Source organism: Pelodiscus sinensis, chromosome 3, assembly GCF_049634645.1.
Source record: "Pelodiscus sinensis isolate JC-2024 chromosome 3, ASM4963464v1, whole genome shotgun sequence".
Lineage (NCBI taxonomy): Eukaryota > Metazoa > Chordata > Testudines > Trionychidae > Pelodiscus > Pelodiscus sinensis.
The window spans coordinates 103,264,178-103,369,415 of NC_134713.1; the positions used below are offsets into that span (position 1 = coordinate 103,264,178).

At 42.1% G+C, this 105,238-nt stretch overlaps 1 protein-coding gene and 1 long non-coding RNA gene across 10 annotated transcripts; both read right to left on the bottom strand.

Annotated features, from left to right (window-relative positions):
- Nucleotides 1-24,717: 24,717 nt before the first annotated feature.
- FBXO30 (F-box protein 30) lies at nt 24,718-53,182 on the bottom strand. Of its 9 annotated transcripts, none has more exons than XM_075924369.1 (5): nt 52,663-53,182; nt 49,853-49,931; nt 44,770-44,908; nt 28,637-30,734; nt 24,718-27,677 (listed from the first exon to the last, which is right to left on the bottom strand). In XM_075924369.1, exons 4-5 carry the CDS (start codon nt 30,716-30,718, stop codon nt 27,474-27,476), a joined length of 2,286 nt encoding a protein of 761 aa, XP_075780484.1. In that variant the 5' UTR covers nt 30,719-30,734; nt 44,770-44,908; nt 49,853-49,931; nt 52,663-53,182; the 3' UTR covers nt 24,718-27,473. The 9 variants fall into 9 exon arrangements, with proteins under 9 accessions (XP_075780484.1, XP_075780480.1, XP_075780479.1 ...); XM_075924365.1 differs by having other exon boundaries at nt 44,803-44,908; nt 49,868-49,931; nt 52,663-53,180; XM_075924364.1 differs by having other exon boundaries at nt 44,803-44,908; nt 49,864-49,931; nt 52,663-53,180.
- A 5,059-nt stretch (nt 53,183-58,241) lies between these two features.
- On the bottom strand, nt 58,242-92,454 carry LOC112545606 (uncharacterized). The gene is made up of 8 exons (XR_003089135.2): nt 92,317-92,454; nt 82,329-82,417; nt 74,366-74,470; nt 70,767-70,928; nt 65,761-65,929; nt 63,320-63,428; nt 60,988-61,108; nt 58,242-58,540 (listed from the first exon to the last, which is right to left on the bottom strand). It is a non-coding gene; the product is annotated as an uncharacterized LOC112545606 (long non-coding RNA).
- Nucleotides 92,455-105,238: the final 12,784 nt, after the last annotated feature.

The window sequence follows — 105,238 nt, forward strand, 5'->3', positions numbered from 1 at the left end:
ACTCTATGCCCCCCTCCCGGCCCCGGACCCCTTAAAGGGGCACGGGCTGGCTACGGTGCCCGTGCCAGGTGCAAGCCTGCCAGCACCCAGCTAGCAGACCCTGCACCTGGCACGGCACAGAGCCACCCACCCGATGCCCCCCAGCCCACCCCCTCTTGCCGGGACCAGGCTGGCGGCTCCCGGGAGCTTGCCCTGGACCGCAAGAGGCGGGCACCTTCCTGGGCTAGTGCGGACATCGTGGACCTCGTCCACGATCTCCGCACTAGGCACAGGAAAGTGGCCGTCTAGGGCAGGAGAGCTGCCAGCCTGGCCACCCAGGACCAGGTGTGCATGAAAATCAAGGGGGTCCACTGAGACCCCCGACACTGAGCCCTGAGCTTACAATGGCCGTCCTGGGTCAGACCAAAGGTCCATCTAGCCCAGTAGCCTGTCTGCCAACAGCGGCCAACCCTAGGGACCCTGGAGGGGATGGACCGAAGACAATGACCAAGCCATTTGTCTCGTGCCATCCCTCTCCAGCCTTCCACAAACTTTGGGCAGGGACACCACTCCTACCCTCTGGCTAATAGGACTCCATGGACCCAACCTCCATCACTTTATCTCACTTCTCTTTAAACTCTGTTCTAGTTGTAGCCTTCACAGCCTCCTGCAGCAAGGAGTTCCACAGGTTAACTATTTGCTTTGTCAAGAACAACAACTTTCTCTTACTAGTTTCAAGCCTGCTACCCATTCCTTTCCTTTGGTGTCCTCTAGTCCTTCTTTATGGGAACTCAGGAAGAACTTTTCTGAATGCACCCTCTCCACCCAACCCCTGCTTTTAGAGACCTCTATCCTGTCCCCCCTCCGTCTCCTCTTTTCTAAGCTGAACAGTCCCAGTCTCTGTAGCCTCTCTTCATCTGGGACCTGTTCCAAACCCCTGATCATGTTAGTTGCCCTCCCCTCTCCCAGCCTTTCTCTTCCCCTCTCCCACCTCCTTTTCCCAGTCTCCCCCAGTTTTTTTCAATAAAGACAGAGTCAATGTTGGAAGAAACGTTATCTTTATTTTGTACATCAATAAGAAGGGGGGCTAGGGAAGGGCAAGTGGAAGGAGGTGAGGGAGGAATGGGGTACGAGCCCCCGATGGGGAGGACTGGGCTGGCTCTGCGGGCTTCTGGGGGTGGAAGCTCTCCTGCAGCCCCCCAATTACTCCCTCTCCCCAGATGGCAGCCTGCGGCAAGTGCAGCCGGGCTGATGGCCGAGTGGTGTGATGTGCCCAGTGTGGGCACTCAGGGCACTCCAAGCCAGAACTTCTTTGCAAGCGGGGCACCCCTTAGAACTGTGTGTCCGGGGTGGGGGTCGGGACCCTTTAAGCGCAGCCCTCGGCTAGCCTGAGACAGTATCTCCATGCTCTAAGTCCTCCTTTTATGCCCTGCCGGCACTGCTTCCGGCCATCATTAAGCCCTGTTCAGAGTCCACTCAATGTGGACTTACTAGTTCGAACTAGCAAAACGCTAGTTCGAACTAGTTTTTAGTTCTAGATGCGTTAGTTCGAACTAGCTTAGTTCGAATTAACTAATTCGAACTAAGTTAGTTCGAACTAGCGCTGTAGTGTAGACGTACCCTGAAAGAGTGCTGGGCAGCGTGCTCTGGATGGCACTAGGGGCTGGCTGGACTGTGGCACAGCACAGTCCAGGCAGGTCTGACGATTGGCTGACCCTAGCTCTACCCTTTCACCTGAGGCCCTACAACTTTTTACCCAAGACCTCACCCCTTCCAGGAGTGGAGTGACCCCTACATCAGTGGTCCCCACCACTTCTCATGCTTGCTTCTCTCTCCACAAGCCACAGTTGGGAGCTGGGACCATGGCTGTAGCCGGGGGTGGATCTGTAGCCAGGAGTGGGACCAGTGCTGGGAGTAGAGTTGTGGTGATAGGCCAATGTTGGGGGCAGATCCAGGGCTGAAAACAGTGCTGCAAGCGGAGCCCGAGGCCAAGGGGGATGTATAACTGGAGCTGCATCTGGAACTGTGGCCAGGTGCATATCCATTATCTGGACTAGGAAGCAGGACTGTAGCTTGGGAGCAGAGCTGGGACTGTGGCTGGGAGTAGGGCTGGGACTAGAGCTAGAAGCAGAGTCACAGCAGGACTGGGTGGCACTCCCTAACCACCCGCACCTATGAGGACTAGCCCTTGACCTCAACAAATATTCCTCCGTGACCCACTAAGGGGCACATCCCAGAGTTTGGGGATCACTGTCTTACATTAATATATTGGTATTATAGCTAAAAGAAAATTACAGGACTATTGCATTAAAACTTTCATTTTCATTGGATGTTATTGTATCTTAGTATTTCACTTCTATGGAAATTCTCTAGGAAACATCACATTCTCTTTGGGATAGTTATTACAGAATTTGGTTCTTCTCTGATTTATCTTCTCAATGTATATTTCCCTTCTCCCAGTTTTTGAGTATCAACGTTCTCTTTTTAGCAGTTGGAGTTTTTATCACAGCTATTCTGTCTAAATAAATCATAGTCCAACATGTCACTATCAACAATTATTGCCTCGTTATCTTCACTTTCCATCTTTGTAATACCGAATTTCTGATTTTTCTGCTTGTTTCTATTACAGCCATTCCATACTTCTATAAGGGTACGTCTAGACTACATGCCTCTGGCGACAGAGGCATGTAGATTAGGCTACCCGACAGAGTAAAATGAAGCGGCGATTTAAATAATCGCCGCTTCATTTAAATTTACATGGCTGCCGCGTTGAGCCGACAAACAGCTGATCAGCTGTTTGTCGGCTCAGCGCGATAGTCTGGACGCTCCCCTGCCGACATCAAAGGGAGTTGTCGACAACCCAGGTATGCCTCATCCCAGGAGGCATACCTGGGTTGTCGACAACTCCCTTTGATGTCGGCAGGGGAGCGTCCAGACTATCGCGCTGAGCCGACAAACAGCTGATCAGCTGTTTGTCGGCTCAACGCGGCAGCCATGTAAATTTAAATGAAGCGGCGATTATTTAAATCGCCGCTTCATTTTACTCTGTCGGGTAGCCTAATCTACATGCCTCTGTCGCCAGAGGCATGTAGTCTAGACGTACCCTAAGGCAGCATACACTGATAAACTTGTGTCAACCAAATAACAGACACCTACTCTGAAAAGCTTGCATCCAGTTAAGAATCAGGGCCTGGATCCACAAAGGAAGGGGCTTGGGTGTTTAGGTGCTGAGTATTGCAACATCTCACATTTTGGCACCTAGAAAATCACTGGAATCCACAAAGTCTGAGGTAGCCAGTTAGGCTCCCTATGCAATGCAGCAGGAGATATAGGTACGCAAGAACAAACTGACCAAAAAAGCCAGGACACCATGCAATTCCTTGCATAAACTAGCCAATAGCAGATACCAGGAAGATGGGCACTGAAAATTTCAACAACCATTATTTCTTTTTTTTAAAGAAACGCCACAAAATTAACTCAGGGATATAAAACATGATGTTATAATGATTGTGCTAATATTAAGAAACAAAAGCTAATAAGGGACTCTGATGAACTGCCTAAACTAATAAATGTGGCACTGACTCAACCACTGTAATTAAAGTCTAACTGCATGACTAAACTGTTTTAGATCTGTTTGCTCTAATCTGATGATGCCACAGTAACAGAGAAAAGAAGTGGAAATTTAGCTTTATATGTGATGTCGGGGGAAGAATATGAAATAAATTAAGAAGTTGATTATCGCCTAAAACTCTGTTGGTAAAAAGAGAGGCGCAATGCTTTGGAGCTATTGCATGGCAGAAATAATAACTCCAGAGGTTAATGTAACTGGTTGTTGCTGATTTATAATGTAAGAGTGTATTTTGTCCTGAAAAGATTATTAAAAAATTATGCCAAGAATATCCATGTTAGTAAATGCTCTTATGTTCTTAATTTTGAGGGATTACTTTCAATTATATTTATAGTTCTGCATAGTGTTATTTAAAAGGAAGCACAGGGTAGTATGAATATGCAGTAACCATTTTATACAGTAAATAAATTGCTAATGTTTTGAGTATGTATTTGATTTTCCAGAAGCCTGTATCTGCAATACAATTCCAAATCTAACATAGGCATTGCAGGACTGTTGAATTCATTTATGAAAATATTCAAACCTATTTGAATTTTTATGTACGTGCATGTAAGAGGGAAATTATATTATTAGCTCTTAAGAGTTAATCCCAAGACTAAAACAGTCCTAATTGCTTTAATCAAACTGAATTATTTTTACATTGTATTGACCTAGCTGACTTGGAGGCAAAGGCCTTCTGAGCCACTGGGCTCACAAATGGAAAGCTTATGTGAGGTTACTGGCTGTTTGTGAAGATGTAAGAAATTACTGAATAAATTATACTCTTGGCTACGTCTGCACTGGCAGCTTCTTCTGGAAGAACAGCCGTTCTTCCAGAAAAAACTTGCTGGCTGTCTACACTGCACGAGCGTTCTTAAGAACATAAGAACAGCCGTACTGGGTCAGACCAAAGGTCCATCTAGCCCAGTATCCTGTCTACCGACAGTGGCCAGCACCAGGTGCCCCAGAGAGGGTGGACCGAAGACAATGATCAAGCGATTTGTCTCCTGCCATCCCTCTCCAGCCTCTGACAAACAGAGGCCAAGGACACCATTTTATCCCCTGGCTAATAGCCTTTTATGGACCTAACCTCCATGAATTTATCCAGCTTCTCTTTAAACTCTATTATAGTCCTAGCCTTCACAGCCTCCTCTGGCAAGGAGTTCCACAGGTTGACAACACGCTGTGTGAAGAAGAACTTTATTTTATTAGTTTTAAACCTGCTACCCATTAATTTCATTTGGTGTCCTCTAGTCCTTATATTATGGGAACTAATACATAACTTTTCTTTATCAGCCCTCTCCACACCACTCATGATTTTATAGACCTCTATCATAACCCCCCTCAGTCTCCTCTTTTCTAAACTGAAAAGTCCCAGTCGCTTTAACCTCTCCTCATATGGGACCCGTTCCAAACCCCTAATCATTTTAGTTGCCCTTTTCTGAACCCTTTCCAAGGCCAAAATATCTTTTTTGAGGTGAGGAGACCACATCTGTACACAGTATTCAAGATGTGGGCGTACCATAGTTTTATACAGGGGCAGTAAGATATTCTGGGTCTTATTTTCTATCCCTTTCCTAATAATTCCTAGCATCCTATTTGCCTTTTTGACCGCCGCTGCACTCTGTGTGGAAGTTTTCAGAGAACTGTCAACGATAACTCCAAGATCTCTTTCCTGATTTGTCGTAGCCAAATTAGCCCCCATCATACTGTACGTATAGTTGGGGTTATTTTTCCCGATGTGCATTACTTTACACTTATCCACATTACATTTCATTTGCCATTTTGTTGCCCAATCACTCAGTTTGGTGAGATCTTTGTAAAACAGGGCTTCTTCCAGAAGAGTTATTCCTCTTCCCACGATGAATAAGCTCTCTTGCGCAAGAGCTCTTCAAGAAGAGGCCAGTATAGACAGGCAACATGAATTTCTCACGCAAGAAAGCCCTATGGTTAAAATGGCCATCAGAGCTTTCTTGTGGAAGAAAGCGTCTACACTGCCATGGATGCTGTTGTGCAAAAGCACATCTCTTATGCAAAAGCACATGCCAGTGTAGATGCTCTCTTGTGGAAGAGTTTTTGCACAAGAACTCTTCAGCAAAAGACTTCTTCCAGAAGAAGCTGCTAGTGTAAACGTAGCCTGTATGTGCATGTGCTGTTTTGTAAAGGATTGCAGTATTATAAAGACATTTGCTATCCTGTTTTGAGGGCTTTAATAATGATGCTTCACATTTCTAGCATTTTCCACAGTTGCGGAAACACAATGAGATGTCTTTGAGATGCTACTATTTTCTTTTAAATATCTATGCTGTTTCTTTTAGTGTCTTTGATTTGATATGAACAGATATGTGATTTCTTTCAAAACAAAAAGATTAAATGAACTGTGTCAGCATGAACTTTGCTCATCTAATTTAAAATAGTTATACAGGCAGTCCCCGGGTTACGTACAAGATAGGGACTGTAGGTTTGTTCTTAAGTTGAATCTGTATGTAAGTCGGAACTGGCGTCCAGATTCAGCCGCTGCTGAAACTGATCAGTTTTAACAGCGGCTGAATCTGGACGCCAGTTCTGACTTACATACAGATTCAACTTAAGAACCCCAGGCATCCCAAAGTCAGCTGCTGCTGAAACTGATCAGTGGCTGATTCCAGGAAGCGTGGGGCAGGGGCTTCCTGTAGTCAGCCACTGGTCAGTTTCAGCAGCAGCTGCCTTGGGGACGCCTGGGGCAGAGCAGCTGGGGTGCTGCCAGGTTGGTCCAGTAGCGCCCAGAGCGGCGCTACGGGACCAACCAGCAGCGCCCCAGCTGCTGTACCACAGGCGTCCGGAGCAAAGCCGCGGAGCACGGGGGCAGCGGGACAGCCCAGACGCGTCTGGGCTGTCCGCTGCCCGCGTGTTCCGCCGCTTTGCTCCCCGTCCCCCTGGTCTGCGACCAGGGCGACGGGGAGCAAAGCAGAGCAAAGCCAAGGAGCACACAGGCAGCGGACAGCCCAGACTTTGCTCTGCAGACCAGGGAGACGGGGAGCAAAGCAGAGCAAAGCCGCAGAGCACGCGGGCAGCGGACAGCCCAGACGCGTCTGGGCTTTCCGCTGCCCGCGTGCTCTGCCGCTTTGCTTCCTCTCCCTGGTCTGCTGGAGACCAGGGAGACGGGCCCCGTTCGTAACTGCGGATCCAACATAAGTCGGATCCGCGTAACTTGGGGACTGCCTGTACTGTTACCATATAGAAGCATGCTGATGTATTCTTAGTAAAACATGAATGGTTCAAAACCTTTCCTTTAGGCAGTATTATTTATAATTTATATAAAATAACATTCACCTTTTTAACTTTGCCTTTATGACTTTTTCACAAGCGACGAGGAGTCCTGTGGCACCTTATAGACTAACTGAAGTGTAGGAGCATAAGCTTTCGTGGGCAAAGACCCACTTCATCAGATGCATCTGACGAAGTGGGTCTTTGCCCACGAAAGCTTATGCTCCTACACTTCAGTTAGTCTATAAGGTGCCACAGGACTCCTCGTCGCTTTTGCAGATTCAGACTAACACGGCTACCCCTCTTGACTTTTTCACACGATCACACCAATTTGTAGTTATTTATGTGCTCTTGTTATAATGATGTTGTGAAAAGGTAGTAATTAATCCTAGATGGGCCTGATTAAAGCCAATTGAAGTCAACGGAAGGACACCCCATTGGACTTCAGTGGGTGTTAGAAAAAAACAAATGACTTATTTATAATGCATTCTTAGTTCTTGAGCTGAGATATCTACCACAGGGGGTCCACAAAAGAGTACCTAAGGTCAGGGTAGAATGGAAGCCAGAATCGTGAATTTGTTCCCTCTTGTCTTCACATAGCTGACCAATGCAGAGATAAGAAGTGTCATAGCTAATTGCAAAAGCAGCTTTGAGTTTAGGAGATCTTGCCAATCAAGTATTTCCCTATAAGTGTGACTCGAGTAAAGACCAAAAAAGGTGGAAGTGATACATTAATTAGATTCACATTTCAGGTATGACAAGTGCTTTCTACTCCCAGTTTTTAATCACAAATCCATTTTTCTTCTATTCTGCCTTTTACTCCTGCCATGATAAACAACACTGTAAGATGTTTGATTACTCTTCTGTGTAAAGAAGACAACAATTGGAGAAGATTACAAGCCTAGATTTTTACAGAACTGGAAGAGGTTGTCAAGTGGTAAAATGAAAGACCACCTGCTCTCTCATTTCACCACTTGACAACCTCCTTCAGTTCTTGACAACCTCCTCTAGTATATTGACCATCTCCAAACATGATTTAATATGTATGTTGCACACCAAAGAGCATCTGGGCACTGTATGTTTAATAACAATGATGATAAACCAATCCAGCTATGTTTTCCTGCTCCTCATAGTTTCTTCCCCTTTTTACAGATGGTTGATGGAAATACAGTTAAAGGATCCAAGAAGTACAGAGTTATTAAATACCTGACTCTTCTCCCCATCCCAGTTCTCTTACTATTATTATTAATATAATTAACTTTACTTTGTGAACAAGAAATGGGTTACATCTGTTATATTAATTGTTACAATGTGGTCAGCTGGATCTAGTCTCAAGTATATTCCCGTCAAGACATAATCACTCTCATTTTTCTGTTACCATTATAACTTCTAACATAACCATGTAACCAGGGCAATGCTAAAAGCATAACATTTGGTGCTGGAGAGCAGAGTGCAAATCTTTTTTTCTTATTTCACTCCATTTCCCATGGTTGCTTGGAAACTGACTATAGCACTCCCACTGACCACCTCCTTCCCCTTTATATTATAGTGGGGTTTTTGGTTTGTTCCTGAATTTAAGACAAAAAATTGCAGCCACATTACTTAAGTGAAACATTACTTAAGTGAAACTCAGATCTTCCAGATGATTCAGTGCCTAATGTTTTCCTTTCGGCTGCTGAGACTTCTTGAAGTGTTGTTAGTCATGTATAATGCATTTACAACAGGAAACCCCATATAATAGTGAAAACTAAGCAATACCTGTTTCTCAAAGAAGGAAGGAAAAATACAGAAATTTTCTGCCAAACTGGTAGAAGTTGCTGAAGTGCTTCCCTTCTAAGGACTGCTACGATGCACTGTTATAGATACTATATTACTGTAATTGGGTACCATTGAAGTTCATGCTGTGCTTTTGAAAAATGAAAAGGCTATATTATGTTTGTCACACTCTACAAAGGAAACACATTTTTTCTTTGTAAACACTCATATGATATGTCACATTAATTTTGGGTCACCCATTCCCTGCTCTGATTAATTAAATAGTATTGTGAAGTCACATACAGACAAATATGTTGTTCTATTGTTGTGTGCCTCATTTTAAACAACCAAATCTTTTTTCTTCTTCTAAGCTTCATACTTAATAAGAAGCTTGACATTCCAGGGTTAACAACAGTACATTTAAGGCTCCAAAAATTATAATTAGATTGATTTTGTAATAATTTGCACTTACTGGTACAGCACCTTTTACCTGAGGATCTCAGACCTACTTTGCAAATGCTAATTAAGTTTCAGCACTCCCTGAGCTGGATAAGTATCGCTGGTAAATCCTCTTCATGTGAAGTTAAAGGGTCAAAGTAGGGTTATCAAGTTATTAAAAAAAAATCACAATTAATTGTGCGATTAAAAAAATCATGATTAATCACCCTTATAAACAATAACAAGACTCCAGCTGACCCTGGGCTCCGCGTTACGCTGCCCCTTTGAAACGCCAGTAGCTGCGTGGAAATGCCTACAATTAAGGCACATTAATATTTTTAACGCGTTAATTCTGTGCTGCATTGATAGCAGGCATTAACGTGTGTTAATTGACAGCCATAGGTCAAAGTAATGTAAGGAGGCCCTAATAGCCCTGATCTGTTGAAGAGCCAGCACTGCAGAAAAAAGGCTTAAAGATGTCTTTGTGAGTCCTGATATACAGGATGTTGCAGGAGGACATCTTGGGGGATAAGGTTACATCACGCAGTGCTGGTATGTAGCAGAGTCAGCCTTATTATTTTGAATCCTTACTCCTTGCTCAATTATATGCAACTGTCTCTTGTCAAATAGTACTCATTTATTTGGTACTTACTTTGACCTTAAATTTAAAAAATAAGCAGTTGAGGGTCTAGGATAAGGATGTTAAAATGCGATTGTTTGGTTAATTGTATAGTTGATACAATTTCATATCAACTATACAATTAGTTGATAAGTGCCTAAGCAGGGCTGCAGCGGGGGTAGTTTCAGAAGAACCTACTCGAGCCGGGACTGAGCAGTCCTGGCTCGTGCCAGCTTCAGAGCCACCTGTACTCCAGCAGCCCCTGTTCACGGCTCTGTCTGCTGCGAACAGGGGATTGTGGTGGAGCAGCCCATGTTCGCAGCAGCCAGCACTGGCTGCAGGCATGGGCTGCTCAGGCAATAGCCCCTGTCCGTGGCTAGCCCTGGCTGCCACAAACAGGTTGCTTAGCAGCAACAATCCCTGTCCATAGGGGTTGGGGGCAGTTCCCCACTGGGACCCCTGCGGATGGGCTGCTTCGCAGAAGCATCCTCTATTCCCTCCTTTCTCCCACCCTCCACTGCCTCTGGATAGAGGCAGCAAGGGGGCAAGCGGCAACCTGGAGATGGTGCTGGGGGAAACTGGCTTTTAAGCTGGCTCCCTCCAGCACTGGCTCCTGTCCCTCCCCTTGTTGCCTCTGATAGAGGCAGCAAGGGGAGGGCACCACAGTGAGCACAGGGTGAGTGGGGACTGCTTGAGTCCTTGCTCACCCAATGTTCCCTGCAGCAATCCTGTTTTTGAAATGTACAAGAGCCCCACAAGACTCTTGTACATTTCAAAAGCAGAATCACCCACAGTGGGAACCTGTGCAAGTGGGAACTACTTCCTTGCTTGCGCTGTTCCCCACTGTGCCTCTGCCTCCCACAGAGAAGGTGCTGGGGGAAATCGGCTTTACTGGTTCCCCCCACTACGGGCTCCTGCTCCTTCCCCCCTTCGCTGCCTTTCTCTGATAGAGGTAGCGGGGACGGGGAAGTGACTAGTTGAGTCAACTATCTGATAAGCATTTGTTTATTGATAGTCAACTAGTCGCTTTCATCTCTAGTCTAGGACAAGGGTAGCCAACCTACAGCTCTGTGCTTAAAGAAATTCAGCTCTTCTTAGTTTTGAGCTGGATGCCCGGACTGCTCATGGCCGGCCCCAGTGCCTGGAAGGAGAAGTGTGTGGTGGTGGTGGCGGCGGCTCCAGGACCATGGCACTGGGTTAGAGCAGGGGGACTGGAAATGCCTGGCCCTGGGGGAAGGGAGGAGAATTACATTAGAATGGGAGGATGGGGGAGGGATTGAGGATTGGATTACAGTGGGGGGACTAAGGGTGCCTGACTTGGGGGGGGGTGGGGCATTGGATTAGAGTGGGGAGGTGTCAGGGGGCTAAAGCACCTTAAACTCAAAGTCTTCATGGATGCAGAATAAGGCAGCCAATACAAAGTCATATTTAAATTCCAGGGCAAAAAAAAAAAAAAAAAAAAGAATCAGCATGTACCTGGTTTACACTGTGTTTCTTTAAAGAAAATTCAAAGGCTATTGTTTGCCAGGCTGAAGCAATTATTCTGATATAGGAGTCTTTCCCTTATTGTTTTTGAAACTCATATTTGCAATCTGGGATAGACCTGAATTTTTAGAACTATAAAAAAGCCATAATCTTCATAAGTTAAAAAAATGAGGGAACTATACCACAGATCAAGAAGCTGGAGTGAAACAGGCAGTTCAAATTGTGCTAATTTACTTCTCAGTTCAGTTTAATTTTAAAAAATTCACAGGACATAACAGGGCAGTAGTGTTAAATTTAATATCCACGGTGGGGGTGCTTTTTTTTTTTTTTTTAGTGTGAGAATATTACTGTATTTTTAAAGGGTTTTTTTTCTTAATTTGATGTTTGTTCCTTGTCAATTTCTCTGAAGATCTATGGACTGGCCTTGAATTTTTAAGTGACTAGAGACTTTTTTCTTGGTTTTTGTCCGAAATGTCCTGTAATGTTGTTTTTATCACTACATTTTGTGTACCATATCTATATAGAGAGAGAGCTATAAAAATGCTTATATATCCTGATAATGATCCTCAGAAGAAAACTGTTGTGTAATGGAACACAAATGCCCAAAGCATTTTTGAATCTGGGGTAAACTGAAGTTGAAGAATTTAGGGTCAGTAATCTGACAAACACTACATCATTCTCCTGATTATGCCAGTTCTTACCTCGAGTACATTATTATAGTTATGTGGTTTTCTAAATCCTCCTTAATCCCATTCACTACATATAACTGAGAATCACTGTTTCTTGCTAGCAGAATTACTTCTTTTGCCTAGTACAAATAGTTTATCAATTTCCCAGTCCAGGTAACTTTTGAACTCATCTTTCTCTCTACAAGAGTTCCTTCCTACTTGTTGAATTTATTTAATTCAATTGAGGTGGATCTCTTGCTAATTTAGTAAGATATTTTACTTGCATAGATATAATTATATGTAAATTGTTACTGCTACTTTTATCCCCCCCCTCCTCGCTGCCAGCAAGGCTTTTGAACACTGTCCAACCATTGTTCTTCGTACTTAATGAATTCTTGTAGTGGAATGTTGAAATTGCTTATCAGTATTTTGAGTACTTAGCTTCATTTTCATTATAGTCCAGTTCTTTATGCTACATGTATTTCATAATTCCAAAATTAGTTATTCATAATTACAGCCAGTCTAGTGACTAAACAAAATATGAATGTGAATGTAGTGTTCATGAAAGGTGGTATTTTGACAGCCTAATGGGGCTTGCAGAGGACATCAAGACTGAATGCTAACTATAGAGCAACTAGTATTATTCAATAATAAATACAGATATTTTCATTTGAAATAATTTTAACAAACCAGCAGCCATAACCTGTCAGATAATTTCGCATTCTACCCTAATTTTTTAAGTTTGAGAATGTAAAATAGAGAAACTCTCTTTTCTTACATTATCAACAATTCAGCAATACTGGTAATGTCTGTATTCACAGCCCTAACAATTGGTGTAATTAGATGGACCATAATAATACAAATGTACCTGTATATCTGCAGGTACAGGTGTTACCTTGAGGGCCTAGATAACATTCAAATTAAGCTCAATGGTGAATGCACTAGTCAAAAGAAAACAGATCCATCCTCTCCCTCACAGTCTATCACCTGTGAATTAGGTTGATAGATAAAGAGAAAGAGACTCAAATTAAGAGTGAAAAACAAAAGGAAACTGTATTAGTTATTTTTATACAATATCTGGGGAAAGCAGGGAGGAAACCCGATGCAAACTACACCAAAAAAATGAGGAGTAACATTAGTTCGAACCAAGGGGTTTGGTTAGAACTAACACGTCCCGGCGTGCACTTTCACTTTTGAAACAGCTGGCATTCGGAGTAATCTGCCGGAGAGATCATGCTAATGAAGCACAGAATATTTAAATCCCCACTTCATTGACTATTTCAAATGCCTGCATCTGCATCCCTAGTTCGAACTAGGGTGCAAGTGTAGACATGCCCTGAGAGTCCCAAACAGGCCCTTGGGACTTTATTTCCAGAAGCAGAACTTCTAACAGTATCAATGCCAACAACCAATGAATGCTTTCAGTGCTATGACTTCAGAATTACATGAGAAAAAGAAGAGAGCTGTACTGACCACCTGACTTGTAAAGAACACTTGTTTAAGCATGGTCTTCAGAACAAACTCTGCTCTGATGCGTATTTTTCCAAGCTCCTTAGCCCTCATTAGTAGAGGACATATCTTTATTCAAGCTGAAAAATTAATTGAACTTTCATCTCCAGTCTTTAACAGATAGCTTAGTATTTCCTGAATCGTCATTCTCACATGTATCATTGGGAGATAAGAGGGAATAAAGGAGTCTGCTCAAGTTATCAAAGGAAAGTGAGCAAAAAATCGTGTCTAGTATAAAAGTCCAGTGAGTGCTACTGTGGAAAAGAGCCATTCCCGAAGAGGGGTGCCATAGAAGAACAACCAGACACCTGAAGCAGAGGTGCCTCTGGCTCACATGAAGTGCCTCATGTTCCAACAGAACTAAAGACTGAGTAAACTTAGAGAATGGAGAGTCTTTTAGGACCCAAAATTGCAAACATGATCCCACCACTGCTTCTTTAGCATAAAGTTCAGCAGCTCTAAAATGATCATTCTCTCAGAATTGTCATTACTATTGTCCTTAAAACATCTTTCATAGTGATAGTGGTAGTGATATCAACACAGATTTGCTCTTTCCTGTCTCCATGTGAAAGTGGGAGGAGTTATACCAATCTGTCTTCAGAGAGATGTAGCTGTTTAGTATCTCAAATTATTAATTTCATTGCCATTGATAAATCCTTTTTTTCTGCTAATTATGACTAGCTACTTCCTTAGCAGTTACTTACCTATTGCAAGTGTTACAAAATTGTTATGGAAGAAACATTCAGACTTGGATACCTGAAGCAAGGGATTGAAATAAATGATCTAATATTCAGCATTAGTGGTATCAACCATTTTCATTGATCTCTTTGGGAGGCTATGGGAGCTCAAAGCCTACGAACATTCAGTACTAATTTAAATATAAATGTGGGCACCTCTGGCATGAGTTTAAAAGTTTTAGTCTAAGGCATTCTAAAAATAATAATAAACCTGTAATTGCTATTTTCAACTAAGTCTTTAAGAGTTTCATATGTAATATTGCTAGGATGGTATGTCTAAACATTTTTAAAAAGGGTTTGACTAGAGAGAACTGGGCTACTATTTTTAGAACACTGCAAGAAACATTATAAAAAAAATGAAAAATGAGGGAAAGATAAAGTCCACAGTCTTGAATGCATAGAACTCAAAGAGATGAAGAATGGCTTCTCTGCTTCTGCTGCTACTGTCAGGAGTTTTAGTGCAGAGAGCAATTAACTTAATCAACATTTAATGGTCTAATTAAATTCCAGATACTGAGTTGAATATTATGTAAATTCAATTCTTTACTGCCTTTCTGAAATTAATGCAAATATTGTAGCTTTGTGTTTAGGGACACACCATCCTTCATTATTCCAAGTCAAAATATAAAATGGAAACTTTTGACACTTGACAAGAGTGATGGATGGATTGCACATTATTACCTATCAGAGTTCATTTCAGATTTTTAGGACCAATTAGTTGCTTTTTAACTGAGAAACATTTTGAGCAGCAATTTGACTTTGGATAGCAAATTTTAAAAATTGGGTGACAAATCATTTGAATCTACTTTAACTAAAAGCTCTACTCATTTCTTCCAACTTATTTTTAATATTCTACTGTTGTCATCACACAGCTGGAACATGGAAATGAACAACTAATATACTTATTTAGCTGCAATTTTTAAAAAAACTGCTCTTCTACTATTGGCACCAAGAACTACATAGGAGGTATTTGTTAAAAAGGTTAATTTCTGTAATAAATCCAAGAGACATCATCTTTCACTGAGGAATGTTCTAGTTAATAAAATAATTCAGTCTCTAACAAGGTTTCTAACTGTGGAAATGTTTATTATATGAGATTTGTGCAGGTTGGTGCAGAATAAATGTTTTTGTCCTAGATTTATTATTCTATGAAGTATTCAGTTATATATGCTGCACTATCCCACAGCTTGTTTTTAAAATTGTTGCCAACATAAATTCAAGGAAACAAAGCATCTTTGATGTATAGATCAAACCAAGGATTGAATGAACTCTGAATGAACTCCACATGATTAATCTAGACACAGAATAGTTTAGCATCTCACTTCACTGATTTTAATGTGATTACTTCTATTTGATCCATGGTGAGCAATAAATAAAGCAGTGATTTTTCTCATCCAACTGGTATTATAGACAAGGTTGTTAAGGCAACTCTCTAAAGCATGATAACAGCTTTAGATAGTTGTTATTGGCTTATGAAACAGTATTTTGAGAAAAAAAAAGAAAAAATAATTTTCCCCTGCAGATTACTCCTGATTTACACTGGTATAAGATCACAATCAAGCCCAGATAGAGGAACAATAGAGTAAGGACCGTGACAAGCCAGAGACTAGTGCTATCAAGTGGAAAATGAAATGGCCGAGGAAGCTAGGGGAAGCCATAAACAACTGATCAGTTCAAATCTGAGGGCCTAGTCTATACTATGCCCTTATGCCCTATTCACCATCAATCTAACCTATGCAACTTCAGATACACAAATAATGTAGCTGAAGCTGACCTATTTATTGCAGTGTTTTCTACACATAAAAGTTGGTGGGTGCTGCTCTTTTGTTAACTCAAGGTAGTCTTCTCGTCCTGGTGAAGTAATGGAGTTGACAGGAGAGTGCTCAGAGGCAGATTTCTTGTGTCTAAGCAGCACTGATCCATCATGTAGTGAAGAAAAGCCTTAAGGTAGGGGTGAGCAAAGGGCCCGCTGCAGGCCAGATGTGGCCCGCCACGCCAGTGGATCCACTCTGCATCCATCCTGCTGTTTCCTCGCCCCTAGACCAATCAGTGCCTGGGGGTAGGGAAGTGCACAAACTCTCCTTCTCCTCCCTTCCCCCCAGAGCATGTGATGGCTAGAGAGACATGCCAGTTGTTTTAAAACAGCTGGCATTTATGTCTAGCTGCCACGCACCTATGGTGGGGGCAGGGGACTTTGTGCGCTTCCCACCCCCAGACCAATCAGACTCTGGGGGCAGGGAATGCACAAAGTCTCTTGTGTTTCCCCCGCCCTGTCAGGAATGCACAGTGGCTAGAGAAAAATGCTGGCTATTTTAAAACAGCCAGCATGTCTCTCTAGTCCGCGTGCGCTCTGAGGACATGAGACAAGGAGATTTTGAGTGCTCCCCTGCCCCCAGGCCCTGATTGGCCTGGGGGCAGGGAGAGTACTCAAAGTCTCCTTCCACTGGGTGCCTAGAGGGAACTGACAGCTGTTTTAAAATAGCTGGCATTTCTACCTAGGGGATGAGATGGGAGGGGAAAGACTTCATGTGCTCCCCCACCTGAGGCCAATCAGGGTCTGGGGGAGCACAAGAAGTCTCCTGACCCCACCCCTTCTGCCCAAGGCTCTGCCCCCTCCAGGATGACCTGGGGCCACTTCAGAAATTTCTGAAGTGGACCCCCTTTTAAAAATTATTGCCCACCCCTCCCCTAAGGGATATCTCCTGGCCAATGCTATGTCCTCAGAGCCATAACAAGGGTGGGGCAAGTGGGGCACTCACCCCGAGCACAGTACATTTAGGGGTGCAAAATTAAAAATTAGAAAGTTAAAATATTATTTCATTTATCTCTTTACTATCATCAATTTGCAATCTCAATATATGTGCAATTAACAACATGTGCAAGGAATACAATTAATTAAAAAATTAAGAATTTTATTTTATTTTTTTGGGGCGGAGGGGGGGCGCAGCTCAGTAGCTTGTTCCAGGCACAGAAAACCTTAGTTTTGGCTCTGTATGTCCTCCCCAATAATCGCTAAATGGGAGCTGAGATTGCTCTTGGCATGGGAGAATCCCTATGTGATGTGGAGCCACTGGTGTTCATCCTGTTTGTTTCTGTATTGTAATACTAATTGAGTAACAAATTCTAAAGATGAATCAGACAAATTATAAATAGTATCCACAGGTCCAGTCCTATTAGGGAGGAGATTAAGGACTTCAGTAGTGAAACCATGGATGAAATAGGTACTACCTTCTCCTAAAAGGGACAATCAACTCAGAAGAGTTGGGTCAGGAAAAGAGGGGCTTTTATACTCTGTTCTAGAACAAATTGATAAACACTCTTGCCTCACCAATGGTTAACCATTGCAACTGATTCATGTTGCCATCACTCTTCTAATGTAGACTGGCAGAGTGAAGGAAAACATGGGTTTCCAGTCCTTCTGACCTTTAGATCAAAGCTGACTCTTGTACTATTAGCCATTTTTCATTTAAATTATGTAGTTTCATCTCCTTGGGATTCTTAGGATTTTGGACACAAATATAATATCAACATCTACATTTCAGGGAAAATGTAAACTAGAAGTAAAAAACTTATTTTATAAAAAATAGTACTTGTAATGCCTGATTCATTGATCCAAATAGTTATCAGAAATGTGATATTCAGATACAAACTAAAAAAATAATACAAAGGCCAGTTTGATGTTATCTGCAGATTCTACTATGCAAAGGAAGTTCACATTTTAATATGAAGTCTATTCCTAGGTCTCTAAAAATGCTGCACAGTAATTACAGACCCATGATTATTTATGCTTGACAGCCCCATCGGAGATTATCAGCACCCTATAATTAAACTATTTTATCAAACCCTCCCTAAGAAATGCCTGGAGATCCAGCAGCAATGAAAACATTTCCCTGGATCTAATTGGGCAACTTCTCTCTCAGACTGGCAAGCAAATACTGTAGTCAATGGTACTGCTTGGGTTAGTACTTCACTCACCTGTGTAAGGGTTGTAAATCTGGGCCTTTTCGGTCTGTCCTATTTAAAGCTCAAGGGGAGGAGAAAAATAAATACAATATCTCTTTGAACAAAGATTTATTTACAGGTTATTTCAGAAAAAGCCAAAATCTGTGAAAAAGGAAAGTTCTGACCATCTCAAGTGAGGTGAATAAAGGTATCCTTGTAGTAGGAATTTTCTTAAGAGAATTAGGATTTTCAATTTTTTCCTATAGTTATATTGCAAACCTGTACATATTGAGTTATATACATTTATATAGCTTATTTAGTGTACATCTAAACAGCAGGGCTAAAGTCAAATTAAGCTACATCAATTGTGTAGTTGAAGTCGAAATAGCTTAATTCGACTTTTGGCGCTGTCTATACAGCAAGCAGGAAGTTGAAGGAAGAACACTCTTCTTTTGACTTCCCTTACTCTTAGTGAAATGAACATTTCACACATATGGTCTCAAAAAACCTCAAGTTTGAATCACATCTGTTAGACCACTTGAATACAAGGAAAATGAGAATACTCACACATTCCCTGGTTGAAAGATTTGTCTCATATATTTGTTCACACACACAGATTAGCAAGATGATGTCATATGGTCCGAGGAAATCTTTTTCAGTGTTTTAAAATATAATTATTTAAGCTTCTTTTCCTACATGGATTATTTTTAAAAATACTTTGAAGATTAAAAGCAGGAGAAAGTGATTATGTTCATCATGGAACTTCATTTCTGAGTCATGGACAAGCAGGATCCAATGCACATGTAGCTCAGCTGATTGCTACATTTGTGCAGTAACAGAACCATTTTTCCCATAATCAGCTCAATAATGCTGCTAACAAGAATCTGCAGATGCATGCTGCTTACACAGAAGCAGGATGTTGTTCTGTCTATATGACTAATAATATTTTTACACTTATTTTAATTTTTGCCCCAAATGGCATCTCCTGGAAGTTTTGATTAAAATTCACTACTGTAGTTGTGCCTTCATATGCCATTTTGCTTTAGCGCAAAAACAAAACTGGTTTTCCATGCTGTACAAAATATTCTGCTGGCAGAATTCTATAACTGTATAGTTAAATCATAACCATCTTACTTGTTTGTGTGTCGAAAGACTCATCGTGTGCATAATACAACCTAAATTTGTAACACTGCAAGGTTTTGGAACTAAAACTAGCAAACATAGCTATGATTTTACTTTGACGAATAGATGAAGTTCATATCAAAAGGATTATTCATATCAAAATGACAGACATTTCTAGCAAACTGTAGTCATGACAACCATTTATTAATGCATCCCTGAATGGAAAATAAAAACTCTCACTGAGACAAGACTGTGAAAATAGACACGTAAAAAAAAAGTTAATTGCATATTTATCCAACAGAAACATATGCAAATGTGGGGGTAAAATATTCAAAAGAAAACTGCAGTAGTAGCAAGAGAGCTGTTGCCTTCATTGAAGGATGGCTCCAGCAGCAGATTTCCCCCACACCATACACAATATACATCCAAAGAGCTGTGATTCTATCTCAACACTGTCCATGCCATAAATTCACTGAACTCTCACAAAAAATAACTGAACTGGGAAGGTCCTCATAATGTGGCTAGACTGTTTCCTCAGCACTCTCATTGCTCTCCTTCTCCATTAGCTCCTCCAGATAATTCAAACCAGCTCCTTCAAATAGTGACAGAACATTGGTTATTAGAGACCTTTTCAACATCTTTCATGTGACCGTACTGCACTATCATGAACATTATTTTTTCTCAGTGCTACATAAGTTCACGGGCTCGAGATAAGAGATATTCCAATACACCTTCTGAGGATGTCTACACTATAAAATTAGGTTGATTTATTGAGGTTGATATTTAGCATCTGATTTCATAAAGTGGATGATGAATGTCCTCACTAAGCACATTTGGCTAGTGGTTACCATTGATTCCTGCAGCAAGGCATTGTGGGTAGCTATCCCACTGTTCCTGCCACCTATTTGAATCCTGGGTTAGACACCCAATGCCTGATGGGATAAACACTTTGTCGCGAGTAGTTCTGGGTATAGGTCATCACCCTCCCATGATGCATTTACCTACTCTCTCCCTCCCTCCTTGAAAGCAACAGCAAATAATCATTTCACACCTTTTTTCCTTGGTTATCTATACAAATGCCATAGCACAGCAAGCATGGATGCTGCTCCGCTGTACACTGCTGTGGTAATTATTGCAAAAACCTCACACATTATTCAGCAGGTGGCGAGACTTGATGACCTCCTGAGGTCTCTTCCAGCCCTAGGATTCTATGATATGTCCAAAGCCTAGCTAGGAACTGCCTGCACAAGGAAGAATGTGAGGACGACACACACACAGATGTGCAGGAACCCATTGAATGGAGCAATTAGCATATGCTGGTGACATTCAGGTATGTTGACACAGTGAAATGCTGATTGTGGTCCCAGGAAACAAACACAGACTGGTGGGACTGCATAGTTATACAGCTATGGGGTGATGATTAATTGCTGCAAAACTTTCACGTTTAAGGCCACATTTGTGGAACTTTGCAAATTGCTTTCTCCTGCCCTGAAGCACAGCAATACCAAAATGAGACCTGCTCTGACACTTGAGAAATGAATAGCTATAGGCCTGTGAAAGTTTGCAATGCCAGAATGCTAGTTGGGAATCAATTCAGTGGGGGCTGCTGGATCCTAGTAGCCAGGGCAATCAATAACCTTCTTCTAGGAAGGATGACTCTGGAAAATGTGCAGGACTTAGTGCATGGTTACCTGTGATGGGGCAACAGATGGAATGCATATCCTTCTCTTGGCACCAGACCTCCTTGCCAAAGAGTACATAAACTGAAAAGAATACTTCTCAAAGTTGCTGATGTTAAAATATGAATAGTTATTATCCTTGGAGACCCAGCCTATCCCATGGCACATAACACACACAGGCAGTCTGGACAGTAGTAAGCAGTTCAACTATAGGCTAAACAAATGCAGAATGGGCCTTTGGCTGTTTAAAAGAACACTGGTGCAGTTTCCTGACTAGGTTAGACCTCACTGAAAGCAATATTCCCACTGTTGCTACTTGCTGCATAGTATCTGTGAAAGGGGAAAAGTTCCTGGAAGGACAGGGATGTTAAGACAGATTGTCTGGTGGCCAATTGATTAGCCAGACACAAGGACAATAAGAGCACATCGAAGCACAACAGAGGCTCTGAAAACTAGGAACGTCAATGTGTAGTCAACTATTCGATTAACTGATAAACGCTAAGCCTAAACTTAATCTTCTCAACGTCAAGCATCCCCCTACCCTTGGCTGCCTCTGTATCAGAGGCACCAAGAGAGGAAGCAGGAGCTGGTGCTGGGGGAAGCTGGTTTAAAAGCTGATTCCCCCACAGCATTGGCTCAGAGGTGCCACTTGCCCTCACCCACTCCACTGCTGCGCGGGTGAAGGGGCAGGGGAAGATTGTCGTGAAGCAGCCTGAGAGCCCCATGGACAGAGGCTGCTCTGCATCCCACAGAGCAGCCTCTGGCTGCGGTGAGTCTGGGCCCACCATGGGCCAGGGCTGCTTCGTGGCAGCAGCCCCTGTCCATGGAGGGTCCCAGCTCTCCGCAAAGGATGCTCTTCATCCCACAGAGCAGCCTTTGGCCATTGAGAGCTTGGACTCCCATGGACAGTGGCTGATACCACCCACCCTGCTTTCTCTGAATAAGAGGCAGCAAACTGTGGCAGCTAACAGCTGGTCTGTGCAGGGAGCTGGTTTTTAAATTAGCTCCCCTTGGAAACTGGCCCCCACCTGGCACCAATGTCCCCTCTAAGCTGTAGGCAGCACAGCTTCACAGGTGATTAATCAGCCAGGCCCAGTCAGTCAGCTCCTGGTATGAAGCCCTAAGCCTGACTGGGTAGGGCTGATTAATCACCTGTGAAGCTGTGCTGCTGCACAGCTTAGAATGAACACTGCTTAGCACCCCATGGTGCTGCCTCTGATAGAAAGGCAGCCAGCGGCACTGGATGGCAGGGCACTCCCTGGGAGTAGGGCAAGAGCAGATTGGCATCCAGACCTGCCTCCAAGGACTATCAAATAGTCATGTAACTACTAAGATTTCATGCAGTTACATGACTATTCAATTACCCATATCTAACATCCCTACTGAAAAACAGTTTCATGAATGACCAGACAACAATGGGACAGTTGTGTGTTGCTCATTATCAAGTTGCCTCCTGTTGTACATGTACTGCCCTGTAAACCATTCTTCCCCCACCCCAGTTGGCACAGTGAATAAATATCTTACTGTTCTATGCATTTTTATTTAGGCAGCATAGTAAACAGACACTAAACAGAAAAGGAATCGCATGCAAGGCAAGGGTCTGAAAACACAAGGGGAGCATAGGGTGAGCACAAGGACATGGGGTTTATTACAATTGCCCTGCATCACAATCAAAGCTGTGGGAGTGACCGCCTCATGCTCAAGCCATCCCTCAGAACTGAGTGAAAGGTTTCCCAGGCCTTCGCCTCCATTTCCCTGCATTCTAGAACATCTGGGAGAGAAACATATGGAACTTGGTGAATAGAGCAGGTGATTTATCAATGGGTGTATAGGGGCACTCTGTGCGTCAGCTGCTTTTCTTTCACCTCATCAGCTCTGTTTGCTCTGCCACAAGCCTCAATGTCTCATCCTGTATCTTACACTCATGTTCCTTGCATACTCTCTTGCCCTGTTTGGAACAGTGACCTCTAATAGCATTCGCCTCCATGTATTCAGTTTTGCTGTGAGTGAAGGCAGATTAAACATTTAATTGCATTTTTTCACCTTCTAATCTATGAAAGTCTAACTGCAGAAGCAAGGACAGGTATCCCAGATCAACTTTCCCCCAGATGGGGGGGGGGGGGGAACGCAAGGGCAGACTTTACAGAAGATGCATGATAAAAACAGAAAGTTAACTTTTACAGTGAATGAAGCAATTTAATAACACAAAGCACATAGGTAGAAGGCCAAATTTTGCATTTTAAATTGAGCACCTACTAGTAATGTATAACACAGCAGAGTACTGAGCAGGAGAACTCTGTTTTCCAGCAAGCACGTTAAGAAAGGTTAACAAACTGTTTCAAGGAGCACCTACTGTGAAGGTGAACTGGCTACCACTGTATCCCAGGTGTTCAGGGAAAATCAAAGATTAAATCCAATTACATTTAACCACTGTAGCATGATTCCAAATGTGCACTCACCAGAGTTGCCCTCCACCATCAGGGTCTGAAACAATAGCCCCTGGGAGAATGGCTCCAGAGTTAGGAAATGCTCCTGGCTATTGGTGAGAATGTATCCTCCACTTACTGCTGAGCATTCTCCTCCTCTTCTATGATGGTCTCCTCATTGTTGTCCTTGGCTGTCTGAAGAGTCACATGGGAAGTATCCATGGATAGTTTTGGGTTACTTATTAGGTCTCCCCACCCTAGAATCTCATGCAGGTGCTCATAGAAGCAGCATGTCTGTGGCTAACCCAGAGTGACTGTTTGCCTCCTTTGTCTTCTGGTATCATCACCTGAGCTCCTCTATTTTCATGCGACACTGCTGGGTGTCCCTGCTGTCTTCTTTCCATGTTTTATGATTTTGGCCCAGATATCATGGTTTCTTCTGTTAGTTTAGAGTTCTTCCTGCAGATTCTTCTCTGCATACATCAATCAGATCTAGTATCTTCTGCATACTCCATGCTAGAGCCTCTTTGCAACCCTGGATGGGTATGCTGTTCGGCTTGCCATGCTGACCAAACAGGAAATTAAATTCCAAAGTTCCCAGGGCTTTTCCTTTGTACCTGGGAGTGCAGCAGAGTTGAAAGTTCTGGCCAGAGTAGTCACACTGGGGCACTGAGGGACACCTCCTAGAATCAAGAATGTTGACTTGAACAGTGCTCTGTCTGTCTTACCACAAATTTGACACTGGAAGATCAAATTTAGAGCCACTCCTCAAGATGGAGTACAGACCTTGATGTTAGTGGTAGTGGGTTAGTGGTGTAGACATACTCAAAACAAACATGGTTAACAACCTCATCGTGCAGACTAGCTCTAAGACTATTTGGAAGAAGTCAGTTCAGCCTCAATACTCTCATCAGCATAACAAACTCCTCCTTGTGCCAAATTGTCCAAACAGCCAGTGGCAGTTAATTTGCCCAGAAAAGATTTTAAAACAGCCTGTGGCACACAGGAGTCCCAAGAGAGGGGACAAAATTACATCCTGCACATTGTGAGAAGAGAAAGTTAGATTTACCTAACAAAACAACCACATATGCCTATACTGAAAGGAATCAAGTTATGACTCAGTAGGCTACTGTGGTTTAAATGATTAATAATAGTTATTGTATGGATATATTTTATTTTTTAAAACCACATTCCCATACCATTTTGTAGCATAGTAAAAAAACTTCCGTATGGATGGAGTCCTAGTCTTTCATGAATAATCCCAGTCTAAATTTTAAAAAACTCCCAAGGGTTCTCCTATTTATATTTTTCCTTCACAATTCTAGTATAAAGTCTATGTATTTATAAAAAATGGAAGATAGTCTGATTTGACATTTAAATTCCATTTTGTTAATTAGATTTTAAAAATATTTCTAACTGCAGCCCAATAGCCATCCGATGAGTGCCATATTTAACTACTGAAAGTATAGTTCAAAAGCTTAAAAATAAGGAATATTCATATCAAGTAAAGGGAAATGCCAAATGTATTTTATTAGAATTTTAACAGACATTGCAAAAAATATTGCATAATTACTGAAAACATAACATTTTAAAAAGGTAGCAATGAGGCATCAAGTAAAAGACAAAGAATACAACAGCTGTGTACATTTGCTGTAAAGGAAATTGCAACTGGGGAGGGGATGTGTGAAGGGATCACGATGTAGGGAAAATGAGAAATACAATACTTTTAAAGTCCCAGGACAAATATGAACAAAACCAGCCAAGTTCCGATAGACTGATTACATATTACTGATGTTTTACGGACTGCATAGCAGTGTAAAATAAATGCTGTTATCCCAATTATGTATTGTATTCTTGCATATGAAACAATTTACAATCAGAAATGTTGTTTCCAGCATTGATATTTTAATAGCTCTGGATTTTCCTAAAAATAGAAACTTATATTTAACAAAGTCAGTATCTAACACTTGAGAACAAAAGTGCATGTATTGAGAATGTAGTGTTATCTGTCAAGATGAAAATAGCTAGTATTTAAAATGCCTATTTTAACACAGCAGCATAATCAATTTTACTTTAGCTGCATATTTGTACTCTGCTACAGGCTAGATTCTGTCCACATAAGCACTTGCAGCAACTTCTCTCTAGAGAAACACCTTTGGCTAGCCCAGTTCTATAAAAAGCAGGATTCTTGTTAATTCAAATACCAAGAACCCGAGTTACAGTAGTCCTTAACTAAGTGAGTATCTATCACCTTGGGGTGGAGGCAGCTTTAGAGATGCAACCTGAATAGTCTGTGTTCCTCCAGTATGACAGTTATTTCTGGAAGTGAAGGCAGCATGGGGTCCATTACAGCTGAGATATGGTGCTAAAAGGAAACTGTCTTTCCATGGGACTGGAGGTTTCTCTCTCTTGGTTTTGAGAGTATTACAACATATAAAAGGGAAGGGAAAGAAAGATCTTTTTACCTCCAGATAAAATCCAATTTCTATTTCCAAATTAGAATGTCATTCATGTTTCCTGCAGTCATCACCATGGATGGATATGTATGGAGAGTTATCAAAAACAGCTGAACTTTTTGCAAAGTGTTCTTCCCCCACTTGCTCCCATCCAAAGTGGGAGAAAGAAGTGTGAAAAGACACATGATCCCAAGATTCAAATATTCTAGAAAACGGTATGCAAAGAGTTTGTTTTGTCTGAGCTCTTCAACAGTTTTGTCATATGGCACTGAAGAACTGGGTTTGGTTTCTTTTTGGAGAATCTTTAGCATTCTGAACAGAAAAACCACAATGCCTATTTAGCTGAATTGGACCCAGAATGGGCAATACACAGATGCTGCAATTGTGAACTGTAGCCAGGCTAGCAATAACTTAAGTATCGCTTACAGAAGTTACAAGCTTTAAATGTAGCCATTACTATTGTAGCCTCTCCTTAAGAATGTCTTGTTTTATCTAAAATTGAAATGCATACTGTATTTCATTGTTCCAAACTCCAGTCTGTTTCTGTCTTAGTGTGTGGCACAGTCACAGAGTGCAACAGTCTATTGTCACCAACACAAAAGTCTGAAAGTAAATTTGAATTGATCTATTGTACTTTTGTTATTAACCAGCACATACTTCCTATTCACAAGATGCTATGCAAGTTTCCACATGGCAAGAGACTGTAGAAACAATTTGGAGTTCATTTAATCACACATGTGGCTGAACAAAGCATTTTGGATATGTTTTATGCAACTAATGGAAACTGTCTCATCTTATGAAGATGATACATTTTAATATACTTAGGCAATTAAAATGCCCTCAACCAGTATAGCATTTTTATTGACAAATTAACAAAAACAAAAGACAATACGTTACAATACCACAACACAAGTTAAGCCCTTTCATTAGCTGCATTTTAAATCTATAATTGTGCATCCCAAATTCTAACTTATAACCAATAAACAGGAAGATGTTGTTCCTTATCTCTAGGACTGGAGAATGGACTTTAAAAAGTGATTTTTAACAACTGTCACTTTAAGGCCCAATTTTTCATGGTTTTAACCTCAAGAGTTTTGCTCCCAAAAGTGAAATAACCATTAGTTCACAAGAAAAGTAACCTTTGCTGACACTTCAAAAAAATTGTGCTCAAATTAATCTGCCATAAACCAGAGTTCACTTATTTCACTGCTACATATTTTTTAAAATGCATGTCCTATGTCACCATATACTAACTAGGATGAGCACTACAACACTGATTAAACTAAAATTTGCACACATGTGCTTAAAAAGTCAAAAGTTTGTCTGAGATATCTACTACAGAATTCTGAATAGTGTTCATTTTTTAATGTTTAAGTAATTTGTAACAAGACCTAGCACACAAAATGTGTTTGATCATGAACTTGTCTCATTACAACTCAAAGTATCCTATCTGAATGTGCATACTTTTAGAAATCCATTTCTGAAATTGTACTAATTCAGCAAAAATATGGGCACCAGTGAATCAGAAACACACACACAGAGAACTTAAAAAAAAAAAAATCACATAAGTTAGATAAAACTACCCTGTCCAGCAAGTTCCAAATTTTTCAAACATTAAGGCAACTTTCAATACTTTCAACTAAACAGTATTATAAAAAATAAATGTCACTTCAAAACATTATATACATAGTTACAGAGTAGATTTAACTAGAAATTTTCTTTAGTACATTAATAAAGTGTCATGTAATATTACAGAGGTTATATCAGGTGCTTGAGTGTATGTGCAAGTGGAGGGTCATAGCATTTTAAAGTACAGGTTTCAAGACAGAGCGGAGTGAACGTCCTTCTTTAGTTAGTTCTCGTGTTACACACATACATGGCAGCGGGACAGCCTCCTCCCTTCTCTCTACAGCATTATACTTGCATTTCTTCAAGTGGTCAGCCATGCTTACGATATCAGCAAACTTCCACTCATTCACAGTACAAAAAGCTGTACTGAATCTCCACACCTGGAAAACAAATAAATGCTTAGCATCAAACTGGTTTTCATAAACAGAGAATCAAACTAATATAAATAATGTTTAAAGACACTTGATCTTACTACACTAACCTCCATTTTGTAAATAATTTAGGTCCACCATTAATTACAGCTAAATCAAAATTACCCGTTGTACAGTTTACTAAATTTCAGTCAATAATATCCAGCTTGACTTTCAGAATCCAGGTTGACTTCATAGGACGGAAATGTGAGGCAGAAGTGGAGGTGGGGAAAGAATCATTTTAAATTGAACACATTTGATCTGGAAATTATATGCCAGGCAAAAACATTATGTATCTTAGTATCTGTGTGGTTTTAGTTTTGAAAAGTAAGATTCTGGTTGTCAGTCATGCTGAATATCTGCAAGTCCAACTGAAGAAAAAGGAGATGAAAGTACTCAGCTCTTCATCATGTAATGTGTAAATTGGTGCCTGATTTTTCAGGTCACTTGAATGTTTAACTTTTTTTTAAATTATTCAATACCATGGCAAGAGACAAACATCAGGACCAAATTTAGAAATGTATACTTTCATTTCCTATCTTTATTAAAAACTAGAGAAAATCTCCAATTGATTTCTAATTTCTAGATACATATTTTCAGTTTTCCTCAATATTACAGCACTATTATTTTACATATTATAATGACAGAAAAAATGGACAGGAATTACCTCAAATCCCATTCCCCAAACTACTGGGAATATGCTGAATGTTCTAGGAAGGCAACAACCAAATTGCTTATGGTAGCACTTTCCCCCACAACTGAGACTCAGACTAGCATTGAGTTCCCTGGCAGAATGTCTTTTTCAAGAGACACCATGATGTCAACCAACCTAAATACATACTATCTGTGAGCAGTGCTTAGGGAAAACAGTCATTTTCAAGACAAAAGCAGGTATGTCTCAGACTTCCCAAGAAACAAAGTTAACTTACCTTTTCTTTTATTTGCCATGAAGAACTTCCATCTGGATACTTTCTCTTTTCCCAAAGCAGTATGACCATTCCACGCGCTTGAAGCAAGCTTCCACATACATCTCTCATTAATCGTGACACTCTGGAAAGCTGACACAAACTAAAACCATCCAGAAAACCAGCAATATGCTGTAGAACCTCAAAAGGAAGATTACTCAGATGGTCACTACATGGACCAATGAGGCAGTTTTTAGCTGGTTCTACTAACACTGTAGATATACAAGGCTGAACACCAAATGACCTCAGATGGCGGTCGTGAATAATCTTTGCCCCTTGTGTTGAAGGACAAAACCTACGCTGAGAATATGTACACCCATAGTATGCCAAAGGACACCTCTGCTCCATCCATCCATTGAGGCCAGCATGAATATCACCATGCACATTCTTAAAATGCGAAGAAAATTCATTTCGCCTAAACAATTGTCCACAAACAAATGTAAACATTGAACGCTGTTTTGTTTGGTATCTAGCCACACATTCCAGCACCAAGTCCAAACCAAGTGTCTGAAAAGGACTTGGATTTGAAAGTTGTGGATTGGCATGATCACATGCTGAAGCTGAAGCTATTTCCCCTACCATTGTATTTGTGGCCAATATTGCAGATGGGAGAGAAAACGTTTGCGTCCCAAAATCAATGTGATATCCATCAACAATGCGACTATCAGATATCCCCCTACCACCCGGAGAGTCTCCTAGACAAAACAGCAAAGCTGCTGTGATTAGATCTATTCCCTGAAGACCCATAGGATCTTCTGTTATGTCTAAATCTGATGTATCAACAGCTTTATCTTCCTTTGGTGTAGACCAACAGTGGTTAACAAGGAAACTGTATGATCGATGATGAATTAGAGAAAACACATCTACATTTCTCAATCTTTCTTGTTCCAATTGCCTCTCTAACACTTCCTCTCCCCTGGAGTCACGTGGCAGTTGTATATGATTAACAGTGCCATTAAGTAAACTGTGGGGTGTTATTACTTCTCTAAGTTGTTGTGCTGCTACAGGAAAGGAGCTGCAAGACTTCAATACTCCATCATCAGGAGATGCAATACATTCACCATTTGCTACATTAGATGGTTTTGAATCACAAACATCTAGATCTTCATTCTGGTCCAATGCCTCTGTATCTATATTTTCTGTATGAAAACCATTACACAGAGCTGAAGCATTACCAAGGTGTGCATTCAAGTCATGTTTTTGCACTATATCATAACAAAAATCACTTGAACCATTTTGTTCCGACTGTGAATTTTGGCTCAAGACATCAAAGTCAATTCCACCAACTGCTCCCATATTATCTTCATCTGGGTAGTCATGGTCTACAATTTTATGCTGGATACATCCATTAGCAGTTTGCTCTTGAATCTGAAAATCTTCATTCATCTCATATGGTGAAATACATAGTCTTGAACTTAACATGCTTATGTCTCTTGTAGCAGTGTTCAATATATCTAATGCCACAGCTAAACTCTTAGTAGTTTCTACAGTAGCTTGATAAAGTGCACTGTAGGAATCTTCATCTGCAGAAATCAATCCATTTGAAAGCACTGTGTCAGAAGCACGTGATTTAACTGAAGTCTGCTCTCTAGGTTCAGAAATCTGATCAGCTGATTTTGACATCATAGTTGCTACTTTGAGGGATTCTAACAGCATGCGCTGGTCTTGAAGGGCTAAAGCCATGTCTAACTGTTCCACTTCATCAACATCTTTACTTAGATTTTCATAAGATTTCCGGTCCGCATAACTGACTGGCCATCTATTCCATTCCATAGTGCAGCATACCACACTTGCAGGACAAGTTTCTAGATGTTCAGCGACTTTGTTTCTGGCTACAATGAAGGGACATCCAAAGCCACTATTCAAACAAGGCACTCTTTCAAATGGGCACAAAATGCGATGTTCCTCAGATTTGCATGTATGAAAGACTGCTCCACAAACCAGTGGGCAGCCAATCAAGTCACAGGAAATTCCAGTCTCTGGTCTGGTCATGCAACGCCGACTGACACAATTAACACAGTGTAAATGCTGCTGATGTTCCTCCATGATTGCAAGTCCAGCTCTGGGCAGGGAAAGAAAAAGGAGATAAAAGCAATTTTTAATTCAGAATTTCTGAAAGTTTACTAACAAATAACTAAATATTCTTGGTCTATACTAATTGATCACAAGCCATAAGCTCAAGAATAAGCCGGACACTTTACAAAAAAAAGTTGGAATCCATCCTATTTAACTTATTTATAAATGATCTAGAGAAAGAAAGGGAGATGGCAAAATCTGCAGATGATACCAAACTGCTCAAGATAGTTAAGACCAAAGCAGACTGTGAAGAGCTTCAAAAAGATCTCACCAAACTAAGTGACTGGGCAACAAAATGGCAAATGAAATTTAATGTTGATAAATGTGAAGTAATACACATTTGCATATTCATGTCTGAGCATTTTTTCAAAACAGGGTTTCTCAAAAGTGAAAGAACAGTCTAGATTGGGTTCTTTCAAAAACCAAAACCAAAACCAAACAAAAAAACACCCACACACCTTTTCCTCGAAAGAACCCGTACTCCTCATTTGTTCAGGAGTACGGGTTCTTTAGAAAAAGGATTTCCCCCCCCCCCCAAAAGAACCCTGCACTTTCACTTTCAAAAACCCTTTCTCGAAAAAGCGCTCAGAAGTGAATATGCAAATGAAACACGGGATATTTAAATCCACACTTCATTTGTGCTTTTGATTTTCTTCGTTTACACTCCTCTTTCAAAAGAGGAATGTAGTCTAGACATACCCAAAGTGGCTACATTTTTTCATCATTGTCTAAGGTGACAAATTCAAGTAACCAAACAAGTTTTATACTTTTATTTTTAGTAACTTAATCTGTTGTCACAAAGTTATTTATGGAATTCTAAGTTTATGCTCCTCTGAGAGTTCATATTTTAAAATTGGCTTGAATTTCAAGTATCAGCTTCCTAAATCTGAATAATTCAAACATTTTGGCCACCCACTCTCCTGAACTCTACTAACAAAGAAGCATATGTACTGTACTTGATAGGCATAACACAGCTGTTTTATTTTTCCCCACTATGAAGAGTTCCTTTTTCTTTATATGTAATAAATTAGCTTCTCATTGTGAGTTTTAAATTGTTCACCAATCACTAAAGTTATGCACTAGTCAAAGGCTTTCTTACATACAACTCATTTCATCCTACAGATTAAGTCAACAGTATGTAAAGCAATTCTTCATTGACATTTTAACTGTAAGAAATTAAAAGGAGGGTGATAGAAGAAAGATGCATAACAACTTTCTACACACCATTCTACGAGGAGTTCCTTTCAAACTGACTCATTCACAAACTTATAACATGAACAAAAATAGTTAAAAATGACCTCTTTACAAGCTGTGAAAAAAATTTTTCCCTCCTCTTCTGCTTCTATTTGAAAATGAACATTTAGCAGTTTACTCAAAGGAAACATCTTTCACCCTATTAGAATTAGTTCCTTTATAGGATCAACTGCCCCATACTGCACACACAGAGACAGCTTTCAGCCTCTTTCTACTTTTTCTATGAAGGGCATGGAGAGTTCTGCAGAAAAGGATCTGCCTGCAAGAATATGTCTGTAGCTCACTTCCAAGATCAAGAGAGACTCTTGTTTGCTCCCATTTCATATTGCTGCTCCCTAAATTAATATTCTCACTCACAAAGTCACTCACCCATGCTCTCCCTCCCAATACAGGGTGGAAAGAGAGAGGAAGGAACAAAAGAACGGTAGGATTTGTGATGATGGAAGAGAAGTTTGTCTTTACTATTGCTGAAATACTTTGAGAGAGATTGAGAACTGTATCAGAAGGTTAGATTGCCACAACACACCTGGATCACTGAGGTTTGTGATGGTCTTCATCTACAACCATTTCAGGGACAATTCATACCTTCAAGTTAGCAGTACTGCTATGGGTACCCACATGGTGTAGTATGCCAACATTTTTATGGCTGACTTAACACTTCCTCAGCTCTTGTCCCTAACACCTTTCCTGTACTTGTGCTACACTGAGGACATCCTCAACATATGGACCCTTGGGGGAAGGAGGCCTTTGAAGAATTCCACTGGGATTTCAACAATTTCCATTCCACCATCAACCTCAGCCTGCACCAGTCCACACAAGAGATCCACTTCCTGAACACTACAATGCAAATAAGTGATGGTCACATAGACATCACCCTTTACCACAAACCTACTGACCTCTATACTTAACTTCAGGCCTCAAGCTTCCATCTTGCACACATCACACAATCAATTGTCTTCAGCCAAGCCCTAAGATACAACTTTATTTGCTCTAATCCCACAGAGACAAATACCTATGATGGGGGGAAGAGAGGGGGATTTTAGAAGGGAGGGGCCACTTCACAAATTTTTGAATTGGCCTCAGGCAACCCAAGAAAGGATGGGTCCAGGAAACTTCCCGGGCTACCCTGTCCACAGACCCTGATTTACCTGGAGGTGTGAGAGCAAGTGAAGTCTTTGCCCCCAGCCTCCTGGCACCTAGAGAGAACTACCAACTGTTCTGAATAGCTGGCGGTTCCCTCTAGACACCGTGCATCCCTGGTGGCAGGAGGAGACTCTGCATGCTCCTCCCATCCCCAGGCCAATTTTTTGAGTGACAGAAGATTCGGGAATGAGAGGATTTATGACACAATAGATCCTAAAATCACCAACGATGTTAGTGCAGAACACCGGGATATACAGTGGGGATGGCCTATATTCTGCAATGATTAGGTCTCAATTGGAGTAACAAGTCCAGTTCTGGGTGCCATATTTTAGGAAAGATCTGGACAAAATGGAAAAGTCCAAAGAAGAACAACAAAAATTATTAAAGGTCTAGAAAACATGTCCTATGAGGGAAGATTGAAGGAATTGGGTTTTCTTTAGTTAGGAGAAGTCATAAAGAAGAGTTGATAACAATGTACTTGTACAACCTTGTAATGGTTGTTACAAGGAAGAGGGGAAAAAATTGTTCTCTTTACTGAGGATAGCACAAGAATCAATGAGTTTAAACTGATGTAAGAGTGGTTTGAGCTGGACAACTACCCTGACACAAAGTGGAATTTCTAAACACTTTGTGGAATTTCCATCATTGGAAATTTTTAAGAGCAGGCTAGACAGCCACCTGTCAGGGATGGTGTAGAATGGATAGTCCTGTCCTGCCATGAGTGCAGAGGACTCTAGTGATATAATGACTTCTTGAGGTCCCTTCTGGTCCGATGTTTCTAGGATTTTTAGTAATTATTTCCTAAAAATCTAATCACCCTCAACTGACACTCAAAACTTGCTTTTCATAAATATTACTGCCAGTCAGGCAATTTTGAAACTTTCTTTTGGAAAATGTAAAAAACAAACCTGTTTGTCGAAAAGGGTGAGTGATGCAAAGTTTCTTGGTTTAAAATGTTTTTAGAAGTTTCAGAATTGTGAAACATTCTTTTCTATTCTAAATGTCTAAAATTTTAGTTACAGTAATATAAAACTTAAAAAATAAGGTCAAAATCAAAATGTTTTAACAAACCCAAACCAACACACTTTTCAGACGATCAGTTTAACATTTTTTTGCCTGATTGAACATGCAAACTGTGGCAATTAACACTGGCATACATTAACACTGGTGTACATTAACATATATCCCCTAAAGAGATACATATAATAAAACCCTAGAATCTTTAAAAAGCCAAGAGGTGGGCACATACGCTAGGTGCACCATCCCAACCCAGGCTCTTTGTGTTTCTCCAGCTCCTTCAAGTCATCCCTTTTACCCCTTTTTATGCTTACATATCTCCTTGAGATTTTTTTGAGGGGTGGGGTAGAGGAAGGGAGGAGGAAGAGAAATAGCTCTGTGGCAGCAAAACCTAGTTTATTCAATTCCCCACAGTTATTTTTCACAAGAACTACAATCATCATTAAAAGTGACCAGTGACTTCACTAACTCAGATGTAGTCCAGATCAAACAATGATGCACATCGTCACGGAGTACCTGCAAATCAAATTTAGTGGTGGATTATAAGAGCTCTACTTGGCCACTAACAAACAACACTATTGCTTGGCTCAGAGAATGCAGAAATGCTTTAAAAAAAAAATCAATCAATCCATGTAGCCATCATGAAACACAACCTGTAATAGACTATACAAGGACACTAACACACTAATGCCCTCCTCCTCCCTAAAAAGCTATATTGGTTTTTAAAGTCAGATTATGTGAAATTTGAACTCAGTGATTAGTAACTCATTTTTTTGGTCAAGTTTCTAGCCTCCTCTTCTAGTCATTAGCTGGCATTCAGTGGTACCAAGTAGGGCAGTGGTCTCCAACCTTTTTATACCCAAGATCACTTTTTAAATGACAGAACAAGCCAAGATCTACTGCCACGCCTCTTCCTTGAAGCCCCGCCCCTTCCTTGAAGCCCCACCCTCTCTATTTTCCTCCTCTCCATCACTTGCTATCCCCAACCCTTATACTGCTGCTTTCCCCCCCCCCCCCCCCCCCCAATTCTTCTGTAGGAAGAAGTTTTTCCAACATTTGGCCTGTCTAGACTGGACCAAATGTCAGAAAAAAACCTTCTTTTGGAAGTCCCCTTATTCCTCGTGGAAAGAGGAATATAGGGGTGACAAAAAGATCATGTTTGCTCTTCCACTAAAAGAAGTGGAAGAACAAACGTATCCCTGGATGCAGAAGAGTTTTTCTGGGATATCTCCGGAATTCTGAAAAACTCCTGCAGTCTAGCCGTACCCTCTCTGTGTTGAGACAGCATGTGTTGGCTCCGGGGTGGGAATGAGGGATTTGGGTGTGGGAAGGGGTGAGAGGTGCAAGCTCTGGGAGGAAATCTGGATGCAGGAGGCGGTGGATAAGGGAACGCTGGCTCGGGGAGGGGGTTCCAGGCCAGGCAGCATTGGGGTCAGATGTAGGGTTAGGGTACTAAGCAAGCCACAGACTTCTGGATGTGAGGATTCAGGAATTTTGGTTTGGGTACGTGAGGTGCTCAGGGCAGAGGGTTCCAGTGTATGACAGGCTCAGATGTAGGGTCTGGGGGAAAAGGGGGTGCAGGAGTGTTATGATGCTGTGGCCAGATGGGGGCTTGGCCCCAATTGGGGGTTTGTTGGCCAGGCTTCATTTTCAAATAAAATACTATGTCAAACACAAAAAGTTTCTGCATTGTCTTTATTTCTGAGAAAGGCAGGAAACCTGTTGAGAGTCAGGAGTTACTGACCCACAGAAAAGTCAGTTGGGACCACACAAGTGAGATGCAAAAAAGCCCTCCTCCAACACCTCCCCCCCTCCCCTGAGTTTCCCTAATGTGGCCCCAACTGTGTTGGTGGGAGCAGGGGACATAATACTGGGGAAGGTGCTAGTGCGTGCTTCGGCAGGGGACAGGGTGCCAGTGGGGACAGAGTTCTGCAGCTGGGGACAGGGAGGGGGGACAGGAAGGCAAGAGACAGGGTTCCAGTGGGGACAAGTTTCTGAGGCTGGGGAGTGGGGAGAGGGAACAGGGGAGCAGTGGGGGCAGAAAGTCCTCTGCACCTGCCTCCTCCCAGGATTCCCCCTCTCACCCCAAGGGAAGCCAGCGCGTGCCTCCTGCGGCACAGCCAAACCCCGGCAGGCACCTGCCCCCGGGACAAACCCCCCTCCCACGGCGCAGCCAAACCCCCTCGGGCGCCTGCCCCAGGGCCAAACCCCAGGGCCAACTCACCCCTCCTGCGGCATAGGGACGCCACCGCACTCCTCCTCCGGGGCCAATGCCCCTCCCACAGCACGCCCAGGACGCCCCTCCCACAGCACGCCCAGAGCTGTGGGAACAGGGTGCCAGTGGGCACCCGGAAGTGGCGCGAAACTGCAGGCAGGACTTCTGTCCACCCCGCGGGAAGCCGGCACTATGCTGGACGTAGGTAGTGGGGCTTCTCGGGGGTGGGGGGTAAATGGGAGTGGGGAGGGCCCCGAACGCTTTGCAATCACCCGGTTGCTGATCACGGGAGTAAGGATATAAGTGACTACTCAAGTAGTCAACTACCTGATAAACTTATTGGGTAGTCAAGTCACTACTTGACTACTCGCTTCCTCCCACCCCCGCTTGCTGCCTCTGTGAGGTAGGCAGCAAGGGTGGGGGGAGAAAGAAGGAGCCAGTGCTGGAGAGAGCCAGTTTAAAAGCCAGTTCCTTCCAGCATCATCTCTGCGGTGGGGGGAAGGGAGCAAGGGGAGGAAGAGCCTCAGTGGTCCTGGAGACATCTTGAACTGGGACTGCTCAGTCCTGGCCCACACGGCTCCCCAGGAGCTAACCCCACTGCAGCTCTGCAATTTAAATGTAGTAAGAGCCGGGCTGCCAGTGCGCCTGGCTCCTACTACATTGAAACTTCAGAACCGCAGGGGGGTAGTGAGCACATCCCCCCATCGATTAATTCAGCAGTTGATGGAAATGCCATTGACTACATGATTAGCTAATTAACTACTATTTAACTCCCTTAGTACCGAGTCAAGTACTGATTACATAGATGCAGACAAAATTTTAAAGTGTCCAGGGGAGGGAGAACATAATAGAAACTTTTCAAATACTCCTAATGATCACTATATTAATGCCATATCAGACAATAAGTCTTAATCATTTATAGTTAGACTCAATTAAGTTAGCCCAGTAATAGCTAGGTGTTTGCGTTTGCACTGAATGTAAATCTGTTTTAATTATTTTTAGAAATGGATTTACACTGTCAGTGGGCAACAGTACTTCAAATTTACCAAAATTCTGCAATCTGCACAGTTAGAACTTCAGAACACCAGTTGGGAAACTGTAATTGTGTCAGCAAAGTGTTTTATTTGTACCTTATTAGAAAACACCAAATCTTTTTGGGTGTTATTTTCATGGATTTAGTTTAAAACACTATCAATATGACCCAAAATCAATTGTTCAGAACGTAAATGTTTAAGTCTACAATCAAAATTTGTACATTTTCCAAATTCAAGTTGAAGTAATAAGCATGTTTTAGGAATAATCAAATATATGAATGACATATAGTTGTCATTAATAAAAATGAGATACTTCTGTACCCCTATGCTAACTTGAAAAATTATATATAGTACCTTACCATTTTCATTAGTTGCAATACCCCATTCTTCTATACGACCCAGCAAGTTAAAAAAAAAAATCTTTATTTCTCACACTTAAGGCTACAATCTTTTAAATAAACAATGATTACTACTTCAACGAAAACAGAGAGCAAAAACCGTGAAACACTAATGTATGTATTAATTTGAAAACAAACAAAAAAACCCCAAAAAACAAAAAACACACACCTATGGTAAAAAAGCAGTTAGGTTTGAAGATACCTGAATGTTTAACACCACGTGAAAGTTTTTTTTTTTTAAAACAGTAATATAAAATTCAAAGAGTAAACAGATGAAGTAGTTGTGTTGCAATCAAGAAATGACTCAGGGAAAGAAACATTATTTACAGTTAGAACTTGTCCTGAAAACAACGGATTTATTTTATGTTACATGATACTAGTTTCTTACTATACTTTAGGTCAAATTGGTGAGTATACCGAGAAGGAACAGCTGTACTTTTCTGGTTATGTAACGTCAGCAACTATGTTCAGTTCATCTGAGATGCTGAAGTATTTACGTTTGACTGTTACTAGCAGAGAAACCTAAAAATATACCCAGTTCCAGTGAGGTGACCACTGCTCTCAGAATTTGAAGGATCACTTGATGTTATTATATATACACAATATTGTCAGCTGACCAAATCTGCCACAGCATACTTTGAAAACTTGCCATAATTAAATATTCCAGCTGTTATGAACAACCTTGTGATTTACAGCTATTGTGATAATACAAATTTTAAACCAGCTCAAAAATGGCTTTAACTTGTGGGCATATAATATTCCAGATACACCCCTCACTGCCTCCTCAATCTCACAGACAAGCTGCTATACTTGCACAATATCTAACTCAAGAGTGAACAGTTGCATGCCCCCACACCCTTGTCAGATATAGCTGTTGGCCTTTTTAGTTTCATGTGTTTGGGAAGCACAAATTTCATTAAGATTAAGTTGAGGTACCTTCTGGACTTTGTTGCAAAGCACCTCTCCCCCGTTAACAGCAGGAGTCTTGGACTAAATCAGTCCAACTCTGGAAAATTTGTATTTCTCACTCAGGCTTTATATTTTTGAATATTTACAAGGTTGGCCTCTGAGTAGGCCAAAGGAGAACTACCGAGCCAAACAAAGAGGAACAAGTTTATAGCATGGAAGGAAACACTTCTCTTGGTGTCCCCCCCCTTCTTTTTCTCACTGCTGCAGTTCATCTCCACCCATCCCCACACACAGATTTTTAGAGGTCATAAGGAACCCTTAATTGAACTCAGGTGTCCCTACGTTGACCTGAAGTAACCTCTTTTCAGCACATGGGAAAAAGAGTCTTTATCATTCTAGGGATGATGTATCCGTCTTTCCACCACTCACTGGTAGCAGTCCTGTCTCATTTTGTCTTAACTTGTATACTCAGAATGCTAAAAAGGCTTCTTTCCTACTTGCTTTCACTTTTTAAAAAAAAGTTTCTAGCCCTTAAGATTTTGAAGGGAACCTTTCCAATGTGCAATTATACATTGATGTTCTCTTGTCTGCCTAAATGCAGCCTGATCAAGCTCCATGCCACTACTGCACCTCTCAACACCTCGCAAACTACAGCAGAATAAATCTATTCAGAAACCTGTGAAACTGACAGCTACATTCTAATTCAGAAAAACAAGCAGCAGAAAAAGACAATGAAGCTAGTCACTGAAAACCAGGACCCAAAAAATGAAAACAAACAAATGTTTTTAGCAACCAGAAGGTTAATACAAAAGATAGAATCCAGAAAGAGCAGCCAGAAGGGAATCCTGGTAGTTTGGGAGAAGTAGGGATGTAAATGGGTAGCCGGTAGGGGTTGGAGCAGGTCCCCATATGCCTCAGGCAGGGTGCTGCTCCAGCCCCACAAAACCCACCAGAGCAGCTCCTGTACATCGCAAGCCTGGCCCAGCCCTTCCACCACAGGTTACATGTTGGCTCCTGGGGAGTGGACTGCAGAGTCTGTAACGAAGCCTCCTCCCCAAGAGTGAGCTAGGCAGCAGCCTTTGGCAACCCCACTACTGGTGAGCCTTCACTGTGCACTCTGCAGCATAAAGCTTATTCTCTGCAATATAAAGTTGTATACTGCAGAGCCCGCAGCACATGTAACCACTATGATTTTCACCAGTTACATGGTTGCATTTTTAAATGCATTTTTACATCCATAGGGAGAAAGTGGAAAGATGTGGAGTCTCACCTGGAATGGCTCCTGGACACTGCTACCCTCCTGACCCTTACATCTTTCATACTGGTTTTCCACTTGTAGATTTAGTCTTTTGGCTATCATGTCTGATAAAATGCTCACACCCTGTATTTGAGAGGATGGGTTTACATCTTGGGAGTAGGTGAGCAGGAGAAAGATGGGGAAAATGTATCATGCAACAGAAAGTAACTGGACTAAAAGATTTTTGGGGAAGATGAAAGGAGAAAAAATACTGGAGAAGGAAAGAATACAACATAGGTAAAAAAGATAAGTTCATGGAAACAGGAGAAAGAAAAACTGAAGATAACTCAAGAAAATATTATCCAGATCCACCACAGGCCCAAAACCAAAACAAACCCCCAACTCCCTCCAAACAAACGCACATACCCCAAAGATAAGTTTAAACTGTGTTACAGAAAATATATTGACAATGTTATAGTTATATCTAACAGACCTATTTTATTCTTTTAAATCAAACAATGCATTATTGGATAGAAATTTTTCATTTTAATCAAATTTAGATTGCAGCTTAGGAAGTGTTCCATTTTTTTAAGCTCTTCTATAACATTCCTAGCCCATTTCTCCCTACATTCAAAACTTTAAAATAATTTACAAGTTTGCAAAAAGTGAGAACACACCAAATTCTCTACTATAGCTGGACATTACACTAACATTTCAAGTAGTGGATTTTGCAGTTTAAGTTTCAAATAATAGAGCAGATCCATTGAACTGGTAGAGGGACATGTAAGTTCTATATCCTTGTTTCAATTACAGGTTGAACCTCTCTACTCTGGCACCCTCGGGACCTGACCAGTGCTGAACCAGACAATTTGCCAGACCACAGGAGGTCACTCTTATCTAGCAGCATTACCAACACTTCCACTACTTACTGGGCTCTTAGAAGACATCTGGGGTAAATCAGAGCTAAACAACAGCACAGAACACTGAGAGCCAGGACTGGTAGCTATTAAACTTTATGGGACCCTGGGAAACCTGGCCACACCCATGGTAAGTGGATATCTGGTTAACCAAAATCATGCTGGACTACGGATGTCACTGGACCAGAGAGCGCTGGATTAGAGAGGTTCAACTTACAGAACTCTTCTGCTAAACAAAATGTATGGGTTTTGAACAAAGCAGAGTAGCTTTAATGCCCACTGAGGGCTTCAGAGGAACAAAGGTGCTAAGAAACTGAATACAGCCATCCCCTGGCCATGACTTCTTCAAAGCCAATGGAGCCTCTGCCTCCACAAAACAAGAGATCCATCCTCAACTTCCTGCTCAAACTTTCATTTCACTTCTGCACCACCAGAAGCAAGTGCAGACTGTGAGGGGAAATTAATTATTAGTTTCCAAATCTTTATTTTAGCTGTAAATTCACACTATTTTATTAAAAATTAGTGACTGGATGTTGATTAACAACTATTTGAATTATTTGGTCATCTTTCATACAAAATTATTTAAAGCAAGTAGATGGCCATGTATAATGCCTTATAATCAGACACTGGTCTCAGTATGTATTTAATACACAGAATTAAGCCCTCGAACTGGAACTTTATTTTACTATTTAGAGTAATTATGAAGAAATTTTAAATTACTTCTTGGATAAAGAAGTGTGGTTATCAGGGGCAGATGACTGTTTTGCAGGGCCCCGGGCAGCATAACTCCGCGGGGCCCCCCTTTGCCACGGCGCATGCGCAGGGCTTTTTTAAGTGCGGGGCCCGGGGTGGCCGCCCCGTTCACCCTGCCCTATATCCGCCCCTGGTGGTTATTACAGATACAATGCCCAATGGAATTAGGCACTTCTACTGCAATATGGCACTTCCCTGACGAGTTTATAATCTAATTTTAAATTATATTACTACTAGCAGATCAACCCATTGTTGCTGAGGTGTTTAACTCAAAAAAATGGTTGGTTGGAAGAGCCACATGATTTGGGGGGGGAGGGGAAGGACAGAGGGAATCCCCAGGCCCTGTGAGAAGGCACAGGTGTGAGAGAGTATAGGGGAGGGGTATGAGGGGAAATCGCCCTGTAGGAGACTTACAGCAGAGGGGGAATCTCAATGAACTTCTGTGGAGTGGCAGCGGGGAGAAATCCCCAAGTCCTGTAGCAGGGTGGGGAGTAATGCTCAGGTCCTATAGCTGGGGGAAGAGGAGAGGAATGGAGGGAGAAGAACCTTGCTTGTAAAAGGTGGCATAGCTGGCAACATGCAGTGCCTCATCCCTAACAGTCTTGTGCTGGTGTGACTGTCCCTAGTGCTCACTCTACAGTATCCTGTCCCCACTCTCTGCCCCCAGTGATTAGTTAGAAGGCATGACTTATTTGAAAGCAGCATAAAAAAAGATCACTAACAAATTAATCCTCATAAAGCATATATAATGAACTAGATTTTATATTTGTATTGTATATGTATCCTAAAAGTAGCTTCGTGGACCTAAATGTTTCCCTCATAACCAGGTCAAATCTGGAAGTCAGGCTGGGTTCTAGCCTTCTCACATACCACCATCATCATATGGTTTATGCAGGCCAGCAACACTTGTGGAGAGCAACTGCTTTCAATGCATTTCCATAGGTGTCCACAATTAGAATTTAACAAACAAGTCTTTTGATGCCCCAGAAAGAACAAAACCCCATTCCCTTTCTTAACAATACTCGTTCTCAAGGCTCAACAAATCCGTGTATCTACTCGCCCGGGGCGAGTAGATTTCAGCTGGTTGCCCCGTTCACCGGCGGTGTGTGCGCATGCCCAGTGCGGGTCTGACGCATGGATTTCACTGCAGTTTGTCGAGCCCTGCTCATTCTGCACAGCTAACAGCAATAAAAAACAGTAAACTAACTTAGTCACTAAATTCAGCTCTAAAAACACAAACTTTGCTGTTACTGTCATAAGGCATGACAATTTACAACCACAATAAGACAGAAAACAGAAAAACAACATTCGTAACAATATTTCCTGATATCTTATAGGGGAAAAAAAAACCACTGAGTTATAGCTAGCATATTACAGTCCTATGCATTGGTAAACTAGTTTGTTGATGAATGATCAAAGGATTACTACAATATTTCAAAAGGCAAATAACCTAAAATCATGTCTGGCTCAAAGATATATCTGCTTCTACATAGGGATGTAAAAAGGCGGTTATTTTACTGATCGAGTACAGTGTCTTCTCAACTTACGAACCAGTTACGGACCAAGCAATTGGTCGTAATTCAGTTCGTTCGTAAGTCAGACCCCATAGAGTTACATGCGACCATGCTGTTCGTAAGCGCGGATCGCGTTCGTAACTCAGGGTCCGCCATTTACAACAGCTTTGGTCGTAACTTCGAACGGTCGTAAGTCAACCGTTCGCAAGTCGGGGATCGGCTGTATAGTTGACGGAATTTTTAATCAACAATTCAATTAGTTGATAGAGGAAACCAACCAGCTCAGTTCTGGCTCGTTGTGGGACCAAACCCTGCTACGGCCCTGCAATTTAAAACACAGTGTGTGTGCGGGGGAGGCTGCCGGGCTTCTATTGCCTTTTAAATTGCAGAGCTACAGCAGAGTAGGCCCCTCAACGTGCAGGGCGGGGGGAGGAAAAGAGGGGAGGTGCAAGCAGCACCGTGCTGGGGAGAACCAGATTTTAAGCCAGCATCCCCCAGCACCAGCTCCTGCTTCTGCTTCCCCCACCCTTCCAGCCTCTGATATAGAGGGATAGGTCAGTGGTTTGAGCATTGGCCTGCTAAACCCAGGGTTGTGAGTTCAATCCTTGTGGAGGCCATTTAGGGATTTGGAGCAAAAATTTGTCAGGATGGTACTCGGTCCTGCTGTGAAGGCAGGGGACTGGACTCGATGACCTTTCAAGGTCCCTTCCAGTTCTAGGAGATAGGCAATCTCCATTAATAATTATTATAATTAGGGAGACGGGATGCAAGTAGTTGACTCAACAACCAATTGACTACTCTTTTACATCTCTACTTCTAAGAAGTACGTCAATGAGACTGAGTGGAAGAAACAAAAATGTATGGGTTGGAGCTCCCTGGTCTGGCACCCTCAGAACCTGACCGATCCCAGATGAGGGATTTTGCCAAACCAGTGGAGGTCATTTCTATACCCCCGGCAGCTAGCCCACCTGGCCAGTCCACTGGGCAGCCATCACTGCCGTGGCTTCAGGACCCCTGGGGCAGGCACGCATGGTGAATCCCTGGTCCACTAAGCTACCACTGCCCTATTGGCCCACAGGGATCCAGGCTGCTGACCCTCCACCAGGATTCTCTGGTCCTGCAACATCCGTGGCCAGACCTTGGATGTTGCCAGACCAGAGAATGCCAGTTAAGAGAGTTTCAACTATAAGACTGTCTATAAGGCACCTTAAACCTTATTTCTTATTCTAAAACTATCTCCCCATTCTTCAGAGTATTTATTATGACATACTTCCTCCAGAAAGCCTTCTGGATAGTCCAGAAATAGAATAATTTAAAGGGTAAAACCTTCAGACATTCTAACACTTGTAGACTGAACTCCCAGTTGGTGCCTTGGTCTGCAAGACACTTGATTTATTTTACAATGCAAACCTCTCTCAGGTGGAACTCAACCCTCTCTCCCATAATCTTAAATAAATTATTTAACACATTGCCATTTTAAAAAGAATCACCAGGATTTCCCTTGCGTTTCTATGACAGATCTCCCATGCGGTCTTGATTTTTTTGCCCCATTCCTCAATTAACAGTCCAAAATGTTGATGCACCTTGGGCAATAAACTACTAAAGGACAGCTAAACCTGGAGCAGCATACCTAGTGCAGGGATCAGGCACAAAAACATTCTACCTGTTGAGAGGGTGGCAGAGTGAAGTCAGCTAGTGAGCCAGTTTGGCTTCATGAGTGTAGCACTTCTGAACTTGAACTCAGTAGAACTGCTTGAGTGTTGAAGACTCTGCAGAAGATGAAATTAAAAAAAAAGACAAAAGGGTGTCATTTTCTATTGTGAAGATGTCTCCCTAGACCACGGTCCTCTGAAGAGAGTTGTGTGCTTGCCCTATCAGGGACTGCACATAGGCTTGCATGACTAACCTTTTACAAAATTCTATATTCCAAAAGGACAAATAAAACATTAGCTTTATTAATAAAGGGATAGGAGGACAAACTGATTTACCACCAAAGATGATAAGTTTTGCAACATTAGTCTAATGCCAGTTAGTAGACATGAGATTGCTGCTTCACAGATTTTAAGGCCAGAAGCATATGTTTATCTAGTCTGATCTCCTACATAACAACCCCTACTGATTTCACAAAGTGATTCCTACATCTAGTTCAAGAACTTGCATCTGGATAAGAACATATCTTTTAGTAAGACTTACAATCTTAGAATAAAAAATTCCAAATTATAAAGAATTTACCACCATTCATGTGTATAGGTTCCAAAGAGATTAATTACTCTGAATGTGTCTCATTTCAATTTCTAGATATTGGGCCTTGTTAAACATTTGTCTGCAGCACTGAAGAACCTTAAAACCTTCTTTGCCCTAAATATGCATGTAACCATGTACTGCGAGTAGCTTTAGAGGATATGGAACACAGGGAAGGTAAAAAACAAAGGGGAAAATGTTTCTTTTTAAGACAGTACCTCTCAGAAAAAACAATCCATAGGTGAATAAATAAGGCTCAGAGAAGGATCAAAATCTGACCTAAAGGAGGAATAAAACAGAACCCCATTCTAGAACTTCTACCATTATTCCTTTCCCTTTTTCTTTGTCTCATGTGACCAACTTTCATTTCTAGGTTTTGAATCTTTTTATGCCTTGTCTGCTGTATTAAAGAGCCTTCTAAGTATTTAAAAAAAAAAACACGTCACCTCTGTAAACATATAGGCATGGATTGCTAATAGCATGGAAGGAAATGGAAAACGGGAGATATAAACAAAGGAGAGGGAAAGCATCCTCACCCTTTCTTTAATCTCACCACCAGTATGTAATCTACCAGATATATTTTAAATGAATCCTACAGAAAATAAAAGGATGAGGAAAGAAAAAAAAAAAAAGACAGCAGTTTTTCTAGCTAGTATGCCACTATGTACTTCTCTGCAGTTGGACCAAGGAATTTTCCTATTTTTTTAAAAACCATAGAAGGGATTCAATGCACAATCATAAGAATAATTGTGCACCTGTGTTTATACTTATAAATGCAAAGATCTACATTAAATGCACGATGTTTGACTTTTTACCTACATTACCAACTACACACTTGTATATATGAAATATATTATTTCTGCAGAGTGTATTAAGTTTAATACTTTAATATTTCAATTCATGCATATTGTGGCAATTACACTGGAAAAATATCTAAATTCATGACCTTTGCTTAATTATATATGTCAATCATAAAATCTTATTGCAACATTGTTTCTGTGATTTTATACACAGACATTCATAGGGTTCCCATACTGGAATGAACAAGTATATTTAAATGCAAATTGAACATATGAACGTCTGACAAGCTAAATAAACAAGATATAAAACAGATAGGGGTACATAGGTACAAAAAAAATCAAGATGATCAGTCTTCTTAAGTCAGAGGTGGGGAGCCTTTTTTTGGGTTGGGGGCTGCTGACCCACAGAAAAGTCAATCAGGACTCAGACAAGTGAGAAGCAAAAAACAAAACAAAACAAACCACATTCCACCCTCACTGATGTAGCTCCCAACTGAGGAGAAAGACACTCCCCACATTACCCGTGTCTACCAGAACCTAGGGGGGCCCAGCCTAGTAGATTTTGTGTGCTCCAGCCCTCTGGTAGGGCAGCAGGGGGGGCTGGAACATCAGTGCAAGAAGGAGGGCTCAATCTCAGGAAGTGGATCCAGGCAAGCCAGGGGCCACATCCAGCCCCTGGGCCTGAGGTTCCCCACACCTGCCTTAAGTTCATCCTATGTGTTAAAAGTTAAGAAAATTAACCTCCCTTAACTTCAGTATCATTAAACCATTCATACTCACTATAATTTAGTGCAGTGATCACCAACCAGTAGATTGGGATCTACTGGTAGATCTTGAAGCCTTTGGTAGGTGATCCTGACAGGTTTGGCCCGGAGGCTGTTAAGTGCTGGCACTTCATCTATACCTCTCAGCTCTGCCACGCTGCTCCTGCCCCCTCTGCCTTGGAGCTGCCCTTGAGCCCCAAGAGCCTCTTGCTTGCTGTGCAGGGCACAAGAAGAGGAGAGGGTGCTGATGTTAGGGTGCCCCTCCCTCTACCCAGTACCCCATCTCCACAGAGCAGAGGGGGGCAGGAATGGAGAGAGTTTGCTGCCTGCTTTTGGGAGTGATGCAGGGCCTGGGGATGGGTGGACCTGCCTTAGCCCCACTGCACCAACACCCAGAAGCCACCTGAGGTAAATGGTGCTTAGCTAGAGCCTGCATTCCAAACCCCAGCCCCAGTCCTGAACCCCTCCTGCACCTCAAACTCCTGCCCTATCCCTGAGTCCCCCTGCACCCAAACTCCTTTCCAGAAACTGCACCCATCCTGCACCCCAACGCCCTGTCCCAGGCTCAGCTAAGAACCCCTCCCACACTCCAACTCCTTTAGCCCAAGATCAGAGACCGCATCCCCCTCCCTCACACCCCAACCCTCTACCTGATAAAAGTGAGTGAGGGTGGGAGGATGGAGTGAGCAGAAGCGGGACCTTGGACAAGGGGCGGGAAGGAGGCGGGGCAAGAGTGTTTGGGTTTGAGATGGATCCTGGATTGAATTTAAATTCAAAAAGTGATCTCATGCTTAAAAAGGTTGGAGACCACTGATCTAGTGTGTTTTTTCCTTATTTTCCCTCTAAGTTTAAGAGCATCAGAAATCATAGGTCTTTTTTTTAGCAGGTAACTAAGTAATACGAAGCAGTGGGGGGGGGAGGGGGAAGCAATACTTTTCATTAAGTTTTAAAAAGCCACTTTTGAGATAGAAGTAACAATGGGATATGTAAGCCCCAAAAGTAACTTTCAGAAGGCTTTAAGGACATGTAAACTAGGGCTTAAAACTGAAGAGCTCTCTCAAATAGCTGCTAAAACATACCTAGGAATAGATGGAGCACACAATTGTGAATGTGTACTAATAACTGTCAAACATATCTTCCAATGCACCAACTGTTTTACAGTCACGGAATTAGAATGAAAAAGACTGTATAAAGAAAAAAAAAGGTTGGCTCTTCATCTTGTTTCGAAATTAATTGTAGAGGACAGTGAATCACCATTTTTCATCTATATTTGACAGTTAAAAACCAGAAGTATTTTCAAATGTCAGTAGTCATGAAACTAAGATATATAATTCATGGACTCCAACCAAGCATGCTTGTCCAAACTCTCTCAAGGGCTCATGATAATAGTGACTCAGCTAAAACACTGTTTTAAATACTGCAACGTACTGTGTTAAAGCACACACTAAAAAAATTGCCTCATTTGTTACTGAGCTGTCATTCAAAACTGTTATTCTTCTACATAAGCACATAAACATACCTGCTATTCTGGGCAGAGGAACTACTGATTCTATAAAAGATATACTTCTATACCACTCAAATTCACCTAAAAGATAAGTATAAGCAACTTCAACCAAGTGTTTGTTACATATTTTTTTTACTGACCATTACTTCTGTTAAGATTTTATGCTAAAAAGCAATACGCTTTCTAATTAGAAATTTAGCCCACAATTACTTTATAGTGGCTTTCAAAACACCATTTGACAGGATTTATCTCGTAGCTCTGCTTAGAACAATTGTTTTGCCTTTGGCAAACAAAAAAAATTGTTTCCTTCCACTGTCAATAAATAAGTGCATATTGTTGCATTTGCTTTGCATAAGTGTGCTATTAAAAGGTATTTCATGTGAAATATTGAGACATATCCTGGGTCAGCAAAAGGTACTTTCATAATTACTGTGTATACACAAAAAAATGTTACAGACATAAATTTTAAAAATTAGAAAATCCTAAAATTTAGGTTACCCATCCAACCTTAATTCTGCCCTCTTACGAGTATGCATTACAACACAGTCTTTGATTACATGGTCACATACTATTTTTAATAGGACTATTGTCTCATTCAGCGCAGAGAGGATGGACTATGCTCACAGAATGAGGCAGCTGTTTAATGCTACTTTTTATCCTCTGAAGGAGGCTCCTGAATACTAACCAAAATCTTAAGCGAACAAAGAATTGTTAATTCCTCATGGTCTTATCTAGGGTGTTCATCACCATAGTATTTAATTGACTAACAAATGAATTTATCTCCATTGTGAGATAATAGCATTATCCCCAGATGGGGGAATTAAGAGAAGAGATTTGCCTAACACCATACAAGTGATTTAGCAGTACAGATAGAATTATGATTCCTGACTAGGATGTAAATATTGATCAAAACAGTTAACCAGGCGTCAGTAAAACAGGAGCCGAGGCTGGCGCAGCTGGGATCCAGGACTGCAGGAACCAGGGCTGTGGTGCAGCTGGGACTGCTGGGCCCGGGGCCTGTTTGCCATGCAGCCCCACCTGTCTCCATGATCTGAGATTCTTGCCAGCTGCCTCCAAATGACTGGCAGTCTGGTTAACTGGTTACCAAGTAAGCATTCCTGTAAGTCTAATGTTTACTGGTTAACTGATTAACTTTTTACATCTCTATCCCTGCTCCTATACTCATACCTCCATGCTACATTATATTATTGACAGAGGTACAAAGCATCCACTTCATTTGCAGTGTGAGCACTCACCACTTCTGCTTATCAGGCTCCAAGTATTTCAAGTTGAGCACCCAGAAAATCAGAAATACATAAGCCGCCCCCTGGCAAAATTTTGGTTTCTGTGACTTGTGTAGCATCACATAGGAAGCAGAAGCAGAGATAAAAACTATGTTCTCACATGGCATTCACCTGCCTTGAGCATGAGACCATCCTCTGTTTTCTTGAAGCATCTTCCTTTCTTCTCTATCTTCCCATTTCTGCAACAAATGAGGCAGAGATCATATAAAAAGGACTCACATAAGCCTCATTCATTCTTCAGCAATTAATAAAGTAATGCTTTTGTAGGAAAAAAAGGTATGTAATCATGTAATTAAAGACTACTATAATGTAAGAGGGCTGAATTAAAATTACATGGACAGCCTACATTTATAGACATGTTTCAGCTTTTAGCTGTTTAACTTTATACTCTAAATAATATTTTAACAGTTGTGTGTATGTAATTTCTTATTACCTTTATTAAAAACAAAATTACATGCAAATATTAAAATCTCACTATTGTTTCACCTGCAGAATTTGAAACTTAAGCCTTCAAAGGTGCACAGGTTGAGCTATAGGATTAGTTATTACCTGGCAGTGACAGTAAGTTGTTATGCTGGGTGATATGGGAGATTCTCTGGGTCCAGAACATAGAGTAAGGGAAAGGAACCTAGTCATCTCTTTCCCACTTCCTGGGGAGGTTATCTGCTTCCTGGCTAAATTCTCCCTAAGCTGCAAGGCCACTCCATGCTGGAGCACAGAGCTGCAGCAGGGAGAGGTCTCTCCCCCCAAAGACCGCAAGCTGCCAGGGAGGGTGGGGAGGAGCCCCTTCCCTATGTCCCTAGTATCAAGCTGCAGTGACAAAGGGAAGGGGGATGATCCTCGCCATCCCCAACAGGAAGTCAGATCAAGTAAGCCGAAGCCCAACCTCTGACCCCCTCCCCCACCTTGACCGCCCCCCAACCCTGCTGGCCACCAAAGGGCATACCACCAGTTCAGAGCCTCTATCCCCCCCAGCACCACAACCCTCACCCCAGAGCCTACCTCCTGCACCCTAAGCCCCTCGTCCCCAAGCCCCACCCCAGAGTCTGCACTATCAACCAGAGCCCTTGCATCCCAACTCTCTGTTCCAATCCTGAGCTCAACGCCAACTTAGACCTCACACCCCCAGCCAGTGCTCTCACACTCCTGCACCCTAATCCTCTGCCTCAGTCCTGAGCCCCATACCACACTCAGAACCCCTTGGTCTCACTCCCATCACATGAAATTTTGTTACATGTGCCAATTTGAAGGTGATGGGAAAATTCAGAAGAAAAAAAAAAAAAGAGGAACACTGCTCCCTGGACTCCTAATGCAGCATGTGCTGTAGCTATTTAATTTGACATGTTAATAATACCAACAACAGAAGAGAAATGTGGATTTGAAAAACGTTTCTCAGACAAATCTGAATGGAATTTGAGGGTCTAAAGAAAAGAACATTTCCCCAGCTCACAGCTCTGTCCCAATCAAATTTCAAAGGGCTGCCTTAGACAACATAGATTTTACAGCTTCTCAAAAACAGGTTGCATGGGGTTTTATTACAGCTACGTTTTCAGCAAAATCACTCGACAGCTCCTCCCTCCTATGTTTGTGTTCATTATAATTTTTATAGAACTATAGGGCTGGAAAAGATAGACTCGAGAGGTCATCCAGTGTTTCTCAACCTTTTTTTTTACAAAATACCTTCCCCCCCCCAAAAAAAAAGACCTCCTATACCTAGTTTTCAGACACACAATTTTTTTTCTACCTTTGCAACATATTTGTTTAAACTTAATTGTAGCCAGGTGAGCGATGAAATTTTTGAGTGTAAAAAGTATAAAAATAATTAAGCACTGTAAAACTTAAAACAAAAAGTCAATTCTCTCCAAATTTCAGTTGTGTTGATGACTTCTCTTGGCTACTCCTAAGGATACTCCTACCACTTGTTGAGAAATACTGATCTAGTCCAGTTCCCTGCACTCATGGCAGGACTAAGTATTATAGTCCTGCTTATACTTTATGTTTATACAGGAATAAGTTGCCTCTTTTCAGGTCTCTCAGAAAATGTGATTTCAATGGACTAAGAAACTGAGACACCAAGTCTTCTCTTAGATATCTGGACTCACTTAACATGGACACGGACACACACTTCAACAATAATTCAGAATTATCTGCCCACTTTTGTATGAATAAAAGAGCAACACTGCTTTGTGGAGCAAAGGCTGACTTCCTGTATTTGAATCACACCCAATAAAATAGGACTCTAGCCTTATTTTTTGGGCGCTACTGTAATGCATACGTTTATTAATATTAACAGTGGTGGGGAGGTTACATGGGGGGGGGGGGGAAGCGGCCACACGGTGAATGTCTCCCCATAGCCATTGTTTGCTCCGCCAGAAACCTACCCAGAGAGTGGCCCATAAAGGGAAAAGGGGTGGGGAGCGAGAGAGGAGGGGCGGAGCTAATTCGCCAGCCACCCTAAATGGCATGTTACCATCACATATGCTCCCGCCGCAGGCTGCGATCGGTGTTAAACCCCAGCAGCCAAGGGAAGGGTGACACGATACCCCTCCTGCCCGGCGCGCACGCCCCCCAACACAGCCCCGCGGGGCTGTCACTGCCGGGCGGGGCCGGCCTCGGAGAACCCCGCTGTTCAGCCGGGAGCGCCCCCCCGGGGCGGCAGGGGGAGGCGGCAGCAGCCACCTAAACAGCCAACCCCCGGGTTGGCCCGACCCCGGATCGTGGGGAGCAATGGAAACACCCCCCCCCCATGGGTCTCGCCCTTCGCAGCCCCGGGCACGGCCGGGAGGGGGAGGGGTGATTTTGTCACTGCCCCAGACCCGGCCTAGACACCCTGCCCCCCTTTGCCACTGGCGGCGCCGACGGGGAAGAGGCGGACCCAGAAGAGAACCCGTCCCGGACCCGGTCACTCACCCTCCGATCCGCGGCTCCGTCTCGGGCAGGGCTCCGCGCGGCCCCGCTACGGGTCGCTGCTGTCTCCAACCGGCGGGCGGGCGGGCACGCGCGCGTACAGAGAGCGAGCAAGAGAGTCCCGACGGCCCCCCGGATTCGATCCGGTTCCGGGATGGAGGAAGGGAGAGTGCGCGCGCCGACTCCCCCCGCCCGGGACTGGCACTGCCGGCAGCGTCTTTCTCCCCCAGGTCCATGCAGTGGGGGCAGGGCGGGTCACCGGTGACGCCATGACGCACGGCGGAGGGGGGCGGGACGAAACTTCTCACTGAAGTGAGCGCGCGTGCGGCGCGTTCAGTTCCCGGATGTTTCCTCCCCCCCGCCCTTCTTTTGTGGGCTGGTTGGGGGTAGCCCTGAGTTCGGAGGCGGGCGCTGGTCCGTTGAGGGGTGAAGCTGCTGTCACCCTGCGAGGGTTCTGCCCTGGGTGCCGCGCGCAGCGTCCCTGCCCCGCCTCCTCCGCCCTCCACGTTCTTAGAAGCCAGAGTCCAGCTGCGCCCGCGGAGTCTCCCCAGGCTGCGCGCGGGGGTAGGGCGGTGACTTGCAGTGAGCGTGGAGGGCGGTGTCCGTGTTTTGTGCCGGGTCATGATTTACACGGGCACGTGGTTCCATGTGACCGCTTATGGAACCTGGGATCAGAAAACTTTTTAAAACAATTGTTGGCATTTGAAATGTGTTCCCAGAATAAGGGGTGACATGGCTCGAATTTAAATCCCACCACCGGGAGGAAAACGGGGGTGAGCAGAGTAGGCACAAGCGTGCTGATCTTTCCCAGCCCTTCTTCCAATTCTGAAGACCTCCACTCAGGCAAACTCTTTTTGAAGGGTCAGATGCAGAGAGATGCAGAATACTTAATGTGAATAAGAGCTATGGGTGCTCAGCATCTTTCTGCATTTAGTCCATAGTTATGAAGTGTATTGTAAGAAATACAGACTAGAGGCATGGCTTTTTAGTTAGACTGGTAGGACTTCTTACTAGTTCCAAGAACAACAGACATGGGATACTCTGTATTTTTTTTTGTTAGTCCTGACATTAGGGAGTTATTTTAAAATAAACTCCCTTATTTTGAAATAAGTGGAGTCTCAGCACTGTTCAGCCTGTTATTGTGAACTAATAGGCTGATTATTTTAAAATCTGTACTCCAGCTTTCCTCAGGGAATAAGCTTATTTTGAAATAGTTATTTCGGGAGTTATTTTGAATTTAGTTATTTCAGAATAATTTCCTAGTGGAGACATGCCTGTAGGTGCTAGAGGATGACTTTGGTTTGGTTTGGTTTTTTTAATACACCAAAGGTTCCATATAGACATGGAACACGGTTTAATGACAGGGATCATATTTGCTTGTAATGAATATTTGCTAGTTTTTCAACATTTACAAAAAGCCTTGATCCTGCATTCAGATTCCAGTTGAGAGATCTTTGTTTCTGCATAGATCTGATTACAGTATCAAGATATACAAATATCCCACCTAGTAAGCTTGAGAAGACAGTAAGGACTGGCTCCATGCCTATCTACAAAAGCCAAAACAAAACACCTTCATAAGCAGACAACTACAGAGAGTCTCAAGGAGTTGAAGAAAATTCAACTCTCACTATTGGCACTGTATCTTCATTTAGGTTGGTGCAGCCTATGGGAGTTTTTGTAGTACTACTATCTTCAACTGGGATTGTGAATTGAATTCTATGTGTAGCTAAATCAACCTAGCTAAACCTTTATTTGTAGACTCCTAAACATTTCAAATGGAGGTGTAGACCCCTTTGGAAATCTTAGACATTGCTTGCAGACCTCAGATTGAAAACCACTGCTATGGTAACACCACATTTTGTGAACTTCTTAGTCTGCAAATTCCTGGAGTGCACAAACCAGTTGAAAACTACTGCTAAACAGAATTTATGCTTTCTATTGCCAGAATGCTGTGGCAGGACTCCTGGGCTATGTCTACACTCCTGGCTTCTTGCATCAGTAATATGCAAATGAGGCTAAGCGTGGAATATCACCGAGCCACATAAGAACAGCCGTACTGAGTCAGACCAAAGGTCCATCTAGCCCAGTAGCCTGTCTGCCGACAATGGCCAGCACCAGGTGCCCCAGAGGGGTGGACTGAAGACAATGATCAAGCGATTTGTCTCCTGCCATCCGTCTCCAGCCTCTGACAAACAGAGGCCAGGGACACCATTTCTATCCCCTGGCTAATAGCCTTTTATGAACCTAACCTCCATGAAATTATCTAGCTTCTCTTTAAACTCTGTTATAGTCCTCGCCTTCACAGCCTCCACTGGCAAGGAGTTCCACAGGTTGACTACACACTGTGTGAAGAAGAGCTTTCTTTTATTAGTTTTAAACTCATTTGCATGCCTAATGAACCACCATTTTTGCAGAAGAGGCTCTTGTGTCAGAAGGAGCTATCTACGCTGCCCCTTCTTGCACAAGAAAAACCCTTTTGCGCAATGCCGTTATTCCTGAAAATAATTGGCGTAACGGCATTGCACAAGAGGGTTTTTCTTGCGCAAGAAGGGGCAGCGTAGATAGCTCCTTCTGGCGCAAGAGCCTCTTCTGCAAAAATGGTGGTTCATTAGGTATTCAAATGAGGCTCGGCAATATTCCATGCTTAGCCTCATTTGCATACTTCTGACACAAGAAGCTGTGAGTGTAGACATAGCCCTGTTGAGATAGGGGATCTCCTTGTCCTAATTTTTTGAATAGGGTGAATCATTTTCAAGTACATGGGCTTTTTTGTTTATATCCTTGGCTCATCTCATCTGTATATGTGCAGTCCCTCAGGGCAGAATCCACCCTTCCATTAAGACATTAGTGGACTTGCTCAGACTCAGCTCTCCCCCTTTGATCCACCAACCAACATTTCCATGAACAGGGTTACCATTTAGGGTAATCACTCAGTATGGGTGCAATCACATAGTTGGCATTCTGTGGTTTCTAAAGTATGGTACTGCCATCAGCACAATAGGCAGTGGTTTCCATTGCTTCGTGGTCCAGAAGGCTGAGAGGGTTCTGTGAGTAAGTAACTGTGAAGGCAGTTTTCTGATGGCTCAGGTCCAACATGAATAAAACTTCACTGTGGTTACTTACTAAGGGAAAATGAGTATCTGTAATTGGACCAGTATTATTTTGTATGTTGAATCCCATTAAAGTTAGTGGTAACTTGGAGTGAGAATTATGCAGATTCCTAATGTTATCCAGTTCTTTTTACCAGTCTGAAATAAAAACTCTGATCCAGAGCCTAGCTGTTCAGTTATGTGTGTAGGCTCTGAGAAACTCCTGCAAATTAGTAACCGTGAGTAAAATGTTAGACATTTCCAAGTCTACAAATACGTTCAGATCATTTGCCAAGAATCAGTCGTCTTGCATGCCAATTGTTCCCATAAATTTTAAAATATATAAGCACTCTTTCAAGTTGATATAAATACCCAAGTTCAGAATAGTTTTTCTCTTGCAAAGATTTGTGCATGGGAATCTTGTGTACATCAAAAGTATTTTAAATTTTGCTATAAATATGAAAATAGGTACAAATGCTTTCAACACGTATTTGCAATTGATGCAAGTGTGCAAGCATTTCCATTTATCAGGCTGTAAAAATCAAAATTTTAGTATCAAATTTTGCCTGCAGATTTGTATATGCAAGTTCTACTCTTTGTAAGCTCAGATCTCAGAAGGGAATATATATGTAAACAATACTATACCAAGACCTCATACCAAGTTCCAAATACACATTGTGGGCCAACTTTTCAAACACAGGCACACTGGAAGATTTGATACCTCGATTTTTTTTTAAAAAAAAAATCCCCATGGTGGCACTTCACAATCCTTTCTAGCAAAGCCCATCTGTGCCAGTTACATAAAATAGTAAAATGGGTTCCTTTTGTAATGTCATTGAATAGCAACAAATCTAAGGGCTTACTCCATTTAGCTTACTGACATTGTAAGAGAAGTGGTTTGAGAAGGTCTCATGATCTATTGGATTCTCTTGCTGTTGCCTCAATGCACTCTGCCCTTAATCAAAAAAGGCCTGTTTCCTTGTAGGAAAATAGTGCATGTTTAACCCCTTTCTACATTACCATTGTGACGGAGTCAGGGTCCCTCCCGGCTTTCAATTCAATTATTCCCACACCTAGTTACAATAGTTATAACTTGTAGAGAGCCAGCTGACACCTGAGTTTCTATAACAAATTGTGGCCTGTCTAGTATTTTAACACCATTATGGGAATGGGATTAGGTCTACTTTGCTCATTTTGATCATGAGGTAACCAGGTCCCTTGAATCAATCAAAAAGTGTTAAGTAGCAAGATACAAAGGATTAATACTCATCTCAAAGAATGCAGAAACTTAGTTTCTTCTTGTACTTTGAACTAAAATGTGCCCATGAATGAAACTTGTTGACTTGGAAGAGTAGAACACTGACGACTTTGATGATCCTGCAAATAAGCGATGGGAAACCTGGGATGGTGAGTGGGTCACACAAGTGACTCTCCTTCATCTCAGTGGGCTGCAAGTCATAACCAAGATGTCTCCCGCGATAGGGTAGTTTTGCTAACTGCGCTTGCATACCTAGAATTTGCCGGGTGTGACGGTTGAACCATAGCAGCATTTTGATTGGATGCAGAGGCAGAGCCGGATTAAGGGGGGGGGCTAGCCAGGCAGCTGCCTGGGGCGCCAACCTAGGAGGGGGCGCCTGATGGCAGCTATAAGGGGCACCGTGAGCCTGGCCGCGCAGTGCCCCTTAGAGCTGCCATCAGGTGCCCCGGGGTCAGAGGCCACACAGCGCCCCTTAGAGCTGCAATAAGGTGCCGCACGCCCGATTGCAGCTGTAAAGTGCGCAGCACACCGTGGGTAGGGGCTGTGCATGCGCTGTGCGCCCAGGGGTGGAGTCACCCAATGCGTCGCATGTCCGCTACCCGGGGCGCAGGAATGGCTCTATGCAGAGGGAGTGCATGGCTTAAACAGTTAATGTTGCATGCAATCAGCACACACCTCACTTCACCACCCCTTGCTTTATGTGCATGTCATTTTAGTAACACCAGTAGGAAAAAAAACCCTAACTGAATAGAAACCAGTGGAATCTGGCAGCCCTGTAAAGGGGCAACAGTAAACAAAATATCTTGTGAACCACACAGAAAACCCAAATGGGCTGCATGTGGCTCACAAGTTGCAGATTTTTCACCATTGCTGCAAATGATACTTTTGATACTATCACAGTAACTGAACAGTGGTAGTTTAAGAGTCTGTTCCATGACTTCTACCAGTGAACTCCCCTTTAGTCAGAAGCAGACTGTTTATCTTTGCGACAGTGGCCAGTTGGTGATTATGTCATAACAATTGGGATGGCCTTTTTGGGTAGAATAGGAGGAGGTGAAATATATCTGGGTTTTCTAAATAGAGGGAAATGACTAGTCTGTGGTACATTAAAATACCCAGAAAACATAATTAAAGGTTTTCAGCACACATTTCTTTACCTGTTCATAATCAATTGTACTATCTTTTATGAAAATGAACACAAGAATAGAGCCTTATTAATAATATGTGAACTTTAATTGAATCATTAATAACAATTATTTACATGTATAAAATAAACATTAATCTGAGATCAACACCCTATTTGTCTTCATGACCCTTGCTGCAACTCAGGTCAAATGCTTTAAGATGCGGGGATCAGCTAATCATGATGCTGCTTCTGAGTTATGAAAATGTGATATAATCAGCTGAGGTTCCGTAGGAGGGTATGCTCTTCTTGACTTAAGCAAAAGTGCTCCAAAGACTCCAGTTAAAACTAAAAATGCCATTAGCACTCCTCCAAGGATCCAGGTTTCAATTGGTGTAAATTCTCCTCTATCTGTGGGGAAAAGAACAGAAAGGATTTACAAAGATCTTCTCTATCATCAAATCCATCTGAAAATATTATAACTTAGGACAGAAGGTGTTTTTCCAGTCTTAAAAGTATAAAAAATCATTAGGATCCAATTCTGAACCCAGTTTTCAGAGCTCTATGGAATACATAAGCTGCAGAAGGCCAGCAAAAGGAAGGGCATCAGACTCACATATCTTGGGAAAAGTTAGCTTGATTTGTAATGGCAGGAAGAAAGAAACCACACCTGAAATTCAGGTTCAAGCAGGAGGTGAAGTGTGAGACTCACAGCCATGTCTTATGTAGACTAAGAATTCTGTTGTATGGCCATTCCCTGAGGCTACAAAATTCTGTTGTGCGGATATACCCTGAGTCTTTGTATGTCCAGTGTGGTCTATACTAGGATTGGATTCTATTTGATGAAAATGGAAGAAGTCTTCAGATAAAAATCCCAAACCTAAAAATGCAGATATTGGGCTTTATTCTCATGGATACTAATGCCCCTTCCACTCTGCTCTGACAGTGTAAAGGACTATAAAGGGAGTGCAGCTATGATTCATGTTCACTTTAAAGCCTTTTCACATAGCCAGAGTTGTGTAATGTGGCCTTATATAAACAAGAAACAGGAGATCCCCGGAAAGTAGTTTACAAAGATTACACCAACATCAATATTCATTTTTTTGACCTAGGGATGTTTTACTCCACTCTCACAGTGGAGGTGAGCATAAATGTAAAGTGAGTGTAGAGAAGGTAGTAGCATAATTGTATTTAGACACACTCTGAGGCCCTTTTGCACTGCCAAAATAGACCTTAGTGAATATAAGGAACAGGCTATTCAGTTTAAGAACATAAGAACTGCCATATGACATCACACCAATGGTTCATCTATTCCAGTGAATACGTAGGATACTTGCTTTGGGTCACTCTCATTACTGGCACTTCAGGGACTACAATGGAAAAACCAGGCAGTACCGATGGCCCATCAGCCAGAGACATGAACTGTAAAAGAACGTAACCTTTCTTCAAACACATGTGTCAGCCTAGGAAGAATGGCTACAAGGACCCTACAGAGACATGTGACCATGTCACCTGATATTGGAACCCATCTTAAATTCTGTACTTTTCCATGAGAAGCTGGGATGAGGTCAAATTATGAAACAAAGGACTCCTGGCTTATACAAATCCTATTTAAGGGTGGGAAGTCAGGTAATCTAGGTTGTCAGTTCTCAGCTACTCCCCCCCGCCCAAGATGACTGCTGGAAACAACTAAGATTGAACTGGGAGAAGGGAATTGGCCCACAGTGGAAGGGTGTCTGGCCTGTGAACAAGATTATTAGAACCACATTTAGGGTGAGATCTTACATGTAACTAGTTTTTTTAATGTATCTATCTTAGATTGCGTGTTTTGTATTATTTTCTTAGTAATTTCCTCTGCTCTATTTGCTACCTCTTTGACAATTTAAAACACCTTTTCTTAGTTAATAAACTTATTTTTGGTTTATAATATAACCCAGTTTATGTAATTTCTAATGGGGGTCAGTGAGAGGCTATGTATATCTACCTTCATAATGAGGAAGAAGGCAAATTTTATTTAAATTGGGGTTTGTACCCTAGGGGGGAAGGGAGAGCAGTGAGCATCTGGGTGCTGAGTTTTCCCAGAGCTGTTCTCAGTGTTTGTATCTGCAGCTGGATGTGGCCTTGCCCATGGGTTTTGCTAGTGGAGGCCTGGGTCAGCAAGCCCCTTAACTGAGGGACTAGGTTGGCAGAGAAGGGAGTCTCAATAGTGTCTAAGCACCTCAGGTGACATCCCAGGGGTCTCAACCTGTCACATGCCCTTTTCCCTTGTATGATATCTCAAGGTCCTCTGATTCTCAGATACCATCTCTATTAGCTGACCATCAGCGTAGAGGAATTTTTAGAACTAACTAAAAGATTTATTGAAAGCAATGAACTGATAACAAGTTCTTTATGCGTGAAATTACTTCATTTTTCTACAAAACTTAGATGAATTCACTGGCAGCTTTCCTTTTTTTAAAAAAAGTCATTGTAAGTTAAAGCAACATAGAATGAATTAATCAAATACATCAGAAAACTCATATTTATGGTTTCCATCACAGCTCACTCATAATAAGGCATAATGCCATATGAATGACAACATAAGTTATCAATGATAACTCCCAATGACTTCACTGGGGGAGTTTAAGCTGTTCAGAACCATCTAGGAACTGGTACATACTGATAATTAATGTGAATTGGTCAAAGAAGCTAAGTTGTCTGTGTATTCATGAATTTTAATTTTCTGGATTTTGTATGTTTAAAAATAAAACCTTCCTGTTAAACATTTATGATTTTTTTAAAGTAAAATATGCCACAAAGGATCACATCAGTCTACATAAAACATTACGTTTTGAAACATGGTTTTTTAAATCATGTACCTTTATTAGTTTCTCCATCATCTGCCAGCTTTCTCTTGATGGGACCATATGAGACTGTGTGAGTAAGAAATAGTGTTGTTTCTCTTTTATTTCTGGTTATTTTACCATAATTAGTACAATTCTGTTAAAAAGAAATTGCAAACAGTAAGTATCCGTGCATATATGATCCTCAAAGGTAGGTCAAGAATTTACACTTAAAACTACCTGGTAAACACAAGCCTCTGATGAGATGAAAGAGCATCAGAATTGAGCAATGCTCTGAAGAGCAGTGTCTGAGATGAGCAGAGTCATCTTGCTCCAAGAGAGGGCAGTGACAACCATACACACACATCAGTATATCATACGCTCAATACTTAAGACAGAGCTTGTCCTGGAGTCCAAAGCAAGAGTATCTGCTGTTCAGGAGACTCTTATTGGAACACAAACCCTTATCATGTAGGTCACTGGCTCAAATTCAGGTCAGGTCAGATCAGTAGTGACCGGATCTTGCTCACAGATGCATGTGCTTCTCTATGCTGAAGAGTAGTTTTGTTAAACTCAGTGGGGTTACCTGTGAGCAAAGCTACATTGTTACCATCTGTTAGCTGTGCAGTTGCTTGTGAGAAATGAATTTAGTAGGTTCAATTTTAGTGGACAAGGAGAAAAAAGCCACTGTGCTAACTGGCACCCTTTATGTTCTTCTGAGCAGAGACAAAGGACTAACTAGACTTGATAGTAGAAGTGCCCTCTTACCCCTACACAATTTAGCATTAGGGAAGTATGGGGAAGTTTGTAAGCTGCTGATTGTTCTGTAGTTATTTTCTGGATAAACTGGCAGCAGAGGAAAATACACTCCAATCTTTTACAAACATCAAAGTAACTTAGAAAAACAAAAGACTCCCTTAAATCTATGTGTTCAAAATAAGTTATCTACAAATGAATTTGCAATGATCTGTGTGTGTAGAAAAATTAAATAGAATAAATCATTGTGTGTATGTGTATACACAAACACATGCACACCCCTTATGTTCTCTCTCCGTTGTTACATATGTATATATTTATATATATGTAACAACAACGAGAGAACATAAGATGTTTCAGGACATTTGATCACAAACTATAGGGTTCTTATCTGATACCTTAATGCATAATTTCTAGCAGTACTTATATTTCAGGTCTGGCACCAAGTGCTCTAATAAAATACTGGATATGGAAGTAAATTGAAATGTAGTTTTTAGGCTGCAGAACATTAAGCATTTTGATAATAATTAAAAAGATTTGGGGATTACAACAAGCCCCTGAACCCATGTAGGAGGCATCTGCTCACTTTGCAGCCTTGTGTTCTTAGTTCTTTCTCTCAAATATTAACAAGTTTGGCTAAAGGAAAAGATCCATATTAGTTTATCTAGTGCAAATAAATGCTATTCTCTAGCAGAGCTTAATCTCATAGAGGAAAATTTTATATACCCACTAGGAAAGCATAGTTATGGTTTAACTTTTGGTGCATTGCAGATGTAAAGAAGAGTTGCTGTTAGAGTAAGAATGGCTAGCACTCGGTTGGCATCACATAAAGCTGGAGTGGATAAATCACAAGTGGATAAATCAGGAGCACTTCTGCCAGACACAGAGCTCTCAGTACAAAACATTGACAAGCTCCAGAAGTGAGTAATCCTGCTGGGAAGGAGACGTGGCTGGGGTAGCAATAGGACAATGAATATGCAGATTTTAAAAAACTGTTTTGCACACCCAGAAGGAATAATGTTCAGATACTAATAAACTTGGCCTCTCTCATTTATACCCCAAAATAAACAATGAGCTTGAGCCAGCCAAAATATTCCTCCACGGCTGCTGTTCCCTGGAAACTATACAAACCCTTTAGTCTCTGCAGTCATGGAAGAGAAATCTCTAGTGTGATGTCCTGCATTCACAGGCCAAACCTGTCATTGTGTACTTTCCTCTGTCCAATGACAAAATTAGAGGCTTCTCCCAGCCCAAGTTTTATATTGGCAATCTAGTTCTTGGGGATTATTTTGGGGAATTCCACTTAGCAATGATAGGGAATCTCAACATTCTTGTGGGAGACTGGGTTCTTCCCCAGTACTCAGTAATCTGGAGGGGGCATATTGAAAGGTTTATATATCTGAATAGCTGTACAATTTGGGAGATGAGAATTTAAAAAAACAAGGATCAGGATTCAAGAAACCTTCTGCATCCATAACAAAACAAAGATCAGGAGGCAGAAATTCTATCCCTTTCACTCCCTTGCAACACGCTCGGGACTGGTCAGCTGCAAAGACAGAAATAAAGCTCTCTTCATTGGTTGGGCTCTGAGCCCATCAATCCCGCCACTTACAACAGTGCAGGGAAGTTACCAGGGCTGTAGTTATTCCTTCTTGTTCATAAACACATGGTGCTGCTGCTGGAGCTTTGTGAATGTCCTGTGTCGTGGGAGTTGTGCAGATCTGTAGGAAGAGGATTGGCTCATTTAATATGTGCAGCCACAAAGCTTTTACTTAAAGTCTCCTATGACTTTTCTACTAAGGAACTGGGATCCACATACTCCCAACATTTGCAGTGACGGTCCATTTTCATCTGGGTCAGGCTTTAACAGGTCCCAACCCATAGATTAGACTGTCAGCATGCACAATTTCATCTTGTTCCAAAACCTAGTTAGCAGGTAAAGGACTAAAAAATCTACCCAACACTAGAGCCATATTCAGTCATGACATAAAAGGGTTTAGTACAATGGTTTTTGAACTATGGTATTTCCCTATAGTATTGTAATTTGTTATGCTAGGTCTGAATTTTGTCCCAGATATTTAAGACCTGATTCTCACTTATATCAACTTTACATGTGAGTAAGTCTATTGACTGCAGTGGATTTACTTGGATTTATACCAGTATACATGAAAAGAGATTCCAGGTCAAAAGAGGCTGGGCTTTTATTTAGAGGTTATAAATTGTTATCTGGGCAGCTTATAAAAATCAGCTAATAGAGCTAGGAGTGTAGCAACAAATGACACATGTATCAGGGAACAGATGCATACCCTAAATGGGCTGTGGCAGATTTTACTTGTGCTGAGATACTGTCTTGTGTGACTTTCAGACAAAGCACCTGGTTTATCAGAATCAGTTTCCAAAATGTCATACTGATTTCCTCCTTGATTACTTCCCTCGCTTGGTATGTCATCCGGGTAGCTTTTTCTGATGTAATACTTAAGGAAACAAATCTATGTACAAAGCCTGTCATTATTTTGCAGCTGCTGTTAATGTTAAAACAATCTACCATCAAAAATCATTCACAATGATACTGCATTCTGTATCAATGTCAGAAAAGTACATAGCAAATTATACTCTATATTGCTTTGTGGTATCAGAATGTTTTCTCTCCTGTTTCATATGGCAAACAAAGATCTAATCAATCTCCTTGCTATTATAGTGAAAGTTGTGTTATCCGCCACTCTGATACCCAGAAAACTTTGTTAACCGGCATTGCCCCCAACCACAATACCACCGCGTCTTCAAGCCGCCTGTCTGACTCCTGCCTGTCTAGCCAGGAGCTAGACAAGTGGCACTGCGGGGCTTCCGACAAGAGGCACTGCAGGCACCTCCTTCTTCCTCAGCCTGCCTCCAGCTGCCGGGAGACAGATCTTCCAGTAGGGGGCAAGGGCAGAGCAATAAGCTTTGTTAACCAGCACATTCAAATAACCAGCAACCCCCTTTCCGAAGGAGTGGCGGATAAAAAAGCTTTCACTGTAATATAATATAAAATTCAGCTGTGTGGACAGTTGGAAGGAAGAGTGTTGTTCTGAGGTAGAATATTGCTCCCATTTAAAAACTCATTTTCTATGTCATGAGCTGATAAATTGTCATCTGAGTACTGGTAAATATCACTTAGTTATAGCACCTCTATGATCAACTAATATTTCATGCTTTTTCCCATATTATCTGATGAAAAGAATGCAATCTCTGCTATATATTTTGCTATCATATTGACATGTTTGAGTTAAGCTGCAAGCTTCCAGCAGAAGGGCCCTTTTATATGTGTTTGTACAACACTAGGTACATTGATGATGCCTTAAAAACAGTATTAAAAATCAATCCAAACTATGTGCCCATCCTCCGGCAAAATACTCTTTGGGGTCAATGGGACTGTTGCCCTGGCAGGTCTGAATTAGGGCCACTGGATGACAGTAATGAGTATTTTTCATTTTCAAATTGCTATACAAACAATTTCTCATGACAATGCTGAGAGTTAGGCAAATGTGATGGCAGGCAGGGACACTACCTTGTCCTTAATGAGTAATGAGTTAAGCTCAACTTTCCCTCCCTTCAAACAGGGGAAGAACTAAAAATGGGCTACTTGGGAGACAGTGGAGGGAAACACCAGCGGGAATGGAGTTCACAAGAATTGGAGAACTAGAGTGAAACTCTGGCAGAGGAAGTTTGCTGTTACTCTTTTGTACTAAGTTAACTTGATTTGATTTCTAGTTATAAATATTAGCCTTAAATAAAACCATGTTGACGGCTCCTGGGTTTTGTTTCTGATAAGTCATTCCGACATCTTGCACTAAGGATTACTCTTCTAATTTTGTAGATGGGAAAGCTGAAGCAAAGGGCTAGGTGTCTTGCTCAAGGCCACACATCAAGTAAGTGGCAGAGATTAGAATTTAGACACTCATGATTTCTAGACTTGCCTCAGTCTATTAGACAACATAGCTCCTCCACTTAGAATGATAATAATAATCCCACTCCCAATCCTCATGCACACATGGATATATAAAAAAAACTTACTGGCTTGCAAACAGCTGCTGAATTGTGACAAATCTGAACTGTGCAGTGCAGGAAAATGTCTTTGTAAGAGATGCCCACAAACTTGAACATCTGAATCCTAAACATTGCTTCTGCACCTTCGCCATTCATTATTACTGACAGTGTTTCATCTTTGACAATGTGTGGGCAGCTATGTAGGATAAAAGATATTAAATAATTAGCTCTCAAGGGCCATAAATCTTTGGCATTCATTCATCTGTGTAATTATATCAGACACTAGAGAAGATTTAGCCAAACAGCGTCTCAGTCAGATGGCTGTCTTGCTGTTTATGAATCCCTCACATTATTCCACTTGAAAGTAGGAATAAAAGATCCTCCGGAAAAGGGTTTATTTTCCGGAGAATCACGTCTAGACTGGCGCTTTTCTCCGGCTTATCCCCAAGCGGGAAAAAAGCAACAGCCATGTTAATGCAAATACCGCGGGGGATATTTAAATCCCCCGCGGAATTTGCAATTGCGATGTGCTACATTAGCATCCCTTTTCCGGAAGGGATGCTAGTGTAGACCCAGCCTTAGAGTATCTTCACTTGATGGTTGGACTCACCATAGGGCAGATCCTACTCCCCACTCACGCTTTGGCTGCTTAACATCATGACAGCAATATTGCTTGGAAAATCTTTGATAAAGCCATTTTCCATCAGAGAATGCATTTGACAATGTTGCAATATCCCATTTTGACGTTTTCAGAATGAAATATCTGAATTTTCCACTTGGAAATAACTTTTCATTTCATTTTGTATTAAAGGTTGAACCTCTCTAGTACAGCACTCTCTCGTCCAGCAATATCCATGGTCTGGCATGATTTTAGCCAGAAGTCCACTTATCATGAGTGTGGTGAAGCTTCCTGCAGTTCCATAAAGATTATTTACAGCCACCAGTCCTGACTCTCAGTGTTCTGTGCTGTTATTTAACTCTAATTTATCTGTAAATGTCTTCTAAGAGCCTGGTAAGCAGTGGAAGTGTTGGTAAGGCTGCTAGACAATATTGACCTCTGATGCTTTGGCAAATTCTCTGGTTCAGCACCAGTCAGCTCCTAAGGGTGCCAGACGAGAGAGGTTCAACCTGTAGAATGGCAAATAAAATAATGGCCAAGACCAAATGATTTTTTTTTCAGAATTTTATTTCAGTGCAAATTTTGAAAAGCTTATGGATTTCTTTCCTAATCAGAATGAAGACAAATGCCCAAGATTTTTTTTACAAAATGGAATTTCCATACTGCCGTACAGTCTACTTCCAGTGATGCAAAAGAGTTATATAGCCAGTGAAATTGACTGAGGGTATGTCTATACAGGCAGTCCCCGAGTTACGCGGATCCGACTTATGTCGGATCCGCAGTTACGAACGGTGATTTTCTCGCCCCGGAGGACTGAAGCGGCGGGACACCTGGTCCCGCTGCCCGCCTCCTCTGGGGCGAGAAAAGCTGCTCCCCATCTCCCTGGTCTGCTGGGGGAGCCAGCAGACCAGGGAGATGCTGAGCAAAGCCGCGGAGGACCTGGGGCCAGACCCGCGGCGCTTCCAGCTGATCTGGAAGCGCCACGGGTCCGGTCCCGGGTCCTCCGCAGCTTTGCTCAGCGTCTCCCTGGTCTGCAGACCAGGGAGACGCTGAGCAAAGCCGCAGAGGACCCGGGGCCGCGGAGGACCCGGGGCCGGACCCGCGGCGCTTCCAGCTGATCCAGCTTTGCTCAGCGTCTCCCTGGTCTGCTGGGGGGGGGGACGCAGCTAGTGCCCCCCCCCCCAGCAGACCAGGGAGACGTGGAGCAAAGCCCGGGGCCTGTGGTAGAGCAGGTGGGGTGCTGCCGGTTGGTCCCGCAGCACCGCTCCTTGGCGATACTGGACCAACCCAGCAGCACCCGAGCTGCTCTGCCCCAGGCGTCCCCAAGTCAGCCGCTGCTGAAACTGACCAGCAGCTGACTACAGGAAGCCCGAGGCAGAGTTGCTCTGCCCCGGGCAGAGTTGCTCTGCCCCGGGCTTCCTGGAATCAGCTGCTGATCAGTTTCAGCAGCAGCTGACTTGGGACGCCTGGGGTTCTTAAGTTGGATCTGTATGTAAGTCGGAACTGGTGTCCAGATTCAGCTGCTGTTGAAACTGATCAGTTTCAGCAGCGGCTGAATCTGGACGCCAGTTCCAACTTACATACAGATTCAACTTAAGAACCAACCTACAGTCCCTATCTTGTACGTAACCCGGGGACTGCCTGTACTTGATTCCTTTTTCAAGAGAGGAATACAAATGCAGACAAACGAAATTGCAAATGAAGCACAGATTTGAATTTCCCATGCTTCATTTGCATAATTGCATCTGGGTGCTATTTTGAAATACCCTATTTCAAAAAAAGAAACTATGTCTAGACGCGGTTATTTCGAAAGAAAACCGTTCTTTCAAAATTACCCTTAAACCTCATTTTATAAGGAGTAAGGGTAATTTTAAAAGAAGGGTTTTATTTCAAAATAACCGCATCTAGACAGCATTTCTTTTTTCGAAATAGGCTATTTCGAAATAGCACTCGGATGTAATTATGCAAATGAAGCACTGGAAATTCAAATCTGCGCTTCATTTGCAATTTCGCTCGTCTGCATTTGCATTTCTCTCTTGAAAGAGGAATGCAGTGTAGACATACCCTCACTAAGGAGTTCCCCTAGCCAGGGGAATCCTCAGATGGACTGAGTTGCTATGCTGGTTCCTATGCCACTGTCCTCCTTCTCAGTTGCAGAGGGGTGTATCTGGAGGAAAGGAGGTGGACCTCAATTATCTAACTGTCCAAATGATTCTTGGGGCCATTGGTAGCCAGACAGAAGTTAGATCAACTTCTAATCTTCTTGGCTGTGTCTACGCTGGGCCACTTATTCCGGAAAATCAGCCGCTTTTCCGGAATAAGCTGCGAGCTGTCTACACTGGCCCTTGAATTTCCGGAAAAGCAACGACGCTCTACTGTACAAAATCAGCCGCTATTCCGGAAAAACTATTCTGCTCCCGCTCAGGCATAAGTCCTTATTCCGGAACACTGTACCGGAAAAGGGCCAGTGTAGACAGCCAAATAGTCTTTTCCGGAAAAAAGCCCCGATCACAAAAATGGCGATCGGGGCCCTTTTCCGGAAAAGCGTGTCTACATTGGCCACAGACGCTTTTCCGGAAAAGCAGCCTGCCAATGTAGACGCTCCTTTTCCGGAAAAACTGAAAACGGGATAGTTTTCCGTTTTAAGCAGTTCTGGAAATTCATGCCAGTGTAGACACAACCCTTTAGTTTATGACAGAATCTGGCCCATCTTAAGGTATGTCCACACAGCGGGGCTGAATCGGGATATCGGAAGTATCCCAAAATAGTTACCTTGCATCTTTTGAATGCACCCACTATTTTGAGATAGGTCTGGAAATAGCAGACACACTGTTTCAGCATCCCTGTAACCCTCGTTCCATGAGGGCTAAAGGATTTCTCAATATAGCGCGTTATTTTGAAATATGGCAAATTGAATATCTTATTTCGAGTTTAGGATGCTATGTAGATGAACCCCTATCATTGTCTTTAGGATTGGGTTAGCATAGAGGTGATTTAAAGCTAAAGGGTTCTGAGGTCAGCAGATCCCTGTCTAGATTGCTGCACTTTGCCAACAAACAGCTGATCGGCACAGCGTGGTGGCCATTTTGATTTAAATGAAGCGGCGATTATTTAAATCACCGCTTCATTTCCCTTTGTCATCCTGCCTCATCTATGTGGCTCCGTTAACGGAGCCATGTAGTCTAGACATACCCTTAGTGTCCTTTACAGGGATTCTGCTATTTTTTCATGCTAGTGTTTCTGGCCTTTTCCCGTTTGCTTTTAAAGGTCCCCTTGTTTCAGGAAACAGAACTAATTACTTTATAATAACTAAAAAAAACCCTCCAAAAAACAAAAACCCAAACCTAGGTTCAAGGAGAACATTAATAAAAATCATTCTTTTACCCATGGTGGTGCTGGGGGCCTGTGCTGCTGATTCTCCTAACTTTCAGAAAGCACACAAAACTGAGATATTAACTGTTGAGCCTTAATGCTGCAAAGCAATCACTATAAGCTCAGATCCAACTGAAATCAGTGGGACTTGAGCATAAGCTAAAAAATGGCTATAGGTATATGTTTAAGTGCTTTGTTGAATTGGGGTCTAATACTTGGTTATTTTTCAAAAGAACAGGGCTGTTATTCCCAGTGTCCTAGCCAGATTCCATCTCTGTATTTAGGGGTGAATTGATGAATGTAGGCTCAGATCCATTTACGCTCTGGGGTTCCCCGACAGCTGGGTGTGTGTTCATGCATGCCAGTTGACTCAGTCATGCCTCCCATCTGTTGCTGATTCGTCCCGTGTCTTGGCTGACACTGTGCCTTGTGGCCCCTGAATTCATTCCCTCTTCTCTAAGTTCTGTGCTGGGAGCAGATGGGTGACCAGCAGCAATCAGCTGTGCACCAGGATGCCAACAGCATATTGAGGCAATGATTCAAGTCGGTGAAGCCTAGATCACCAGAATCCCAATTCATTTACTAATTATTTAAATTTCTGTAGTACCCAGAGGTCCCATTGTATGTACATAAAGGAAGATAGCCCCTGCTCTGAAGCGCTTACTGTGTAAAACAGACAAGACAAAGGACGTATTATTAGCCCCGTATTTTAGTTTAACAGATGGGCAGCTGAGGCACAGAGAGGTTAAGCAATTTGCCGTAAACACCAGGAATTCCATTACAGAGCCAGGGATTGAACTGAAATCACTGAGTCCTAGGTCAGTGTCCTAACCACAAGAGCATCCTTCCCCATTAATGTGCCCCAGCCAATATTACTGTATATTATGCAGCCTACAAAAGTTTGGCTCCGGTTCTTCTGGATGAAACGAGCTATGTGATACTAGACAATACCAGTATACTAATTTGCCTTTGTTCTCAACGGGGCTTTTGATGCAGGGCCATTTAGTAGCACAAGCTAGAAAACAAAAACAAGAGGAGTTACCTGATGTCAACACTGATTTTATTATCTCCATTAGGCTGTTGGTACCATGTAAGTAATGGGATATCGGCAGGCAAATGTGATATTGATAAAGGACCTTGTAATTATATCAGAGAAGTTGCTTTGTATAGTGTTGCTGAAAATAAAGTGTGCACCATCAGAAGCCTGAAAGATAATACAAAGAGTTGTTGCTATTTCTGTTGAAAGAGCCTAATTTGCATAATATGCTGAACATTTAAGGATACATGTGTCACTGTACATTTTGGAACTCTATTAAAATTAATTATTATTACTAGTTAATAAGGTTTCTTATGAGACAGACTGAAAACAGGACTCCATTGTTCTATAAACAGCACTTGACAGCTCCTGCCCAGAAGACCTTACAATCTAAAGCAGTGGGTTTTCAAACTTTTTTTCTCATGACCCAGTTGAAGAAAATTGTTGATGCTCGTGACCCAACATAATATGACTAGTGTATGCGCTCCGGGGTGGGGCTGAAGATAAGAGCTTTGAGGTCTAGGAGGGGGCTATGGCTTTGGGGGTGGGGTTGGGGTTGGGAAAGTCAGCGGTACAGCAGGGGTACTAAGGCAGACTTCCTGCCTCTCCTGGCAATGCAGACCATGCTGTGCCCCAGAAGCAGCCAGCAGCAGGTTACCAGGCAATGCGAATGTGGAGCTAGTGCTCAGGGCAGGGGCAGTGTGTGGAGCCTTGTGCACTCTCCCCCTCTCCCCAGAAGTTGGGCTTGTTGCCGTCTGCTTGGGGAGCACAGTACAATGTGCGGTTCCAGGACAGGTAGGTTGTCTGCCTTAGTACCCCCACTGGTCACCTAATCACCCTGTAGCAATGAGACCCAGTGCCTGACATTCCACGACCCAGTATTGGGTTGCAACCCATAGTTTGAAAACCACTGATCTAAAGGTATGGTCCTGCCTCTGTATTCAAATATGGTAGTAGGTGTATGGTAACATATATGCAGGACTTGGAGAGAGAACAGTCATCATACAAGGAGATCCAGTAATAGACTTGTAAATGTGCAAATGGAGCCATGGCAAGTTGTGTATAGACAAATGATAAAGAATGTTCATGGAGGTGGAGCTCTAGGGGTGTGTGAAGACATTGTAATGCATTTGCCTGAATCAAACCATGATTGCAAGCATGTGCTCCCAGATGCAAATGAATGAGCGTAGAGGTGAGGCCAGCCATGTGAATAGAGCTATAACAACGAGTGTGCCTTTTGTGGTACACATAGGTTTGATTTTGTAACAAAACAAAACAATATAAATGTTTTTGGCCAGTTGTTGGTTTTTGCTTTGCAAGTTAGGAGGTAATAAAGTCCTGTTCAGACACACCAGTTATTTAGGGACACCTCTTTTCACTAAACAATTCCATACTCGACAGGTGATGGAATCTAATTTTTCCCATAGCAGCTGTAGTAGTGTTCTTGTTTGTGCGTTCATTTAACATTCAAGTATTGTGACTCTGAGAGGTGGTGTCAAATTCAAGAAAAGCTATAACACAAACACAAACTACAAAAATCTTGTGCTCCACCTTATTGCTTTTCTCGTTCTTCACCTTTGAATGTTCCAATCTTTTTAAAGTTAATATTGCACCTTGGTTATTTATGTGTAACTTCCAGGGACTTGCGAGGCAGAGACAGTCAAGAAATCAAAGGCAGAATTTGTCCCTTTCATTCTTGTAACTAGCTCACACCTTGCAATGCTCTTGTCCAATGTCTTTTCTCCCACATAACTTTTTAAAAACTGGGAGCCACTTACAGTAAAGTTTTTATAAATTCAGGGCTAAATGTCTACAACTCCTACTGAAGTCAGTGGGAACTGCAACCCTCCCGTCCTCCAGACATCTGAGAACAAAACATGGCACACAATATTTTACCTAAACTCTGTCTTGTGTTTTAGCTGTATTTTTTTCTTATGTTGCTGATTACTCCAGTTTATGTTTTTTCCTTTTTAATCAACCGTGTCATCCTTCTGAATCATTCTATCTCACCGTGTGTGACATCCCAGTTATTTCCATGGGCATGTGATACTGTGTAAGAGGAGACTGATTAGAAAGGGATGTGTCTAGTTTACACATGCATACATTATTATGGTAATGAATCATTTGATGAGGACATTAGAAAAATATGATGGGCTTGATGATGCTCTCATGCCAGTATATATTGGGAGTACTCTGCTGCAATCACCGGATTAAACTAGACGTAATTGGGGTAAAGGAGAGAAGGATCAGGTTCTATATTTTAAAAACACAGGACATTGGACTTTCAGTGCAGCACTTTTAATCTGATCAGAGATGCTGCCTTTGGATTTGATTAGGTGCTAGAAATCATCAGACATAATATATTGGGAACTGGAGTCAAAGGTATTTGAGGAAATTTATGTAAGTAATAAGCAGTGTTCTCTCTAAACTGTGCAGCTTCACAGGTCAATCAGCCCCACCCGGTCAGAGACTCAGGGCTCCATGCACAGAGCTGACTGACTGGGCAGGGCTGATTAATCACCTGCAGGCCAGGCCTTTGGGCAAGGAGAGCAAGGCAGGCTCCTTGGGCCCCCCACATTCAGGGCCCCATGCTGCCCAGCTCCCAGCCCCGCCCACCAGGCCGAGAGCCATGTGGCCATGAAGCTCAGCATGCAGCCTTGGGCTCTGCATGCTCTTTGGCTGGGCCTGATCACCTGTGAAGCTGTGCTGCTGCGCCACTTAGAGGGAACACTGAGAAGCATCTATGATTTGAATCTCAGAAATGTCACGTGCACTTTTTTCTCTTAAAGTTCAACTATATACTTAAAAAGCTGACTTTGCCCAGAAGCTAGTTTAAATCGTTCACCTCCCCCCTTTATAATTTAATGAACCCTTTTACCTGTTGCTTTTTAATAGCCTGTTAATTGTAATTAATGGCAGAATTTGTCTTTCTATTATAGCTGGGGCATTCCAGCATAAACTGCATATGTACAGCAGATCTTTGCAGCTGCTCAAATGCACCTCTGGCAGTGTGAGCTTTTTGCTCAGTGACAGTCGTCTGACAGTGAATTTATACTTTAATACAGTAAGTGTTAGTCATATTTTTGTGAGTGAGACTACATTACTGCTACTAATAATTCACACTACATGTATGATTTGTGTTAGTGCTACAATGTTCTAGGAACTCTTTATGGAAGCATCTGTCTTGCCGAACATCTGAGAGAATAACAAGAAACTAAGACTGAGTGGCAGCAATGGAATATAGAGAAAATACTGTATTGTTTGATTTGGAGATAAACATTTGAGTTATTCTGCAGTTGTAATCTACCACAGCTGTAGCACACAGAGAAACAAATATCAGAGGGGTAGCCGTGTTAGTCTGAATCTGCAAAAGTGTCGAGGAGGCCTGTGGCACCTTATAGACTAACAGAAGTGTTGGAGCATAAGCTTTCGTGGGCAAAGACCCACTTCATCAGATGCATCTGACGAAGTGGGTCTTTGCCCATGAAAGCTTGTGCTCCAACACTTCTGTTAGTCTATAAGGTGCCACAGGACTCCTCAGAGAAACAAATGGTATTCAAAGGAAGTAATACAACTACTTCACAACAGCATCTTGTGCATATTACCATTCTAGTCCCACAGTCTGTGAAACTGGTTTTAATGCTGAATATGTAGAAGCTTCCTGTTTTGGTGCCATGGTATTCTGGGTCATTGAGACATAAATCAGAGATCTGGAATGAAATGATAATTTTTTGTATAGTTTATTATACTTTTAGCCCCAGTTTATTTCATGTTTAGATCATCACTACCTAATCTGTATAACATTCTGGGCCTTAAGGCATAACATGTCATCATCAAATAGTAAAACAAAGAGCAGACTGTCAAACTTAACTACACGCAGTACTGTATAAAAAAAGGAGAGAGAAAGAGAGAGAGCCAAAAATTCATTTTTTCTAAAGAGCCTGATTCTGTTCTCACACCAACGTAGGTGACATTGTTGTACCAAATAAAAGCAAGCAGGATCTTATGAGGGGGATAAGGCAAAAAGCCACATTTATTGTAAAGATAATAATAAAAAATAAAGAAAAGATAGAAGCAAACAACGTTGTTTAACTTCTTATTCCTAACACTACTTAACCCTTATACACTTATATATATATATATATAAACCATTCATTCATACATCCATTCATTCAAGTTCTGTGTATAGTTACCAGCCTGGAAGTTGCTTGTGACAGGATACTGGCCAGGTACTCTGTACACAAGTGATGGTAGTGGGGAGCGAAGTCCTGATCAGATGCGCATCTGAAGCTCCTGGTAGGCTGGCAGCAGAACCTTGGACTCTGATTCCATAGTTTTTTAGTCCAGTTCTTATAGGAATTTCTTCCTATGCCAGTCTATGGAAATTGCTGTATCATGCTGATGTCTCCAGGGTGGCTGCCAGGTGCTCATCAGTGATCTCATCGGGTGGACCTCCAGTTTCTCCACTTGACACCTTTTGGTTGCACTGGCACCTGACGCCTTCTTCAGCCCTTTGTTGCTGTATTCTCAGGCTGGCACCTCTCAGAGCCATTCATTCATCATCCAAGCACTCTCTCATACATTCATACAGTATTTTGTATAATAATAAAAGTTGTAGTTACAGAAAGTTTCTGGGTGGTATTGCTTAAAACATTCTCTGAGTGCTGAATAAAGTTACAATGTTTTAAAGAGAACAGGCGTCAATTAAGTAACAATGCCCTTAGTCAATTACAGGGCTTGGCTCCCATAGCAGAGTTAGTGGCTTGACAATGCATTGTTACAATGTATCTCTGCAATGTCAATTTCAAGCAGCCCCTTGCACAAGCTTGAGTATGCCCTGGAGCACAGAGGGGGGGGCTGTTTCTGGTTACATAGGATTATATTTTTAACAGTTCTAAGTTACATTACCTAATACATTATATTCTAAAGGGACAATAATAATCATAAATCTAAACATTTAACAATCTTAACAAATAATAATAATAATAAGAAGAATCTTAATAAATCTAAACACTTTAAGTTGTGGGGAACAAATTATGGGGAGTCACTTCCATTTGGAGGAATCATTTTCAATACATTAATATGTTATCCCTACATACTCCCCCTTTTGACACTACGATATCTGGTATACTCGTAGTGTCACTTTGTATTTAATCTGTTTAAGAGAAGGTATCGTGAGGCAACATGTGTTTGTGATTGTAATGTAACAAATATTCTCTTTATCCAGGTTAGGTGACTTTGCCCAGAGCGAGAGAAAAAATAGTGATTTTATCCAGGGCAGCTTGGGCAACAGTTTGAAACCCAATTAACAGTGCATGAATTTATGTGCTCTCATCCCATATAGTGTAGGCATCCTTGCATTTAGCCCTGAAAACAAAATTGGTGGTGTGCCTCAGTTTCCCTTTTCACATCACACACCAAGTTTGGAATTCCCCTTTCTCAGGTGAGAAGCTTCAACACTAATTACAAGTACTAACAGTAAAATACCAGTGTTACAAGGCTTTTGAACATACAATGTGCTCTTGGGTACATTTTTTTTAACCATTTCCAGGGTTTTGGTACAATATCCTGCACATTGAACATTGTTACATTCTTAGTAACTGCAGTACAGTGGTTATGAAAGTTAGCATAAGTAGCAGGAACAAATTCATCCCAAGTGTACGCTGACAATTTTGGGTTTTTAGGTTGAAAAATCTGCAGCTTTCCTTGGCCACATAGGTCTTGCCCCATTGCCCTGTTGTTTTAAATGCAAAGCTCCCTCTTTCAAAGACAAAAGGCCTGGCTGGGTGTGCCTCCCCTGGGAACACTCCTGTCCCAAATACACTGACTTCCCAGCAAGCTGGTTATACCCAGTCACTTGGTTGCCAGACTGCTTCAATTCCCTGGCTGATTCTGCCTCTTCTGAAACAACCCTCAGTTCCTCTGAGATTTCTCCACAGCCATTTACACTGGGTTTTTCTAAATGCAGTTAACATGTTTAATGCTTATTGAACCTTTCCTGCCTAGTGCAGTATCATCTTTAACATAGTATACTAGCTAGTTAGACAGACAGACATGAGACAAACCCAAAACATAAAACAATCTTTGTTGCAACAATACATCCATGGTGTTGTAGGGTATTTAGCTGGTACCAGCTTGTCCTGATTTTCTGAAAGACAAAACAAGAACATACTTCTACCCCTTTGGGGGTGGCATTATTATTTACATACTTTCTCTTTTTATTTTACAAATATGCTTTCATGTCTCTTTGCTTACAATTACTCCTATAGGTAAATATTTTTGTTTTGTAGGCAAAACAGGTTTTAATGGTTTGTACCCCTTCTTGTGGGTGAATTACCCCACTGTGTAATTATTAAATTTAGGAGGTGTACTTTAGTTTTCCTCTTATACAGCAGACTAAGTTGGTAAGTTTCTGCTGTGTTAGGTTTATGAATAGAGAGTAGCCAAGAAGCATTATTACTATAATGCTGGGAGGGTTTTAAGTGTGAGATGTGTTTCCAATGATTATTTTAACATTTTAGAGGTTTTTCTTTTTTTTTTTTTAAAGAAAATCATGTACATATTACAGGGTTATTTATGAACATTAGCATCAAATAACAAGTAGCCCTGTGGATCTTATCAATAGGTGTTTAAGTATCCTGTGATAGCATGCCTTTTATTTAGACAACTTAGCTTTGAGACCAGTGTGTTTAAAACCATTTTGAAATTTTTCCATATGCAGACCCCTTTTTGTTCTGGTCTCAGGTAGTTTGCTAATCAAACTATTTATTTACCTGCAAACTTTTTTTTTGTTTTGTTTTGTTTGTGCTGCCAGCTAGGGCATTTGCACCACAGACACTTTCTGGCTTGCTTTTAGATTAAAAGCTGTTTGTAGCTTTGTCTTAAAAAGGGACACAATAACTTTTGCCAGAGATTTACAGTTTTGAGTTTTTACTTTAAGTTCTGCTTTCTCACACAGCAACCTGAAAAGGAAATTACAACCTGTTGTGGCTCCTGGAGCCTTCACAGGATTTTGATTTGTTTCCAGTTTTTACCTCCTTTTACAATATACATTGCATGTTACAAGAAAATGTGCATTCTTTGTTTATAATGTTATTTAGACATATTAATTTTTGCATTGGGTGTAACTATTTCTTTTATGCTCGCTGAGTTTTCCTATACTTTTATTAAACCACTTGGTATGAAATGGCTTTACTGAAAACAAAACAAACCAATTTGTTTTAAGCATACAAAACAGTTTACTAACCTACAAAACAGGAGTTCTGGATTTTAAAAACTTCACCTACTATTTACACTATATTTACACACAGATACATGCATATATTCTCTGAATATTTTTAACACTATTTTTACATACCTGTACAAAGATTACATTCACTTTTATTTATTTGGGGGTAGTTAAGTTCCCAATAGTACCCTCTTGAAGTTCTTTAGTTAAATTTGCCTGGATTATTTACAGACACTCTTTTGGAAAGGGGCCCCTTTTTCCTTCAGAATGGCTGCAAAGAAACCAAGAATTCTTTTCCTATAACATTTTAGCATTTTCACAACTGCTCAATTCCTTCCATACTCTGTAGAGTTAACTTTTTTTTGTGTTTTTTTTTCTTTCTTAAAACACTTTCTTATTTCTTAAAATGAAAACTGGCCTTGCTTCAGATATTACTTCTTGTAAGTATTATTTTAAGAATTTAGATTTTCAGTGCCTGTACTTACTGCTTTTTCCCAGTTTTACCACGAGGCCTTTAATTTATCTTTTGCCTGCCTGCCTGCTTGTTTGGGCCTGATCCTGTTTTTCTTGCTGAATGGCCCTTTTCCATGGACACAGGCTTTGTCCCATTACCAGGTTAGCAAGGAGGGTGGCCTTGTTCACTAAACCCCACACCTCCTGGTTCTTTTTTTTTAAAAGCATATTCCTGAAAACTTTGAGAGTGCTACTTTAACTCTCAGTACCCATCCTTAAGGGAATCTAGCTGTGTCTGGGTACTGAGGGACAGACATTTCCACCTTTTTGCTTTTGCAGCAGAGGCTTTTACATTTTGCAGTTTCCTATTTGAATTTTTATAATTAGTTAATTTGAGGAACACCTCATTACAGGTTTTATAGGAGCCAAACTGAATCTGTGTTTTCTTTTCCCTTTTTCTTTTGGGTTTAGCTTTTTCTGCAGAGAGAGATTTTTTTTTTCTTTGCAGGTAGCTAAGTGGAGGTAACTGTTATTACATGCCTCCCATAATAGCCAAATTGCTGCTGCATATCCTTTGGCAGCATTAGAAGGTCTGTACATGAGGATATACTGTGCCAATCTATCCTCTAGGTCCAAAATATTACAAACATCTTCAAGGGCTTGTCCAGTCCAGGGACTTGTGCCCATATCTCTGAAGGATTTGTTTAAAGAGTGTTATTTCTTTATAAAAGGTGAGGTTTGAGCTCCTTCAAACTTTATTCCTCCCTCTGAGACCGCTTTTCCTGGACTTTTTTTTAAACATCTTTAATACTTGTGTAGTTTCCTTTATCACCCCTGAACTCTTGCAGCGAGTGACACAGCCTAGACTATTAATTAATAATCGTAGCTTCTTTTTACAGCCTAAATTATTTTAATAATTGTAGCTTCTAGTTACACAGCCTAGATTATTCCAATGAATAATCGTAGCTTCTTACACAGCCTAGATTATTCCAATAATAGTCGTAGCTTCTATTTACAGCCTAAATTATTTCAATAATTGTAGCTTCTAGTTACACAGCCTAGATTATTCCAATGAATAATCGTAGCTTCTTACACAGCCTAGATTATTTCAATGAATAACCATAGCTTCTATTTACAGCCTAAATTATTTCAATAATTGTAGCTTCTTTTTACTATGAGCTCTTTTTGTGAAGCCTCTACCCTCTGGAGGTCAGCAGGCTTTGGTTAACCAAAATAAAAAGAAAGAAAAAGAAAAAAAAAATAGAACTGCTCTTTGTAGAGTCAGCTGTGTGCACACTAATGTTCACAATACCTGGGGCTCCTTACCAATATTCCCCCTTTCGCATTCTCCACCAAAATGTTGTACCAAATAAAAGCAAGCAGGATCTTATGAGGGGGATAAGGCAAAAAGCCACATTTATTGTAAAGATAATAATAAAAAATAAAGAAAAGATAGAAGCAAACAACGTTGTTTAACTTCTTATTCCTAACACTACTTAACCCTTATACACTTATATATATATATATATATAAACCATTCATTCATACATCCATTCATTCAAGTTCTGTGTATAGTTACCAGCCTGGAAGTTGCTTGTGACAGGATACTGGCCAGGTACTCTGTACACAAGTGATGGTAGTGGGGAGCGAAGTCCTGATCAGATGCGCATCTGAAGCTCCTGGTAGGCTGGCAGCAGAACCTTGGACTCTGATTCCATAGTTTTTTAGTCCAGTTCTTATAGGAATTTCTTCCTATGCCAGTCTATGGAAATTGCTGTATCATGCTGATGTCTCCAGGGTGGCTGCCAGGTGCTCATCAGTGATCTCATCGGGTGGACCTCCAGTTTCTCCACTTGACACCTTTTGGTTGCACTGGCACCTGACGCCTTCTTCAGCCCTTTGTTGCTGTATTCTCAGGCTGGCACCTCTCAGAGCCATTCATTCATCATCCAAGCACTCTCTCATACATTCATACAGTATTTTGTATAATAATAAAAGTTGTAGTTACAGAAAGTTTCTGGGTGGTATTGCTTAAAACATTCTCTGAGTGCTGAATAAAGTTACAATGTTTTAAAGAGAACAGGCGTCAATTAAGTAACAATGCCCTTAGTCAATTACAGGGCTTGGCTCCCATAGCAGAGTTAGTGGCTTGACAATGCATTGTTACAATGTATCTCTGCAATGTCAATTTCAAGCAGCCCCTTGCACAAGCTTGAGTATGCCCTGGAGCACAGAGGGGGGGGCTGTTTCTGGTTACATAGGATTATATTTTTAACAGTTCTAAGTTACATTACCTAATACATTATATTCTAAAGGGACAATAATAATCATAAATCTAAACATTTAACAATCTTAACAAATAATAATAATAATAAGAAGAATCTTAATAAATCTAAACACTTTAAGTTGTGGGGAACAAATTATGGGGAGTCACTTCCATTTGGAGGAATCATTTTCAATACATTAATATGTTATCCCTACAACATCAAAATCTATCTAAAATACTATGGACCAAAGTATAGATGTGAATCCTAGTGTAACACAAGACTTTCAGCATTCAGGAGTTAGGAGTGCTGGGGGAGAGAGTGGAGCAGCAGCAGTTATTGTATCTTTACTAACAATGGGGCAAGTGTTCCCTCAGCATTGCTCTTCTGGCATAGGGCCATGATCCAACATTGTTTTGAGGACACAGGATCATAATCACAACCTCTCTGGGGCATTCAGCACTGCAGGAAATGAGGCAGTAGCATTTTGGCTGTTTCCCACAATGTTGTACTGGTAAGCTGTGGCAGACCAGTTTCTTGTGTTTCTCCTCTCTAATTTTCTACCTCTGACCAGGGCAGGCATAACAAAACGCTGCACGTTTGATTTAGATGACTCCAATATAAACTTGGCTTCTTTTTTTGTTACTGCTTCTGTGCTTTCTAATGTAATGTTAGAATGCCTGACTTCACGCCAATTTATGTGTTGCCAACTGAAGGCAGGGGAGTAAGTCTCACACTTCTCCAGCAAAATGGGGGCAAAGAGTACAGCAAGACATTATCATACATATCTTCTTTTCACACCTCTGTGCCTCCCTACTTCAGTCATTAAGTTAGTAGACTAATCCATCAACAAGCAATACAAAGCAACAAACATGAACACACTTCTCCTAAGGACTCAGCAAATTATGCAGAAAAAAATAAGAATATCTTAACTGCCAGCAAATTTGCTCGACAGGGTTGCTGGAAAATGCAAGCATTCTGCCTGAATAATGATGAAAGATACTCTTTAAAATGATAACCTGAATCTTAGGGAAATGTCTTGGGATACAGGACAGACTGTTAAGTACTTGCTGGTTTATGTTAAAGCTTAAGGGAATACCTACATGACATATCCCTGTGCATAAGCTGCATGCAAAGCAGAGGTTTAAAATCCTGATAGACACACAATAGGGCCAGGTGTTCATTTCAAGCTCTCTTTGTTTCTTTTTGTCACATTTGATAGTAGGGCATGCCCCACCAAAGTCAACAGTGAATCAGCAGTAAGATCCCTAGATTGCAAACTGTTGAAACCAAATGGAAAAGCTAAATGGAAAAGTACTAGGAGGAATTACGTTAAAAAGGACTTATTGTTTCCTCTGTGTTTCCACTTGGTCACTGCTAGATTATATAGTTTAAGAGTCTCATATGCTGCATACATCTTCAATAGTAGCCATGATGATAGAATTTGGCCCATCATTTGTTGTCTGTCCAAATCCAGGAGCTTGCATAATATCACAATGGTGTGAACTACAGGATGAATAATAGTCACTCAGATTAGGAGACACTACATTGCATGCCAAAAATTTATATTGTACATGAACACAGTATTTTTTTAAAAAAAGTTTAACACATGAAAGTACTTACTTGGATGGGAGGGTTCTTTGTCAGAAAGAATTTACTTGGAATCGCCACCTCAATCAGGTCTTTGATACAGATGATGGTTTCATTGATTTCTGTATAAACATTAAAGTTCAGCATGTTATTAGAGGCAAGTTAAAGTCTGTCTGTGGCTCAGCTCCCCATCTGTAAAATGGGGGAAATAGCACGTCCTTACCTCACAGATGCATTGTAAGCATAAGTATATAAAGACTGAGACATTCAGATAACATGGTGATATCAATACCGTAGATAGTTATGGCCTCAGACCAGGTTCACTGGCAGGCTTTTAAAGCTAAGCAAATGAGCATAGGCCAATTTATGGTTTCAATGCACAGTCAGATGAAATGTGGAGATTTCATCTGAGATTCGTTTTAAGATTTTTGGAATTCATTTACATCCCCTTTGTGCATATGAATTGCTATACAGTGCATGATTCAGGTTAAAATTATTTTATAGACCAGGTTTAATCCTTATGAAAGATCATGTGGTTTAGATATGTGGCTGCAATGCTTGCTTTCTAGTCTTGAAGCTTAACTCTTTCCCAAAGTGCTAGTCTTTAGACATGTGAGGCTATCACAAATATGATGTCTAGTTCTCTGTAGTGATTGGCTTAATACATTGTGATGGATGAAATATGAAGCTTGATGGCATTTTATGAGAGTGAAATAAAGTTATGTAACCTGACCCAAGGTGACTCTGCATCCAGTATGTATTGAACAAAAAGCCTTCTCCATTGAAGGTTGAAACTTCTTACACACAAAGAAAAAAAATTCTGTAACAAAAATCAGGGAACAAACAGAGCTGAGAAAAAAAATCAAAATTTCCATTTCATATTCTTGACAAAAATCAAAATATTATTTTTTTTGAAAAACAAAAAGTTCTGAAAAATTTCTATTCAAAGAAATGACAGAACAAAATATTTTGATATTCCTTAATAAAAAAAAATGTGTTGAGTGAGGAGGACATTAAACTGTCTCTGCTTAAGTGCTATGGTGACTCTCAGGAGTAGTAGTTGAGGTGCTTCATACCCTCATTCTTTTCTATGGGCTGAGCTCCCTGGTTGGACTATATCCTCTATGATGTGAAGTCCTGTGGCACCTTATAGACAAACAGATTTATTGGAGCATAAGCTTTCCTGGGCAAAGATCCACTTCGTCAGATGCATGTCTGACAAGTCCTGTGACTCCCACAATGCACCACACAATTTGGTAACATAAGAGACTATGGTACATAATGAGAGATGTTGTCTGGACATAGAACCTGCCTCACATGGGGTATACAGCAGGTGAACTACAACTCCCATGAGGCATTGTGTAGATTTAGGCAAATACAATTTAATGTCAATCTCACTTGAAATTTAATAAAAACATTTTAATAAACAAACTGAAATAACTCCGGTCGGCTGAGCCCACGAAAGCTCATGATACCATCTACATGTTTTGTTAGTCTATAAAGTGCTACCAGACCAGTTGTTGTTTTTTTCTGAAATAATTCAATTTGGGATAAAGCTTCCCAAAATGAAATATTATATTTCCTAATGGAAAACTGAAAGATTTCAGCAAAATTACCATGTCCCTTTTTGCAGAAAGTAAATTTTCCAGTGATAATTATTTTGACAGGAAATCAATGACCAGCTCTATGAACAAGCTGATGAGTGCAGCTCACTTATGAGTTTACACAGTTATGCCCAGGGACTTCAGGAAACAAAATAACATATGTGGTTTTGCATGTCATATGTTACAAGGCTTAGACAAGTTGAACTTACATTAGTTTTATTTTTAAGACACAATTATCCTCTTTGGGCCACACTATGACTCTCTTATCCAAAGTGCAGATTTACTTTATATATTCTGCATTGTTCTATGTACAGAATCAGTATAGAAAATGCTTTAGGTAAGCCCTACTTTGGACAGGAATATTTTGCTTCTAGTGTTAGTGTAGTATACATTCCTTTTGGAAAAATAATCAGTCATTTTAGAGACACTCATATAGTATTCGTTGTTGTTCATACTAGTCTTTCAATGATACTGGAGAATCTTTGGAATGAAAATGATTCATACAATACATAGCAATGTCCCAACGAGTCAAGGCTTACTTTGGAATCTTTAATCCGTGGTTTCTTGTTGTAAATTGTCATGTCTCTGTCCCAACCTATTATGTTAAGACCTATTTTAGCAATTCCTTAATTCACAGATCACTGGACCAATAAGCTCCAAAAGGTCATATTGGCATTCTTAAGAATCATTGAAATAATAAACCAACACAGCTCCTTTCTCTCTAGCACTAACAGGGATACAATAGTTTTTTATGCACAATTGTAAAAGATCCTCTGCACTACAATATTTCTATTATTTTTGCCTTTTCTTTAACAGAACCTATTTTTTAAAAAAATTATATGGTAAGCTTTTTGTGGGCTTGAGAAATTTACATCCTGGGAGTAATTCTCAGGGACAAAAAGCCTCACACTCTCTCTCACACTCTCTAGCTTTTTAATATATTAAATAATACATTAAAATAATAACAATGATGATAATGGATCAAATCCTGATGTTATTCAGGAAAAATTCCTGTTGACTTAAATGGGAGTGTGCCCAGGAACTAGATGTTGGTTCATACTGAGCTTGGGTGTTTGTTCATGCTGTTTAATACAAGACCAGTGATAAGTAAAAGTATCCATCCATCAGTGGTTTGACAAGGATAAGAACCTTGAGACATTAGTCTGCAGGGCCAGTGTAGTTCCAGCTGGGCCTGAAAACATACTTGGTGTAGTCTCAAGAGAGAAATGAGGAGGAAGAATAGCTTTGGGTTTGATACCCATTCCAAATTTGGACTGACTGCTTATTCACAAATCTCAGGATGGCACCTAGTTGAAAATAACCCAGGGCACCAAGAAAGTTCTTGCTGAGTTTCTCTGGTTCTTCACTGAGATGATGCTGCAGGTGCTAACACTGAAACTGCCTAGTGACATAAGTGTCTCCCTTTGAAGATGATTCTTCTGGGTCGAGTTCTTGGCTGCTCCAGCCAGAGTTCTTATAGGTAGCTGATGACTTCACCCATATAGTAGGCCATACTCAGGAGCTACTGTTTAGAAAGCAGATTGGAGAGGTAATGATGACAAGCTTATTATGGGCTGATCATTCCCTCCTGTGATTTGAGACTGAGGCATTCTTAGCCCATCACACTTAGACATCTTATAACAGACTGCCCAAGGAGATGGTTTTAGAAGGTACTGATGAAGTGTACTCTTAGCTAATGGCTAACGGATTATGACATAAAAAAGAGAATGCTGTCTTATGCCCTGGTTGTGTAGGAATCAATGAAAGGTTTCTTTGCCTCTTCTAATGCATATTATAAGTCATAACAGCAGTATTATTCCAAGTAATAGAGAACTTGATTCATCCTGGAGGCTTCTGCTGGTTACAGAATTTACTTTTTTCTTGCAATGAAGAATATTGAAGTTACTTTGTGGGCAAACATCAGACTGAAGCTTGCTGTGTCCAGAGAGTCACTCAGTCTTTGAATGAGTTTCTACTGATGTTACTTGCTAGGATTTTGGAGGTTACTTGCTAGGATTTTGGAGGTGGGTGGGGGACTTCAGGCCACTCTCTGTGAAGTAGATGCATTTCCCACAGGGCTGTTTAAAGCCTGCAGGGAAGATAGTGACTCAGTCAACTGACAGTATTGTCCTGTCTTTTGCAAAGATTTATTGAGGTGGTGGTTGCAGAGCAGACAAGGCAGTATTTGCTGACTTTATATTCCCTGACTTGGCTGTGAGACAGAGACTGATATTTTAGCACTGTTTGATGAGTGGCTGTTCCTGGCTGTGGATGAAGTCAGTGAGCCTGACAAGAGTTGGCATAAGTCAGGGTACATCTAGACTGTACGCCTTTTTTGACAGAGGCTTTGTCGACAATACTACAATCAGTAATGCTGATAAAGCAAGCTGCTTTTTCGAAAGAGTCTAGACGCTCTCTTTCGAAAAGCACAGTTTGCATGCAATAGCGCCTTTTTTCAACAGAGTACTATAGAAAAAAAGCGTTATTCATCGTAGAATGAGGTTTATCGCCGTCGACAAAACTGCCGCATTCTGTCAACTCACTGTTGACAGAATGCGGCGGTAGTGTAGACGCAGGTATAGTTTTGTCGACAAAAGCCCACTTTTGTCAACAAAACCCTGTAGTCTAGACACATCCTCAGTGCCACCAGCTGAAGGTATGAAGCAACACACACACATAATGACCTATCTAGATTTTCAAGTTGCCTTTGATGCAACTGATGACAAGATGTTGCTTACAAAGATGCTATCCTTAGACAGACTGAATGCCTTGAAGGGATTTAACTCCTATGGAAGTGTGCAGAGGATGATTATGGGCAATTATCCATCTCAGTGGCTCTGTCTTATTGGGGCATTATAGAAATGATCCCCAACAATTTCCATGCCAACATCTTTCCCCAGAGGATCAGGACTAGCTGCCTCGGGCAAGACAGAGATAACTTTGCTGAAGCTGGAGAAAGCAATAGAAAAGATTGCAAGAATTCTAACATCATCCTTCATTGAAGTTTTCTGTATCTGTGAATCAGATTCACAAAATAGTCTCCTTAGAACCAAACATGCTGTTGGATACTATGTCACATCAACAAGCACACTTTCTCAATTGCACTAGATAAAAGTGAGGTATATTTAGAATGTTGCAGTTGTATCTTTTCTGTTCTAGCCCTTCTTACTTTTGGCTACATCTAGACTATATCCCTTTTTCGGAAAAGGGATGTAAATTAGACGTATCGCAATTGCTAATGAAGCGGGGATTTAAATCTCCTGTGCTTCATTAGCATAAAAATGGCTGCCGCTTTTTTTCAGCACGGAGCTTTGCCAGAGAAAAGTGCCAGTCTAGACGCTGATCTTTCGGAAAATAAAGCTTTTTCCGAAAGATCCCTTATCCCTTATTTCAAGAGGGATAAGGGATCTTTCGGAAAAGGCTTTATTTTCTGAAAGATCAGAGTCTAGACTGGCGCTATTCTCCCGCAAAGCTCCGTGCCGAAAAAAAGCGGCAGCCATTTTTATGCTAATGAAGCGCGGGAGATTTAAATCCCCGCTTCATTAGCAATTGCGATACGTCTAATTTACATCCCTTTTCTGAAAAAGGGATGTTGTTTATACGTAGCCATGATGTTTGAAAGGCTACAGGGAGGATTATTTGCTAAACTTGCAGAGGGGCAACAAAGATAGTGTTAGCTCTCATTTAGCATGCTTGCAGTAGAGTCACTCCTCTTGTGCAAAATACCAATTCCTGTTAGCTGCAGATAGTTTATTCCACTCCAGTACAAACATTTAATTTTGGCTGCCAGTTATGGCTGGCACAATAAGCTACAAATATTTTTTCCATATTGCAGACAGCGAGTCCTTTGAGGTTTATGAGCAATTCTTGCTTCAGTAGAAGCCACTCATGAGCAGCCTTATATGCTAATTGTCCTCTAAAATGTCACAGTGGTTATTGGTTTTTAATTTACATTTTGGAATGACTTATTAGCTGAAGGTACTTTCCATGGGCAGTTGGGATTTACGAGGGGGTTTAATTTCTGTATCTAGTTGCTACCAGAGAGCATATCTAATTTAAAATAGCTCATATTTCTAAAACTGAAGCAGGCAGGGGGAGAAGACAGACAGCTCCCTTCCCCCCCTTTCCAATAAACCATCTCCTTTAGGGCTACCATATTTGAACTTTCAAAAAAGAGGACACTCCTGAGAGGGAGTGAATCTGTATCAGTATCTACCAACTCAGGTTGTATTAATGTGTTTTTTATATATGGTAACCCTAGTTTAGTCTCCATTTCTTAGCAACTTGGTTAGTGTTCATATGGACTGAGGCCAAAGACTGCTTGCAGGAGCCAAAGTATCAAATCACAGAGTTGTTGACTCGAGTCCCAGGACTTGAATTTGAGTCCAACTTAAGTTGCCTAGTGACTCGACTTCAGACTTGACTTAGGTTAATTGTTTGTGACTTGAGACTCGACTTGAAACTTGCTAATTTTGTTAAATCAACTTGGTGAAAAAATTGTCTGAAAGTGCCGATATTGATGGCTTGTACAAAAGTGACTTGACATTTTTAAAATTAAGACTTGAGACTCGACTTGGGACTTGACTCGAGAGTGACTTTAGGGACTCGAGATTCGACTTGACATTTGAACTGTATTGACTTGAGACTTGACTTGGACTTGACAATGACGACTTGAAGACAACACTGTCAAATCATATATGTCCATGATTTGGCAAAACGTGAGGCTGAGGTTTTCAAAGTAGCCTATGGGGGGAGATGCCTAACAGTTAATTGTAAGAGGAATTAGTAAAATTAGTGAAAACAGAATTTCTCAAAACTGGATTCCTTCTTCATGTAAGCATCAAGGAAGACCATGTCTCTCCCTGTGATACATTTTTCATAGGGGAATACTGAAAGAAGGGATGTCCCGAATCCACAGAAATCCTCTTGTAAAAGAAACTTGTGCATGTTCTAGTACTTTGCACTTTAGTAGCAGCTTCCTCCTAAAAGTACTCTCAGTTAATGCCTTTAACAAGATTGGGCATGTTGAATTTGTCCCCTCGTGTCCTGAGGGCATCATGCTATAAACACCTTGCCTCAGTTTCTTCTTTTGAACAGTTCAAGAAACTCAAATGCTTTTATCCATGTTGTCTGTTCTTTATTCAATTAACAAACATTCAAAATAAAATTTTCCAGGCTATGCAAAGCTGAGAAAGGTTTCTCTTCCTCCAGCCAGGCCTTCCAGCCTAAAGCCTTTCCTGCTGTGGTAGGCTATTTTCAGCCCCTGTCTGGCTAGACTCTCAGTCCTAATGCCCAGGATTCTGCTATAGCCTGCTCAAGCCTAGCAGTCTGTAATCTCAGAGCATTTCCTCCTTCTTTGCAGCCTCTTTTGTTTTTAATTTATACTGCATGAACACCTAGTCATGGTTTGCTGTAAATCAGGGGCATAGCACTCTTGGGTTTTTGCTTCACTGCTGAGCAGAATGCAGCCTGGCATTGTTTTTCTTGTGAATTACAGGCCACAGGGCAGATTCCATTTAAAAAAAATTATTTTCACTGTCTTCACCCCATACTTCTTTTCCAGGCAACCTCCTGCTATTTCCAGATTACTGTCTTCCAGCATGGACCCAGCAACTCTTTGCACCACTATGGTGAGGAGTGCAAGTATGCTCATTCTACTTGAGCTGTATGCCAGCTCTCAGAGCCAGATGAATTCTGCATCGGAATTCACCCCTCACACCACTGAGCAGATGATAAAGGAGCAGGACAATGTTCTATATACAGCAGCAGCTCCTATGGCAGCAGGATGACAGGGTGGTGGTGGCAACAGTAGCAAGAGGAGGAAGAACTAGACAATACCGAGCTGTTGGAACAAGAATCTGATTGATATTCCTGGGTCTTCTACTCAGCATTCAGCACCATTCCTGGGTCTGGGGAACCAGCGTGGATTAGTGAGAGAGGATTATTCTGCAGACGAGGGACAACCTACAGTGGTGAGAAAACTTCAAGATGGTGTTACCCGGGGTTAAGAATAAGGTATGGGTAAAGATTTGGTTCGCCTAATCTGACTAGATAGTTCTATCTTTGTCCTCTACCCTGGTCACAGAGGTTGAGAGCTATGGAGCTCTGTCTCTGGAGGCAGACCTTGGGAGTCACAGCTGTCACACTTACACTGAGGGTGGTACCAAAATAGAACAATTTTTATTATAATTGGTATTAAGATTGCAAACAATACAAAACATAGGGCAAGGATTGCACAAATTAAGGTGACCAGAATTTGAAAATGAGTGAGGAGGACACTAAGTTGACAAAAAAGACATACTTGTATATTAGGGTTACCAGAGAGTCTCCAAAAAATATTTTTGGTTGAGCAAAAAAAAGGAACACGGGATTTTTTTTGGCAAAGTAGGACAAAAGGAGGACAGAATTATTGGAGAGGACAAGCCCCTCAAAAGGAGGACTGTCCTCCTCAAAAGCAGGATGTCTGGTCACCTTACACAAATGGATTCGATCATCCCGAAAAGTAGCATAAATAAGCCTGAGTATACAACTGTAATGATCTAAGTATACAGTTACCAAGTATAATACCATACTGACATACACCCTTCTGGAGAACCTGGGCATTCGAGGACCAGTCCATGGCCGCTGGTGGAACGAGGATCCCGGTGAAGTATGATAGAGGAAACTTGGAAAGAATAAGTAAAAGAAAGTGTTTGAGGTAGATAAACCTCAAACAGAAAGTCCCTAGTGAGGAAGCAAAATCCTACTGCACAACCACTGTCATAGAGTCTCATAGGCCTTTTTGTGTCATCTTTAGCCAACCTCTCAAGGCCAAAAAACAGATTTCTGCACCCTGAGATCTTTGTGGCTACATGTATTTGATTGGATGATTAAATTGGGACATCCTTTTGAATAGGCATGAAAAGTTCACTTGATGCCCTCTTGTACACATTCCCAGAAGTGGGAAAAATGGGAACTTGTGGTCAGGTACCAATGCCTTCTGTTTCTTTGATGAGGTTGTCAATTTGGCTGGATCATTACATTTTGGACCCTTTTTGAGCTGACGAAATACTGACTCACATATTATCACCCCAATCTGGCCGTTATGTGTGTCCTGACCCGACTGAAGATTCCGCCACAAATCCTTTCACAACTTCTAAAATTTATAAATGGAAGGGATAGATAGATAGATAGATAGATAGATAGATAGATAGATAGATAGATAGATAGATAGATAGATAGATACTCTTACTTATACTTATAACACTACTGCTTATGCCAACTTCTTACAGGATAGAATCCCTGTAGACTCTTGCATTACTGCTAGAATAGTGACAAGGTAAAGTATTATAGGTTTACAGGTTCACAGGCTGCAATGACATTGAGATCCGTGCAGAACTGACCCTGGAGCTTCAGCAACAACGTACCTACATGTGGTGCTCATACCTATGTCACTGCCATCTGGAAGCTGGCCACTCCGAATGTTACCAAGCTGTAGCCCTACCAATGCAGCCCAGGTAGATCAACTGCTGGGGGCCATTCTGATGCAGATCTGCCATTGATTAGGTGCTGTCTAACTAAATCACGAAGCTGGGTAATGCTTAGGAGATTATGTAAATGTTCTCAGTGCCTAGAGGTGAAATTTGAGAGATGAATGGGAGCATCTGGATCACTGCTGCCGGGATGCAGGGTGCAGACGTTAGGAACTGCTGCTGCTCCCAGTAACCACTATTGTTCCAGGGCTGAAGGAGATAGCTGGAACCCAAATTATGGGATTGCAGGGCTGGTGGCCTAGCTGAATCATGATTTTCAGGAGAGAATTATGTCTCAGGATTGCATTCATGGACTGCCTCTGCATCCCTGTTTTTTTCCATGCTCTCTTGTGCCTGGGACAGCTACATTCTTTCCCCCCTCTCAACCGCCCAGATCCTCATATACAGCCTGCATCTCTCAGCCAGCCTAGTGTCTGCATTGCAGTATGTTAGCAAGACTAACTCACCAAGACAGGGTATTGGCAATCCAAGCTGGCAGGGAAAACAGGCTCAGTGGGGGCTCAGCACATCAGGTAATGTTCCCAAGGGGGTCCTGCCCTGTCACAGAGCATGGGCAGGAGCATCGTTTGTGCCTTAGCACAAAGTACACTCATACCTCATGTAAACTATGCGGACGAGCCACATTTCTTTTCCTGTGAGCACTATCTCAACAAACTGCTGAAATTTGCACAAAAGAATGCTTTCACTATTGGAATACTGGGGGTGGGGAGGGGAAAGGAAGCAGGAGTAGGACTGCAGCATGCTGGAAGCAGCACAAAGGAGAGCAGGGTAGGGGGGAGGTGAGGCCTGTTAGCTCACACCTGCCAACAATAATAATACATTTCAAAGATAGGTACTTGCATGCCAACAAGTTTTCTCCATAGGATTGGACTCTTCAGTTCTGACCTGGGATTCTAGCTGGGACATGATCTCAGTCTATTCAGGACAGGAATGTGTCCATAGTAGCAGGGCAAGACAGTCCAGCAGCTGCCATCAGGTCCCTAAAAGATCTTGACTCTCAGGGGACAGCTCTTCTCTGGCATCCTCCTGCTTATTCTCTAATGGGTTGAGGCCACTGTCCTTTGAGGGAAGGTGGGGGATTGTACAAAAAGTGGTACACAGCAATTGTGTGCACATGAACAAAAGCCTAAACCAGTTCAAAGCAAACATAGTTCACTTTGCAAGAGAACTCCAAAGTTCACACAAACGTGGAGTCTGTATGCAGTGATAGGTTGCATCATGTGTATGCAAGCATTTTCAATCCATTTCAATCAATTTTTACACTAAAAAGAAGCAAGAGGGCACAATGCTTATCCTCAGTATTACGTATGATTGGAACAAAATTCTGAAGTTTTTATTCATGCGGAACTTTCTGAAGTAAATGAGGATACTTACATGGAGAGGGTGAGCAGGATTTGATCTGGGCAGGGGTAAGCAGTCACAGTCTACAGGGCTGACAAGAGTCTTTGCTAGGCCCTGAAGGGGAGCTGGATCCAGGCCCCACAGAAGGGGCGGGGCCTCAGGCAGAAGGGGCTCCCAGTCAGCCTTTCAGTGCTGCTAGAGCTGCAGAGCGCTTGCAATTGGGGGCTCTGGAGGCAATTTAAAGAGCCCAGCGCTCCAATGCTGCCTTTAAAACTTTTCCCAAGCTATTAGCGCTTCCTTAGAGAAATCTTTTCACAGGGTACAGTCTCCTCTGTGCCCTTATGTGTGACCACATGCTCAAGCTCTTGCTTCTATTCAGCTTCTGCCTCTCCTCGTGTCAGAAGTCAAGTTGTTTCCCCTGTGAACATCTAGCTGAATTTGCCCTATTACACACCTTCATTCCAAATTCAGATTATTTTAAATTAAAAGTGGGCAAAGTGAGACTCAATCAATGAAAACTAAATTGAATGAAAACCATAACCAGACTTAGGCTATTTCTGTGCACAAGTGCAGTGAACAGGCACACAGTGTACCCTGTTTAAAGCTCGCCTATCACTCTGACGAGCAGCATTCTGTTGCATGCTGTTCTTTGTCATCCTCCTGTCAGATCTTTCTGGAAGAAAACATGTAGCACCCCCTTTTACAGATTGTCAGAACTTTTTCCTTGGGTACTGACCATCTTCATTAACAGGTTGAACTGTTTTTCAGATGTTTCTCTCAGAAGTCAATATGCAAGTAGCACAATTATACTCATATCATATTTCAGCATTTTGGATTATGAACATTATCCTTTGATATAAAATCTTCTTCTCCTCCCTGTTTCCATGTTGAGCATTTCAGAGTATTAACCTATTAAAATGGGTGTTAGAGTGTGTCTAGTCAAATGGGTTAACAGTGTTGCTCTCATTTCTAAAGAACTATTATCCTCCAGATTGTGGCTTGAGTCAGCATCCCTTTTAGAGAAATGTCATTAGTAATTTACTAGTTTCCTCAACTCAAGAAGTCTTATAGCCATTTAAAAATGAGCAAATTGAGGAACAGAGAGCTTGTGAGAGTTACTGAAAGTCACAGTGAACTTGTGGAAAATTGGACCCACAAGCTCTGACTGTTGTTCCATACAACTACAGGTTGAACCTCTCGAGTCTGGCACCCTCAGGACCTGACTGGTGCCAAACCAGAGAATTTGCCGGACCACGGGAAGTCAATATTGTCTAGCAGCATTACCAACACTCCACTGCTTAGTGGTATATTAGAAGACATTTGTGGGAAATTAGAGCTAAATAACAGCACAGAACACTGAAAGTCAGCACTAGTGGCTGTTAAATTTTATGGGATATAGCAAACTTGACCGCACCCATGGTAAGTGGACATCTAGTTAACCAAAATCATGCCAGGCTGCCAATGTTGCCAGACCAGAAAGTGCTGGCTTAGAGAGGTTCAACCTGTAATACACTCCTCCTCAGGTTAAAAAGAGATTTCAGGTTGGCTTATCTTTTTGGTTACTTCTCACTCAGAACTAGTACAAAGAGCAGCAGCCCCCAAATATCCTGTTTATTTTACACCAACATTTTAATCAAGCCCTAAGTAAAAGTGAATAGGGTTGCCAGGTGTCCGGTTTTGAACCAAACACTCCGGTATTTGAGCTTTCTGTTCGGGAAACAAATAGAGAAAATATAAATGTCCGGTATTTTCTAAATAAGTAAGTTTTATTGTTATCATGAGTATCAGTACGTAGCTGTGTACTGTGAGAGTGTGTCTACCAGCCAGGCAATACGCAGCTACGCAGTAGAGCGGGATGGAATCCCCGGGGCCAGGCTCACCCATGCGCCCCACCGGGACCGTGCATGGGATGGACAGCACCCCAGGATCTGCATGCGCCCGGGTCAGCCCCACTCCCCTCTGGCCGGTTCCCCCCTGGCCAGCTCTGCTTCCCGTCGGCCAGTTTCCTGACGGCCCGCCCGCTTCCCCTGACCCCCTCCAAACAGCCCTGCTTCCTGCCAGCTAGTTCCTCCCCGGCTAGCTCTGCACCCCCCCCCAACCCCTTCCCGGCCAGCTCTGCTTCCTGCCAGCCAGTCCCCCCCTCTCCTGATCAGCCCAGCTTCCCCATAACCCCTCCCGACAAGCCCCTTTCCCCTCACGGCTGGTCCCCCAACCCTGTTCTGAGATCACATGTGTCCGGAATTTTTTGAAAGCTGATAACCCTAAAAGTGAATATGGCAAAAAAAAAAAAACCCAACAGTTTTAGTTTCCTTCTGCTTTCCTTACTTCATTTGAACACAGGCGTAACTCTACTGGGGCTGATAGCACCTTAATTGATATACAACTGAGTAATTCCACTGAAGTCAATATTATTCTTTAGCCAGTGAGTGTTGAATCTGGCCCATTGACTTCACCGGAGTTACTTTTTATTGTGCACCAGAATATACAAGGTCAGAATCAACCCTATTGGATTTGTTTGGAAAATGCCAGTCTGCCTGGTGCCAGTTTGTCAGCAAACCAGCCAGCAAAAACCTGATTTATGACAGGAATAAAGTGTGCCAGCAAGCACTGTGCTAACATCCTCACATAACAGAGTCTGCAGATGTAGGTTTCACTGCTGCTGCCGGCAACAAATGCAGGTAGTGCAGAAGGCATCATGATCTAAAAGGTAGGATGCTGGACTGGATTTCAGAAAGCTTGGCTCAGCTCTGCCATTGAGTGATCTTTGGCAGTCACTTCTCTGTGTCCCTTCCTATTCTTTGTCCTGTCTGTAAGCAGTGTCTGTGGGACTGATCCAAAATCCATTGAATTCAATGAAAAGTCTCCCATTAACATCACGTTCTGCGTTATACAGCATCCAGAGGGAGGGAGGGAGGGAAGGGGGGAGGGAAGGAGAGAGAGAGAGAGGGAGGGAGGAAGGAAGGAAGGAAGGAAGGAGGGAGAGAGAGAGCGCGCTGGTAGGGTTTCTAGATGTGACTGGGATACAAATAAGAAATAATAATTATGCACATTCCTTGCTTACAAATCTTCTCTCCTGCTTTCGCTTTCAGAAAGTTTGCTTTTTCAGACATTTTGCCAGCTATTTTTTCTGCTGTGAAATTAGCAGCCGTGGCACTAGTTGATGGGAAGTATATCTGATTGAATGACTTTGCTGATTCAGGTAATCATACATCTGTGGAAAAACCAAAACAGTCATTTCTGAAGTTCTGTTCAGCCATAAACTCAAGGGACTGCCTTCTCCAAATGCAATCTAGAGAATGCTTATTCTTTGTACTCTGGGTTTGACAGGAGGTGACTTACAGCCATAAGAGCAGAACAATACTCAGTTCAGCAGGCCAGCCTGCAGAACACTCTCACTGTCTCAGTTTCCTAGGACAGAAGGCCTCAACATGAAGGATGGTGAAAGAGAATCTGGCCAGGTACCTTAGTGCCAGCCTAGGGCAATTTTAGACTTGGGTTAAAATTCAGCTGGCCCAGTGCAACTACTATTACTACAGTGGTCTCCAACCTTTTTAAGCATGAGATCACTTCTTGAATTTAAGTGCAGTCCAAGATCTACCTCAAATATAAATACCCTTGCCCGCCTCCTTCCCACCCCTTCCCTTGGGAGGGACAAAATACTTTTTATCCGCTTTTTTTTGCAGGTGGGTTGCATTGAGGCAGGTGTCTGCCAAATGTCCTCAGATACCTCCATTATTGAGTCATCAATAGGGAGAGCAATCTTTCCTTGAGAGGACAGATGAATGTTCTTTAAGAGATGATGATGTTTCTCTTTTACTTCATCGAGTTGAACCTCCTAGCTAGTGGCTACTCTTTTTAAAAGTTCTTGGAACTGTTTTAGGTCATCTATAGAGTTTGATGCTTCTGGTGTCGCAGCTTCATCAAGGGGTGAGGATAAATTGTCCATGAATGTCTGCCATTCTAGTAAAAGCGGCGAGGAGTCCTGTGGCACCTTATAGACTAACTGAAGTGTAGGAGCATAAGCTTTCGTGGGCAAAGACCCACTTCGTCAGATGCATGTCTGATACTTGCCATTCTAGTGTGACCCTATCTCCGAGTCTACCAAAGCTGGAAGGTTATGGGTTGCGGAGGCTGGAGGGAGCCTCCAAGATGTACTCCTGGGATGGCATCTGTGGGTCTCCCAATAGTCCCACGGTGTCCACAGCAGGGGGTAGAAGAGAGGGGGATATTGACATTCTGGGTACCAGTCAGGATAGTGAGGTCTTTCATGGTAATGTTGAAATTGATGAGATGTAGCTGGAAATTAATGTTGTGAAGAAAAAACACTGCCTTGATCGTATTCAGCAGTTGCAACATTTCTCTGTGTCAGTGGGGGTTCAATGTCACATAGAGATGGACCTGCTGAATCAGTTAAGTACGGAGGAGCCCCCAAAGGGGGCAGAGGAGAGCTCAGCTGAGTGTTGTAATCTTCAGCTGTTAATATCGTATTACCTGCATTTGCACAAGGATTTTATCCTGCAGCGACTGTGTTGAAGCCTCTGATGGGGAAGCTTTCCTGTAGATAGCTCAGGAGGAGGCAGCGCAAAGGATTTGCGGGGCCATTTGGAAGGCAGTTCCCGGCTTCTTCTCAGCACTGAATGCTGTGGTGCTGGTTTCTGCGGTGCCATGGTCCCTCCGGTGCCACTGCTAAGTGTGCCGACCCCAAGTTGGTGGGGGTTGCAGCCGCTGCAGTGCCTAGTAAAAAATTTTCTGCCGGATTTTCTGGTGTGTGCCACACGTCCCCAGTGATCAATCTGGGGGACGACTTTGTAGGCAGTGACCTGGCAGATGAGACTGTTGCACTGTGATGTTTATGGGGCAATGACGACACAGACCTGTGCTTCAGGTCTCCATGCTTCACAGCAGGTTCAGGCTGCTCTGAGGGCTGCAGCGCCCTTTCAAACATGATCATGCGGAGCTGCATTTCACGGTCCTTCCTGGCCCTGGCGTGAGGCTCGTGCAATGATCATATTTTGGGGGGGGGCATGCGCCTCCCGCAAACATCTTATGCAGGAATCATGCCCATCTGATGCTGGCATGGGAGCCTTACATTATATATGATTTTTAAAGCTCTGAGGGCTGGATAGAGTTGGTTATTGTTAAGGCTTGCGTGCCTTCTTTTCTCTTCTTTACCCTCTTTTTTCTTTTTCTTTCTTTTTAAGAGAAGCAAAACGCAGGACAATGTAGCACTTTAAAGACTAACAAGATGGTTTATTAGATGATGAGCTTTCCTGGCCCAGACCCACTTCCTCAGATCAAATAGTGGAAGAAAGGTGTTTTTAAGAGAAACACCTTTGAGGGAGTGAAACAGGGAGCGAGAAGAATCAAAGCCGCTGCCGCTGAGGCGGTCCATCAGCTGGAATAGCATGGGTTGGGTTTTTTTTAAGTTGTATCAATTGATCAATTAAGGGAAATAGCCCAGAAAGAAGAGCAATTAAGTAGCAAGTAAGTGTGAAGAGACAATGCCTGAGGCGAAAGAGATCAGAGCTCCATCTGTGACCGAGGGCAGTTGAAGAGGAACTGAAGGGGGGGTTGGGCTGCTGCGCAAGGCGCTGTCAGCGGCGCGAGGTGCCTCCTGCGCACGTGCAGCCCAACTGTCAATTACTACAAAAAGCTGTGAACTGCGGCTCCAGGAATCACGTCACCAACAGTGGAGCCCCATGGGGGACATCACCCCAAGAAGAACATGTAGTTTACTTAGAGCTATCCCATTCATTGAAACTGCTTAATATCACACAGCGCAGGTTGCATCTGTCAGACATCTCAGCAACACACAAAGGGATTTGGAACACAGCATTGCTGAACAACTAGCTTATTGCAATGTTCCCTAGTGATTCCCCAATGGCTTGGCAAAAAGTAATGCATTGCTCACAGCTGTTTAAGAAAAGAAAGATGTTGTCATAAATATACCAGCAAATTTACCCAGTGCTGCTCAGGTCCTTAAGGAGAGGCTCAGAGCAGAGGAATGGAGGTGTGGGGGGTGCAGGAGTCAGGATTGGGGAGAGGGTGGGGCTCCGGGCAAGGGACTGTGTGTATGTGATGTGAACAGTTAATTGGTACCCAAGAACAACTTGTGGCCTGCCGTGGACTGAGGGCTATTCCAAACCTGCAGGGGTGAAGAGCCACCCCCCCATGCACACGGGGGGCTGGCAGCAGCAGCTGAGGGGGGCAGGAGTTGGATCCCGCTTCAGTTGATTTAACGGGTTAACTAATTAACTGGGATTTTATATTGTGTGTATAGGGGACTTGGCAAGGAGGGCGGGGGGCGGGGGGAGAGAGGAGAAGCCCTGCTCCCCTCCCCCAAATCCATACAAGGGCTGCTTGCTCTTTCACTTCCTGTCCCTGTTAGGGAGTGCGAGCAAAGTGTGCAGCTCATTTTCCCTCTGCTCTCCACAACCAGAGTGTGGAATGCAGCAAACTGCATTCCACTGAAGTTAAGGAATGACCAGCAATTTCCCCATACAAATCTGGGGTGGGGAAGCTTCAGCCCCCCCACAAAGGGTGCCTGGAAAGGTGGGGATGCATGCCCCCAGCTAGCTCCTTTCACTTGTCTTGTGATTCTGTCTCTTTTCTGTATAGGTTCTGAGAAGTAATCCTATTCAAGGCACATTCTATTTTCCTGGTACAACCAAACCCTTACCTTGCTTTAAGTTTTGCTAAAAGAGGAAACCACATATCACATTTAGTGGTGCTAGCTCTTACTGTTTAGGAGGAGTTCTTGAACTGACAAACTCTCTCAAATATACGGGCAGTCCCCGGGTTACGTACAAGATAGGGACTATAGGTTTGTTCTTAAGTTGAATCTGTATGTAAGTCGGAACTGGCTCCAGATTCAGCTGCTGCCACTGAAACTGACCAGGGGCTGACTACAGGAAGCCGGAGGCAGAGTTGCTCTGCCCCCAGCTTCCTGGAATCAGCCTGATCAGTTTCAACAGCCACTGAATCTGGAGCCTGGGACAGAACAGCTGGGGCGCTGCCTGGTAGGTTCCCACAGGACCAACCCGGCAGCACCCCAGCTGCTCTACCCGAGGCGTCCCGCAACAAAAGCCTGGTCTGCTGGGGGGGGGGGGGGGGAGGGTGCACTATCTGCGCCCCCTTCCCCCCCAGCAGACCAGGGAGACCCGAGCAAAGCCGCACAGGCGGAGGGACCCCGCTGCCCGTGCGGCTTTGCTCCTGTCCCCTTGGTCTGCTGGGGGGATCCAGCAAAGCCGCTGGACCTCCCCAGCAGACCAGGGACACCCGAGCAAAGCCGTTGCCTGGGCGGCTTTGCTCGTTTGCCCAGGAGCAAAGCCGCCCAGGCAGCAGCACCCCTGCCACCTGGGCGGCTTTGCTCCTGTCCCCCTGGTCTGCTGCGGGGGTCCAGCGGCTTTGCTGGACCCCCCCAGCAGACTAGGGAGACCGGGAGAAGCTTCTCGCCCCAGAGGACACGGGCAGCGACCCGCCGCCCGTAAACTCTGGGGCGACAAAAGCCCCGTTCGTAAGTGCGGATCCGACATAAGTCGGGGACTGCCTGTATAGTAGATGTTATTTCAGCTCCCAAGTAACTCACAGCCAATTTTGTATTTAAAAAGAGACATTAATAGAGAAACTTTAAGGGACAATCGATGTATTTAACACCAAACTATGATTTTAAAATAAAAGGCTGCTGACAAAGGAACCAAAGGCACAATGCTTCCTGCTTTATTAAAGTACTGATAAATTATCAAAGAGGAAAAATGTTGCACAATAAAATGAGAAGTAAGGCAGCAGCATGCAATATAAAAAATAGAGAAAGAAGACTTACTAGAAAAGATACCAACCTTTGGTAGCATTAAGTGTTATGGCAGCATTAAGTGTTTTCCTTACACCTCTCCTGTCTGCTCAGTCATTTGTGTTTCAATTTTTCCATTAATCTTCTTGTGAAACCTGATCAAATGCCTATTGAAGTCCCTGGATCACGTGCTAGAGGCATAACCATGAGAATGAAATGTTCTAGTCTGTAGTACAAACAAAATCCAGAAGCTCTGATATTTCACAAAATAGAAAATACCGAATCCCAGTGGAGAAATGATGTTACTGTTTGGTGAGGAGCACTTAGGAGGAGCACTTCAATCTACTTTTGAAGAGTCACAGTGAAAAACAGATTTCTTTGCACATATTCATTTTCAAATTTCATTTTGTTATCAAGCTATTGTGAAGACATTTTTAGTGTATAAAAGGATCAGTTCCACTGTTCTCTTAAAGCAATTCAGTTATTCCCTCTTTCCATTCTGAGATGCTATCATTAAATTACAATATAAGATATCCAACAATTTGTGAGTATTGACTCATGTTATTTTATAAAATAATTGTTTGTTTATATGTAAAAGAATGTATATGCTAGCTTGACACTGGTGCCCACAACTAATTAAAACATATGCTGCCACAGAATTGCAAACATTCAAACAAAGATCCATGTCAGGATTGATATAACCTTAATTGTAAATATGTAATGCTTACACTTTACAACTGATCACATAAATAAATGAGATGACATATTTAATGCTGGTACAACAAATACATGTACACTCCAATACATGTATTTAGATTTTAAATAATAAAAAGATAGTTATCCAAGGCTCCAGATGTCATAACGTTATGAAGAAAAGAATAAAGTTGCATATGAAAGTAATTCAGGTGCAAGCCAGGGGAAAAATGATTTTAAATTATCTTAGTTAAAATCAATTGCATCTATACCCATCGTATATGCATATGATGCCTACAGTGTGCAAGATTTTAAGAGCATGTCATATTCTGTGTGTATAGAACCTGATTCTGATTTCAACAGTGGTTTAAAGCCAGTGTAAGTGGAGAACTGTGCCTATGCTAGTTCAGAATTCCCAATGGAAATGCTTTTTTTTTGGTGTGGCCTAATGGTAGCATTTTTCTTTAAAAAAAAAACTCACCTTCTCCGACGTCAGTGTAATTTGCTGAAGTTGAAGTCAGCAGAGAAATGGTCAGGAAAACAGCAAAGAGCATCTTACACAGTACAGTCTGAACTGGAGTTCCCTCAAGCAGCCCAAAGCCAGGAAAACCCTAAGTATCTCTTGCCCTTTCAGTTGCTTTACTTGACTGGAATGGGAAGCAGGTTTCTTCAACTCTTTTACAATGGGGGGAGGTTTTTTTTTTAAACCCACTTCACCGAAATGACCATGTCCTAGTTAATGGGTGCATGGTATCCTGTACCCAACAATAGGATTCCCTCAGGTGCACAGAGATAGTCAGTGGAGACCAAGGGTACGTCTAGACTACATGCTTCTGATCGGCTCAGCCCGACAGCCATGTAAATTTAAATGAAACGGCGATTATTTAAATCACCGCTTCATTTTCCTATGCCTGGTAGCCTAATCTACATGCCTCTGGCGACAGAGGCATGTAGTCTAGACGTACCCCAAGGTTACTCACAACAATTATTTTGCCCAGTTTGGGACCGAATTCCTCCAAGACAGAAGAGCCACCCTCCTCCCACATACACACATTTTGTCTTGTACAATAGCAGCAGCACAACTCATTCTTTACTAGGCAGGAGCCAAACAGCCCTTATGCTTCACTCACTTCATTTATTGCTGTGGTGTTTTGTGTCCATTCATTCTGCTTTGCAGGCTGTTAAAGGGAGCTGTAAGTAATTGAAACCTCTCCTTGTTGGAAATATGCAACAAAGGAGTCCAGTGCATTTTGTACCTCCCCCCCCCCCCCCACTCCTACCCTTCAATATAATCTTTTGGAGAGAGAATTTTTTATGAAGGAAAACTGAGTTTAAAAAAATTGTGAATGCCACATGAAACATAGTATCAAGTTTCCTACTAAAAACATAGATAAAAGAGCAAAGATCACTTGGCCACCAGTTACTGGAGTTGAAATATTTATGATACAGACCTGTAGTGAGCTACCAAAGGGAGCCAGAATCCTCCTCTACCACCTGCATGTCCCCAAGATGGAAATGTAGTGATTCTATGCTTTTCAGGCCGTGTGCTGGCATGAAAGTTCGGAAGGTTCAAGATTTCATTTTGTGGAGGTGTAATGAGCCTGGGACAGCAACATGGCAACCTGCTGCTACGGAAGAGGAAGTGTCCTCTAAAATCCCTTGGCGGGCGGGTCCAGCCGCACCTAGCTCTGCCCACAGGAAGCCAGTGGGTATTCTAGGGAGTCAGCGGTGCCCCCCCCCCGCTGACTGAGGACCCTTTACACAGGGACAGTTGTGAAGGTTGCAGCTTCATGCCATCAAAATGTCTGTCATTGCAAAGAATGATTTGTAAGTCTAATACATCTGTTTTATGGACAAAGACTATTCTTTTCGTTTGAGGTGCTATACATTTGTACTGCACGCACAAACTGGAGAAATGGTCTGAGGTAAATAGGATGAAGTTTAATAAGGACCAATGCAAAGTACTCCACTTAGGAAGGAATAATCAGTTTCACAGATACAGGATAAGAAGCGATTGTCTAAGGAGGAGTACTGCAGAAAGGGATCTAGGAGTCATAGTGGACCACAAGCTAAATGTAAGGCAACAGTGTGATGCTGTTGCAAAAAAAGCAAACATGATTCTGCGATGCATTAACAGGAGTGATGTGAGCAAGACATGAGAAGCCATTCTTCCACTCTACTCTGCGTTGATTAGGCCTCAATTGGAGTATTGTGTTCAGTTCTGGGCACCACATTACAAGAAAGATGTGGAGAAATTGGAGGAGGTCCAGAGAAGAGCAACAAGAATGATTAAAAGGTCTAGAGAACATGACCTATGAATGAAGATTGAAAGAATTGGGCTTGTTTAGTTTGGAAAGGAGAAGACTAAGAGGGACATGATAGTGGTTTTCAGGTATCTAAAAGGTTGTCGCAAGGAGGAGAGAGAAAAATTGTTCTCCTTGGCCTCTGATTATAGGACAAGAAGCAATGGACTTAAACTGCAGCAAGGGAGGTTTAGGTTGGACATTAGGAAAAACTTCCCAACTGTCAGGGTGGATAAACACTGGAATAAATTGCCTAGGGAGACTGTGGAATCTCCATCTCTGGAGATATTTAAGAGCAGGTTAGATAGACATCAGAGATGGTCTAGACAGTACTGGGTCCTGACTGAGTCCAGGTCAGGAGCCTAGACTTGATGACCTCTCGAGGTTCCTTCCTTTTCTATGATTTTAAACGACTACATTTACAAATCTGCAGCATGGGTTTGGCTAAGTGCCAGAGTAGCAGTTAAAGCAGGGGTGGGCAATAATTTTTGATGGGGGGGGGCACTCCCAAGACTTTGGAAAGTGGTTGAGGGCTGCACTCTTCCATGGTATTAATGGAGGAGGTGCAGGGTCGGGATGGAGGTTGGGTTCAGAAGGGAGCTTGGGTTAAGGGACTGGGATACAGAAGGGAGAATGGGGTCTGGAAGGGTGTTTGGGTGAAGGAGGCAGTTGTGATCTAAGGCAGGAAACTGGGGTGCAAGGTTTTGGGATGTGACCTAGGATAGGAGGGGATTGTGATCTCAGGAAGGAGACTGGAGTGCCAGATCTGGGAGGGGGTATGGGTGCATCTGGAGAAACAGGAATGTGGGGTAGAGGGTGGGAGAAAGGAAGGACTGAGGTGCCAGAGGCAGGTTCTCGCCAGGAGACTTACCAGCGTGCCTGCCTGCCTGCAGAGCTAAAGGCTTACAGAGCTTAAAATGTTTCTGCCAGCTTGGCCATCTGCTTGAGTGAGTGAGCAGGAGGGTTGTACTTTGTGGCTGCCTGTTATTCAAACAGGCAGCTCCCATTGGCCAGAGTCTGTCCAGAAACCAGCCAATGGGATTGTGCTGGGGGCAGGAGCAGTATCTGTATCTTCCCTGCACTCAAAGAGAAAGTGTCCACATTTCTGAGCAGCATGTGGGGCTGTAGAGCAAGCAGGGGACCCTGCCTGGGGCTTCCACTGCCTCTGCGGGCCGGATCCATCCTGTGGGACATAAATTGCCCAGGCCTCAGTTAAAGCATTGTTAAAGCACCCATCACTGTGGCAAACCTGTACAAAAGGAGTCACTTTCTTCAACAGCTGCAAAGCCCTTTATATTTCCAATAATTCTGTTAGTGTTCACTAAGAAAATAACTATAATCTTTACTATAAATGCAAGTAAAATACTTGACTAGAAAATTTACTCTGCATTACTCAGGTCCCTACCTCAAATAAGTTTTGTTTTTCTTCATTTAAATCATTGTTCTGGAATGGAGATGGGATAAGGAGTTTAGTATGCAGGCTGCCCCAGGAGAGAGGACACCACCAGCACATTAGGATCAAGTGGGAATCACCTCTCCATTGCCACTGAAACTGCAGTGCACACAGCTGGGAGAGGGCTACATGTCCCCCGGCTGGGAACAGACACACAAACTCTCTGAAATATATAGCAGATAGCTGTCCCTTTCTCCATTCCTGTTCTCTGATGGCCCAGTGGAGTTA

Coding starts and splice junctions, on each gene's coding strand:
- FBXO30 (XM_075924369.1), bottom strand. CDS start 30,718: ATGGAGGAACATCAGCAGCATTTACACTGTGTTAATTGTGTCAGTCGG. Junction 27,678..28,636: donor CATGGCAAATAAAAGAAAAG/GTAAGTTAACTT, acceptor TTTGTTTTCCAG/GTGTGGAGATTCAGTACAGC.